At 41.7% G+C, this 121,074-nt stretch overlaps 2 protein-coding genes across 24 annotated transcripts; one reads left to right on the plus strand and one right to left on the minus strand.

Moving 5' to 3' along the window:
• Positions 1-13,893: 13,893 nt before the first annotated feature.
• PEG10 (paternally expressed 10) lies at positions 13,894-26,355 on the minus strand. Of its 4 annotated transcripts, none has more exon segments than NM_001292089.3 (2): positions 13,894-20,083; positions 26,080-26,355. In NM_001292089.3, coding segments are annotated over 1 exon segment (2,271 nt in total). In that variant the 5' UTR covers positions 19,954-20,083; positions 26,080-26,355; the 3' UTR covers positions 13,894-17,683.
• Positions 26,356-26,374: 19 nt separating this feature from the next.
• On the plus strand, positions 26,375-96,758 carry SGCE (sarcoglycan epsilon). 20 transcript variants are annotated; one of them, XM_017344311.3, is made up of 13 exons: positions 26,417-26,638; positions 41,509-41,616; positions 52,087-52,140; positions 55,474-55,631; positions 60,251-60,323; positions 64,753-64,951; positions 79,277-79,439; positions 81,812-82,023; positions 82,949-82,975; positions 83,714-83,902; positions 93,769-93,812; positions 94,664-94,698; positions 96,473-96,758. In XM_017344311.3, the coding sequence occupies exons 1-13, from the start codon at positions 26,530-26,532 to the stop codon at positions 96,521-96,523; spliced, it is 1,422 nt and encodes a 473-aa protein (XP_017199800.3). In that variant the 5' UTR covers positions 26,417-26,529; the 3' UTR covers positions 96,524-96,758. The 20 variants fall into 20 exon arrangements, with proteins under 20 accessions (XP_017199801.3, XP_069915529.1, XP_017199803.3 ...); XM_051852985.2 differs by having other exon boundaries at positions 26,418-26,638; positions 52,087-52,209; XM_017344312.3 differs by lacking the exon at positions 41,509-41,616 and having other exon boundaries at positions 26,375-26,638; positions 52,087-52,209.
• The last annotated feature ends 24,316 nt before the right edge of the window (positions 96,759-121,074 follow it).

A 121,074-nucleotide genomic window follows, 5' to 3' on the forward strand; every position in this document is an offset into this window, starting at 1 on the left:
AGAGGAATGTCAGAGCAGATGTTTGGCAAAGCGGTTAACATGCTGCTTGGGAGGACTGCATCCCTTATCAGAGGCTAGGTTCAAATCTCAGTTACTCTATTCTCTCTCTTTTTTTTTTAAACTTTTATTTAATGAATATAAATTTCCAAAGTATAGCTTATGGATTACAATGGCTTTTTCCCCTCTATAACTTCCCTCCCACCCACAACCGTCCCCTCTCCCGCTCCCTCTCCCCTTCCATTCACATCAAGATTTATTTTCAATTCTCTTTATATACAGAAGATCAGTTTAGCATATATTAAGTAAAGATTTCAACAGTTTGCACCCACACAGAAACACAAAGTGTAAAATACTGTTTGAGTACTAGTTATAGCATTAAATCGCAATGTACAACACACTAAGGACAGAGATCCTACATGAGGAGTAAGTGCACAGTTACTCCTGTTGTTGACTTAACAAATTGACACTCTTGTTTATGGCATCAGTAATCACCCTAGGCTCTTGTCATGAGTTGCCAAGGCTATGGAGGCCTTTTGAGTTTGCTGACTCTCATCTTATTTAGACAAGGTCATAGTCAAAGTGGAAGTTCTCTCCTCCCTTCAGAGAAAGGTACCTCCTTCTTTGAAGACCTGTTCTTACCACTGGGATCTCACTCACAGAGATATTTCATATAGGTGTTTTTTTTGTTTGTTTGTTTGTTTTTTTTTTTGTTTTTTTTTTGTTGTTGTTTTTTTTTTGCCAGAGTGTCTTGGCTTTCCATGCCTAAAATACTCTCATGGGCTCTTCAGCCAGATCCACATGCCTTAAGGGCTGTTTCTGAGGCCAGCCAGTTACTTTATTCTCAATTCCAGCTTCTTGCTAATGTGCACTCTGAAAGGTAGCAGGTGATGGCTCAAGTAAAATTAAAATGTTAATACTTTGAATTCTTTATTTTCATTAGACTTTGAAAATGTCTCCTGATGTCATTTCCACATACAGGGAAATCTGGAATTAAAAGGTAAGTTTATTTGGGTGTAATTTTTGGAATCCATGCATATGAAAAGTCTTCACATATTCATGTAAAATATATATTGTAAAAATACCAGTGCTGGCACTGTGGCATAGCAGGTAAAGCAACCGCCTGCAGTGCTGGCATCCTATATGGGCACTGGTTTGAGACCTGGTTGCTCCACTTCAGATTCAGCTCTGCTATGGCCTGAGAAAGCAGTAGAAGATGGCCCACGTCCTTGAGCCCCTGTGCCCAAGTGGGAGACTAGAAAGAAGCTCCTGGCTCCTGGCTTTGGATAGGCCCAGTTCCAGCTGCTACAGCCATTTGGGGAATAAACCAGTGAATGGAAGATCTCTCTCTTTCTCTCTCTGAAACTCTGCCTTTCAAGTAAACAAATTAAAAAAAAAAAAAAAAAAAAAACCTGTGCATGAATTCAATTTTTTCTCTAAAATAAACTTATCTTCTAATTACATTTTCATCTCATGAAATCCTTTAAGTGTCCTCATAGTCGTTTTTGTGTTTGTTTGTTTTTTATTTTGTTAAAGATTTATTTTTATTTATTTGAAAGAGTTACAGAGAGATAGAGACAGAGAGAGAGGTCTTCCATCTGCTGATTCACTCCCCAAATGGTTGCAATGGCTGGAGCTGAGCCAATCCAAAGTTAGGAGCCAGGAGCTTCTTCTGGGTCTCCCATGTAGGTGCAGAGGCCCAAGGGCTTGGGCCATCTTCTACGGCTTTCCCAGGCTATAGTAGAGAGCTGGATTGGAAGTGGAGCAGCTGGGACTAGAACCAGTGTTTATATGGGATTCTGGCACCACAGGCGGCAGCTTTACCTGCTACACCACAGCGCCAGCCCCAAAGTGCCCTCGTGTTATGAAAAAAAAATCTTCTGTGTATAATTTTTATATAATTTATATGGAAATTTGAGAGGTGGATGCTACAAGCCAGATTGTAATGGAGGTCACAAAGCTCTGTGTTAGGCCCTACATGAATCAGAAGTGACCTCGTCTTGAAATGCTGGTGTGTTAATTCTTTTGCATAATAAATTTTATTTTTAAATGAATAGTTAACACTGATTCTTTCTGTGCACATTCCTAACAAAATTACAGTTCTTTTCAGATGTGCTGACATGACGGATTTCTAATCTCAGTTGTATAACTTTGTTCTGCCTTTATACATTATTGCTACCCAGTACTGAGCAATCTAGGGAGGGAGGAAACTTTTAGCAATAAGATGTTCTATTTTACACTGATTCTCTTGAGTCATTTCAATAATATGTTCATCTGAAGGTCAGAGCTGGCAGGAAAAAGCAGAGCAGAAGTAATGTTTAAAGTTTTACACTTCCATGCTTGTCCATAGTACTCATTAAAAAATCCCTATACAACTAGTCTATGAGAGGCTGATCATGCTTTTAAATGTTCTATGTCTTAAATGTGCTGCTTTACAATGTGATCACTACTCTGTTGCCTTGAGTGTGGCATAACATTTATCTAGATAACTGAAAGAAAACAAAAGCAAATGCATTTATCGTTAAATGCCCTCCTTTTAACTACATACATGTTTATTGTAGCAACTTTAAAAAATATAATCTAAAAACAAAAATATCAACATTACTCAAAATTCTACTTCTATTATCAGTATTTTTTCTTCATGAAATCATATATTTATGTTACTATAGATTTCTATGTCAATTGATATATACATCATTCAGAAAAGAACCTTAAAAATTTTTCAGCAGTACAACGAGGTATATAAACATCATTTATTAATTTACATTTTTAAAGTATCATGGTAAAGATGTCCATCCGCAATAGTCTAGTCACATGAACACAAATTCTGAATACAATGACAAAGCGAAACTTTCAATTACGTCAATGAATCTTTGCTTATTTTATGAAGCCTAAGCTAGGCTGGTGATTCTAAGCTTATCCACTGGTTTATTCACCTATTGTGAAGTGGGAAGAATAGTCACCAACACCACAGTAGCAGTTATTTCTTTTCATCCATAATCTCACCTTGACAAACAGGAATGATACAAGACAAAAGACAATAAAAGCTCTAGACACAAAACAAAGTATATGTGCTATACTGAAAATTCAAGGAATTGCTACAAAGCGTACAATAGATATCAGGGTAAACGCTGGAAACCTTAGAGGAATGCAAAGCATTGAGTCAGCAGGGCTGGTAAAGGGAGTTAGATGGCCGTGGGCCAAAGAGTGAGTCAACCTACCGAAGAACTGTGCACTAGTTGGGCCAGTCCTACTCTGACTGTTCTTTAGAATGCAGACCAAATCACCCAGAAAAACATTAAGTAAAGTGGAAGCTCTGACTCATAGAAAAGGAAGACTCATCATGAACTCCTAGGCTGCAGTAAGTGAGATCCGGCTCTCAGACGTGACAAGAAGGACCCAGCAAGGACACGCGGCTGCGACGCTCCGAGGAGCTGGATCGTAGCCTGAGGAAGGCCACTGCATTTTTGTCTGCTTCTTATCTAAAGGTCCATCAGAAAAATCGCCTTTATCTCCTGGCAAGAAGCTTGCCAATAAACTTTTCAACACCACACTTAACAGAGGCCTAAAGTTAGCTCTGCTTTTTGAGGTGTACTTCTCCCTAGGAATGAAAACTTAAAAAGGACCAAAGACTCCTAGGACACTTCTAACCAGGAACCAAGTCCTTTATTTATAACTATGAATACAAAGAAGAAAGGAGTTCCCAGGCATTTTGAGGAAAACAAATAGCAAGAGAGATACTAAAATAATTTTACAAATATACAGAAAAATGAATATAATTTTTAATGAAGTCAACAACCTCTTTTTTTTAAAGATTTATTTGTTGGTTTGAAAGGCAGAGCTTATAGAGAGAGAGAAGGAGAGACAGAGAGAGATCTTCCATCTGCTGATTCACTCTCCAACTGGCCACAATGGCTGGAGCTGGGCCGGTCTGAAGCCAGAAGACAAACTTTTTCCAGGTTTCCCACATGAGTGGCAGGGCCCAAGAATTTGGGCCATCATCCACTGCTTTCCCAGGCACATTAGTAGGGAGCTGGATCTGAAGGGGTGCAGTGGGAGCTCAGACCAGCATCCAAATCGGATGCCAGCATAGCAAGCTGTGGCTTTACCTACTACACCACAACACCAGTCCCAAATATAACCTTTCAAAAAAGACAATAGGGAAAATATTCAAAACCAAAAGCTGTTTCTAAAAAGAGACTTATATATTTATTTTAAAGGCATAATTACAAAGAGAGAGAGAGAGAGATCTTCCATCCGCTGCATCACTCCCCAAATGGCCACAATCACAGGGCTGGGTTGGGCCAAGGCCAGGATCCAGGAGCTTCTTGCAGATCTCCCATATGAATGCAGGGACCCAAGGGGTTGGGCCATCTTCCACTGTTTTCCTAGACACATTAGCAGGTAGCTGGGCAGGAAGTGAAGCAGCCAGGACTTAAATTGGTGCCTTTATAGGATGCCAGCATTACAGGTAGAGGCTTTACCTCCTATACCACAATGCTGATCCTCAAAAAAGGCTTGCACTTGTGACACAGCTGTTTGTGTCCCAGCTGCTCCACTTCTGATCCAGCTCCCTGATAATGGCCTGGGAAAAGCAGCAGATAAGGTTCCAAGTCTTTGGGCCCCTGCCACCATCGTGGGAGACCCAGAAGAAAATCCTTGATTCTGGCTTTGGCCTGGCCCAGCCCTGGCTCTTGAGGTCACCTGGGGAGTGAACCAACCGATGGAATATTCTCTCTCTCTCTTTCACTCTGTTCTACCTTTCTCTTTGTAACTCTTTCAGATAAATAAATAAATATATTTAGAATAACAAAAATAAAAATAATTAATTTTGATAAATTTGGTTAGCCTTTGATCAGACTAGCCAAAAGGAAAAAGAGAAAAGACATAAATTACCTACATCAGGAATAAAATCAGGGTTCATCACCTGGAACAACATCAGTACTGGGACAATTTCCCAAAGAATACAAACCACAAAAACAGACAGACGAATAGATAATCTGAACAGATCTGTATCTACTAAGGAAATCAGTCAACTATTACCCTTCCAGAAAAGAAATCTTTAGCTCTAAATGAATCTAACTGAACAATTAAGAAAGTTTATACCAATCCTCTACAATCTCTTTCAGAAAACAGAACTGGAAGGAGCATATTCTAATTTAGTCTAAGAGGTCAGCACCACCCCAATACCAAAATCAAATAAAAACTTTATAAGAAAGGGAGACTACAGATTAAAGTCTCTCAGTACATAGGTGTAAAGTCCTCATAAATATATTAGCTAGCTGACAAAAAAAGTATGAAAATAATTATACATACAACATAACCATGGAGGATTTCTTCCAGTATACACATTAACTCAACAAATATTAGTCAATGTAAATCAGCCATTGGCCTGGAGGAAGCTGCATGATTTGCTGGCAGGACCCATAATAAGACAAGAATGTCTTCTCTCAGCAATATTACTCACCATCATACTGTACATTCTAGTTAGTGCAGTAAGACAAAAAGAAAAAAAAAACTTTGAAAAGGAAGTAATAAAACACTTTGCTTGCAGATGACTTTTCTATGCACAGAATCCCAAAGAACCAACACAAAGCACTTGGAACTACTAAGTAAATAGTACCAGGCTGCAGGATACAATTAATCCTGTATGTTTAGTTGCTTCTATCCACACCAGCAGTGAAAAAAGGAAATCTGAAATTTAAATGAAGATACAATTCAAAATATATCACCAAAATGAAATACTTAGGTACTTCAAACCTAACAAAATATGTACAGATCAACATGCAGAAAAATTCTGATGAACAAGCCAAAAGGAGATCTAAATGAATGAAGAAACAGTCCATGCTCAAGAATTGAAGAACTCAGCAGTGATAAGGTATCAGTCTTCCCCAACTTGATATATAGATTAAACACATGCCAGTCTAATCCTAGCGAGCTATTTTGTAGACATTGATAAACTGATCCTAAACATTTTGGGAAAAGGCCATAGACCTTGTATACTGAAGAAAAACAACAAAGTTAGAGGACTGACACCGTATGATTTTCAAGACTCAGTATAAATTTCAGTGATCAAGACAGTGTGATATTGGGGGCCAGTGCCATGGCTCACTAGGCTAATCACACTGTCTTTTTTTTTTTTTTTTTTTTAGCTGAACCTCTTCTTTCTCCCACTGAAGTTAGTCTAATCTTTTTTTTTTTTTTTTTTTTTTTTTTTTGACAGGCAGAGTTAGTGAGAGAGAGAGAGACAGAGAGAAAGGTCTTCCTTCCATTGGTTCACCCTCCAAATGGCTGCTACGGCTGGCGCGTTGTGCTGGTCTGAAGCCAGGAGCCAGGTGCTTCCTCCTGGTCTCCCATGCGGGTGCAGGGCCCAAACACTTGGGCCATCCTCCACTGCCTTCCCAGTTATGGCATCTTAACTGCTAGACCAAATGCCTGCTCCCATGATCATTTTTTTTTAAGATTTATTTTATTTATTTGCAAGTCAGAGTTACAAAGAGAGGGAGAGAGAGAGAGGTCGGTCTTCTATCCATTGGTTCACTCCCTACATGGCCGCACCGGCCGGAACTGCGCCGATCTGAAGCCAGGAGCCAGGAGCTTCTTCTGGGTCTCCCATGTGGGTGCAGGGGCCCAAGGACTTGGGCCATCCTCCAGGCCATAGCAGAGAGCTGGATGGGAAGGGGACCAGCCGGGACCAGAACCGGTGCCCATATGGGATGCCGGTGCCTCAGGCCAGGGCTTTAGCCCACTTTGCCACAGTGCCGGGCCCCCCCATGAACATTTTTATGTCTTATTTAAGAAATTGTTCCCCATTCTGATGTCATAAATATATTTTTCACATTTTCTTGAGACTTCTAAAATTTTACATTAAATTTTAAGATTTCTGTAATTTTTATATTAAAGGCACCTGGAATTGACCTTTGTATAAAATGTGAGGTAGGGATTCAATTTTCATTTTTCTTTTCTCCACCATATGAATGAACATCTATTAACTTGAACACTAAGATTTCTCAGCACCTACCTAATAATTTTAATAAACAATCATCATAAAAATAACTAGTCTAGAACAACAGTATTTATTTATTATTTCTCACGGTTCCTGCTGGTCATAAATTTGGTTAAGAGCTCAATTGGGCACTTGCCACTTGAGGTATCTCACAAGGTTGCAGCCTTAATGTCCTTGGGGCTGTAGTCATCTTAAGGTCTGCCTGATTGAGGGCTAAGGGACCCACTTCCAGGTATCTCATTCTCAGGGTTAGCAAAACAACACCATTAGAGCCTACATTTCTCTTTAAATGAACTTCTCAAAGCAGCTGATTGAATGTCTTCATAATATGGAGGCAGAAAGGAGGCAGAAGATCAATGACCTTTTATGGTCTGGCTTCAGAAGTCATGCTTAGCCACTTTTATTTTTCCTAAAAGTGGAGATAGTTAAAGAAGTCTGCTCAGGTTCAAGGGGAGGGAACAAAGACTCCACCTCTCTGGAGGTATGTCGATGTCACTCTGTAAGAACATATGGGTTGCAATATATATATTTGATGTAGTCATCCTTGTATATAAAATCTGCCATGATATCCTCAAAAAAGTCCATTCTGGTGTGGGCATTTTGGTGTAGCAGTTAAAATGCTGCTGAGGATACCATCCCATATCAGAGTGCCTCGGATTGAGTCCCAGCTCCCCTTCTGATCCAGCTCCCTGCACCCTGGAGAGACACCTATGTAGGGAAGACACTCAAATGTCAAATATTATGCAATATCTTTTGCACCAAATAATAATTAAATGGTACCTGTTCTCAAATGATTTGGGCACCTACAGAGCCTAAGAGCAGTTGGGGTACCATGGCTGCAGAACCCCTGGGTGCCCACTTGTCAGGTACATTTGATGACTGTGCCAAGTTCTGTGTCCAGTCTAGTATCCCTCAAAACATAGCCTACTGCCTTGCACACTGAAAAAAATCAACAGATTATTATTGAGCACATACATTTATTTATCTGTCTACTCATCCATCTAGATTCTACTCTGCATTTACTCAAAGAAACCAGAAAAGGAGGAAAAGATGGGGATTGAATGTTAATTTCGCTCAGGGAAAGTCTCAGGTGCTTTGGGTAATAAGTTTGTGCTGTGGTTTGACTGTGGTTCTCCCCTACTGAAATTCATGTTGATGTTTAACGCCCCAATGTCACAGAATTGAGGTAGTGAGGGAGATAGTGAGAGCATAGGGCAGTACCTATGGGAGGGACTGATGCTGTCTGGAGTGACTTGGTTGAGGTCTCATGGGACTGGGTTAGTCACCATGAAAGCAGATTGATACAAAGGAGGCTACTGTATGTATTTCGGCTCTTTTGCCCGTGCCTGCTTACCCTTTTGCTTCTTTGCTGTGTATGATGCATCCAGGGAGCCCTCACCAGACATCATCACCAAGGCATTTGTACTTTCCTACCAACGAAATTTCGAGTCAAGCACATTTCCTTGAAAAGCATTCAGCCCCAGGTATTGTGTTACAGCAACACCAAACGAGCTAAGGCAATTATTAATAAGATTCTATGGTTATGTACCAAATATGTTCCATTCTGTTGTGCAAGTTCTTTGTGAGTTAAAAATCATTTGTTAGTTTTGATGGTTATTTTGTTTATGCTACCATACCAATACATTCTTCTTCCTTCTCATACTGCTTGGTTTGTCTGAAATTTGTTATTTTTAAATAAAGGTTTTTTTTTAAAGTTTACTTAGTCATTTTTATATATTTGAAAGGCAGAGTGGTGGGGAGAGGGAGAGGAGGAATGAGAGGAAGGGAGACGAGAGAGAGCGAGCGAGAGTGACAGAGAGAGAGAGAGAAATACTTCAATCTGCTGTTCCATTCCAAATTACTGAAATATCCTGGGTGGCCAGGCTGAAATCAGGAATTAGGAACTCAATCCCAGTCTCCCAAGTGATGACAAGGACCCAAGTTCTTTGTTTTTTGTTTGTTTTTAAGATTCATTTTATTTATTTAAGAGGTAGAGTTACAGACAGTGATAGAAGTCTTCCTTCCATTGGTTCACTCCCCAAATGGCCGCAATGGCCAGAGCTATGCTGATCCGAAGCCAGGAGCTTCTTCCCAGTCTCCCACATGGGTGCAGGGGCCCAAGCACTTGGGCCATCTTCTACTACTTTCTCAGGCCACAGCAGAGAGCTGGATTGGAAGAGGAGCAGCCGGGACTAGAACCAGTGCCCATATGGGATGCTGGCGCCGCAGGTGGAGGATTGACCTACTCTACCACGGCGCCGGCCCCAAGGACCCAAGTTCTTGATCCATCATTTGCTGGCTTCCAGGTACATTAGCAGGAAGCTGAATCAGAAGTGAAGGAGGCACTTGATACCAGGCACATTATGAGATACAAGCATCCCAAGCAGCAGCTTAACATGCTGCACCACAATGCCCACCCCACTGTGTATTTTTAAGGTATAGATCAAAAGTGATTCAGCTCGAAAAGGTATTCAATTGCTTTTATATGTTTTTAAAAGCTGTTTATCATGGCTGGTGCTGTAGTGCAGTAAGCTGCCGCTTGCTATGCTAGCATCTGATATGGGTGCCAATTTTGAACCCCCACTGCTCCACTTCTGATCCAGCTCCCTGCTAATGCACCTGGGAAAGTAATGAAAGATGGTCCAAACGCTTGTCCCTGCACCCACACGGGAAACCCAGATCAAGCTCCTGGCTGGCCTGGCTCATCCCTGGATATTGTGGCCCTTTGGGGAGTGAACCAATGGATGGAAAATCTCTCTCTCTCTCTCTCTCTCTCTCTCTCTCTCTCTCTCTCTCGCTGTAATTCTGAATTCCAAATAAAATATTTTTAAAGCTGTTTTAAGTTAACACGATGTGGTTCTCATTTTAAACAAGTGTTTTAATTACCAGCATCTAGGACACTGGACAAAAGGGATTCTTTATGTCACTTGCTATCATCATACCTTTTGCCACTGCTGCATAAAATAAGTTTAATATTCTGGACCAAACCGTGAGAAGTCGGGGCCAGAAGTGAAGGTAGAACAAAGCAGGGATGAATAGGAAATTGTACTTCTCTTTCCAAGTGATCTGGCTAGTCATTTCTATACCATATTGTTTAAATTATATGTAAACTCCTGGCAGGCCTTTATAGCTCAGTGGTTCTTGGCTAGGGGCCCCCATTCCTAAATTCTTCAACTCTACCCACAACTGTGCGCACGATGGTAGTCTGTAAACTAAGGGCTGGATGAACAGTCTGTTCCAGAGAGGAAACAGCTTTCAGTTTTGTGTTTCCACCATCAGCTCCAGATCTTTGCTTGCAGTCACCATCTTCCCAGTGTACCACTGTTATATGACTACCACAGACCCAGAAACTCTTGGAGGCTGACACACTTTGGGATTTTTTCACACACAACCTTTTACTTTATAATTCTGATGAATGTCACTAACCTTCAAAATCTAATTGGATGAGTTCCTCATGGACCCTTGTTGCCACTTTTTCTTTAGATGAACTTCACTGCCACCCTGATATTATTTTAGTGTTAACTGGCATAAAAAATAAATCTATGTTAATGTTACATATCTGCACTCTACTTCACATGTCTTCCTTTAAGTCCTTGCTAATGTTTTATAGTCTTCTATTAGCAAAGCTCAAGTATTTCCAGTAAAATTGACATTACAACATTATATTTCTATTAATTGGTGGTTTTTATGTTAATATTTTGTGGCTGGAATAAGTTTATTTTCTGGAGTATTAAGAGTATATAATTGATCTCAAGCAGTGTGTTCTTTATACCACCATCCCCTACCCAAACTCACCCCTACTCATGCCTTTCCCACCTTCATTCCCATCTCATACCATCTGCAATGCCTTTTGTATACCTTACCCTCCTCCTTCCTATTGGCCACACCATCTGACCATCCTACTCCTAATAAGAAATGTCAAAGGTTCCAAGTAAAATTAGTAAGAAAAATGAAGCACATTATGTCTCTAGTCTCTATCAAACGGTGGCTTTATTTCATGTTAATTTTTGTAGCTGGAACTGTTGACTTCCTGGAGAGTTCTGAGTATACAACTGGTCCTGGGTTATATGATTGATGCACTTCTTATACCAGCCCCATTGCAAACTCAGCCCATTCCACCCTGCCCACCCTCTGAAAATCCCTCTACCCTCCCCACTGCCCCACCCTACCTTTCCTCTCTTCCTATCTCCTCATCTTCCCCCATTTCATTGTAAATAAATTCTAAGTATTCCAAAGAAAATTGATACTAAAAATGAAATTTGCTATTTTTGTCACTGGAATCACTATTAATTGATGACTTCATTTACATATTAATATTTCACTGCTGAAATAAATGAGTTGATCTGCCAGAGAATTCTAAGTGTTCAATTGGTTCTGGGTTGTGTGATTGATGCATTCTTTATACCACCCTCAATCCAAACTCACCCCCACCTACTGTATTCCCCTCCTCCTCCCCCACCACAATCTTACCCTCTCTACCCTTATTATTAAATCTCAAGGATTACAAGTGAAACTGATACGAAAGTTAAAGTTTCTTATGTCCCTCGTCTCTATTAATAAGTGGCTTTATTTCAGTGTTTTGCAACTTGCGTAAAGTAGTTGGTTTCCTGGCATATTCTGGGCACACGATGGATCCTGGACAGTGTGATGAATGTGTTCTTTCAATCTCTACCCATCCCAAACTCAGAGTCACTCTTCCCCTTGCCTGTTCTCTTCCTGTCCCCTCACCTTCCTCACTACCCTGCCTCCCTCACCCCTCTTCTTCTGTCCACTCTTCCAACCTCCCTACCAATTAATAAATATCAGTAACTTAAAGCAAAATTGATATTAAAAATGAAGTGTGTCTTATTGTGTCACTGGAGTTACTATTGGTTGGTGGCTTTATTTTATATGCTAATGTTTTGCAGCTGAGATAAATCAGTTGATTTGCTAGAGTATTCAGATACATAATTGATCTGGGTTGTATTCTATCAACAGCCCCAAGCAAAAGTCACCGCCACTCCCAAACTTCCCATCCTTATTCCCACCTCTCCAGTCTCCCCATAGCCCCACCCTCTCTTCCCATTCCCCCATGACCTCCCACTCCCCTCACTCCCCACAGTCTTTACTCCTACTAATTAATCTCAAGTATTTCAAGAGAAGCTGATACTAAACATGAAGTTGTTTATATTTTGTCACTAGGGTCTCCATTAGTTGGTGGCTTTATTTTAGATATTAATGTTTTGCAGTGGAATAAACAGTTTGCTGGCATATTCTGGACTGTGTGATTGAAATGTTCCTTATACCACCACCCCTTTCCAAACTGACCCCTATTCCCACCCTCCCAATTAGCTCTTCCCCCATGTCTCCCTGCTCCCCGTCTCCATTGTCCCCTTCCTTCTCCCTCACTCCTCACTATACCACTGTCTCTTCCCATCCCCCATCACCACCCTCCCCACTGTCCCCAGTGTCGTATCCTCCCTACTCCTATTAATAAATCTCAATTATTCCAAATAAAATTGTTATTAAAAAGTTTTAACATTATGCCACCAGGTTGACTTTATATGTTCTGCTACTTAATAAATTAGTTAATTTGCTGGAGTATTCCAGGTTTACAGTTGATCCTGGGTGGTATGATTGATGTATTCCTTGTATCACCATCCCCCTTCCCAAACTCAACCCCACTCCCTATTTTTGCTCTTCCCATGCCCCTACTGCCCCACCCTTCCCATTTTCTCATCCCATCCCTATAAAACGCCCCCACTGACCCACCCTCTATACTGTTAATAAATATGAAGGATTACAAATGAAACTATTATGGAGTTCCTTACATGATGTCACTCATTTTTACTATTTTGTGGTTGTATTTTATATTAGTGTTTTACTGCTAAAGTAAACTAGGTTATTTGCTGGAGAATTAGGGTAGACAATTGATCTGGGTTGTGTGATTGATGTGTTCTGTGTATCATCACTTCCAATCACCATTCCCACCCTCACTCCCATCTCTCCACCCTCCCCATGGTCCCACCATCTCCACAATATAAAGTTTCTACCATGACATCACCAGTCTCTACTAATTGGTGGCTGTACTTTATATATTAGTGTTTTGCAGGTGAAATGAATTAGTTGATTTGCTGGAGTATATGGGTACAAAATTGATCTGGGTTGTGTGACTGATGTGTCACCCCCAACCCATTCTGCTACTCCCACCTTCCCAACCTCTTTCCCTTCCCACTAACCTCCCCCATTGCCCCACCTACCCCATCCCCAAACCCCACTGCACTGTCCCACTCTCCCTATCAGTTAATGTCAGGTATTCCAAGTGACAGCAATATTAAAAATGAAGCATGTTTTAGTGTGTCACTGGAGCTGCCATTAGTTGGTAGCTTCATTTTACAAGCTAATGCTTTCCAGCTGAGATGAATTAGTTGATTTCCTGGTGTGCTCTGGGTATATAATTGATCCAAGGTTGTGTGACTGATGTGTTCCTTGTATTACCACTTCCACCCCAACCAATCACCCCCACCCTTCTCACCCTCATTCCCATCCCTCTCCCCTACTGCTCTTCTACCCCACCCCCTCTTCTTATTCCCTAATGTCCCCCACTCGATCCTCCATCAATTAATGTCAAGTATTCCAAGTGAAAATGATATTAAAAACAAAGTGTTTTTATATCACTGGAGTTACCATTAGTTGGTGGCTTTATTTTAGATGTTAATGTTTTGCATCTAAAATAAATTAGTTGATCTGCTGCAGTACTTGGGCACACAACTGATCCTGGGTTGTGTGACTGATGTGTTGTTTATAAACTCTTTTCTTCCTCCCCACCCCTTTCCCATCCTCCCACCCACCCCATTCTGCCAGTCCCCTCCCAAATTACTGGTGGACGCTGAAATGATCAGGACACAGTGTGCACTTAACCACTAAATCTTTATTGAAATTTTTATTATGGCAGAAATACAATGTTAGCAAATAGAAATACAGAGTAAAGAGAATACAGCAATGGTTTGAAGGAAGTGGGATTGGAGGGGGAAGGGGTGCTAATAAGGAGGAGGGCTACTGACAGGGGCAAAAACAAGGGCTTTTTTCATCACTTTCCTGTAATTTCCATGAATCTTGACCATCCACTTATCATTCTGGCAACAATTTCTCAAGGGTATTTGGACATCCTCTAAGTCTCACTGTGTGATCCCTAGAGCTTAACACCTAGGGCCTCTATTGAATTATTAATCAAATCACCATTGAACTTTCATTAGGGTTTTATCCACGTCCAATTCACTTTACATAGGTTGATCGCCCTGTAGTTTCCTCCAAATTTATTGGAAATCTTTAAGGACAGAAAGGGTAAAAGGTTGCAAGTACACATGTCTACTGATTGAGATATCTAATACATGACATAATCCTAAAATCCTAACTTTCTAAGTAAACCCACCCACCTAAGATCAAATCCCTCCCACCGTAACATAATTATGATTATATATCCCCCTACTACTTAAAGCGATTACATAAAGAAATAAAAACAATGCAGTTTTCCACAGACCAATTCAAAAGCATTCTACAATCTGAAACAACAAAGAACTTTCAATCAGGTAGGTGTTCTCCTTGGTTCCTGCTGGACGCCTTCTTTCTGCAGGTGGTCCTTCATTACTGCTTCACTCTGTAGCAGGAGGTCCTCTGTTGCCAGTCTTGGAACTGTATCCGATGTTGGACGTCTGTGGCGATGACAACCAGATCAATTCAGGAGTCCAAGAGGTACCTGCAAACTTCAACAAAATGCCAGACTGCACCATATAGATGTACCCCTCTTATTTTGTGCATCTGTAACTTTGCTGTAGTACCTCACATGATTTAATCAACCTAAGGCAAATACCTCATTACTCAAACTAAATTGACCCTTCATGAATGTATGTAAACTTCCTGTTTCAATATCCTAGCATGATGACCTAAGCTAGTTAGTTCTCTCTAGGCTTGCTTAACAATGGGAGCACTGAGTTCTTCTTTCACCTTGATTTAATTAATGATCAATGTACACGTTAGCCAAAAGTCAACTAATTTCAGTTTTGTTTTCCAAAGACTTGATCACTGGTTTACTTAATAACTCTGATGTTTTGATTTGTACATTGCCTTCATATTTTATTTTGCTCCCTTTCTAACTTCTTTATTTATCCTTTGCTTTTCTCCTTTCTTATGAAAAAAGGCATCTTTGTTGGAAAATGCCCCAAAAATTTAAAGGATCCAATTAATATTAATTTGATCAATAGCAACAAAATAAGTGAATTGACTGAAAGGAAACTTAGTCAAAATGTCAATATCATAGAACAATAAATCTAAGATTACTTATCCTTAATTTCTAATACTTATAGATCACAGCAATAAAGCATTGTACACACTGCCAGAAAGTCCATCACAAGCTTCAGTAAATAGCCAAACATGTGCCAGGGACTGTCTGGGGGCAATTAACCCATACCAGCATGCTCTCCCTGACGGTTGTTGTCGTTGGCCAACTTTTCCAGGTTTCTACTTGTAGTGATGGCAAATGTCTGTGTGCACATGCCAGGGCTGGGGCTGGGTGCTGCAGGCAAAGGCCGGTGTCTGGGCACTCTGCAGCTTGAAGTCAATCAACAACTGTTAAGTCTGACACTGAACAGTGTTGAGTTCAAATGTATGGAGGATGGACTGATTTGAGGTAAACTGAAGTAATGCTTCAAAATAGTCCAGAAGCACAAATGCACCATTTTAAAGGTAATTACTCTAAACACATGAGGACAAGCTTTCTAATTCCATTGAAGAAAAAAGGGAAACTGGTTTTAGATTAAACAAGTAGCCAATTAGGCTTCCTCATTGAACTTGTAGGTCCTTTTTCTGTGATTTTTAAAGGTCAATTGATAAATTGAAATACTTAATATTAAAAGATTAAAGATAAACAATTGTACAAATACTTCAGTTTTGAGGAGCCACACATTCACAGTGTTGTAAGAAATTCACAGTAAATTAACACTTTATGCAAAGCTATACCATCATTTTTACTTAATTTATCAATAAGAATTAGTCCTTTGTAATTCAATGGAAATTTCTGAAAGCACAGTCACCACTTGAAAACACTGCTGAGGGTACACTACTACAGCTCAAAGTATTTAAACATGCAGGAGGAAAGGGGGGCAATACACATGTGAAGGATGTTGATGAAAAAGTAAACTTCACCATCAGACTCCTCTTCATGGCAGCAATTTAAAGGTAAGCGATACTATTTCTACTGCTCAAACTGCTTGTTGGCAATGGGAGGCCTGTGTGTTCAAACACACGCTCCTTGAAGCCTGCCTCTTCTTTTGCCAGGCAGCAAAATGAAGTCTCAGCAACCAAGCAGGAAGATGACACAAATCCTGCATCAGGGTTAATGGCAGTAGTAAAGAATCAAACACAAAGAGGTTAGACAAACACTTCAAGGTAATAGCAAGGGACCAGGCTAAAGAAGTCAGGCAGTCCCAGGTTAGCACAGAGCGTCCAGCTGACACCAGAGGGGTCACTGGATTGGCAACAGCTGTGTGTGAGGCCTTTCACCCAATTTTTGAGAGCTTCATGTTGGCTCCATCACCTGGAGGGATCCTTTCAAAGTGGTTACATCAGGTCACCCTGTTGAATGAAAAAGCTCACCAGGAAGGTCAGTATCCTCAAGACAATTTCTCTTCCTCAAAGACATCCATCCCTCCCTTGTACAGGAGTGTGGGTCTGAGTGCAAAATCATTGCCCCTCTCTCAGCATCCTAAAATGGTACAGTCCAATGAGGGAACTGAGGATGGAATGCCCAGATGCGTATGGAGGCACACACACAGATAGATGTTTCCAAAACTGTAAGCTGCTGCTGTTGCAACCCGTCACCAACACTCGTGAAAACTCCCTCTGAAAGACCACTAAAAGTTGGAAACAAGGAACTCTGAGTCTCTTAAGAGTTGGGTACAGGGTTTAGGAGTCCTATCCACTCGCTGTTCTTCGGCCCACGCGCGTCATTGAGAGGTGGTCATGACACGTCACAGACACGGAACGCTTGGTGGAAGCTGTTCCTGGCGTGGTGATGGTACGATGCTGTGTCGATGCTGTGTCGAGCCAGAGTTCTTGGGTACGTGTGATTTGCACCAGGGTGTGAAGGCACACTCTTAACGCGCCAGAGTCTCTGATAGAGCACTTCCTTTCCAGGCCTGAGGTGTTTCCTGTTGCAGGGGTTTTGCCCGCTCCTGGGAGAACCGGTCGAGTTGCTGCTCCTTGAGAATTAACGGAACCATGAACGTGGAGCTCGAAGAAGGTGAAGTTTCTGAAGGTGCAGCACTAGCATCACGGAAGCCTCTGCCCACTGCACCAGTAAATGCGGCTTCCTTCATAAGGCGCGGGTCCTCCAGGGGTGTAACTCAGAGGACCGAAACTGCGAGAAGTCCTGTCCTCCTCCTCCGCTCCCCCTCCTCGGAGAAGTCAGCATTTCCTGTGTGGGGTCAGCTTCTGGGTTCAGAATTTGGCAGCTAGAAATCCGGGTGGTGACGGAGGCTGGAAGGTGGACTCCCGCGAGATGGCAGTCGGGGCAGAGCGCAGCGGGCAGGCGCTGGCCGATGCCTGACCTGCGGCACCGGCGGCCGCCTTCAGCACACAGTCACTGACGGGGAAGCTGGACAGGAGGAGGCCCGGAGGGCGGGGGTCCCGCGGCCTCGAGCGGGCTCACAGGGAGCTGTAGGACGACGGCGGCGGCGGGGGCGGCGGCGGCGGCGGCGGCGGCTGCGGCGGGGGGTACTGCGGCACGGGGGGCTGGCGGTACCAGTGCGGGTTCCAGGTGATCATGACAGGGATGTAGAGCGCTCTTCCTTGTATGTCTCGGCCCACTGGGTACCAGGCGTAGCCCACAGGGTAGGCTGGGTACGAAGGGTAGGCATGGTACGAATGGCACCTTTGGCACAAATGATAAAAATGGCATGAATGACAAGAATGGCAGCAGTGCACATGATGTACACACTCGGTGTAGGTGGCCAGATGGGCTTGGTCTTCCAGGTTGGGGAGGGACAGACGAGGATACTGGTTCTGGATGGTGAAGTTGTTCGGAGTGCGGCAGTCGTAGGACACCTGCAGCTTCCAGCCCCTCTTGACCTGCAGGACCTGGGCCCCGTTCGGGGCGATGGTGGGGGTGATGAGCCCGTCCTTCACGTTCCTGGCCACGAAGTTTCGCAGCGCCGCCATCTCATGTTCCGACAGGGTATACACGTGCCCGCTGGGGATGCTGTGCGCTCCTGGGATCATCTCTATGCCGGGGTCCACCAGCCGGTGGTCTGGGTAGACATGCTCGTCGACTGGGGTGTAGACATTCTGCACATAGTAGTAGCGCACCGGGTGGTACACGCGGTAGCCGTCCACCGGGTAGTAGAGGTGCGGCTGGGGCGCAGTCGGCAGGTGCGTGTACAGGCGGCAGTGGTAGCGGCAGTAGTCGGAGTCGAAGACGATGGAGCGGGTACTCCAGGTGATGTTGGGGTCATGTGTGCTCAGCCAGCGTACGCCCAGGACCACGGGGAAGAAAGGAGACTGAGTCACGTCGAAGGACAACACCTCTCGGTGGTCTCCCATGTCTACAATCAGGTCGTGAGTTTCGTAGACGACCGGGCCGGACGCGATGGGGCGCCCGTCGATCGCTTCCACGAGGATTGGCCAGTCCTTGATTCTCAGTGGGATTCCATTTTGGGTGACGTATTCGTGGTCGATGAAGTTCCCGGAAGCACCAGAATCGATCATGGCTCGAACAAACAGGGTGTGTCTGCCCGGAAGATGGATCTGGAGCATCACTTGCAGGTGTGGAGATGAGGCATCATCTTGTGGGGACCTTATTATTTCTGGCCCGGTCGCTGAAGGTCCCTCTACAGCGGGGCCGGGGAGTTTCCCGCCGGCGAGGACTTGGAGGCCTTGGCAGGACAGTTGTCGGCGTAGTGGCCACCGGTGCCGCAGTAGAGGCATAGGTTCAGCTTCCTGCGGCGCTCCTTCTCTTCTTGGGTGAGGCGCATGCGGGCGCCCCCCACGGGCTCGGTGGGGTCCACCTGGTGGTTGCCTGACACGTTGGGAAGCACAAGCGCACGCGGCGGGGAGCGGGGCTTGCGCGCCGCAGCCGCCCGGGCCAGCCGTCTCTCGATTTGGATGCACTGGCTGATGAGCGCTGACAGGGACTTGGCCACCTCCAGGTGGGACAGCTCCTCCTGGATGTGGTCGCTCAGGCCCTCGTGGTACTGGTCGATGAGCGCGGGCTCGTTCCAGTCCAGGTCCTGGGCGATCATCTGGAAGGCGTTGGAGTAGTCGACCACCGAGCCCATGCCTTGGCGCAGACGGCGGATCTTGCGCTTGGCGGCCTCCCGGCGCTGGGGGTCTTCGAAGACGTGCTTCATCTCCATCATGAAGGCGGGGTAGTTGTGCATCAGGTAGTGTGAACGTTCCAGCTTGGCTGAGGCCCACCGCGCCGCACGGCCCGTCATCATGCTGGTGACGAAGCAGACACGCACACGGTCCACGGAGAAATCGCGGGTGCTCTTTTCCATGAAGATCTGGCACTGGGATATGAAGGGCGCCAACATGTCCGGGTTGCCATCAAACTTCTCCGGGAGGTCCTCGGGGCACTCCTCCTCCACGGGGGGTGGCGGGGCAGCAGCTGCCGCGGCCCCGCGCAGCTCCAGCTCGTCTTCCTCGGCCTCCTCCTCGGCGGCAGGGGGCTCCACCTGCTCTCGCAGGGTGCTGTTCTCCTCCGTGAGCTTCTGCACCTGGCTCTGCAGCTGGCTGTTCTCCTCCGACTGCCGGATGACCTTCTCGCGCAGGTTGTTGATCTCTTCCGACAGCTCGTCGCGCCGCCGCTCGGTCATGTTGGGCACGCAGGGGCTCTTGTGGCCGCTGGGCTTGGAGTTGTTGTTGTTGTTGTTGTTGGGGGGAGGGGGAGGGGGAGGCGGTGGGCAGTCGGGACCCATGGCGACGGTGGTGGTGGTGGTGGTGGGAGGAGAACTCCCAGCTGCCTCTTCGCTCCTGTGAGGATGGAGGCCCGGATCCTGGCCTCCACGTGCACCCCTTCTCCTTTTTGTTTTCAAAACCCGCTTATTTCTGCAAGTGAAGATAAAGGTACAAAATTCAACATACACATCCAAAGCAGCGCATATGCAAAGATTTAAGTTTGAAACTTCTCCTTAGTCCTGTCAATAATATCAAAGAAAACACACTTCCTGAAGAAAAGAGAAAGAAGGAACCAATCAGGACAAGAGTTTTAAAACAGGCATCCACCCTTGGATGCCAAGTGACCTTTTCCTCTCAAAACCGCATCAACAGCACGCTTTTACACACTACACAAGAACCCTGGCACACCCCACACAAGCACTTGTGTTCGAGGGAACAGACCAAGAAACTTCCAAGGCAAAGACGGACACCTCATACATTATGCAAAATAAAGCCAAAATAACTTTTTGCAACTAGAGAACTTCCGCAAAAACCAGTTAAAATCCCAACTGATAGGGAACCACAAGAAAGAAGGGGGTACTACAATCAGGATTCCTGTATTCATCAGGCCTGCGGTCACGACCCTGGTCCACCTGTATAAAGGTTAAGTGACTGTCAAATCAAACCACCACACTGCCACCAAAACCACAAGACTAATGACTTTTCTGACCACAATTTAACTTGCCCAAGAGAATTCTCTATGGGACAGAAATGACACCCAGTAGAAATATGTATATGCCAGTCTGCCTAGTCATTAAGTAGCCATTCAATAACTATTAATTGATGCCTCATTGGAAGGGCTGGGCTATAAAATGGGACAAAGCCCAATAATAGTATACCTCAAACTTGTAATTATGAGGTTTTAATTAAATAATGCAGGTAAATCACATAGTGAACATCCAATGGTGTTTAGTTGATCTTAATAAAATTACTAATTGGAAAATGGAAAGGCAACTTCCTATATAAAGAGGGAGGGGCTGCTCCCCTAAGGGCTGAGTGGGTGGGTGAGGGTGAGGGGTGGGGGTTTAGGGGCCTGCCTGTGATGACAGTAAGTCACACAGCAACAGATCCTGACACAATGTCTGCCAGTATACTTCCTGAAAAAAGGGTAAAATGTTTTGAGCGATTTAATTATTTTAAAAGTTCAATGATCTCAAATCTCATGTTTGGAAATCTTAAATAATAAACAGCTTAGAAGTTTGAAACCTAACATGTAAAAGTTTTAAAAACTTTAATTAAAAAAGTTTAAGTTTCTGAAAGTTTAAAAAACTTTCTAAAAGTTTAGCCAACTTTTTAGATGTTTGCCATCTTTCTAGAAGTTTAGCCATGAAGTTTCACAAACTTTCTAGAAGTTTCACAAACTTTCTAAAAGTTTAACAAACTTTCTAAAAGTTTAACAAACTTTCTAACTTAATTTTAAAAGTTTAAAATTTCTTTATTTAAAAATGTATAACTTTTAAGCAAAAGTTTAGAAACCTAATACAAGTATATAAATGTTTAATTTGTGTTTTAATTTTAAAAGTCTAAAATTTCTAGCAAAAAGTTTTAAAATATAACTTGCCCCTCTATGACCCATTAAGGCAAAAATGGACACCTTATAAATTACATAAAGCCAAAAAAGACAAACAGTTTTTATTTAGGGAAGTTAGGTGGAATACACTAGTTTTTCCACTAGTTGGGTCAAGAATTAAAGGAGTGGGGTGGTAATTAAACATGATGCCTTTTGCTCATCAGCTCTGTCCCTGGCTGTAGAGAAATGGCCCCTCCTCCCTTTTCCTCCCACCCCTCCTAACCTGTTGGACCCTCCTGGAAGCCACTTTCCCTTGTCTGACACTTTCCCTTGTCTGACACTGTTGGTGAATGGCCTTTCCAGAGAGCAAGGTCCTCAAGGGGCAGGGATTCCCGTGCTATTCTAACAGTGTTACCCTGGCTACTTAATGACTTTAGTTGAATAATTAATATTCAGGATCAAATATTCAAGTTTAGAAAACATTAGAAGGCAAATAAATACATTCAGTCACATATCCAACTACATAAATACAACTGTATTGGTGACACAATGTAAAGTAAAACATAATGCAATTTTTACTTATTAAATTAAAATTTTAATGTCCTATTAAAATCAATTATTAGGCACAGATCATATGACTAAGGTACTAAGGTGTCACTTCTGTCATCTAGACATTCATGTTTTCAAACCAGAAACAAGGCTTCCTAAGGAGCAATCACAGCATAGCCTGATGCAGCTTGATCCAAGTCAGGAAGGTTAACCACCTACATGTCAATCATAGTGGACTTTATTGGAGCCTAGGTACAATGGTTTTAACATCTGCAAAAAACAATGTGGGACAGAAGTGACAATACATTAAGAAATCACTATTCTGTTTAGGGAAACAAAAACAATCAGTGAGAATTAAAAACTCAAATGCCTTTAATGTACAAAAAAGTCATTTAAAAGTGAGAAGAGGCTGGAGTTAATAAGGAGGGACAGCAACTGTGTAACTTGGGGATACATGCCCCCCCCCCCATAGATATTCAGTTTAAAAATGGTTTCAATTAAGTACTGGCCAAACAAATTCAAGTCCTTATAATTTGACCTGCGAGGTCACCAGTTTAAGATCCCTGACCTTCACCAATATGGGGTCTCTGGCATGACCTGACAGTTGGCAACTTTAGGATAGGACTCTTAAATCCTAAAAACAGTTAATTGTCCAAAGCAGAGTGGTTGAACCTTTACAGGTTAATCTAGGATAGTGGGCAGGCAGGTTAATAGTTAAGTAGAAAAAAATATTTAAACAGCAACTGGGCACCAAAAGTTAAAGGTGTGACAAGGAAAAAGAGCATTTTGCCTTTATTTGCATGGTAAAACTATGGCTCCTTAAACTCCCCTTAAGGGGAGGCAGGACTGGAAAAACAAGGTCAAGAGGTCCCATTCCTGAAGAAAGAAAGGACACACTACATCAAGCAAGCTGCCTGGGATAAATGCCATCTTTACATACAATAAAAATTTGTCTTACTTTATTTATTTAGGGATTATACACATTTGATTAATTACTTACTCTTCATAATCAATTTAAAAATTTTCTATTTTCCAAACACACTAAGAAGCAATAGAAGCCCAAAATCACCATTCATAAATATTCCATTAGGAAATGAATTTCATTAACCAATTATTAGTTGTTTTCCATTTTGAAATCTGAATTTTTTGAGTACCATGTATATTATTTGTGTCATGCAAATTCTATGATATGCATATTTTACCATTGTTTTGAACTTCTTTAATATGCAGATAAAGAATCTGCAAAGAGGAAGGAAATTTGAAGCTGCTATTATAAGCACATATGTTTTCTATAGATTGTATGCTTGTTGGAGATGCAGAGGGAGAAAAGTGAGACTTCTGGGAGCCAGTGTGCCCAATTCCCCCTTAACAAAGTCCTGGTTCAAATTTTGTAATCTATAGAACCAGGTTTTCAAGTTTCATTCAGTTAGAAACATAATTTTCACATGGTACATCTTACTGGCAATACATTTGATTTATACAGATGTTTAATTATGCCAGCCAAAATAATCTATATTTTGTAATGTAACCAATTTACATCACACCAATTTTAAATGCCAGTATGTATCATTAATAATCCAGTTGCCCAAAATTTAAATTAGCTTTTTATGAAAAAAGCTAATCACTTGGGACAAAGCTTAATTAGCTTTTTATGAAAAAAGCTAATTATTTGGAATATTTAAATATTTGGAATATTTAAATAATTAGCTTTTTATGAAAAAAGCTAATTATTTGGAAGTTATTATATAATTACCACTTATTAAAATTCAAAAACATCTCTTTTTAAAAAGCACACTGTTAATTGCGAGCGAGATAAGACAAGCAAGGGAACCCAAGAGAGCGAGAATACCTTAGGAACAAGAAACCAGGAAAGACCTTCAGACACCAACGCAACCGACTGACTCTGGTCATTCACATATATTTAATGAATGCCTACCATGTGCAAGGCACCATTTATTAAATGTAGGCAAGTTAGCCAGGGCCAACCCCCTGGCGTTCCAAGGTAAAAACTGCACACAAGACCGCCTCAGAGCCCTCAGAGGCCGGGGCCGCGGCGCCCGCAGACACGCGCAAACGCGTCCTCATTCCACCCATCACGGCATCCGATTCCGCGAGGTCCACTGGTGTCTTAAACATGAACGTCTTTAAAATTCTATTTTTAATTGGTAGTAAAAACATTTGGTTAATGTCCTGTAGAGGCAGCAGCCATGTCAGCGAAGACGCTGCCCCTGAAACTCACCATTAGGAGTTTAAGTTGTGAAATTATATTATTCGATATATGCCAGGCACTTATTAAAAGTGCTCATGGATGCCAAGTATAATTACCACTGTTGTTAATTGTTCTCATTCATTCCGTTTATTAGACACTAGTGGACAAGAGGCAAAACCACAGAGAAACCGCAGGGGGGCAGGGCTGTGCAGCCAGGCTCAGGCAGTGAGGTCGCGCAGGCGCAAAGGGGTTGGCTGGGGGGGGGCAGTGGCTCTCACTGTGCAGGCGCAAGCGAGATCTGAGCGGGGTAGGGGAGGCTGGACTACGGACTACCTCGCAGAGGCAGGTCCAATGAGGACCTAAGCTTTGAAGGGCGGGGAATCTGTGTCACCCCCCCCTCAGAGGAGGGGTTTGGGAGAGAGGTGGGGTCTGGGCCAGCCACTCAGAAGAGAGGCACTGCATAGGCGGGGTTTGGGCCAGCCTCCTCAGAGGAGGGGCACAGGGACAGGCGGGGTTTGGGCCGGCCTCCTCAGGGGCGGGGGACAAGGAGGCGGGGTCTGGGCTGGCCCCCCCCAAGAGGGCGGGCCAGGGCAGCGGGGTCTGGGCCAGCCTCCTCAGGGGAGGGGCACAGGGAGGCGTGGCCGGGGCCAGGGGCGGGGCACGAGGAGGCAGGGTCTGGGCCAGCCCCCCCAGGGGGCGGGCCAGGGCGGCCGGGAAGGCGGGCTCTGAGGACTTGGCGCTGAGGAGGCGGGGCCAGCAAGGCGCGCTCCGGGGAGGCGCGCTCCGGGGAGGCGCGTCCGGGGAGGCGCCGGTGAGGGAGGCGCGAAGCGCGACCTGACTGCTGCAGAGCCTGCACACTCGGATGGGCGGGGCAGCCCGAGCCCGGGCGCCGCGCCCTCCCCAGGAGCCCCCTCCCCAAACCCCTCCCTGCAAGTTCAATTCACGAAGCAAGAGCTGTGGTCACCCCCGATCCCCCACGAGCGACAGTTTCCACAAACTGTTGCTGGCCGCCAATTCGCGCCGCCGCGCCAAGTCCGCCACCACTCACGTTAGACACGCGCAAGCAGGCAGCCCGCTCTGCCTCCCCCAGAGTCCGCGCCCCGCCACTCCACGCGCGGCACGGGCACCCCGCTGCACGCCGACCTCGGGCTGGGGCTCCATTTTGTCTGGAGATCAGTATCGAGGGGAGAACCACCTCGCGGAAAGACACGGCGGGAGCCGCTCCACGAGGGGCAGCGCTGGGCTCTCCGGCCGAGGGGCCGCGGCTCGCGCTGCCCCCGGGGTGGGCACCGCGGCAGCTCCCGCGCCCTTGCGGCAGCGGCCCCTGCAGGGGCGGCCGGCTCGGCGCCAACGTTCCGCAGCTCATGTACCTCTGCGGGCGGGCGGTCGGCGCGCTGCGGCGCTAACAGCATCGCTCCCGCAAGCCTGCGCTCCGCGGGCGCGATGTCCAGGCGCAAAAACCTGTGTGCAGGCTGCACGCAGCCCGCGCAGCGCTGCGGTTCACACCCGCGGCGCGGCCACGCACGCGGCATCAACACCCAGCGCGCGGCTACCACGGAGTTTGCACATAACTCGGTGGTGGCGCCTTCGAGGACCTCGCTCGCGTCCGTCCACGCAGCTCGCGTCCGTCCACGCAGCTCGCGTCCGTCCGTCTGTGGACTCGCGTGCCGACACCGAATGCCGTGAAGGCGGGACACGGAGCGCGGGGAGACGTCCGCGGGGCGCTACTCCGTCTCCCGCAGGCTGCCCTGGAGAGAGACGAGGACGGGGGGCGTCGGAAGGGACGCGGGGTGGGGACGAAGGTGAGCTTAAAAGAAGACGTCCTCACCGCATACTCACCACGCGTGGTCTCCTCAGCGCGGGCTCCACGGGCGCTCAGCAGCCCAAGGGGGCTCGGGCCGCGAGCGCACTCGTCGGAGGGGTCTCGAGGCGCAGGGTCCGGCTCCGCGGTGCTCCTGGGTCGGGGGTCTCGGCAAGGTCTGTTGGACACACACCAACCGAAGTTGAAGCGCGTGTACCCGGAGCGCCGAGTGCGCGCCTTATATTGGCTGAGGCGAGGAGGGGGCGCCCAATCCCGGCGTGCTCCGCGGGCGGGGGGAGGGCGGCGGGCTGCGGGGGCGGTGGGGGGAGGGGCGGGGGCGCCGTCCCGCTTCGGGGGCCCGCCGCTAGGGGGAGTGCGGGATCGAGGAGGGGGGTGCGGGATGCTGATGCTGAACTGGCCACGCTGGGAGGAAAGAAGAAAGGGAGGGGAGGGAGACTCGAGGACGGCCGGCCTCAGCCAGGCCAAGAATGCCATTTCCCCGGTGCTGGGCGCTGGGAGACCCCAGGGCGTGGACGGCGCGGGGTCGCGGGGCGCGCAGGATGAGCCCCACGACCGCTGGCACGTTCTTGCTTACAGGTTAGTGGCCTGCGCGCGGTAGGGAGGTCCCGGGGCCCCGCAGGCCGCCGCCTCCCCCGCCCCCGCCCGGGCTGCGGGTGCTGGGCGCGGCCTGGGAGCGCCAGCCCCCCTCGTGCGGGCCGAGGCGCCCCTCTCGCGGGGGGCCCAGGGCGTCCCCCCCAAAGGCCCGACCCCTGGCCTTCTCGTCCCCGCGCGCCCCTCCCTGGGCCGGCGGGCGCCGGCTCCCTGGCCCGGGCCTGGCGCCCCTCCCCCGCACGCGCTGGGCCTCCCCGACGCCCACAGCCCGGAGCCGGGGGTCGCTGCCCCCCGTTCCTGGGGCGGGGGCCGCTCCCCCGCAGCCGGGGCTTTGCGGGCCGAAGGAAACGGGCGTGGACCTGCATCGGCCTTGCACACGCACATCTTCCCCAACCCCCATCTCCTTTTTTTTTTTTTTTTTTTTTTTAAATCTGACCGACAGAGAGAGAAAGAGCGAGAGCGCCCTAAAATTAGGGACATTACAACCACCGAATTCACCCCTTGGTGCCCAGCGCGGTTCTCGGGCAGGGACGCGGGTCACGCAGCGCCGGCAGCCGCCGAGGGCGCCGAGGTCAGGGCTCAGCCAGGCCGGGGCCAGGGGCGCCGCGCGCACGATTTTTTGAGAAAGCGGAGACGATTCAGCACAGCTGTGGATGCTTGCGGGGCGCTCGGCTGGCCGCGGGGCGCCCGGCCCCGGCCTGTCGGAGGCGCCTGCGAGGCAGCCGCGCTAATCTCGCTCTCCCCGCTACGTCGTCGCCTTTTCGCGAATCGCGTGGGGCGGATGCGTGCGTTTAGGTGCGGGAGCCCCGAAGCCTGGCAGCCCCGAGTGTCTGCGTGCGTGGATGCGCGGAAACGCCTGGGTGTTGCACGTTAGCGAGGAGCAGGAGGGTTCAAGCCTCCGCGCGCGGTCGCATCCACGCACCGCACGGCGCCGCGCGCGGGGAGAACCGCACGGTGACGGTCGTCCCAGGGAAAGGAGTAGGGGTGCGGGGCAACCCGCAGGGTCTGCAGCGGAGCCCGCTTGGCTTCGGAGACGAGGGCCGAGCCGAGCGTGCGGCTCCCCGCGGGCTGCTCCGCGAGGCGGGCCCGGCGCCGCGGACCCCAGCCCCTTGGTGGAGATTCCGCGCGAGGCGCGGCCCGCCGGCGTGGGAGCGAGGGCGCCCACGGCGGAAAACCGTGCTTTTACGAGGTGCCCTCGGATGCAGCCTCCGAGGCACCTGACCTGGTTCTCTAAGCTGGACTCGCTCCAGGATTTCTCAGGTTCCTAAGGCGACTGCTCCGCGCCGCCGCCGCACTGGCAGACTCCTGCCGATTTGTTTGTTAATCCCAAATTACTTCACTTAGGTGTTAGCGGAGTCTCATCCTTTTTTTTTTTTTTTCCCTAAAAAGTGAGATTAAAAACCAGTGTAGATGGAAAATAGGGAAAATTCAAACCTAAGAAATCTATCCCAAGACCTTCAAAGTTTGAACCAGTTTGTGTTACTCATTTCAAAATATTAATTAGGATTTTTTTGTAAAAGAAAAAAAAAGTTTTACTAGTATTTTGTTACCATAATGGTAATCCCTACCTATTTTACTGAATTCCAGGGAAGACACCTAGAAAACGGTAAAAAAGAAAATGAGATCACCTGTAACCTCTTTACCCTGTGGTAATGCCAGTGAAGATCACAGTCTTTCGGACTTCTCTGTGCATCCACAGACAGCTCAATGACACATATTTTCGTAGGGTTTTGTGTGCTTATACTTTCTAGAAATTAAAACTGGGATCCAGGTAACTCAATCATTTGCTTTCCAAATCCCTTTAGATGTCAGGTACCATTAAATGTGCAGTTTTCTTTCAAGGAGAGAGTATCTGTGGACGTTTATAATTAAAATTTCGAATAAATAATCTCAGTACATAAACATTTAAAACCGCAAGACAATAGCATTTCTTCCGATTCCACTATTCTAACAAACAGTTACCATTTTGGTACATTTCCTTGTGTTTTCAATTCCACTACATAAATTCACTTTGTTTAGAATTTTTGCGTGGAATAAATATCATCCGTAGGTAAATAGTTTAGGTAAAACAACTTTGTTTTCTAGATCAATAAAACAATATTAAAAATAAAAACAAAAAGACTAATAGGCAGGTATTTTAGATAAAAAATTTTGTGTTGTCTCAGACAAAAATAGCAACTTTAAAAAATAGCCAAGAATTTTTAACTTTTAAATTTTAATATATGAGTGAATTTTGGATTTTCTAAGATACTTGTTCCTAGTATTCACTGTTTCTTATCCGTTTTGCACATGCAATGCAAAAAGAGGTTAATGTGCATTATTTATTGGATCAAATAATAACTGGGCTTTGTGTTTTGACGTTTTATCCATTTTTATAAGACTTTACTGTGGATGTATGAAGCTGTTGATTTATCGCCTACATTAAACTTCCAGCATGATAGGAAAATGGTGTTTCAAAGAAAAGTGGGATTTTCATTTATCAAATAATAACTAGGCTTTATAGTTGGACATTTTGCCTGTTTTATGACAGTTTTCTATATATCTGTGAAGCTGTTGATCCCCCTCATGTATCTAGCTTAAGTTCTAGAATGGTAGGAAACTTGTATTTCAAAGTGGAAATAGAATTTTCACATGTCAAATGATTGGACTTTGTGGACATTTTATCCATTTTTACTGACAATTTGCTGTGGATTTATGAGCCTGCTGATTTACCTTTTACATTAGACCTAATTTCCAGCATGGTAGGTAAAATTTTTTTCTAGGCTAGGAAGAATTTTAAATTGTCAAATCGTAACTTGACTTTGGATTGATCATTTTATCAATTTTTGAGAGTTTGCCATAAATCTGAAAGCTGTTGGTCTACCTCATGTGTTAAACATAGCTGAGTACGATAGACAAATTTTATTTCTAAGCAGAGTGGAACTTTCATTAATCTCACAAATACGGAAAATAGCAAGGAACTGCAATCAGGAAAGAACTGGTTAGAAACAACCTCAAAGAGAGAGAGATACCATTTATCTAGTTTCTAGCAATAGTTTCCCACTGATGAAAATCATACTTCAATAGGAGTTCTGAGGCAGTTGAGAAATCCTCACTTGTGAAAAAATTCTCAACTATTCAGATGACTTGATATTCTCAGTGCTGTATTTCTGGATTACATTCTTTCCCATAACAGCCAGCCACTAGGTTTCTTTCTCTTTTTTACTTATTGTCCACATTTGCTCTACCTAATCCCTTAAAGTGTACCCTTCCATGTTCTCTATTGTAAACGCCTAAATGGGTGTCCTGTCACCTCATTTCCTACTCTTAGTGTCAACTGTGTGTCTATGTAAATAGGTGAATTAGGTATATATGACTGTTGCAGATTCTTGGGCTGGAGAAAGAAAATCCCTTCACACTTTGCTCTCTTTTAGTCCAGAGCTTCATAGAAATGTCAACATGATGATTTTTTTCTTCCCATCCTCTCCAGCAGAGACGCATGCACACACACACATGCACACACACACATGCACACACCCTCCAGGCTTTTTCTAAGCTTCAGGTTTCAATTCTTGGTTTCCCATCTCCCCAATTTCCAGAAACATTAGGCCTGAAGCAACAATGCAAAATAAAAAAAGGCTGGTGTTTCTAGGGATCAACAAGTCTCTTCAATAGACTGCTTTTCTGTTTAGGGTTTGCAGGTTAGTAGGATCAGATTCAGTCTCAGTGCTCCGAAAGCTTTCTCATGGATTGCTTCCAAGCCAGAGTCTCTCTACATAATTTCCAGTGTCTTGAAGTTTAAAACTTTATTGAAGACAGTCTTGAATAAAAAGAAGCAAACAAAATTCCTAAAACAGTGTCCACTGACTGCTGCTAGAACAAGCATTTTCACAGAGGCTCCGGCCCTTCCACACTTTGTTCCGCATGCATGCACATTTTGAAATTACTGTAATTTTAATCTATGTCAATATTTTACACTTAGTTTTGAAAGATAAGTGAGTCTGACTTTCAGCAAAGCATTTGTGAAGGCTGCAGCTTGCTCTTGGGTGTGAGGTGGTGTGTAGACCAGCAGGATTGCTGCGTGAACCCAAGGCAGGCTGGACGAGCCCCCTGCCAGGTGTGGGGGTCACTGGCTTTGAGTCAAAGAATGATCCCTGTAGGGTCACACAGCTTTGCCCTGGGTCTTCTCTTCCTCACTATTTGTATGAATTACTCAGATGAAGATCTAGAAGCCTGGTCTTAAAATCCATGGATGGCTGGGAAAAGGATAGCTGTTGCAAACAGATTACAGAATTTAGAGCTAGCACTATTCAAATAGGCTGCAATGCTGTGCCAAAAGCAAAGAGACTTTGCAGCAGCAAATGCATCCTTATCCATCGGTGTGGAAGAAAGGAGGTGACTTTGTATGGTGGCAGTTCTTTAGGAAAAAGATGGTTAATATGAACCAGCAGCATGAGATGACTGCAGAAAATAAATAAATTCAGAGTTCGACTCTGGTAATAGTAAAGGATCCATGTCTCAGAAATTAATAGTACCCAGCTCTAATCAGCCACATCTGTAGTCTTGTGTCCATTTCTGGCTGTCAGATTTAAAGAGAGACGTTGACAAATTAGACAACTTCCAGAACAGTCTGTGGGAGTGGGAAAGGGGTCTGGCAGTCCTGTCATGGGGGTATCCTCAAAGGGTCTGGCAGTGTTTAGCTGGAGAAGGAGTTGTAAGCGCTCTTCGTTCGCTCCTGAGAGCTGCGCTGGCCTCAGCCGGTGAAAGGCACATACTTCAGCTTGAGACGTTTCTAACAGGCAGCACAAGGAGTGAACTTTCAAAAGATAATCAGAAATAGTCACATTTCTTGCAATGAATCTTTCATTTGAAGGGCATGGTAGGCAGAGATACCTCTGATGGAAACATTTTATTGTTTCTGAAACACTGTCTAGAAAGAAAGGTCCTATTGTATTGCAGGCTCATCTCTTACAACTTGGAAGTAGCAGCAACAGGGTAATTGAACTTAGTTGCTTCTCTCCCCCCTCTTCCATTTCAAACATGAACATCTGAGAAGAAAACAAGATGTGTATTTTTTTCTGCTCCCTGCGCAGTACTCTGACCTTAACATGCTACTTTCCAGGGGTTTCCTGCTTTCTCCTGCAGTCTTTGCCAGTAGAATCGCGGGTGCTGGGGGTGCCCAAGGCGGAAGGGAAGGCAGGCTGGCTGCTGGCTGGCTGCTGGCTACACGCTGCTGGCTGCTTGCTGCCTGGCCAGAACAGCTCAGTCCTTGGCTACTCCTTCCCACAAGGGGGAAACACGGGCAGTTCTGGCTTTTGCGAACCCCCCCCCCCCTTCTTGCAATACTTCAGAGTTACACTTTTTAGCTTTTTAATAGCAAAATAAAACCTTGCCCTGGAAAGGAACAGTTTCCCCATTGCTCTTCTAACTTCATTCCATTTCAGGCTGGCCTGGTTTCTCACTACCTAGGGGCCACATTTTCAGTGTCTCAAGCATGCCTTGGGGCAGATTTTTCTTTTCTGTTTGTCCATCTGCCCGTTGATTGTTTCTCTTGACTACAGTATCTAACTTTGAAAATGGGGTTGCTCAAAGGGAGTTTGTGGGGTACCCATGGCTTCCATCCTGAACCCCACCTCCAACACCACCGAAGCCATGCTCACCCTGGAGCCTTGCAAACTGTGGGGCTCTGCCACAGGAGGTGTGAAGAGAGACCTTTCTGATCAACTTTTTTCTGCGGCTTTCACTCCTGCCTCACAACCAGAACTTTCTCCCGCACCCTGATTGTTAGATCAGATATTCAATCACTCTTACTCTGACCATGCTAAGTGTATTTTCAATGTTGAACAACGTTCTTCTTTCCTTATTCTCTGTATGGTTTACAAAAGTGCCATGCACTTTTGTGGGGTTGCAAGAGTACACTTGGCTGCTCAGGATGGCTTGCTTCCTGGTGGTGGCAGGTGCTGCAGACGTTCCTGGGCTGAGCTCGTGTTTCTGAGAGAGAGATGTTCAAAAGTGAGGTCTTGGCTTGTCAGCACTCACCTGATCTGCAGGCGGCTACTTGCAGTTCCTTGAATGCAGTGTTCGCTTCGCTCTGGTGTTGGGGAAGAAATAATCCCGTGCTGACATTTTAAAATTTAAAAAAGAGGTTACCTTGGGAAATAAATAAGTAGCACCAAGACATTAGTTGCTGGTGTGATTATTGTTATATTCTCAGGAATATTAGTGTGTTAATAAAAGCTAAAGTACTGTTCTTAAGTCACTCCGGTAGAATGTTTTTTATATCTTCATCTGAGGATATTTATGCTATATTTACTCAATAACCGTTGAAATGTATTTTATTATTTAAAAATCACTCATCTTTAGCACATCTCACTTTCTGTCTAATTGCCTTAGACTAATCAGATTTTTATAATAGAGCTTTGGCATCGTGTGCCACGGGAATCGCCACGGCATCTGCTGTGGCATATAAGGCAGACTCTTTTCTGATAAATGAAGCCGCTTATTTCAAAAATATTTGGCAATTAGTCAGCCTCAGTGTAAATTGTTTCCCGTTCGTTAGCTTTTCCCTCACTCATCTGGTCACCACCTTGATTATCATGGAGATTGGGGGTTTACTGTGAATTTGAAAGAGGGGACCACAGTTAATTTTCCTCTAGCAGCTAAAATGCACTATTGTAGTTCCATGGTTCTTCAGTCAGTAGGCTTAGGCATACAATTGCAATTTTACTTGGAATGCAGAAGAAGAGCAAAAAATTAGCCTGGACATTTTTTTTTAAGTTTTCTCCTTAACAAATTAATGTTTCTCGCCGTTTGGCAAAATGGCATCGAGTTTTCTCTCCTGTGAAATAGTCAATGTACAGCTTTAACATCCTTCATTTTCTATAGTTACAGAGTTTATTCTAATCAAAGACTGGTACTGCGGAAGTAGAAGCCGAGCAGGTTGCTACATGTGTTTTTCTGAATCTGAAATGCAAGATGATTTTGTTCTAGCCGGTTCACTTATAGAAGTTTATCTCACAGATACACTGATGAAAGTGCTCCAAGATACAGAGAAGTTTTACTGCAGTTTTGGTGGTCGCATGACGAATGGTGAAAAAAACTTGGTCATGTGGATGAATTAATTAATAATTCTTTTGTTCATTCATTTTTGGGGGACTGTTGACTAGATTTGAGACCCTGTGTTAGATGTTGGGGAATTCACCATCCCAGCCAGCATAAGCGTTTTACAATAGTAGAACGGACAAAGATTAATTAGGTAATCTTTTTTGAAGATTAATCTTCATAAAGATGAATCAACTGCTACATACAGAACTGTGCGTTTAAAATTACAGTAAATGGGACAGACTCTACTAGAACTTCTGAGTAAGGCTTTGGCCAGTGGGGGTGGCGGGGAGAAGCGCTATGGTATAGGAGTTGCAGGAAAGGATTAAAAGCTTTGCCAAGGAGGGGTAAATGGTGGTGAGGTTAGGAGAGAAGGTGTATTCGGAGTGAAAAGGGAGCACTTACTGGAAGCCCTGGGGCAGGTGGAGAATGGCAAGTAGAAAGTGCTGACAGTTCTGTGCACTGGGTCTGGGGTCCTTGAGCAAATTTTGCAGGACATGGTAGATCACCTCAAAGAGTTTATTCTTTAAGGGAAGACCAAGGGAAATCTTTGGAGGGGTTTAAGCAGGACAAGATCAGATTTGCATTTCAAAAAGAGCCCTTTAGCGGCTTTGTGAATAAAGAGTTGGAGGAGTCCAAATGGATGTGGCTGACCAGTGTGAAGGCTGCATTAGTTATCCGAAATAGAGGCTGTGACCTCCTGGGCGAGGTTGAAGGTGGTGAGAGGAAGACTAGAGGGACGTTTTGAGGGGTGAAAAGCAGCAGGAGTGTGTTTGGATTGAGTCTGGGATGGAGTGTGCCGGGAGGTGACACGAAGGGTGATTTCTAGATTTCTGACATCTGCATTAGGGCTTGTGGGGAAGCTGTTCACAGGATACAGAGTGCTGGAAGAGGGACGGAGTTTAGGGGATAGATCATGCATCCTGGATTGGACAGGCTGAGTTTGAGGAGATGATAATCCGATGGTGATTGAGGCACACAACAGAAACTTGTGCCACCTTCAAATGTGGAATCGGGTAAAGATGTTCAAGATACACTATTCAAAGTGGAAAAGGTGGGGTCATATTATGTAAGAAAAGAGCTGATGTGTTTATGTCTGTGTGTATCTGTACGCACGTGTTTGCATCCACATAGGATGTGAAAAGATGCAAAGACAATATTAAGAACAGATACTATGTGGTAGCATTGGCCAAACGGCAATGGGGATGTGAGAAGGGACCTTTATATTTTATGCCTTGCTGATTCTGCTACCACAGTGCATTATAGTGAGAATGTACAACTTACTTATGAAGGAAAGGGAAGGCAGTGTAAAGCAGGCACTTAATGTGAGAATTTCTTCTTCAGGATTTTCTTCTATGGAAAGATCATGTAAACATTTTTATGTTTTTCATTTAGGATAGAAATTTTCCCTACAGCTTTAGTTCACTAACCCAGTAGTTCATCAGTACACTTTGCCTTTTAATCCCTTTCCACTAGACTGCACTGTTACACTAGATTTCACATAGCCTATATCCTATTTTGTTTTCTGCTTTTTGCTAATTTTATTAATTGCAAAACTGTGCAAAGTTTTTGCAGAGGACATTAAATTATAATGGTGCACATATCTACTGAATGTATTATGGATCCTTTTTGCTAAAGATCACACTGGGATTCCTTTCTCTGTCCAGATAGAGTGGAAACACATATGGACCTTTGCCGGCAATCAGAGCCGGGAACACAGACTGTAGCAGGAAGTCAAAACCAGCATGTCCTGTATTGGACATTTAACTGTCCATCCAGTTCTGATACTGTGTTTATTGCAAAGTTGAATCTTGTGCATGTGGCTTTTTTTTTTTTTTTTTTTTTTTTTTTTTTTTTTTTTGCTTTTGTTAACATTATTTCCTCGAAACACATACCCAAGAGTTAGGAGAGTCAGAAAATAGGAATATCCATATAATTCATTTCTCACTCCCTGTGGCTTCCTTCCAAAGAGTTAAACACCATGCAGTGGCTCATGCTGGGAGTGAGGACTTAGCCAGCTGCCCCTTCACAGCCTGGTCGGAGCCCTGGGCTGAAGCCCCTGCCCACAGGGACCATGCGGCATCGTTTGCTGTGCTCTGCCAGAGATAGCACTTTTCCTGGTGCCACAGTTACAAAGTGAAAAGAGAGCCTTGCTATCTAGTGCCAGTTGTAATGACAACCTTTCCTTTTTCACTTGATGATTTATTCTTGAAATTAAACATAGTTAAAGAAATTCAGAGTTTCCTTCAGGCGAGTTGAAGATGAAATGTGACTGCCCAGGTCTTGAAGACATCATTACGTGCCCTGAACTCGTCTCAGGGTTCGGAGTGTGCCTCCCGCATGCAGGCAGTGTTCTTGTCCTGCAGAGGAGGGGACTGAGGCGCGCAGATATTAGATAACCTGTCCAGTGCACAAGACCTGGGAGTTGAACCCAGACATTGTCCTGAGAGACTCTTACAGGCCACTGAAGACTTTCTGTACTTCAGTTTCCTTTTACTTCAAAGCTTCTTATCTCTTAACTTTCCACCTTGCTTGTACTAAAAAAATTATAAAAATCCAAATCATTTCTAATTGCGTTAAATAATTGCTCCCTCCTGCCCAGCCTGCCGGCATTTCTGTTTAATCAGTTTGGAGGCTGCTGCTTCCGCGTGCTTGGTTTGAAGTCTTCTCTCAGGAGTATCTCACCGTGACTCTGTCCAGAGATTGGGGTGGACAGTTCTCAGCAGACCTTTTTTCCCTCATAGTCTCTGACCCACTTTCAGCTTTCCTCTTTCAGTGAATTGTTCCGAGGGTTGATTTTGTTTTGGTAACACATTGTGTGTGGGATTAATTTCTACTGCATAGCAGTAGTGTTGCTTCATTGCTAGCTCTTTCTCATCCAGGAGTCAGGCGCAACTTATTTCTTCCTAGAAAGAAAAATAAATTCTAAAAGTTGCCTTCTCTCTGCTAGACAAATGACCTGGGCCAACTTAACACTATTCACTAAGACTTTATACTATCATTGTAAAATGAAACTAATACTGCCTACTTCACATAGTTGACATAAGGATGAAGGTAATTAATATGTATTAAAATCTTTAATGTAGTATCTGATAACTTAGCACTCAAAATATATTGGCTAACAATATGAATTAATGGTCAGTAACACTTTTTGGTGAGGAAGGTAGGAAAATAAATTTCTGATATAAAAAAGCAATTTTAAGAGCATTAAGGAGAGTTGCATAAAGGAAGGGAAGAGGAATAAAGTAGAGGGTCAGGGTACAACATAGTGACTGGGGTACAACGAGAAAAAAGGCAATGTGGGAGGTGTGAGCTGTGTATCCAACTTCTGAAAACAGTCTTCAGTGGCCTGTAGTATAGAATATGAAAAGAGACAAATGATGCAGTGGACAAAGACTTGACAGTTTGGATCTAGGGTGAGTGTGTTAATCAGATTAAATTTCATTGGGCATATCTTGCTATTTACTTGGACAGTGATGTCTGAGTAAGTTACTATTTATTATTTCTATCCCTTGACATTCTGATTAGCTCATCAGCAATCAGTCACTATTCATAGCTCTTCAATTGCTTTTATTTAATAGCGAGCCCCTTGCTCCCCCACTCTGCAAATTATTCAGGTTGGAAAAGAGTAATATGTCTTTCAATAGAGCGTTCCCCAGGCCAAATGAAATGTGGTCATGCTGCTACAAGACTCAAAGTGAGTCACAGAATCAGAGGACAAACTTTGAAAATTGTATGGTTTCTAGGGAAGTTGGGGGCATGCCAGCCACCTCTGGATGAGGAATCAGTTATGTTGTGCTCAGTGATAGCTTGGCGCATTGTGTGAACACTGTCTTAGTTTGGCTGTGTAAACACAGGAGGCATATTATTCATTGCTTTTGTGCTTATGAACCAGAGCAAAACTTACAGGCAGGTGCAATTGCAGCATAGATGATCATGAAGCTGGTGAGCACTGGGGTGCTCTTCCTTTTAGATTGTTGAGAATAGTCCATATCTTTGGAGGAAATCCAAGAACCAGTCTGTATGGGTTGACACACTAGATTTCATCTTGAAAAGTTGTGAATAAGATAAATATTTTACATATTGAGTCATATTTGCACATTCTAAGGAAGTTTATTCTCAGAAAAAGAAAAAAAAAGGGCCTTGGGCTTTTTCTGATGAAAACCTCCAAAATGGTAGCTTTTTCCAGTGAGTAATTTGCACTTGCCAATATATACATCACAATAATTTTCCATACCAGAAGTTAATCAAGTACTATGATTTTAGACACACAATTAAAAACAAATAGTTATTTCCATATTATTGAGATTTCTCCCTCAAGGTGTGGGACTTGAATATTTAAGTAGCAACAATGTCTGTGGCATTGTATCTTGCATATAGTGACATTGTCCAGTGAGTTGAACCTAAAAAGCTATTCTTCTGTTGAGTTTCATTAAACTTCAGTCCTCTGTGGTCCAAGTGAAACTTTGTATGGATCAATTTGAACTTTTAAAAAATGAATGTGCTCAAGGCAACACTGACCTTAAAAATAGAGTGCCAACTATAGGACATATCTAAACCATTTTACCCTGCCTCTATTTTTGAACAATTGAGGCACCAATCAAATATATTTTTGAATCCTATAATAGCCAACTAGACTGCCCTTCTATAGGACTTAGGAAGAACAAGCAATGATATTGGTTCATCAGCCAAGGACATGCAATGGTGTTAAAGCTGATGCTCCATTAATCAGATTCTCAAATCACAAATCTAAGACAAAAATTCCATAGACTTGAACTTATTCTAGTAAAGCCTTTAAATCATTTAAAATACATATGGGTGGTATTGTCTGTATAACTGAACAGTCTGCTTGCTTTTCTTAATGCACAATGTAGTGTAAGAACCCCTGCACTAGAATAAATGAAGCAGCAACACAGGAGCTGTCAGGGCACTCAGCCCCTTCTTCATGGTCACTACACAGTCTGTGCAGAAGTGAAGATTTCTAGAGAGAGCTTGCTTACCTGCAGAACTTACCCCACTCTGCTTCCAGATTAAACCTCCATAGTCTTTTAACATGCTAACATTCATTTGGTTTGGTAGGGATAGAATTCGACAATACATGTGAAGTACCTTGCTTGGGATCTGGTGATATGAAGCAGTTAAATCTACATGGTGCTTGTCACATCCACATACTCTTGGAAAGTTGTAGAGAAGAATTTGTCCACCTGCTTCCTGCCTGACTAGGTCAGAATTTTCCACTATGCAACAGTGACTTGTAGGTTCTTGCAAACTGGCTATATCTGTACACCAGTTGGAGGTAGGAATGGGTAGGGTTCTTGGTTCTGAGGTCAGCCCTGCATTCGTACATATCATGAGACTCAGATGAATGTCCTGTGATTCTTTGGGTTCTACAGGTGTCCTCTCTCAGTCTTTTTGGGTTCACAACCGTGTGTGAAAATCACCTGATGAAACTGTGGAACCCAGCTACCTACAGTTTCCATGCTGGAGTCACGAACATAGGTTTTAAATACTTTGTTATGTGGTTTTGGGTGTGTGTGAATATGTATTCCTGGGGAGCTGCCCAGGGGATGCTCATGTGACCAGCATGTTGCTTTTGGAGCCTAGCAATCAGGAGGACCCCTGAGGAAGGGGGCTATTGACATTTCTGATCGTGTTAGCTAGATTTGAAAGTACATAACTTCAGTTTTTAAATGAACCAACCATTTATTAGGCAAACCATTCATAAAATTGATCATTTTGTTGACAAAACTAGTGTACTTGGGTAAAAAAATTGAGTACCAATTGAGTAGCTTATTTGGTGCTAGAGCCTTTGATTTCCACTGATATGTATCACTCAAATGATCAGCTAAGGTTCTGTTTACTTGTTTTTCATAACATGAGTTTTGAAATATATTCTTCTTGTTTTTAATTTTAGAAGCGAGCTTGGTATTTCTAATAATTTAGTTTAAATTCAGTGTTTTACTGAAGATTCAACTTGAAAATATACACATTTCACCTCTAATTTATTAAAGAGGGAAGTTCTTTTCACATTGTTTGCTGTACCCTCCTCAGTGTACTCTGTCCTCAACTGTCCTTACTCATGAAGTATTTTCTTTTCTTGTATGTAAAGTAAACCCATGGTCCTACCCATTCTCCTTGTTTCTTGGACTGTGTTTCTCAGTTATGCTCCTTTTGTTTGTCCTTATTATCTATTTCTCCCCTTAAGTTTTCCCTCAATTTGTGTATGAGTCTAAGTTTCCCCATAGTAAAATAACCAGCCCTGCTCTCCGCCTTGCTATGCCTCAGTTCGTTGCGTGACCTCTTTGCTTCCCTACTCTGGACAGCATTCCTGAAAGATTGACTGTGTTTGCCGCGTCCACATCTTGACCTTTTGCAGTTTGGCCTCTACTCCACTTTCAAGGAGTCACCAGTAACTTCTCAGTTTTCAAATCCAGCGGTCTTTTCTAGGCCGTTACCCTCTTTGACCTTTCCACAGTAAGTGATGTTGATCACTCTTATTGACATCTTTCTTCCATATCTGTGACACTTTGGACTCAGTTTTCAACCTCTCTGATGGCTCTTTCCCTGTTGAATCATCCTCTACTGTTGATACATAAATGTGTTTAATAAAATACTCTTGTCTTTGTTGTCCCTCCAATTTTTTGTACATTCTTTGATACTCCATTTCAGGGCCAGGAGTTAGGACACATTTATGGGGTAGACTGTGTGGGATTCTTGGCTGAGCTGAACCAAGGGGAAGTTACCTGCGATGGCCAGTAGAAGGAAGAAAAGGATGGAGAGCCAATGTCATAGTCAGAAAAATGGTTCCCAAGTGTATGAAGTCAGAAAGGCAGTGATGAAAAATTTGAGAGTCAACACTGAGATTGGTGGTTTGGGTGATAAGAAACAGGATAGAAGAATGAATCAAGAACGCGGTGTGTGTGTTCCCCCAGCTGCTTTCTCAGCGGAGACCTAATAGGTGTCTCCTGAGTGCATGGTATTTTAAGGCAAAGTTCTGGGGCTGTGGTTTCCACAATGATTTCTCTGGAGAAGGTCTTCAAACCTGTGTCTGAAGCCCCATTACAGTCTTAAAAGGAAGAGCTGTATGTCCATCTTCTAAGGTGGGTTCACCTGGATGTCTGCCTGGTACCCTAAATGTAACATGTCACCAATTAAATGTATCATCTTTCTCACGAACCTTCTATTTATCACTGTTCTCCATCACCCGATGCTTCTTTCAGCCCTGCTTCTCTGGGTGGGAAGAGTGTTGTCAGTAATGTCTCCGTGGATCCTTGCGACTGGCACCATCATCTCTTTCCTGTTGCTTTCAACCTGACGGCTATCTGCACTCCTGTGACAGCCCCTGTTTAGGTTCCTTTAGCCCCAGTCCTATTCATCACTGCCAGTATCATGTTTCCAAAACTCCACTGTGAATTTAAAACATATTTAAACTTAGCGCAACATCCTTAGAGAAAATTGCTTGCCCCTAAGCAATCTCATAGCATTTGTGCTTTCTACCATTATGTGTATAGTTGTTCATGTATATGCGTATTTCTGTATGTAACTGATCAGTCACCATAGATTGTAAGCTCCTTAAGGAGCAAGAACTGTGTCTTATTTACCTTCTATCCTTATGTATTTCTAGTATTGACTGTCAACAAATATTTGCTGCCTGAAATTAAACAGCTAATTGGGCTGGAAAGAATCTGACCCCAGTTTAATAGTAGGTGATCTGTGATAGTGATTTTAATTTGACATTAATTTCATTTTTTGTGTATTTGTTTTATTCTGAAAAGCATTTTTATTAAGCTATGCTGATGGCATAAATGGAACAGTTAACTGGAAGACCAAACAGGCCAGCAATTTTACTATCAGCAGAAAAATGGCTGATGGCAAGAAAGATGGTGAGTTTAGGTTATAAATCTAAATCCCTTTTGGGAAGTCAACTAAATGTCTGCTTCCAATATTTCTTTTGCTTTTTTCAATCATGTGCAGTTCTTCTTCTTCTTCTTTTTTTTTTTTGATAAATGAGTCTAGAAAAAGTAATGTTTTTTTAATCTTCTAAAACTTCTGATCCTCTTTGTTCTTAATTGTTTTTTTTTTTTTAGTTTTTTTTCCTTTGTAGCTTTGCCCTTTTTTCAAACTAAAAATTATCCCTGCATTTTTAACCCATGTTGCCCCTTATCCAGTCAGTAGCTTGTCACTTATAAAAAAATGTCCCAGTGTGGTTATTCTAACAATTTATTGATAACACTGAAAAACATCAAGAAGTACATTTAAAATCTGTCATTTTATTTTTAAAAATTTTTTGCTTATTTCAGAGGCAGAGACAACCAGACATACAGAGCTCCCATTCACTAGTTTACTGCCCGAACACTGTAAATCCTGCAGACAGGAACATAATGCAGGTTTCCCTCAAGGGTGGCAGGGAACCACCTACTTGAACAATCATTGCTATCTCTCAGGGTCTGCATTAGCAGAAAACTAGAATCAGTAGCAGAGGCAGGACTTGAATCCAGGCACTCTGATATGGGCTATAGGTATCCCAAGGCCCACCCCATAACACGTCATTTTAAAACAGCATTTATGAACCTTAGAAAAATTGTCATAAGATTTCTGGCTAATTTTGAAGTACTTTTATTGCAAAAACAAATTACATTTTGTTATTAAATATTTACTGGAAAGAAGACTTGACTCTTCAGGGATTGATCCTTTAGAATTTTTCTTCCCTGTTTCTGAGCGTGTCCATTAGTAATACTCTAGGACCTTTGGAATGATGTATTTAATTAAAGAAAAAAATCTTACCTACCAATTAAAATACTGGTTATTTTTAAGATTAACATTACAAATTTTCACTTGGTATTCCTTGAGTGTTTAGTTTAATGATCCTTCTTCCTTTTCCATATACAAAGTATCTGGTCATGAACATTAGCAAAATATTAGCCTGGTTTCTGTAACTTTGAGGCAACTGAAGTGTCTATAAAAATAGTGTTATTAAGATATTCTGGGGGCCGGCACCGTGGCTCACTTGGTTAATCCTCTTCCTTGGGTGCCAGCATCCCATATGGGTGCTGGGTTCTAATCCTGGTTGCTCCTCTTCCATTCCAGCTCTCTGCTGTGGCCCGGGAGGGCAATGGAGGATAGCCCTGGTGCTTGGGCCCCTACACCTGCATGGGAGAACAGGAAGAAGCATCTGGCTCCTGGCTTCAGATCGGCGCAGTGCGCTGGCCGTAGCAGCCATTTGGGGGGGTGAACCAATGGAAGGAAGACCTTACTCTCTCTCTCTCTCACTAACTGTGCCTGTCAAAATAAAAAAATTAAAAATTAAAAAATAAAATAAATAAAAGATATTCTGAAAAGGACAGTAATTTTATGTGACAAAATGGCCGTAATGCTAGATAAAATCTTATGGATGCTTGTAGCAGGTGGAATTCCTGGATTATCTCATGTTCTTTATGCAGTTGTGAGGTGGTAATTACTAACCTTTTTATAGATAGCATCAAATTATTCAGCTAGAATCCTTTATCTTCAGAACCATTTCACAATGGGGCAAAGCTTCCCACCGTTATTTCTTCTCTGTTGTCTTTGAAGTAAACCCACAAATGGCATTTTTAAGAAATTTTCATAGCTGATCTCTATAAGAGAACAGAATTTTGTAATAGTTTCCCTTAGATCTCAGAAATTTGCTTGAAAAGCACTAGAGGCAGTTATCCCAGGGTCTGAGCCCATGGTTTCATAGTCCTTTTCCCCATAGCCTCTGGAGATATCTCCAGCAGATTCTTAGCTCCTTTCGTGGTGTCACCCCTGAGAACCATTATCCAGAGGTTCCCTTAATCACAGTGAAGGCCTTCAGCTTCCTTGGCGTATCCACTCTTTCTATTTTTAATCTCTCACTTGTTTTCAACCCCAAGTGTCCCTCACTGTTGTAAGCTAGGCTGTGTTTCTGTTCTGTCATCTCCAAAGAACTAAGGACCTGCCCAGGCTCCTGCCTCCCCGCCTGGGATCTCCATGAACTCTTCCTCTGGATTCGAGTCCATCTTTCACTCAGCTGCATTCATCTGTCCCCTCTTCTTCAGTTTCTTCTCCTTAGTTTTGGTTTCTGTTACTTCTGGATTCTCTTGGCATGTTCCTTCTGTTCCTGTTTGACTTGCCTAAAGAGTCCACCTGGGTCATCCATTCTGGAGCTGTTCTTAGTGAAATGCATTCCAGGATCTTCACATAGCAGCCTGTAGAACCTCCAAGAGATTCTGGTATCTTCCTGTCTCGGACTTCATACTCCCGTTGGACCTCAAACTGATTTTCTGGGGACGTGAAAGATGACTGTGGTTCTCAAAATGGAAGTGGTCAGTCCATAGAGAACCTCCTGACATAACCACATCAGGTTATCATGTTCTCCTATTTCCTCACTTTCTCTTCGTCTCACTGTTAGAGTCACCTTGCTTCCTGGTCTCATCCTGTTTAAGCCCTGTCATTACAGTTTTATGTTATTAACATGCATTTTACAGAGAACAGTTAGTTTTATCAACTGTATGAAAGGAATTGTTTCACCACTTTCAAAGTTAAAGTAACAAATAGGATTAGCGTGTTGATCAAGGCCATTTTCAATGCTCTTGAATATCAAATGTTCTTGAGATATTCTTGACCATGAGTCCCCATCATCTCTTTTTAACAATTTCAAAAGAGCAAAAAAGAGTAGTGAAATAAATTTAGCAACTGTATTTTGTGTAACTTTCTTTTAAAATAGCATTCCAAGTCTTAACTAAAGCAGTGAGATAGATCTCTCTGTGGCAGAGTCCAAGAAACTTCAGACCAACACATTTGACATCGTTCTACATGGACACAGACTAAGTGGTTGCCAGAATCAGAAAGAACACTCCAGATATGATTCCTTTTCCTTTTTCTAGGGATAAGGGTAAACATTCTAAAGTTACCCCTGGAGTAATCTAAATAAAAGGAAGTAAGGTTTCATGTTCATATCGTCCACTTAGGAACACATCTTCACTTCACCTTTCTCACTTTAAGATAGTTCACATTTTAAAATTGGGTAGAATTTGGAACACCTTAGCTTGAATGGTGGCCTTCATTGTGCTCTTCCTATGAAACTAAAGCAAAGTCAAAATACGTGTCCTGAATTCCTAAGTATTTTCAAGCTAAAGATTAAATTTTAACTGAATATGTGTTGGCATGAAGTAATATTATACTCTGGATAGCATGATAGCATTTTCTTCTACCGTCTTACAAGAAGCTCCTCCTTGGCTTACTGACAGTCATGGGATGGTATGACTTGCCCATGGAAGCAGCTCTCTAGATGACTGCTTTCCCCTGTGACTGGAGAGGAGCAGGAAGTGCCCCCTGCTGAAAACATGTGTTCTTTACCTGTGGAGAGTGGTGAAGTAAAGAACAGAATCACAAAGTCCAGGACTTTTAAGCACCATCTACAAGAAATACAGGGTTCTCCTTCTGAGCTTGCACTGTGAGGGCTGAAATGTCTCCTTTTCTAATCTTCAGGTATTTTTTTTTCTTTAAACATGAGTGTTGAAAAATCTGATTGCATTTCTTTCCTGTTGTGCAGTGTAAATAAGGAAACCTGTGAAATAACAGAGTAAACCTGGATTATTTGATCAAATTCAGATTTCTTATAAAATAGTGAAAAATATTTAAGAAAAGGAAGGTGTTACAAAACATGATAAGCTTACTGTAATGGTAGAATATACAACCACCAAACGCATTATGTTTTCACATTGGTGAAATACATGACTATTCTAGTTCAAGTCCTTCCTGGCTCTTCCTCTTATTTGTCCTATAGGCTTGACCAGTTGTTTATTCCTGATGGCTTCAGTTTTGTCATTTATGCGACAAAATGAAAGATTGAACCCTCTAGGGGAACAAATGCATGCCAAATCTGGCTGGTAATAACTGTCAGGAATCCTGGGTTGGGCAGGACCCTGAGGCTGTATCCAGGTGGGATATAATGTTGTGATCTATCTGTTAATAGAGAAAGCTATCTGACATGTCCAGACAGGATGACATCTAAAGCCCTTTTCAACTGTACAGTTGTGTGAGACTAGGCTTATCGATCACCAATTAACAGGCTTGCAACCTCTTTCCAATTGACATTTAAGGAAAAAAAGAAAAAAACATGTGATCATATAATGATCAAGATATTTAATTCCAGTTTAGGAAAACTAAAGTGGCTTTGGAAGGAAATCTCTGGAAGGAAACCCTGCTAATTTTTTTTTATAGAAAAAGATCCAAGTAGTGGTTTCTCTTCCATCTCAAAGAAAAGCGGCCATATCTCTTAGAGAAATGAAGTTTTCGAAGACTATCTAATGCTGTCCTTGTGATGAATTCCACAGCCTAGACATGGACTATCTGTGACTGAAACAACAACAATGGCTGCCCACCACCAAGTGAGTGGCCTGCAGTACTTTGATGTTGAGTAAGCCCAAAGGTGAAGGGCAGTCAGCTGAGAAAAGCTTTTGATTCAGAGCCAAGGTTTATAAAGTTGGATTGAGAAAGCACAAGGTAAATCTTTCTTGTGAAGAAAGAAAACACCTGGCTAGATAGGGATATCGCTTAAGATATTTTTCTGCAGCAATTAGCTGGTTTAATAATTAAATTTCAATTTGACTACAGTAATAACATGTTAGAAAATAAATTAGCAAGGAATCCATAAATATATCAGACTCTGAAAACCCTGAAGTGAGACTTTTTGATGCAGAGATAGCAAATAAGATTCATTTCTTGTAAATCAATTAGAGTGAATTGGTAGCCACTTCTTGCAATGCTGTATATAGAGGGGCAAGTCTATAATGAGCCTTTTAGCTGTTAAACCCATAAAGTGTAAGTTAAGTAGTCTTATTTTTTCTGCCAATCCTTAAAACTTTTAATTATCAGGCATGATTCATACCTAATTGCTTAGGCAAAATTTTATTTTATTTTAAATAAGTATCAGTGTTCAGTACTCTGTGTCCAAAACGTATTTAAAAGTCTTTGACATCATTCTTATTCAAAGTTTTTCTGGAGAATACTTACTATGAAGGTGATACTGTGAACCGTGGGTAAAGATGCAATATCTTATTTCAGGAATGTGGACTCAGTTAAAGCACCTTTGTGACATTCCTTAATGCACAGCTTTCATCTTGAAACTGAACGTGAGAGGGAAATTAACAAAATGTAAATGCTTTCAAAAACAGACTTTAATCCCTTATTAATAAGTTACTTATTAGTTATAGTACCTTATGGCATTTTTAGTCTGATTTAAATATTGCTTAGGGTAATGTATCATTTAATCCATAGATTTCTTTGTTTCAATTATGCAGTTTATTTCCCACATACCAGATATGTAAGAAATTATTTTAAACAGGACATTAAATCCATTTTGATTTGACAGTTCATGTTTGTCTAATATATGAGTTGCACACTTATTTATTTCTGAACGTATTTCATACACTGAGCTTATGCTGCTATCACCGAGAAATGGCTCAATCTCAGTTGTAGTAAGAGCATCTATGCAGAAATGTGCTGTGTCGATGAGGAACTATGCCACAAAGGGTCCTAAGACAGCCAGGATAGATGCCGCAAATGCAGGCTTCTGCTTCTTATATCTAGCAGATCTCCATGTGCACAGAAACAGCACGTATTTACTCTGACTTGGAGGCGCGATCCACCTCATTTGGAAGCCTCGTTTCTAAACCTGCATCGGATTAATAACAGCAAATTGGAAGGGATAGAGAAGCTGCTATAGGAAGCATACTGACAGCAGTGAGAAATGACAGCTGACAGCTTGTCGACAAAGGAGAAAACAGAAAATCTATAAAACACACAACCTTAAAAAGCATTAGCAGAGTGAGGCCCGCCGGTGTGATTGGTAAATGACAAGGCAACCAAACAGCCCATAAGGGCATCACTGTATAATAGAGCAGAGTGCAATAATTGATGTGCAAAGTGAGGATCTCACGCCATCATGAGAAGGAGTTGACCAGTGAGAAATCAGTGCCTTAAAATGATTCGTTCCATGGGGTTCCCGGAACACTCAAATTTTACTATATCCTTATAAACCTAAAAAAATTAGAAAATAATAAAATTTACGGACACTTTAAGGTGATTTATTTGTCGCTGCAGTCATAAGGTAGATAAACACATAATGGGTACCTAATAAAAGTCACCTAGATGTGAATGTTGACCATACTTTATGACGTTCTTCTCAAAGATTTCCAAGACGGATGGCTTTAAGATTTAAATCAAGCTGGAACTTGCGGCGTCTCACACCCAGGGGCTATTTTATCTTTTTAGCCACATAATTGATCTTGGTGATGCAAAAAAAAGGGATAAGTGTTCTGTGGACTCTTGTAGTGAAAGGACCCAGTACAGGTGCCTGTGCAGCTTAGAATAGGCAGTGTGGCAGTTGTGACATCATGAAACATGGATTCCTTAGCGATGGGCTACCACAGTGCCTTCAGAATTTACCGTTTACTGAATGCATCCAAACTTACTTTTGTTTTGAGCTAATTGCAAGTAAGTGTACAAATGCACGCCCTTGTATCTTTGTCATGAAGGCAGAAAACGTCCAGTGGACTCTTAGTAAAGGAAGACAGGACACTATTTAGCTGGCATGAGGTCCCACATTATTGCTGCTGCAATCCCAGGCTGTTATTTGATTCTTGGCTCTGTGCTGTCACATAATACACAGCAGTTAAAATGCGCTGTACGTTCTATATCCTATGACTAAAAGGTACAGAGAACCGTTTTGTGAACAGATTTTGGTAGCACGGTGATGAGGGACAGTGGAGCTGCGTTTAGCAGGGTGAAATAATGATCGCAGCTCCTTGCTGACGTACCCTTTTGGTGTTTCTCTACTCATATACGTGTTTTTCCAATAAAAAATGTTGTGTTATGATTACTTATCTTTAGAATTTTTTTAATAAATCTTTGCACATCTAGTTATCCTTGCTGCTTGAAAATGCTATTGTTGATTCCCTGTGGGTGAACTTTTGGTTTAATTGTTTTGTCCATTGATGGTGATAGATTTGCACAGACTTAGTCACACATTGGCTTCCAGTGTCATTTGTATCCAGTGGCATGTGTTTGCAGAGGGAATGGATTTGCAGCCCTAGAGGATTGCACAAGCAGCGATAACACAGAGAGGCCAGGCCCTGCGACCTAGGCTCTATTAGCATGGCACCGCACGTATGTAGATTTCAGAGATTATTAGATCTGCCTGTGGTGGATTCTTAGAGTGCTTTGATTTAATTTTCAAGATTTACTCTGAAGGAAAACAATGTGTTTCCAGCTCATGGTCTGTGAGTGCCAGCTAGGCGTGTGTGAGTGCAACATGTGTTAGCTGTTAGTAGCTGCATCTGTGGGTGTTGGTGCAGACCCTCTCCGCATTACTGATGTAGTTTATGTTTAGAACAAGAGCCTAGAGCTGCAAATTCTCCATGTCATTTGCTGTTTTTGAAAGGAAGCATCGGTGTAAATACTGCCCAAATAGCCCCTGTTGAAGAGCTATTTGTTTTGCAAGTAACACATGGGAAAGGGAAAGGAAAGGGTACTTATCTGAAATGGTGTGTGGGTACCCATAATTTAAACTGATGCTACAGAAAGGAAGTATTATTTTCACAAACAAAACATAGTGGCTTAGTCATTTTCCATTTCTAGATGATGAATGTGTCATACATCTGTATCATGTTTTTCTCCAAAATGAATGGCATACTATACTTAACGTGAGGCAGCCTTTACTGTGGAGTTGCCTAGGTAACTGACCAGCAAGTATGCAGTTCAGCAGATTGAAGGAAGGCAATTGAGTCCACATGAATAAAGAAATGTGCATGTCATCTTAAAACCCAGGAGGGCCGGGGTAGATTGCGACTTTGCTCTGTAGATGGCAAAAGTGTTTTTTATGAAAGCAGAAACAGGTCTTCTGTACTGGTCTTTGTAGTGAGATGATGTGGAGTGGCAGGTTCTCTTTAGTGGTTCTACTTTCTACCCTGGGAAAAGTTGGCTGTCAAGAAAGTAGATTCATTTCAATATGATTTGATACGAACAACCTTTCTGGTTCGCTTTATAAGCTAGCCTTCCACACCTCAGAGCAGCCTAAAGCTAGGTGAGACTGTTAAGTTTATAATGTAAATGGAAGAGGGTAATCTATAAAGTGCTTACACTTTGAGAAATATATATATATAATATAATATATATTATATATTACATAATATATATCATAATATATAGTGCTTTATATTAGAATGGGCTCATCCACTCCATAGGCAAAATTATTCAAAGATGTCAGACAGAATTATTCAAAGATGTCAGACATTCTTCTAGGTGCTGAGGAATGAATGGGATAAATAAATCTCAGTGTTCGACTCCAAGATGTTTTTAATCTCTGGAAAGAATAAATTAGGTGAGCCCCAGGGAGATTCATTTAGATAATTTGAAATACTTTTATCCTTCGGGTGTAAGTTTGTATCTAGAATTTAAGCACCTTTGTGTATAGAGTGAAATAACATCTCAGCATGAGTTCAAAAGTTCATAATTTTACTGTTCTTTTCAGTTTTGCCTCCTTCTGCCTTAAGCATGCCCCAGAACCTTCCATCACTAGTTGAATTCTCTTCCTTGAAAGGGCTCCACAGTTTCCTACTATTGGAATTACCCGCCTCTGAGTTTCAACCCTGATAGTGCTTTGAGAGCCATATTGAATTCCACTTCTTCCATAAATCTTTCCCAGATCTTTCCAGGCTCAATTTGTCCTCCCATCCTTCCAGGTGTTGACAGAGCAGATTATATATCTGGAATAATACCGAGTTAGGTGGAGGTTGGTCTGCCAAACTGGATGGTAAACTCACAGAAAAGCAGGGACAGGATCTCTTTTGTCTTCACATTCCTCACAGGACCTGGCATTCAGGGCTCATGGTGGTATTGATCTGGTTTAAAACAAAAGAAGAAAAAAATGTCAAATTCTCATCCTTAATATTTTTCCGTGATTCATTTATTCTTGTTATTTGGAATGGTATCCCTCCTCCATGTGAGTCCATCTGTCTTGGGTATAAATTGGGTACTGTAAATGTGTTTTAAGAAGACCAGTTAGGGATACCAGTACAGAGTAATCCAGAATCGAGAGTCTCCCTGTATTCCTCGTTTAACTTAGCTCGCAGCTTCCTTCCCTCTGTTACATAGCCTTTGATGTGTTTTTAGTAGTGAAGTTAAGGATGTGTGGATCTACAAGCCAGATATTTTATTTCAGTTCCCCTTTTCTTGGCAGCCATGCATGGAACTACAGGGACACGTTTTCACAGATAAAGAAACATTTTGTGGGAGTTTCTGTTTATATGCTGAAAAATTTACTGTCAGTGATCTTGCTATCCAGGCCTTTAGTAAGTTGTGAGATTAGTGTGAGCAGCCTTGGGGTTCCTGAGGTTAAGGACAACATTTATAAATCCATCTGTGACTATGAGAAATGACTGGCCTGATAGGGTTTATCTGTATAAAAATTAGAGCCACTACCCAATTAGGAAGATAGTAACCCAAAAGAAATTGTAGATGTGACAAGAGTAATGGCAGTGATGTGTTGGTGGAGATGACAATACGAGAGGAGAAAGAATCAGTGGAAACTAATCAAACAACCTGACCATTTTAACATACTCACCTCCTATGTGTGTCTTATGCCGCAGCCAGTCGTGACATCTACCCCATTTCGCTTAAGAAATCAAATGCACTGAATTTTATTATGTAATCGTTACTGCTTTTTTTGGGGACATAGCATACTATTATACATTATATTATTTGGATTATTAAATGTCAAGATCAGGGAAAATGGAATAATCATTTCTAAGAGATGAGGAATGAATATTCATAAAAAGTATCCAATGCACTTTGTAAGTATGTATAGAAGATGCCTCATTATGTATTATTGGTATTAAGTTGTTTAGTATCTTTGGTCTAGAAAATAAGTGATACAGTGTGGATTCTTATGATTCAAAAATCACTCTATGCACTTTTCTTTAAAACAAGAGAGAGAAAAAGAAGTGTACCAATTATGTGGTGTAGTTTGTCAGTTTCCATGACATACATGTTTTCTTGGTAAAAATTTAAAGTAAAAAGTACTAAGATGATAGCATGGATGCATTTATTATTTAATAACAATTGAAAATATTAAATGTACCCAGTTTTTATATAGTGTTTGAAAAAGGCTGTGAACACTCTTCGAATGAGTTTTCTATGGTTAGTCCAAAAATCACTTCCCTTAAAATAGTTCCTAACAGTTTTCATGTCTGTTGCTTCAGTTTTCCCAGCGGTTCCTACATGGGGAGGCCTTCTTTCCAGCGTGAGGGAATATCTCATTTGTCTCTGTTTCATGTCTTCCCCTTTGTTTTCAGTGTATACTATTTTCTCGAAGGTGCACTCGGATCGCAACGTGTACCCATCCGCAGGTGTGCTCTTTGTTCATGTTTTGGAAAGAGAGTATTTTAAGGGGGAATTTCCACCTTACCCAAAACCTGGTATGTTCTTTATGGGGAAAAAATGGTTAATGTTCTGAATTTTTTGGTTTCCTTGGTGTGCTTCATTTATTCAGCCTATGATCAAATATTTCAAGCATTATTTGAAATGGTCCGGATCTGTGCTAAATCAGTTGTTGTAGGATGTTTCTCATTATAAGATTTTAAGTTTAATTACAGGGGGGAAATAATTCACTTTTGAATTTTTTTTAAGATTTATTAATTTATTTGAAAGGCAGAGTCACAGAGAGAAAGAGGAACGTTTTTCCATCCGTTGGTTCACTTCCCAAATGACTGCGGTATCCAGGGCCGAGCCAGGCTGAAGCCAGGAGCCAGGAGCTTCATCCAGGTCTCTGACATGAGTGGCAGAGGTCCAAGCACTTGGGCTATCTTCCACTGCCTTCCCAGGCACATTAGGGAGCTGAATGCCAATATCGCAGGCAGTGGCTTAACCTGCTACACCACAACACCAGCCCCATTTACTTTTGAATTTTAAGGAAAGCATATTTCTGGATTTCAGACCTGACTTTCATGCCTCTGACAAATGACCTGCCTATATTTACATAGAATTCATTATTGCTATACAATTATGTCTTTCCATAGTAAGACTTAGATTTTGGAAAACTACACATTATGGAAGAAAATGAAATATGGCACTAAGTAAAAGTTCTTCAAAAAGTTTTTACAATACAGGATGATTTTATGTAACTTCCTAACAATATAATAGAGATTAATTTTTCCTTCAAAGCATTACCAATAATGGAGTCTTATTTAGTTCACTATTGGTTCTTTTTTAAAGATTTATTTTATTAATTTGAAAGACAGAGTTACAGAGAGAGGTAGAGACACAGAGAGGTCTTCCATCTGCTGGTTCACTCCCCAGATGGCCACAATGGCCAGAGCTGCGCCGATCCGAAGCCAGGAGCCATGAGTCTCAAGCCTCCTCCAGGTCTCCCACATGGGTGCAGGGGTGCAAGGACTTGGGCCATCTTCTGCTGCTTTCCCAGGCCATAGCAGAGAGCTGGATTGGAAGAGGAGCAGCCGGGACCAGAACCGGCACCCATATGGGATGCCAGCGCTTCTGGCCAGGTCTTTAACCCACTGCTCCACAGCGCCAGCCCCCACTATTGGTTTTAATATGTTATTTTGAATTATCACAGTGTCAGCTAATTAATGAAGATGTAGAAAGAATATAAGAGAAAATATATTAAGTGGCAACTCTTGAATCACAAAATGAATTTTCTGAAAATTGTTTTGTAAGAACACATTTTAAGTGTTGGAATTCATAGAAATATTCTTTTTGTGGATTGTGTGATGAATAGCACACCTGACAACATTCATAAAACATAGTTAGACATGTTCTTAATAATATTCAAGACAAAAAGGTAGTCTTTTTGGGTTTTGTTTTTTGTTGTTTTGACAGGCAGAGTGGACAGTGAGAGAGAGAGACAGAGAGAAAGGTCTTCCTTTTGCCGTTGGTTCACCCTCCAATGGCCGCCACGGCTGGCACGCTGTGGCCGGCGCACCACGCTGATCCGAAGGCAGGAGCCAGGTGCTTCTCCTGGTCTCCCATTGGGTGCAGGGTCCAAGCACTTGGGCCATCCTCCACTGCCTTCCCGGGCCACAGCAGAGAGCTGGCCTGGAAGAGGGGCAACCGGGACAGAATCCAGCACCCTGACCGGGACTAGAACCCGGTGTGCCGGCGCCGCAAGGCGGAGGATTAGCCTAGTGAGCCGCAGCACTGGCCCAAAAAGGTAGTCTTTTAATCAGTGTTTTCTTAGGGAGGCACTCCACATTTGCAAAACTAGCTTGCTAAGCCTTCAAATTCTGTTTTTCACTGTTTAATGTGAACATAGAGAAGTTACTTAAAATGGAATTTTACATATCCCATCAATAAAATTAGGGCTGATGGAAGTACTATTTTCATGAGTACATTTGGAAATCAGATAAAACTACTGATTGTAAAGCACTTAACACATGGGTAGGCACATGTTCATAAACGATACCATCATTATTGTTTCTTACTTGCAGTCATTATGAGTTATTTCATTTGTTTGGGATTTGTGGCATCTTTCTCATCCTGTCCACCTATGTTTTAAATTGCACTGTGTTATTTTATAATACTTTTATAATTTGGGGATATCCCTTAATATTAGTTCAATAATGTTCAGAGTTTTGTGAAAGCATTGCTTCTCAAAAGAATGAATTTAGGGGGCCAATGCTGTGGCATAGCGGGTAAAACTGCTGCCTGCAGTGCCGGCATCCTGTATGGGCGACAGTTTGAGTCCCAGCTGCTCCACTTCTGATCCAGCTCTCTACTATGGCCTGGGAAAGCAGTAGAAGATGGCCCAAGCCCTTGGGCCCCTGCACCCACATGGGAGATCTGCAGAAGCTCTTGGCTCTGGCTTCAGACTGGCCCAGCTCCGGCCGTTGGAGCCATCTGGGGAGTGAACCAGCAGATAGAAGCCCTTTCCCTCTCTGTCTCTGCCTCTGCTTCTCTGTAACTCTGCCTTTCAAATAATTAAATAAATCTTTAAATAAATAAATAAATGTCAACCCATGAATTAAAAAAAAAAAGAATCAATTTATCAGTATGATTAATGGAAAATAGGCGGTTTTTCTGAAAGATTATTTTACTAGTGGAACTTTTCACTTTTTTAAAAAAATGATTTATTTATTTTATTTGAAAGAGTTACAGAGAGGCAGAGGCAGAGGGAGAGAGAGAGAGAGAAAGAAAGAGAGAGAGGTTTTCCATCCGCTGGTTCATTCTCCAAATGAATGAACCACAATGGCTAGAGCTGAGTGGATTTGGAGTCAGGAGCTTCTTCCAGGTCTCCAGCACTTGGGCCATCTTCTACTGCTTTCCCAGGCCATATGAGAGAGCTGGATTGGAAGTAGAGCACCTGAGACTCGAACCAACGCCCATATTGGATGCTGGCCCTGCAGGCGGTGGTTTTACCTGCAAGGCCACAGCGCCAGCTCCAAACTTTTTACTCTTAAGTGAACAAACAAAAATTTCTAAGAAAATTATGTGAATCTGCTTTTGTTGTTGAATCAGATTTCTGGACAAATTAAGCAACCAAAATATTTTCTTTTTCTTTATATGGGGCCCTAATCTAAATTCCCAGATGGATTCGTGCATGTGTGTTTAGTTTGCTACAAATGTAGGAGAAAAATTTTTTGCACAAAATGTTTTGATTGAAAATGCCAAAGCAACATGTGCGAAAAATAACTGTCTTACGTCTTAATTCTGTGTTCCTTATCTAGGCGAGATTAGTAATGATCCTATAACATTTAACACAAATTTAATGGGTTACCCAGACCGACCTGGATGGCTCCGCTATATCCAAAGGACACCATATAGTGATGGAGTCCTGTATGGGTCTCCAACAGCTGAAAATGTGGGGAAACCAACCATCATTGAGGTAATTTACTTAGAACAAATTTTATTTATTTATTTGGAATTTGAGTTTAAAGTGTTCAGATTAAAAAATGGCAGTGGCTTTTATTATTTTGTGGCTGGAAACACTCTAGTTTAAACATTTGGAAATACACCATTCCTTTCTGTTCATCTGCCAGGTTTTTGCATTTCAACTTTTATATTTAAAAATCGCAGTTTTTGGTGGAAAAAAACTAAAAGGCATTTAAAAGAAATAATTTACCATAATACTAATTGTATTTAAGGAAATCAATGCAAACATCAGAACCCATATTTGCTCTGTTTTTTGAATTCAGATTTCATGTTTAAAGAAACATAACCGCTCAGCAGGTATCTTGTGTGTCTCTATGTGTCATGCATTGTGATAAGTACTTAGAGGTAGAATGATGAGTAACAGGTGAGCCTTGCTTACCACATGGTCCAGTTCAGGGCCTGAGATCCTGGAACAGAAACGCATACTTAGGCAGTGCTGTCACAGCTACTCTGATAAGAAGGTACTGTTTGTGAAGAGGTGTAAGTGGATTTTTCTGCATTTAAAACTGAATTTTGTTTCAATTTGATGTTTCATAATTTCTGTCTATAAGTCTGCTTCCTTAAGCCAAGACAGATATATGAAAGTTATTAAGTTATTGTGGAATTTTTTTTTAAGTATTAAGTGAAATTTATAAAATAAACATGTGAACATAATTCATGTTACCAGATTAAAGGTGAAAAGCAACACACTTGTCTTGATAGTTGTGGGTAAGTTCTTTTTAATAAAGCTCACTATATATTCTAAATAAGAAAAAATATCTCCTAGCAAACTAGGAATAATAGTAAACTTCCTTAACCTAGTAGCTTTTTACCAAAAATGATAGCAAACCTCATTATTAATGGGAAATGAGAAATTCCACTTAAATTCAGCAACAAAAAATGAATGACTGCCTAACCTCTCTACTACATCTATTATAGAATGTATTGGAAGTACTAGCCAGTGCAGTAAAGAAAGAAAAAGACATTGAATCTACAAAAATTGGGAAGGAATTAATTGAGCAGTCAATGACATGGTTTATACAATATTAAAAAATCTTAAAAGCTAGCATTGAGCTACAGGGTCCATACAAAAATTGTTACATTTCTGCACATGAATAACAAGTAATAACAAGAAAATATACTTTTAATGAAGATGCCATTTTTATTTTATTTAAAATATTCATTTATTTGAAAGGTAGAGACAAAGAGAGCTTTTCCATCTTCTGGTTCACTCCCCAAATGCCTATAGTTGCCAAGCTTGGGCCAAGCTGAAGCCAGGATCCATGAGCTCAAGCCAGGTATCCCACGTGGGTGGCAGGGACCCCACTACTCGAGATATCACGTGTGCCTCCCAGAGTGCACGTCAGCAGGAAGCTGGAATCAGAAGTGGAGCTGGGGCTCAAACCCAGGCACTCTGATGTGAACGTGGGTACCCCACATATCAACTGCTGCCCCAATACCATTCTTAATAGTAACAAAAATTAAAAGTACTAGGAGCATCTCTAACAGGAGGTATGCTCTATCTGTATGAGGAAAATTCTAAATGTTTATTGAGATGAAAGAATACTTGCATAAATGAAAGGTACTGCATTCAGGGATGGAAAGACTCAGCGTCATGAAGACATCACTTTCCCTCAATCTACAGATGCAGCACAATCCCCATAAATACTGCAAATACAGTTTTTTTCATGGAATTTGGCTTGCTGGTTCTAAAATGTATAGGAAAAATAGACCAGGAATAACCTGACGAAAACAAAGAGGGGAAGGGCTCTATGACCTTCTGAAAAATCAAGACTTATTTTTTTTTTGTTTTAATCTATAAATGATTGTAGTAAGGTTTCGTTGATACAAGGATAGGCAAATTAACTGAAGAACGGAACAGAGAGCTCAGAAACACTTGCATCTGCACCAACATGCATCTGCAGGGGTTGGTGCCCCAGGTCGTTTGGAAAGAGAATGTCTACTTATTGAATGGTGCTCAACTGGTGAACCATTTGGGAAAACATAAACTTAGATGTTTACCTAACATCCAGACACAAAACTCAAGTCCAGAAGGATTAAGGATTCAATTGAAAACCAAAATTATGTGCTCGCTTCGGCAGCACGTATACTAAAATTGAAAACCAAAATTATAAACTATTATATTGAAATATGGAAGAATCACTTCCTAACCTTAGAATTCCTTTTAAAAAAGATTTATTTATTGGGGCTTGCATTGTGGCAGAGCAGGTACAGCTGCTGCCTGTGATGCTGGCATCCCATATGGTTCCCTTTCTGGTCCAGCTCCCTGCTGATGTGCCTGGGAAAGCAGTGAAATATGGCCCAAGTTCTTGGGCCCCTGCACCCTTGTAAGAGACAGGGAAGAAGCTCCTAGCTCCTGGCTTTGGCTGGCCCCAGTCATTGTGGCCATTTGGGGCATGAACCAGCAGATAGAAGATCTCTCTCTCTCTCTCTCTCTCACTGTAATTCTGCATTTCAAATTAAAAAAAAAGATTTATTTATTTGATAGAGTGTTAGAGACAGAGGGAGAGACAAAAGTATTCCATACTTTGGTTTACTCCCCAAATGGCCACAAGATACAGGTCTGGGTCAGGCTGAAGCCAGGATCCAAGAAATCCATCCTGTTTTCTCACGTGGTGACAGGGGCCCAAACACTTGGGCCATCTTCCACTGCCTTCCCAGGTGCATCAGCAGAAAGCTAGGTCAGAAGAAGAGCAGCTGGGACTCAGACTCACACTCGGATAGGAATGCTGGTGTCTCAGGTGGAGGCTTAACTGCTGCGCCACAGCACTGGCCCCTTAAGCTTGGAACTCTAAAGTGTGACCTAAATATTATTTAGGAGAAAGATTGCTAAATTTATGTTGAATTATGAACTTACGTTCATAAAAAGAAACCATTAAAAAAAAAAAGATAAGCCACAAACTGGAAGAAGGTATTTTTAATGTATGTGGCTGGCTTGACTTAGGATGACTATCTAGAATATAAAAAGGAATCCTACAATTTAATAAGAAAAAGACATTTCCCTGAAGAGGAGACACAAAAATCAATAAACTTAGGAAGTTTATTCTTGGAGCTTCAGAATATGTGGGGAGGGGTCTCCAAAAAGATCACAAAAAATGTGTATTACGGAAGAATGAGGCATGGATTTCAACATGTTTTTACACCAAAATACACTTTACTTTTTATTTCTATTTTCTACAAACTTAAAAAAGTTGTTTTTTTTCCTGATTTATTTGAGAGCAGAGTGAGATAGAAGGAAATTCCATTTGCTGGTTCACTCTTCAGATTCCTGCAATAGCCAGGACTGGCCCAAGTTGGAAGTCAGCGCCCCAGAACTCCATCTGGGTCTCCCATGTGGGTGGCAAAGACCAAGTTCTTGAGCTATCACCTGCTATCCCCCAGGGTGTGCATTAGCAGGAAGCTGGATGGGAAGCAGAGCCGGGACCCAGCCTCACCGACTCCATCATGAGTTGCAGGTGTCCCAGGCAGCATCCCAGCCTCTGTGCCAGTCGCTTGCCCCTCCACAGACCTTGTGAAGTACCATGGATATCTGCTAAATAGTGTCAAAATTTGGAATGATTTCTTCCAAAAATCTCATTCTCTCACATATTTCCACAGATTGCAGTATGCATGTTTTGAAACTCATCAGTTACGAATAAAAATCTCGGATATTTATTTTTAAATATCTAAGATTATAAAATTCTAGTTTGAGTAAGTTTTACCCTACTCTTTTGTATGTGTCTCAGGGCCTGCCACAGCCATGATCACTGCCAGGAGGCCAGTGCTGCGAGTCTAAGACTTTGGCCCAATCATTTGGGTTTTGTTTTTTTTTTTTTAGAGGTACTGTAGATGTGTCTGAGTGATTTAATATGTTATGAGCTTAATTATTCCTTGATATTTGAAAGCCTGTTGTTGGTCTTTGCGTTACTTGCTGTTTGCAGTGGTTGTTTCTTAGTTGACCTTGATGTAAATTCATTGATTCTGCAAATGTTTACTAACATCTGACTCCATGAAGGGATCGAGTTGTATTTGGAGCATGTGCTGCAAGCTGTGTAGACTCTGATCTTTACTGCTTTATTCTGTTCATGAGGGAGGGATGATTTGCCGAAGGGTCATTTAAGATTTTTTTGACTCACTGGTGTGCAGTTTAGTACTAAATGCAACCAATACAAGGATGTTCTTGTTTTAAAGTGCACCTGCTGTTATAATTCTTAAACTCCATTTAAAAGTACAAAACTGTATTGTTTAGGTTTTTTTCGAAATCTTATAACAGCACTGGTAAGTAATTCATAGCAGTGAGCCCGTTTACTAATGATGCATCTGCCTTGCCGCCAGCACTTAATGACCTTGTACAGAAGGGTCTTTCTGTGTTTAACTTTTAGTGCTAGTACATTAGTAGCCCTAATTATTTACTTTCTTATAATATTGCTAAAAGTTCTGAGATTTTATTGCCTGTAGAAGAAGAATTTTGTGAATATACCAATAAATAATGAAAAAGGAAAGAACGAAAATTTATTTTCAGTTTTGTCCTTAATGAATTTGGTCTTACAAATAACGTTTTCTTTCTTTTGTGTGGTTTTGCTTTTCTAATAGATAACAGCCTACAACAGGCGTACCTTTGAGACTGCAAGGCATAATTTGATAATTAATATAATGTCAGCAGAAGGTAGGTATGGAAAAAAATACATGGTTTCCTTGTTTACAAGAAGTACTTCATTGTGTTTTGTAACTATATAAAATATAGTTAAGAATCTTAAACATCACGTACCTGATGTAACCAATGAAATATTAAAATGCATAAACTAACCCTAAGCAATATCTATTTTGTTGTAAAATATCATACAGTATATTATAGTGATGAAACACTCAGGGGAAGGAGCTGAACAGAGCACCCATTCATTTCTCTGAGCTTTGCTTTCTGTCATCTGTAAAATGGGACTAAGAATAAAATTTCTTTCAAAAGTCTGGGGTAAGGATTCCAAGAGTTAAGGCTTGAAATGGACATAAGACAGAGTGATCATAGAGTACACCAATAGTTGTTTCAGACAGTTTTGTTATTTCACTTAAAAGTTTATCCTGGCTTGTAGTCCTGTTGTATGTGAAGACAGAGTTATTCAAAGGCAGAAATAAGCTGTAATTTGGGACACAGTTTCCTTCCCAAATAGCTAATCATGCATCAGTAATTGCTAGAGTCCACAAGACTTTCAAGTTGTGTGTACTCAAACTGTAAGTAATTTCCTGAAGCATTCCAAAGTTAGAGACAAAAGATATTCCAGGAATTACCCTCACAAGTATTTTCACCCTAATTTGGCAGTTGACTGGGAAAAAAAAAAAAAAAAACACACCACTTAAAACCTTGTAGTTAAAATTTGTAAGTCATGGGATAATGCTGCCTATTCTAAACACCATTTTCGAAGGTGACAAGAAAGAAACTAATACAGAATGTTTTTCCTTCTGAATACAATGAAACAATTGTATGGTTTGATAGGAAAAGTCTTGCTACTATTTACTTTGATAGGAAAAGTCTTGTTAAAAAACAAGCAAGTAAAACATGTTATCAGAATCTATTAATTTTGAATTCCTGATAATTCAGTCAAGGCTGAGTTAAAAATTATCTCTACATGAAATAAAGCAGTTTCTGTAATCTTGATACTATGTACATGGTGAGACTCTTGGAAGACTTGAATCCCCCTAACTGAATGTTTTCATGGGTATTTTAGCAGTATCAACTGCAGACCACAAATAATGTAAGTTTAAAATTCTAAAGGATCTTCATATATGAAAAAGTGAGTTATGTGAGATGCCTGTTATGTGGACCTAGACAGAAGACCGCTCTCCCACTCCCCTCTTCGTAGATATTCATGTTCGGATCAGGGATACTTTTGTTTTTGGCTGCGATTTTGATTGAATGCATGTATCCAGTCTGAGGTGCCATAGTAGAATTGGAACACCCTTGATGAGCAGAGTATGTGTTTCCTTCCTCCACGAGAGCTTCTCATTGTAGTTTTATATTACAGTGAGCTTGGACCGTGTACCTTCACCACTGAGCTCTCATAGGGGACCGGAAACTCTGGGTCAGAAGTGGGCATCCCTACCAACTGAAATACAGCCTAGTCTTCAGCTTGAACATCTGCCTTCTCAAGTCTAGTCCTAGTGCTGGAGACATAGAGTACACAAGGCATCTTAATAGGAGTTGTTGTCTGGGGATCTGTGGTCCATTACATATGATGGAAGCCTGCGGGGCAGCTGTCAGATTGAAATCTGCCATGAGGCTCTGTTTATCTAAGTCAGGGGTTTTGAAGGTGTGCCGATGAGGAAATAGGAGTGGATGAGTTTGGGGAGACTCCACTTTGACTTCAGGCAGAGCTGCTCCATTGCCTTTTATGTGGAGTTCAGTGGCTCCAAACTCCTGGAAAAGCACTGAACTTGAAGGTCATGCGTTGTCCTTGCTGGCCCAGACAGAATGAATATGTGCACCGGAATGTGCATCTTTGAGCCTGGCCTACACTCACACTGTTTGTCTCAGATAAGGTCGAAGGAAACAAACAGTAAGAATTGTGTACCAGGGTAATCACGCTGTGTCCAACTCCCTGCCCAGCTGCTCTGGTTTGGAGCGACCTAATGGGAAATTAGTCGTGTAGACTCACATGGCGTGGAGTTCCAGGAGAGTACATAAAGTGATTCTCTAAATTGGGTTTAGCGCCTTCGAGGCCTGCCACCAATCTGTTGGCCTACTGTTCTCTTGGCCTCTGTGACTTACAAATATAGCAGACCTGGGATTTCCCCAGAGTTAGAAAGCTGCTGTGAGTCATCTCTGGGATGCCTGGCAACAGCTCTTGGCGGGACAGACAGCAGGCAGCCGCACAGCCCAGAGCCGCCAAGGGGCGTGGTGGTAGCAACAGGCCTCGCAGCGGGTCTAGGAAAGGGAGCCAAGCAGCAGGGCCGCATGGATCAAGAAAAGCCAAATAACATTTCTCACAAAAAAAGTAGCAGTGATTTTAAGAACAAAGTTATGCCTGTTTCCTTAGAAAGCCAGATGTAGAGACATGGAATGAAATGAATAGGTTATAGACTTCCAGCATATTCAAAAACTATGTTTGGTATTCTTTATAAATATGGTGTTATTTATTGCCAAGAAACTCTTCATCATCACACATTTCTGCATGATTATTTCCAGGTATGGAGGAAAATGTAACATGATTAAACTACTGTTTTTTTCTGTATAAGAGAGGGAATGTATTTGTAACAAGACAGTTATCTGCATAAAAGAGAACAAATATATTGAATATTAGAAGATCGCAGATGGGCCATCCACTAAACAGACCTAGTAAGATGATAGCCCAAGAATTGTCCACATAGGAGACAAAGAAAGGACCCTCTGTGATTAGGGTCTTTCAGAAGAACTGACCACATCCTGTTGAAAACTTTGAAGCCACAGTTTCTTTCCTGGCTTCATCTCTGGCATCCTGTGATTTTGATATGAAAGAGGTTTCATAAGAAATGAGGTCATCAAATGTTCAGGTACTCATTCTGTAATTTTTATTTTTTATTTTTTAAATAGGAATAGAAGACTTCACAAATACCTTGACTTTATTGAAATAAATGAGAAGATACAGAGTGTGAGCCCTGTTGAGTACTTTACATCTGCGTAGTCAGAAACGTTTTCTTTTAGTAAGATTTCAGATAATCAGCCTTTTCTACTTTAAGAGCTAAAATTTCATATTTTTACTTATATAAATGGAACAAATTTCAGGTATCTCTTACATACAGTTTTAAGTACATAATAACACTTCCCACCACATCCTCCCTCCCTCCCTCACTCCCACCCTTCTTCCTGCTTCCTTTCTTATTTTTCTTTTAATTGTTACATAAAGTTTCATATTTTGTGCTCTTATCATGTGTTAGGGACTCTGCAGAGCACTTTTATACATGATGTCCTTTAGCTTAGATAAAAGTCCAAGGAGGGAAGTTGAAATTACAGTGTGTTCCTGGAGCCTGCCGAAGATAAACCTCCTCCATCTGATGGGATAGAGAAAGCGCAAACACCTCTTCGCCTCTTGTGGACACTAAATGTTATATCCACCTAACTCCCTTAGCTTTGCTTGCCTCCTAGTCAACAGTTTTTTAAAAATTAACCTGTATTACAGAAATGTTATTAAATAAAATCCATTCTTTATCTAAATAAAACATAGTATGGGAAATGGTGTTGATAATTCAAGAGTAATACTGGAAAAGCTGAAATATTTTTATGTCCACTTAGTCTTTCTTATCCTGAGGACTTGAATTTGATATTGGGTTGGATCACAATATTATGAAATGTTAAAGAAAAATTTTGGGGAAAACAGCTAATTAATGTCTTACCAATGTGAGAAAAAGAATTGTATGAAATCTTTATCATTTTTATGAAATTTTTAATTATGGAGTGATCAAAATAGAATTATTCTGATTTTTAGAATTTTTAATGAACATATAATCAGTACTTTCTGTAGGAAGAGGATTCATATGCTCTTAAAAATAGCAATACTATAAATTAAAAATTCAGATTAAATCTTTCTTCCACTTATGGCTGAATCTTACACTTGCCCTGCTGAACTTCAGAGTTCATCATATCGTAGATAGGTTCTGTTCCTACTGGATGTCTTGTTTGTAGATACACTCTTTGCTATGCAGAAAGCCTTTGACGGCATCTCAGTGCCTGTAAGGGTTTGGTTCCAGGACCCACCTCAGATATTGAGTTCTGCAGATGCTCAAGTTCCCTATGTAAAAGATGAGCCCCCACCATACTTTAAATCATCTCTAGATTAACTCTAATACCTACTACAATGTAAACCAGTATTATATCGTTTAGGGAAGAGTAACAAAAAATGAAGTCTGTACGTGTTCAGGACAGACTTTTTTCCCTCACATATTGTCAGTCTGCTGCTGGGTCAGTCCAGGGCTGCAGAAGCCACGTGTCCAGACAGCTGCCTAGTACCACAGCCACTCTCTACTGCCAAGATCGTGACAGAACTGAACCAAACTCAAATTGTTCTTTTGTTTCTCTTTTAAAATACTACTTCATTAAAAATATGCATACCCTTTTTCACCAAAATTAGACTTCCCATTGCCATATCAGGCAGAATTCTTCATTAAAAATATGAACGTGGAAGAAATGTTGGCCAGTGAGGTTCTCGGAGACTTTCTGGGGGCGGTGAAAAATGTGTGGCAGCCGGAGCGCCTGAATGCCATCAACATCACGTCGGCCCTAGACAGGGGTGGCCGGGTGCCGCTTCCCATTAATGACATGAAGGAGGGGTAAGCAGACCTTTATCTCGTTGCCTTAAATATGGATTTTAAATATGGTGATTTTATCAGACTTACAGATGGACGATGGCCTGTTGCATTTTTCGTTTTAATAAGAAACAGATATTATAAAGATATGCACATACTAGCAATTTTCTGTATTGACAAAGCGCTTGTGTTAATGGTTCTTCATATCTCAGGTTCCAGGACCTGTGAATGTAATTGTAGATCAGGATCAGCATCATAAATTATAGCACTAAGTCTTTTGTGTCTTCCATAGAGAAAGCTGATTATTTAAGGCCATGAATTTCAAAGGAAATTGATGGCCCAGTTATCAGCTGCAGAAGGATGCGCGACGGCTGTAACTTTATTCTAGGAAACTGTTTCTTCGCCTTTAACATTCTTTCCACCATGTGTTGGTGACTGATGGCTGGATTGGATTTGAAAACCGCTCCTGTGACACGAGAGCCTAAAGCCTGGCCTTGTCACTCACAGACTGGGTGACAATAGGCAAATGCTAAGCTCCTCTGTGCCCTGATTTGCTCATCTGGTCCAGTGGGCAGCATATTCCCCCAAAGTTGTTATAATGACGACAACACATTCGGAAGGGATTTGTCAATATTCATGCAATGCTAAGACCAAAGTACGACCTGTATCCCTATAGAGATCAAGAAACACAGCCTGTGTAAATTGAAAGTATCAACATCAATATCTTGGAGATTTGCTTTTCCCGCTCCCACTCCCAATCCTAAAAAAATACAGGAGGTTTTGCACAAATAACCCAACTTTCTGACTCCATCTTCACCCATAATCCCAACACACTTTTTTTTTTTTTTTTTTTTTTTGACAGGCAGAGTGAACAGTGAGAGAGAGACAGAGAGAAAGGTCTTCCTTTTGCTGTTGGTTCACCCTCCAATGGCCGCCACGGCTGGTGGGCTGCAGCCGGCACACCGCGCTGATCCGAAGCCAGGAGCCAGGTGCTTCTCCTGGTCTCCCATGGGGTGCAGGGCCCAAGCACTTGGGCCATCCTCCACTGCACTCCCTGGCCACAGCAGAGAGCTGGCCTGGAAGGGGGCAACCGGGACAGAATCCAGCGCCCCGACTGGGACTAGAACCCGGTGTGCCGGCGCCGCTAGGTGGAGGATTAGCCTATTGAGCCGTGGCGCCGGCCCCCAACACACTTTTAAACAGGTGGTAATTTGGAATGAACTAGGACACTTGGGTCATTAAGAATTAAATTTAAGGGTAGCTTAAAGGGGAAGGTCACAAACACAGAAGTCTGAGGGAGCAGGCAAGCGCAGGTGGGGAAAATCAGTGAACTTCTTGTTTTTAAGTTCAGTTGAAACATTTTAGAATTAAATTTTGTCTTCTGTTACAGCAGTGGCTTTTGAAGTCAGTCAAGCACATATCGAAGTGCTTTGAGGGAAATAGTTGGTCTTTTCCATTTTGGAGCTTACATTTCACTTCAGAGGTGTGGTATGGTCCTGTTTCCCACCGAGAAGGCGAAGCAGGGCTGTGGAAGAGGAATCTCTCCTGAAAGCATGCTCCAAATAGGGACCTTTCTCAACCATTTTTGTGAACTGATGCGTTCCACAATGACTGTTAAAACAAGTAAAAGGTGTTGGAGGAAGCAGGCACAAAAGCCAGGCATTGGTGGAGCTTTCTATAGGTGCCATTCTTTGGGGCTCACCCCTTCTCCTTTCAGTCGTGGTAAGCAACCCTCTAAACTAGACTCGGGGGGCTGGTGCTGTGGCACAGCAGGCAAAGCTGCCTGCAGTACCAGCATCCTACATGGATACCAGTTCAAGTCCCAGCTGTTTCACTTTCAACCCAGCTCCCTGCTAAGGGCCTGGGAAAAATAGCAGAAGATGGCCCAAGTGCTTGGCCCCTGTTACCCTCATGGAGACCTAGGAGACGCTCCTGGCTCCTGGGTCAGCCTGGCCTGGCTCTGGCTGTTGCAGCCATTTGGGGAATGAACCAGCAGATAGAAGATCTCTCTCTTTCTCCCTCTCTCTTTCTCTTTCTGTAACTCTGACTTTTGAATAAATAAATATATGTATCTTTAAGAAAACAAAGTACACTGACCTAAAACAGTGCTTCTCAACCATATCTAGCCTGAGGACTGCCAGGGGAGCATTATTAAAAATACAGATATGTTCCTGCCCTTCTACTTCTTTGAGCCCAGGGCTGGGCCTGAGCATGTGACTCTAAATTAAGAACAGAATTTTTGTCCTACAAGTACTTGTTGGAGAATTCAGTCATTAGCTGACTGACCCCCAGCACCTGCTAGAGGGCGGCACATGCTGTGAGATATTTGAGAGAGTCAGTCCTGCGGCATTTATTTAGACTCTTGTCTCAGATCCCTTCCCAACTTGAAATGCTTTCCATGAGTTTTAATTTAATGTTAAGCCTTAACCTTTACAAAGTATTCATATGAGGAGTCTTTTAAAATAGCATTTCTATAAATTGTGCCCAGTGCCACCTCTGTTACTCCAGTGCCCTATACAAGCACCAGTAAAATAAGATCCTACTTGAATAGTAATTCAGAAGAAATGTTTGTTCTTGGGGATGATTATGCACAGTTTCTTTAGTTGTCATATAATGTCATAGTAACAAAGACAGATTTTTGCTTTGAATTTAGAAATGAGTCTATGCTTAATTCATCTCTGGTGACTTCCTATTGAATGGAGGAATATTGTCTTTAATTAATACACTTTTTGCTTCAGTTTTCTGTTATCAAGAGGTAGGAACAGAGATAGCAAAGGAATCACATCCCTTGATTTTCTAAAATTCTTACTTAAATATATACATTTTCTATGTGTCAGATGTTTTTTATTAATCACCTAATAAATGTTCTGCTTAATGCATAGCTTAAGTAGTGGTCCTGGATTTATAAAAATTTTTAAAAACTCTATGAAATGTTTTCCTATTACCATGACAGTGACAATCTACTAATGGCAGATTGTTTTCCATACTTGATCTATGTAGTCAAATAAACAGCAGATGACGGAGTAGCTCTCAGTGTAGACCCTTGGAGGAAACCTAAAGTGCTAGTAAGCACCAGTCTTCAAGAACCCACTCTGCAGCATCCCTGCTCCTCCTCTTTCCTGATGAGCGTTGTTTCATTTCTGCAGAACTCACTGACAGCCTTCAGACTGCTCCTAAAGCAAACAGAAAACAATTATAAAGATTTACTTCAAAGTGAGTAAGCTTCTGCAAAGGAGGGTTGAGCCCTCTGAAAAAATTCATTTTCACTTGCCATAACCCCCAAGCAACTGTGCTGTCTCTGGGGCTGGTCTCAGTGCTGCTTTTGCTCTTGACGCTGAGCCAGGGGCTAAGGATTCGTGGATGTATTTAGCCTGGGATAAAGCTGGTGGAAAGAGGAGCAGGTTCATGTTTCATTCTAGGCATGTCATAACTGCCAACCGCAGTTGAATGACGTGGTGTAAATGGTGGCTATGAAGGGAATGATGGGGTGTGAGGATTAAAGAATATACTCACTTTTCATAAGAGATTGTCAAACCTACCACTATTTCCTCTGGTTACCAAATCATGCAGATTTAGCCTCAGTCAGCAGCAGAGTCGTAATTTATTCTCTAGACCATCTCAGAAACTTCTCCCTCAAATTAATTGTCTGATTTTTGTCTGTGTCAGAGTCCTCAGTAAGAAGTTGTACTTGAGGAAGATAATGCAACTCAGTGACTGGCAAGTGTCAGGCTGATGGGAAGTCAGGTTCTGAACTTGTCTCCATCTTTGGTGACTTAGTTGCCCTTTGTGTCCCTTCTATATGTTCCATGCAGATATCATTTCCTTCGTGAAATGGTGCTGATCTGAGACAGGAATTCTTGATAATGTCTTTAATAAAATAAAAACTGGAAACCCGTATCAGTCCATTTTTATTACAGAACTAATCAACAAAATCAGTTCAGCTGCATGTTCAGTAGTCTGTTCTAAATTATGCAATTTTTTTCTTTCATAGTTTACATTTATAACATGTATTAGTAGTTTTTAATGGGAGAACACTGCTGATGTCTTTGGCACAATGTTTTAAAAAATACAATTTATGTGACAGTCTTCTAGAAACTGGATAGAAGATCAGATCGTTCAAATCAATGTCGTGCGTAACTCAGTTGAGGTGTTCACAGAGAGAACTCCTGCACGTCACCTGTGCTTGGGGAGGATGCAGAGAGCAGGTGAAACCTGAACTGAGTTGAAAAGAAGAGTGCGTGTGCACCTGCTGGGATGTGAGGAAGAACTCTAGGAAGAGGGGATGCCTTCAGCGGAAGCCTGCATGGAGTCCATGCTCCTGGCCACCACCTAGCCCAGCTCGGACTGTTGCAGGCATTTGGGGAGTGAACCAGCAGACAGTAAGATCTTTCTTGCTTGCTGTATCGTTCAAATTAAAACAAGCGTGATGGGGAGAGGGGATTTGGTAATCTAAGCGTGGAAATAGATGAGAAGAGTCCAGAACTGATTGTTACCAGGGCAGCAGAGACCAGGTCGTGTTGGGCTTTGCATACCAGGAAAAGTTGTTCTCATCCTGAAGTAGTCAGTTCCTTTGCAGGAAATGGATGATCGTTTAAGTTTTCATCGTGGAGAGATCACACTTAGAGAAATCAGGGAAAGACTGAATGCAGGAAGTACGGCATAGAGATTTTGATTTGGGGGACCCAGTGGCATCCGTGAGGCCTGTCAGATGAGCATGAATGAGAGGAACATGAACACAAGGAAGAATTCTTCTCAAATTCAGTGCTGACAAAACCTTCAGGTCTCCAAGGAATTGCCACACTTCTCCCTTTCCAAGGAATTGCCACACTTCTCCCGTTCCAGTAATGCGAATTGCAGCACTTACTGTTTTTCCTAGTTTGAATGGAGTATGAGGAAGTTGGGTGAAACAAACCCCTGCTTTGGATTACAACAGAATTACTAATCCTGTCAATTTTTCAGTTTTCCCCCAGTTTTTGTTTACTTTTTCATTTTTGTTTTATGTTTTGTTATAATCAAATTAAGCCTTTGTTCTTTTTTTTCATCGTATTTTTGCATTTTTTAAAAGATTTTATTTATTTATTTATTGAGAAAAGACGGAGAGAAAGGTCTTCCTTCCCCTGGTTCACTCCCCAAATGGCCACTATGGCTGGAGCTGCGCTGTTCCAAAGCCAGGAGCCAGATGCTTCCTCCTGGTCTCCCATGCAGGGGCCCAAGCACTTGGGCCATCCTCCACTCCCTCCCGGGCCAGAGCAGAGAGCTGGATTGGAGGAGGAGCAGCCGGGACTAGAACTGGCACCCACATGGCATGCTGGCACCGCAGGCGGATTAACCTACTGCACCACGGTGCCGGCCCCTTATTTTTGTATTGTGTTACTGCAGATATGTACAGAAAAAAGAAGTGGGGTAGAGGAAAGACACGAAGCCTAGTCCTGCTGCTTTTGAGAGCTCAAGGATCCCAGGCAACATGTAATCCACATGAACACATTCTTCTCTGAACTGGTTTCTGTTTCCTATATGCAACCAAAGAATAAAATACATCAATTAGTGAAACCTCGGGAAAACATACAATCATTGGACCTATTTAGCTATTGCTGAAAAGAGTTTTGATTTAAATTATTTACCCATTGCTTGTCTCTTCACATTATGTGCTTTTTTAAACGATTTATTTTATTTGTTTGAAAGGCAGAATTACAGAGAGGGAGGCCCCAAATGGCCACAAAGGCTAGGGCTGGGCCAGGACAATGCTATGAGCCTACAAATCCATCCTGGTCTCCCATGTGGGTGGCAGTACTTGGCCATCCTCCACTGCTTTCCCAGGTACGTTAGCAGGGAGCTGGATTAAAAGTGGAGCAACCAGTACTTGAACTGGCACTTGTATGGGATGCCGGTGTTACAGGTGGCAGCTTACCCACTGTGCCACAGCACTGGCCCTTCACGTTGTGTGCTTAAAGACCTCAATGTAAGTACTGTACTTCATAGAACAGAGATTGAATTTCTCCAACTGGAAGAAACAATTATCCATAAGAAACAATTTATGTAATGTACTCCAATTTTTAATAATTTGAGGCATTCTATTTTGTTACCATTCATTGAGAACATTGTACTTGAAAATACACTCCCATCTCATTGATTTACATATTTGAAGTTTGAAAACATCAGCTGAGGTCAGAGAGGTAAAGATCATCCTCATTTTACCTCATGAAAGTTTTAGATTTCTGTATCTCAAAAAGCTATCTAAAAGGAAAAAATCAAATTATGAAAAACAATTTTATTTGTATACTGTGCAATTGGTGTTACATATGGCTTCATGCTAAATTATTAAGATAGACAGCATGTTCAAACTTATTGATTCTATGAAAGAAGCAATACTTTTTTTTAACCTATAAGACAAATCCAGTATCTGCTGCTCCTTAGGGTGACATTTGTGCTGTGCTTGTGTTTTTAGACTGGTGTGATGCCATTCATTCATTCATTCATTCAGCCCACAGCCTCCTGGGGAATAGCAGGAAAGGCTGGGTGCAGGGGGAACCACTAAGGGACTGTTGGTTCGTTCCCTGTGGAAAATGACGGCGATGGAACTAAGCGTTGCACCAGGGGATGGGACAGTGGATGTGTGCATGCAGAGTTATTTCAGGGCCGTGTCAGAGAGTGATGATGGATTGAATATGTGGAGACGGGGGAAGGAGTCAAAGATGATGGTGCTTGAGCTCATGACTTGAGCATCTGGGGATGCCAGTCACTGAGAGAAGAAGATAGAAGGGGGGACAGGCAGAGGTGGGGTGGGGTGACGATGAGCTCAGCTGGGAACATACTAAGTTTGTGAAGTTTATGATCGTCCAAGTGGAGAGGAAAGTCATTTGGCAGTGAGTGTCAACTGTCATAAAAGTGTTTCCACTTCTAGGCATCTCTCTTAAGATAGTAACATTAAGGAATATGCACAGAGATTGTCTTCACAATATTATTTATAACATCAAAAATTGGAAGCAACTGCATGTCCAACTCTGCAGTAATTGCTGAATAAATCATGTGCACTTTAAAAATTATATTGCCATAAAACTATAATTACAAAGACTACAATATGGAAAATGCTTATGATGTATTAAGTGAAAAAGCAGGATGCAAAATTATATTTTAGAGACGATTGCAATTAGGTTAAAATATATGCATTTGAAAAATATTCTGCAAGGTACATTGGAAAATGAAAATAGTTTTCCTGGTAATGTAAATGTGTTCCGCTTTTATAACCTAAGTTTTCTGTAATGTCTTTATATTGTTTTTATAATTTATGAAAAAAATTTTAAAGCACCCAAAATTTTTATGCCCATTTATATTATCTGGAAGTGAATTAGTTTAAAATCTCGCTAATTACAAATGCAAATCACTGTCATGTTTAAACAAGAAGGCCATTAGCAGTTGTAAGAAATATTCATTTTGTCTCCGTATTTACAAATATATTTCAGTTATCAAGACAAAATATGGTGTTGGCGAGGCAGTTAATAAGGGGATAGAAATTGGCTTTATGTGAAGCTTGAAAGTAATAATTTGTTTTAAAAAGAATATGTTGGGGCCGGCAGGGTGGCATAGTGGGTAAAAGCCGCCATCTGCATTACAGGCATCCCATGTGGGTGCTGGTTCGAGTCCTGGCTGCTCTGCTTCCCATCCAGCTCTCTGCTATGGCCTGGGAGAGCAGTGGAAGATGACCCAAGTCCTTGGGCCCCTGAGAGCAGTGGAAGATGACTCAAGTCCTTGGGCCCCTGCACCTGAGTGGGAGGCCAGAAAGAAGCTCCTGGCTCTGGCCGATGCAGCCATCTGGGAAGTGAACCAGCAGATGAAAGACCTCTCTCTCTCTCTCTCTCTCTCTCTCTCTCTCTCTCTTTGAATGCCTCTGCCTCTCTGTAATGCTGCCTTTCAAATAAATAAGTAAATCTTCTAAAAAAAAAAAGAATATGTTTATAGTCCTGATCACTTAACTGCTTTACCAGTGGTGTCTCCTGTCTACTTCTGAGTTTTTGATTCAGTTTTTAATCTTTAGTTTCAGTTCATTGTTTAATCATTGTTTCCTTGAGGTACCATAGTTTTCCTTCTTTTTTTTTTAAGCACTTTCAGATCAATACTAAATCCTGATTGACATGTGATGTAAAATACAAGTGTGTCTATGTGACTGTGCCCCATTGCGCAGGTGCCTTCACAGCTTTGGTCTCAACTTAATGCTTACATTGGCTTAACTTTGCATTTTGATGATTGATGAATCTACACTGACACGTCATTATTTCCCAGAGTCCTTAGTTCACATTAGGTTCCACTTTTGTGCTGTCCATTGTCTGGGTCTGTACATACGTGTGATGACAGTTGTATCATTACATTGCATTAGCATTCAGAGTAGTTTCCCTACTCTGAAAGTCGCCTGTGGTCTGTGTGTCCAATCCTCCTTTCCCCGAGCCCCTGAGAACTGGTGGTCTTTTTGCTGACTGTGTAGTTTGCTCTTTGCGTAGCATCATTTAGTTGGAGTCATGCAGTATAGAGCCTTTCAGCTTGGCTTCCTTCACTTAATATGCAGATAAGTTTCTCCCAGGTCTTCACGTCTTTTTGTGGCATGAGAGCCAATTTATTTTTGGTACTGAATAGTACTGCATCTTCCAGGGTGTGCCCCATTGATTAATCACGCATGTATTGAAGGACGTATTCATTGTCCCCAAGTTCTAACAATTATGAAGGAAGCTGATATAGACATTCACTGCTATGAATGTCTTTCTAGATACTACTTCTGCTGCACCCCACAAATTTTGATAAGTTATCATTTCATTTTCATTTAGTTCAAAAATATGTTAAAACTTCTCTCAAGACTTTTTTGACACTTGTGTTACTCAGAAATGTGTTGTGTAATTGCCTTAGCATTTTGGGACTTTCTAGTTTTCTTTTGATACTGATTTATAGTTTTAATTCCATTGTAGTCTGAGAGCAAACATTGCACATAGTCTGTTCTTTTTAAATTGGTTGTGTTTCATGGCTTAAATGTTGGTGAATGTTCTTCTCGAGAAGAATGTGTATTCTGATATTCTTGGATGAAATAGATTACAGGTGTCTATTAAGACGCTGAAGATGTTGTTCAGTTGAACTGTGTCTTGGCCAGTTTTCTGCCTGCTGAATGTTATCTGTTCTGGTAGGAAGGATATGGGAATTTCCACTAGGACAGTGGATTCATCCTTTCTCATCAGTTGTTGTGTCCTGGTTTTCATGCTCCATTACTTGGTGCATGCACATGAGGGTTGGTTTTGTATTCTTGGGGAATTGATCCTTTATTGTTATGTTATAACTTCCTTTGTGCCTCGTAAGTTTCCTTGCTGTGCGATCTGTCCTGTGAAATTACTATAGCTACTCGAGTTCTCTTTTGATTAGTGTTAGCATATCTTTCTTCATCAGCTTGCTTTTTCCTATCTGTTTTGATATTTAAAGTAGATTTCTTCTATATAGTATATAATTGGATTTTGTGTTTTATTTCACTATGACAATCTCTTTTAGTTGCATTTATATCATTGATGGTTAAAGTGATTAATGATATAGTTGAATTACTAACATATTTGTTACTGCATTTTTTAGTTGCCTTTGTTTTTTATCCCTATTTTTGTTTTTTTACACCTTCCCACTTTTTATTTTTACAAATTTAGTTATTTGAAAGGCAGAGTTACAGAGAGATGGCTAGGAGGGGGAAAGAAAGATCTTCCGTCCGCTGGTTCACTCTCCAAATGGCTGCAACAGCTGGGGCTGGGCCAGGCCGAAGCCAGGAGCCAGGAGTTTCTTCTAGGTCTCCCATGTGGATGCAGGCACTCAAGCACTTGGGCCGTTTTTGGCTACTTTCTCAGGCTCATCAGCAGGGAGCTGGATCGGAAGTGAAAGAATAGGGAGTCCAACTGGCACTCATATGGGATGCTGACACCCCAGGCAGAGGTTTAATCTGCTTTGCCACATCACTGCCCCCACTCTTTTAAAAAAGATTGATTTATTTCCCACTTTTTAAAAAAGATTTATTTATTTAGTTAGTTAGTTATTGGAAAGGCAAATTTACAGAGGGTTGAGGGTATGGGGGGAGAGATCTTATATCTGCTGGTTCATTCCCCAAATGGCCACTATGGCCGGGACTGGGTCAGGCCCATCCACGTCTTCCACGTGGGTGGCAGGGGCCAAAGCACTATGTGCTGTCATCTGCTACTTTCCCTGTAGCATCAGCAGGGAGCTGGACCAAAAGTGGAGCAGCCGGCATTCATGTGTGTGGCTGGCCTGAGAGGTGGCAGCTTAAGCCACTTGCCACGATGCCAGCCCCCACTTTTCCACTTTGTGTATGTGTGTGTGTGTGTGTGTGTTTTGACAGATAGAGTTAGACAGTGAGAGAGAGAGACAGAGACAAAGATCTTCCTTCCGTTGGTTCACCCCCCAAATGGCTGCTACGGCTGGCGCTGCGCCGATCTGAAACCAGGAGCCAGGTGCTTCTTCCTGGTTTCTCATGCAGGTGCAGGGGTTCAAGCACTTGGGCCATCCTCCACTGCCCTCCTGGGCCACAGCAGAGAGCTGGACTGGAAGAGGAACAACCGGGACTAGAACCTGGCGCCCATATGGGATGCCGGCGCCGCAGGCAGAGGATTAACCAAGTGAGCCACGGCGCCAGCCCCATGTTTGTATTTTTTTTTAATTGAGCACTGCTTATTACTTAATTTCCTTTTGTCGCTAAGCTTGTACTTTCGTTTGTTTTTGGACAGGCAGAGTGGACAGTGAGAGAGAGAGACAGAGAGAAAGGTCTTCCTTTTGCCGTTGGTTTACCCTCCAATGGCCGCCGAGGCCGGCGCACCACGCTGATCAGATGGCAGGAGCCAGGTGCTTCTCCTGGTCTCCCATGGGGTGCAGGGCCCAAGCACTTGGGCCATCCTCCACTGCACTCCCTGGCCACAGCAGAGAGCTGGCCTGGAAGAGGGGCAACCGGGACAGAATCCGGCGTCCCGACCGGGACTAGAACCTGGTGTGCCGGTGCCGCAAGGCGGAGGATTAGCCTAGTGAGCCGCGCCGCCAGCCACTAAGCTTGTACTTCTTTTTTCATTTTTTAGTGCCTGGGAGTTTGCAATATGTGTATACCAAGTACTCTTTCAAATACCACAGTACCACTTCATGGGTCATAAGAACACCTTATAATAACAAAATGATCCCTCTTCCACCATGGTGTATCTTTTACTATCGTCTTTCACTTTGCTTATATGTAAGCATAGATAGGCATACACAAATGAATGTCTTGTTGCTGTTGTTACTTTAAACAGCTGTTGTTACTTTAAACAGCTGTTGTGTATTAAATCAATTAAGAATAAGATGGGGCTGTCACTGTGGCATAGTTGGTAAAGCTGCCACCTGCAGTGCTGCCATCCCATATGGGCACTGGTTCGACTCCCAGCTGCTCCACTTCTGAACCAGCTCTCTGCTATGGCCTGGGAAAGCAATGGAAGATGGCCCAAGTTCTTGGGCCCCTGCACCTGCGTGGGAGACCCAGAAGCAGCTCCTGGCTCCTGGCTTTGGGTCGGCCCAGCTCTGGCCTTTGCGGGAGTGAACCAGTGGATGGAAGACTCTCTCTCTCTCTCTCTCTCTCTCTCCCCCTCCCTCCCTCTCTGTAACTCTGCCTTTCAAATAAATCTTTACAAAAATAAGAGAAATAAAAGTTTGTATTGGACCTCTACTTACTCTTTCGCCAATGTTCTACTTTTCTTATGTAAATCCGAGTTTCTGAGTCTTACTGTGTCCCCTCCACCCCCCCACCCCCCGCCCTGTGTTTTAACTCTCAGAACTTCTTTTAACATTTCTTGGGAAACAGCTCTATTTAATAGAGTCCTCTGCATATTAGTCTTAGTTTTTGAAAAATTTCTGGTCTGATAATTCCAACATCCCTGTAATAGTGAGCCTGATTCTGATGCTTATCCAGCCTTTTCAAACTGTGTTTCTTGCCTTTCAGTGTGTTTTGTAGGTTTTTTTTTTCTTGATAGCCAGACTGATTTACTGTGCAAAAAAATGGTCTAAAGGGCCATCAGTAATGCAGTGGTGAGTGTGGAGGCAGGGGAAGCAGTCTGAAATCCTGTGACTGGTTCTCAGTCTTGTCCTGAGCCGTACCTGGTTACGGGCAACTTTACATGTGCTTCTCATCCTGTCCTTTTAGGTGGGATGGGATGGCTAACGTGGCCCGGAGTTGGCCATTTTCCTTCCTCCACATGGAAGGATAGAGACAGCTGTGGTTGGTTGGGTATTTCCTTTCCCTTAGGACAGTAGGGCTCTGATAATGGCCCCTGCTCACTGGGTTCTCGTTAAGTAAGTTTTTCCTGAGGACAGACTTTGCTAAGAGGAACAGAATGTGCCACTGTATTTCCATATGGTTCCATTTTCCCTCTCTCTGCTGGAAGCAGGAGGGAATTCTTCTCTGATACTCATTGTAACAACCTGGTAGAGCCCCCAGATAAAACTCAATGCCCCTCTAGAGCTGCTAAATCTCAGAATTTTCCATGCTGCTCACGATTAATCAGTTATAGTTTTCTACCTCGGCACTGGTTCCCTCGGCTGTTTCAGTCTTTGAGTTTCTTCTCCAGTGAGTTGTGGTGCTCTGAGTGTGGCCCTGCAGTCCTGGGGACAGTGGTTTGCCTGTGGTCTCACTTCTCTTGTGGACCTAAACATAATTGTTTATGTTTTCAGTTTGTTCAGCTTTTTACTTGTTGTCATGATGGCTTATGTGCTAGATCAGAAACTGGAAATCGTCCTCCTTGGTTTATTTTGGGCAAGTTTTGTGTATGGTGTGAGGCAAGGAGTCCATCTTTGTGGGAGGCAGGGCCTGTCTCCCACAACATGGCGTCGAGAGGAAGTACAAGAATGCGGAATTGAACGTTACAGAACATGGCTGCTAGAAGTTGCAGGAGCTGATCCAACCTCTGATTGGAAGAGAACGGCACGCTTAGCGCGTGGACAGAGACCTGATTGGTGTGATGACTGCAGGAACGCCAGCAGGGCACGGATTGGTGGGAGAGGACTATAAAGGGGGAATAGAGCCGGCACAGTTCGTTCGTTCGCTCCTTTTTTCTTCTCTTTACTTGCTCTTGCTTTACTGTAATAAAAACCCTACTGAAGGGGGATCAACAGCGTCCGGTGTCGTTCATCCGCGGGCGGAGGAGCCACACATCTTCATTGCTTTTCATGTGGATATCCAATCGTCCCAGCACTGTCAGTTCTAGGAACTGTTCTGTTCTCCTTTGTGTTGTCCTGGTGCCTGTGAAAATAATCAATTTCTGAATTTGAGACTTTATTTGTCTATTGTCTGTTCTATTCCACTGATCAGTGTGTCCATCCCTACGCCAGAACTGCAACATCTTAGAGATTTGAGTAGTTTTCAAATTGGGAATTGTTTTTCAGTTTTGTTTTTCTTAGTCAAGATTTTTTTGGTTTGTTGGTTGGTTTGTTAGCTCTTCTCAGTCTCTTGAATTTTATTATGAATTTTAGGGTCAGTTTGTTTTTACAAGGAAGAGGCTAGAATTTTATTGAACTTACTTCCTTTTGTAAGTAGTAATAGCATTCTAAATATTTACTTGGAGTAATTTTTGATTTTGTATTCTTTTTGAAAAGCCAGCAAGATTCCTTTCTCTTCAGGGTGCGCCAAGATAATTTAAAGATACTGTCACTATCTTCAGTTTTAACTATTAGATAGTTTTTTCCCCCACAAATGCTAAGGAGCACACCAAGATCATTTTGTTTTTCCTGTTTGTGTTTACCAAGCAGTAGTTTTTCTTTTCTATGTTGTAAAAGACTGAGATGCTCCCTAATGAGAGACCAGGTATGTAGAGGTTTATACTAGAAAAACTGGCAACAGTTTGAGTAAAACAGCAGAGTCTGCCTAGAACTCCCGTACTTCCAAGGATGTAATTTCACAGTGCTGTAATGCGCTCAAGTAAAAATCTACTACTTACTTACTATGTTGGTGACAGAGCTGTTTTCTAGAAAATTTGCCTTAAGAATAATTTCTAAAATATTAATGGTCTAGTAATCAGAATGTTAAACATGACTAGTTTGAGTGAAATGGAATGTACTGAAATTTCTGAAATTAATGTAGGATGAAGGAAGTATCCTGTTCACTAACGAGCTCAGTAAATATTGGTTGACTAAAGGAATGAATGAAAAGAAGCCCCTACATGAATCACTGCTTTTAAAGCCTAGGCCCCTACCTTAAGGATGATTCTAGTTAATCCCTCAATTCTAAAGGATAAATCTGGCATTCAGGGTGGATTGTTTTTCAGTGTTTTCAATTTTCTTAAAGGATAACTGGAGAGTCTCACATTTTTACAGTGTTTATGTCATGGTTGGTGCCGATGTCCCATTTTCTTCTTGTTTACGAGAAGTTGAAAATCCACAGAATCAATTGAGATGCAGTCAAGAAATGGAGCCTGTTATAACATGTGATAAAAAATTTCGTACTCAATTTTACATTGACTGGTGCAAAATTTCATTGGTGAGTTTTTGTTTTATTTTGCTTTTGTAAATGTAATTAGGATTGATGTGGCTGAAGATAATATTCGACTAAAACCTGAATTGCTTTTAGGAACAAATCCTGGGTTTACTTTGTTAACTGCAATTGACTTCCTTTGCGTTTAAGGATTTGCTAAATTCGTTGACAGTGCATCCATTTAGGAAAGAGTATCTCCACTTTTGTACTTTCTCTACCCTTGATTAGTTGCTGGGACTGGATTAGCTTGGCAGGTGGTCCAAATGAGCCCCTTGGACACCCAGGTGGCTGTTAAATCAGCACGGATAATAGAGTCCATGTGATAGCGCAGAACGTCTCTTCTTACCTAGGCTACAGCTACCGTACTTGGGAAGGAGAGAATGGAGAGCAATAATAAATCTGAAAGCAAGGCAGCATCATGCTGTGGTCCCGTGTCCTGGAAACTCAAACTGTAGGGAAGGTTAAAGGGATAAGAAACGATTCCAAGTGAGGAAAGTTAAAGTCTTACCCACAGCCTTAAGAATAAATTCATAAACATTAAATATTTCTTTCTAAATCACTTTTTAATTTGCATGCTAAAAATGTAAGATTTCCTACAAATTATATGTTAAAAGTTTATGTGTAGACTTATTTTATATTAAATGTCTAAATACAATATTTTGATTCTGCTATCTGAAAGGAAAGTTGTTTTAATTGTTTAAATGATCTTCAGCTTTAACTTCTGTCGACTAGGATTGGTGTTCAGTGAATTAGATCCTAGTTTAAAGTTGACATTTGAACAAAGTTATTGACTCAGAGACAAAACTGTCACCATCTTTGTCTTGGAGCAGCCACTTGCAGATGGCTTTCCGGGATCCAGTAGTGAGGAACTTAAGTACTCACGGTGCAACACTCGGCACCCCTTGTGGCCTTTTGCCCTGGACTCTTCACATCCATAGCATCTGAGAAGAATAATGCTCTTTTTTTGCCTTCTTAAATCAAGTAAAATCATTAACTTGTTGTGGTTTATGTACCTTGTAGGTAATTGTCGAATTTCAAAGCTCACTGTTTCAGTCATGGTAGTGATGGTACAAGGGGGCAGAAGACCACGCAACTGCAGTCATAACTCAGTCACAGCTGCAGTCCTCTCTCCACCGTCAGCAGGTGGCAGACCCTGACACTCCCGCTTACTTAGGGTTGTCCCTTAAAATGAGTGTATGTTTAGTAGCATGATCTAACCTCTGAAAGATTAAAAATGACTTATCTTTGAAGGCTGTGGTTTATATGGTAAGGCCTTATAAATGGAAAGGTTGAGGGTCTTCAGTTTTCATTTTACATGTATGTGTTTATATGCCACCTCTTACCACAAGATTTGAGGGGGCTTAAATAAAAGAGTTGCACAATAAACATAAATAAAATATGAAAGAAGTGGAAAATGAGGACTTAAACTTCATAGAACTAATCATAATAAGCATAAGGTCATGATTGACAATATACCTCTTAATGTTTAGGATTAAAAAGGAAATTCACCAGATGTTTAGTTCTCGCCCTTAAAAGAGTCAGAGTATCACTTCTTTGGCAGAAAATAAAATTCTTACTGGCTTGTATCATTAACAGAATTATTCAAGTGGTGTCTTTGGAAGAAGATATTCAGTAATGTCATAAAGGTTTCTCCCAAGTATTATTTTTAATAGCAAATAGAGTAACCAATAACAAATTTTGCATGACTACTTTTTTAGTGTCCTTTGAAAAAACCTTAGCATAATTTCATGTAGCTCAGTGAAAGCATACTAATATGGAAGCAAATTAATATAGAGTATGTGCTGTGTGTGTTCTTTGATGCAAGGATAGAATTTAGAAAAAACTATGGCATTGAATGGGTTCTATATTCCTTACACTGTTTTTCCTAAAAATTACTTCTGTTAGCTGGATGCCAGAAGTATCAAGGACAATGCATTTGGAAATTGTCCCTCATGTTTTACTTTTTCTCTTTCCCTGATCCTAAAATCCCTGCCTCCTTACCTGGCTACCAGCCAGTCCAAGATTTGTTTAATTTCTGCACCAGCGGTCTGTCGCTGGAGAACGGAATGTGTATACAGAAGTGTGAAGGAATCCGCTTTGGAGGAAGGAAACTGGAAGGAGCAGCTACACACACATGTGCACACGCACGGTGTGGATGTGGTGTTGGAAGGACTTAGAAGTAGGTGAAGAGAGAGCCTTTCCAACTTTCGTTCCTCTTCTAACTCTAGAAAATCATTGCAAATTTAGGGGGATGAAGTCCTTGGAGAGGATGACTTTTTTAAAGCGTTTGTCAAGGAATAGTTTGCTGTGTCTAGATACTAAATTCTCAATGTTTACAAATGGCTAATTTGATGTGTAACTGTCTTCCTTTGTATCAGGTTGATAAAACTAAGCAAGTGTCCACCTATCAGGAAGTGATTCGTGGAGAGGGGATTTTACCTGATGGTGGAGAATACAAACCCCCTTCTGACTCTTTGAAAAGCAGAGACTATTACACGGATTTCCTCATTACCCTGGCTGTGCCCTCGGCAGTAGCACTGGTCCTTTTCCTAATACTTGCTTATATCATGTGCTGCCGACGGGAAGGAGTGTGAGTACTTTAAACCACTAATAAGAAATTAGAGGGCCTGCTAAGATAACAACGTAGAGGATTTCATTAAAAGCAAAGTTTCATTTAGTTCATAAAGCACTTTATAAATGAATTGAAATTGTGTTCAAGTCAAACTGCAGTGTTTTATTTCTGTAAAGTGAATTAAAATAGTTTTGAGTCTAGTAAATCAAATTAGGGTATATAATTACTTTATTCAAAAATTATTAAGACTAGATACAACTTCATGCTGGCAAGACAGTCCCAAGAATAATTGGCACTAGATATTTTGGTCAGCCAAGCCATCTTCTGTGAGCAGAAACTGGAATCTACTGACATAGTAATTGCATTTTAAATAAATAAATAGTCTTAGTTTGAGCAGAAGCGATGGTCAGAATTCTTCTTGAAATTGTTCTGCTGTCAAACAGGGTAGCACAACATAAGTGTTTAAAATATATTAAAAATAACATAGGAGTAAATTAATGAAAAGATGGTATAATTTGAGAAATGAGACTTCCCAGACAGTACTTTCAGGACATCTGTGTCCATTAAGGTACTCTCCTGAGATTATCTGAAGTCAGAGTAACAAAGCAAAGGATAAAAAATAATAATAAAGCAGCAAGTAACAAACTCTTCCATTTTTATATGTAGCTTGATTTTGTTTGGCCATGGAATTTATTGCAGCCAAGAGCCTGATTCTCAGTCTCCATCTTTTTTTCATTTTTCTGTGTGTGTCTCATCAGTATTTCATCGCTGTTTGTATACTCATCCAAGCAATGTCATCACCCTGGTGGCAAATGCTGCCTGGTTGCATCTAATAGTAACAATGTCAGCATTTCCACATCATGCAAGATCCCATGAGCATAGAGTCTTAATGTTCCAAATATCAATGCTATTATTTAATTCATAAATTTTGTTTTGTTTCTAGGGAAAAGAGAAACATGCAAACACCAGAGTAAGTGTCTTCTTTCCTGTTATTTTCTTTGTCATTTTTTTTCGCTTCTCAGTTGCCCATCATGCTATGTACATGTGTGTGTCCTGCTTTTCTTCCATTCGTCATCTTTCATAGTTTATTTTATAGACGTGAAAGCTGCTTCTAAATAGAGATGTTGAGGAGGGAAGGAACCAGAACTAAAAAGGGCTTTAAAACAAAGACTACTTAGGTTAAAAAATTCAGCCTAAAATATTTTAGATTCAGAACATTAACTTGCCATTTATATTATGTGATTTCCCAATCTTCATTTCTGTAAACCAGAGAACAGATGAAAAGATCTTTCACACACGTTTTCCTGAATCTACAATAATAACCTATCATAAAATGAAAATTCTGTGAGTATTGGTAAATGCCCCCACCAGAAGCAATAATAAAAAAGCCATGGATAGTTTTATCCTAACCACAGAAAATAAATAGAAAACTAGTTACTTAGGGCCATCATAGTGAAACAGTGTTCACGGCTCAGTTTAATGTGAGACTTGTGTATTTTAAAAATCAGTTTATAATTTTGATTTGGTAGGTTAAAAGAATGTAAGATTTCTGTCTTTCTGAGATCATTTGTAGTAGAATGCCCATAGTACCAAAGTGTCTTGTTATTTTAAAAGAAAAAAAATTGCATGACTTTTTCTAATTGATGACCTTTATAAAGGGCTAATATGTGATTTTGAATGTATGTTGTTTTATTTGTTTTTGACCTAGCATTCAACTGGTCCATCACAGTGCTATTCAGAAATCTACCAAGGAGCTCCGGGATATGTCCAAGAATAGAGAAATAGCATGGCCCCTGTCAACGCTTCCTGTGTTCCACCCCGTAACTGGGGAAGTCATACCTCCTCTGCACACAGACAACTATGACAGCACGAACATGCCGTTGATGCAGACGCAGCAGTGAGTATCCTGTGGAGCCATCAGCGTTAATATTCACGCACGCGCATCTTTCCTGACGTCTGTAAAGACCACAGCTCTTGGTGGTTGTTGCTTTTGTTTGTTTGTTTAAAACTGGGACAGAAAATACCAAAAGGATGTTGATAGTGTAGATTTCCAACTCTACTTTCTTGGCGTTGGTAATAAGCTATGTTTGCTCCCAGATGAGTGAGGAGAAGAGTAGCAGATCCTAAAGCATGACAGATTGATTAATTTTTGTAACTTTTTAGTTACACAGATCTGTATAATCTGAATCTTTTGCCTCTGGATAAAGGACTTTTAGGGTGTGAATGTGTGTGTGTGAGGAATTTGCATGTATGCCAGAACAGATACTTCCCATTTGTATTTTATCAGTGCACATCTTCAGTGCTAGCGGGGCTGGGGTCAGAGAGCCAGGAGGGCACTCCATCACCAGTGCCCGAGGGAAGGGTGTGGAGGAAACTTTCAGTCTTTCTTGAAGCGCACTGTAGGGGCCTCAACGTTGGGTCTTGACCTTCAGGAATGGTGGGTAAAACTTTATTCTTAAGTGTGTGGCTCCTTTTTTTTTCTTAACTGTGTGTTAAAATGAATTGAATTCAGTTACCCCCAAGTCCTAGAATTCACAAGTTTGCTTTGGAGGTTCTCTACTTTCACTTCAATTTTGTGGGTGGAGTGGATATGCCAAAGAAAGAAAGAAAACAAAACAAAAAATCTTTCTCTCTCCCTTCTTTTCTTTCTCGCACACCCTTTAAGATATGATTTAAAAAGTAAACATGTATTGATTAAAAGTTTATCTGGGAACCATTCTGGGTACTTACTCCTCTTGAGAATGTTTGTTTTGTAACCAAGTAAAATGCATGTGGCCATTTGAAGATTAAAAAGTAATGAATGTGTAACAGTAACACTAGATAAATTTGTCCAGAATACTTTGGCAGTATAGAGGTATTATGAATATTTTCCTAAAGTTCTCTAATACCAGTTATGTAGAAATGTATAGGCTAAGGTATGTTTTGTCTGTGTACCTGTACATATATGTGCGTGTTTAAGTAATTATTTGAGGTTCTTCTAAGAGTAGCAAGGATTGCCTGTATTTTAATTGTTTGAAGTGGTCCCTTGGCCTAGTGGTTAAGCTGCTAGTTGGGATACTTGTATCTTAGATCAGAATGCCTGAGTCTAGTTCCCAGCTCTGGCCACTTTCTGACTGTGGCTTCCCACCAGTGTGGACTATGGGAGACAGTGTAATTGGGTTCCTGCCACCCATGTGGGAAACTTAGAGTTCCCAGCCCTGGCTTCAACCTGGTCTAGCCCTGGCCATTGTGGGCATTTAGGGAATGAACCAGTGGCTGAGAGTCCTCTCTGTCTTGCCCTCTCTCTCTTTCTGTGTCTCTCACTGCCTTTCAAATAAATGAATAAAAGCCTACCAGTTTTTTTTTTTTTGAGTTTTAGAAATACTAATGTAACTGAGATATATTGAAGTTTCACAAAATTTATTTTTCCTGAAGGAAAAGAGTGGGTTTCTGTGCTTTTGTAGGTCGGTAGCTTATCCAATATGGGTCATCATAAAACCCGGGTCCTTAGAGGGCTACACTGATGAGAAGAAGTGGTACATGTTAGCAAATACTGTAATAATTCACAGTTTCTTAATCTCTCCTGCCTTTGCTAGATGAAAATTATGAATAGACTTATAATTCATTTTTAAAATGAAAAGCTTTTATACCTATTAAGATGAATATTTCTTATATATCCTAAAATGTCAGTAAAATATTGAAAAATTGCTTCAAAATAAAATGGCCAAGTACACTTGGAAAACAGGTTTTGTTTGCTTTTCAAACCAGGAGAGTTCTCAGACAGTTTAGTGTATTGATGTACTTGGGGAATTTGAGAAAAGAGCAGAGTAATCTTCAAAGAACAGAGTTTGGGAAATTCTTCCAGTGACAAAATACAATGTTACAAAAGTTTAGCACACAAAACTAGCATGATGAGTAGGAGAACTTGAATATGTTTTTAAATCAGTTTATCACTGGTAAAATTTAAGGGAGAAACTTTTTCTAACTATATATTGAGAATAACTGCTTAAAATTATTCTGATTCCCTGCAGTTAGAATTTTGCAACATTGCTACATAAATGCAAGCAAAATAAAATTTCCTGTTTAGTCTACATCCAAGTATATCTTCCTGGTCCTTCTGTGAGCCCATCACGACTGTCATTATGTTGATCAGATCTCTCTATTTGCAAATGTAATAGCTTATTACATCGAGCTTGCAACAATTTCAACATATATGTATTTTTAAGTCCAGAAAACCTTCATGTGATTCAGATTTCTACTAATGGGAAAGCTCCATTAACGGGCACTTCTATATAAATAGGGACAGAGATAATTGATGATGTTCCGTGATTATTAGGAGCCTCTGTGGGATCATCAAGTACGTCTGACTCATCAGAGGAAAATTAAATTACATTCGGTGTAGTTTCAGCGTTGAGTGTATATTATCTTTCTTTTATTCTTGGAAATGGATAATATGCGCATGGTCTCTATGGTAACTCCCTATAAGCCAGAATATGTCATTAACCTCATTTTCCAACCATGCCAGATAATAGGGAATTTATTGTGTCAGGTTCATCACAGCTGTCCTTATGCAAATTCAACTTTTACTCTTTACCTGAAAAATGGCCATGTTTTTAAAGTTTCATTTCAGCACCAACAAGACACACATAAATATTTTGGTCATTTGAATGCAATTGAATTCTCAAGATTAAAATGAGATATATTTGATGAGGCATTATTGTACTTGATAACCAGGTATAAGCTTGGATAATGCTGCCTTGTACTTATTAATTAACCTTTTTCTAGAAAGGCATACTTTTCATCTTTACATATGTGTACCAAGTATACTAATCTTATCATCATAAACAGTTGGGCTAACTACTAGATGTCATGTTTATTCTTCAGACTTGACACCAGAAATCCAAGAATTAGTGTGGCTAAAGATTTATGTTGTCTTACGCAAGCAAGACTCATGGACACAGGAAGCTTTCTTTCAAAGCTGGATAGAAACTACTTTGGTCTTTGAAACTTCAGAGCAGTTGTGTAAGGAGGGGCTGCCAGTTACGCATTCCACAGTGATAATTTCTTCTTTGCTGGAATGCTTCACAGGGCTCCGGATTGGCACCACAAATTATCTAGTTAAAAAATGTTTTGAAGATAATACATATGAGATATTGATAAGAAACAAAGCTAAATTAGGTCAGAAGTGAGATGAGATGATTCGCCTGTCCTGATTTGCAGTCAGGGGGAAATAGCTTGCCCACTCACCCCAGGGACCCTGATCCTGGTTACCAGCAGTGGGAAGTTGGAGACAACAGAATGGACAGCTGGGGTCAAACTTGGGGTCTTCCCATGGTCCCAGAAAAGAGGGGACTCATCTTGTACAGTGCTCCTTTTGCTTTTCAAATTCAGACACTGCACAAACAGCTGATTAAAATTATCCTCCCAGTGTAGAATGTAAGGTCAGTTCAGTTTGATCTTTGCTTATCTATTTATTCTTTAATAATTTTTTTTTTTTTTTGACAGGCAGAGTGGAAAGTGAGAGAGAGAGACAGAGAGAAAGGTCTTCCTTTGCCGTTGGTTCACCCTCCAATGGCCGCTGCAGCCGGCGCGCTGTGGCCAGCGCACCGCGCTGATCCGAAGGCAGGAGCCAGGTGCTCATCCTGGTCTCCCATGGGGTGCAGGGCCCAAGCACCTGGGCCATCCTCCACTGCACTCCCGGGCCACAGCAGAGAGCTGGCCTGGAAGAGGGGCAACCGGGACAGAATCCGGCACCCCAACTGGGACTAGAACCCGGTGTGCTGGCGCCACAGGCAGAGGATTAGCCTATTGAGCCGCGGTGCCGGCCTTATTCTTTAATAAACTTTCTGTTTTGGAACACTTTTCGAGGCAGGAGAGTTACATAGATAATACAGGGAATCAGACACCGCTCCACGACTTCTCATGAACATCTTGCATGGTCCTTTTGCCACAAGGAAGGCCCCAGTGTGGGTTCTATACTGTTTGCTCCACTTCAGCCTTTCTTAGATTTCACTCTTTTTCCAACTAACGCTCCTTTTCTGCTCCAGAATTCTGTCTAGGACACGGCAAGCATCAGGTTTCCTGGGTCCCCCCGGTGCACGTCCCTCCCGTGAGCTGGGCAGCCCTAGCCAGGTGTCCTGCTGGCAGTGCCCACTCCCTTTGGCCAGTCGGCTTTCTGTTTGCTGCACCTTCCTCATCTGTGTTGCCAGGGAGTAGGTGCTGCCATTAATAGTTGGAAAGATTTTCTCCTCACTAGGCAGTCCCTTTACTTATTGCAGTCCACTTCTGGAAATCACAGTATAAACTAATCCTTAAACTGGCTTTCCCCAAAGAATAGTCATTGGGACTGGGGCTTATGGCGGTGAACAAAGTCTTCTCAGGAATTAACATCAGAAATCTGTTACAGATTTGAGTAACATCCTTCAAAGATAAACCTTTGAAATAACCTAAAGCGGGAAAAATAAATTCCAGGTCGTTTAGATCCTCAGAGGAGCACTGTGGGAGAATGTAGCCTAAATGGTCACAAGCACATTGCCCGTGGGAGTCCCCCTGCGGCTGGCACAGCCCAGACCTGCTGGAGTCCTGGGTTTGAAGCACCTGATCATGGCAGAGCAAGAAGAAGTTTGGCAATTGCTGATTTTGTTCCTGATTTGAGGATTAAAGGGAGATCCAGAGCCTCTGGTATTTCTGGGGGCAGTGGGGATGGGTTGTTTTTCCCACTTCTGCCCGAGTCGCCCGGGGGTCTGTGTGAACGTGGGAAGCAGCAGCAGTCTCTGCACATCAGACGTTTGGGCCGTTGGTGGGTCTGTGCTTCTCAGCCACGGGACTTTGTTCCTTGTTTTTTTCTTTTGCACTTCCTTAAACTCCCTGGGCGAAATGGTGTGGAGAAGTGAGAGCTTAGAGCTGTGATTAGAGAACAGTGCCTGAAAGGGGCAGAAAAACACCCACACTGGAAAAGCTGACAGCAAGCGAGAATTGGTAGTCACTTTGCCATTTGATGCTTTGGGAAAGGGGCATTGACCGGAGGCTCCCAAACATTCCATTCTCTAGAAATAATTTATTAAATTCGTAATGAACTGCAGTGCTTTGAGGGAGATAATCTGCCTGTTTTATTCTTTTCTTACAACAACTTCAGTACCAGTTGATCTTTCCCGAGTAGGAGGCATCTTCAGGAAGGACCCTTGTGTTATGCATAACAAGGAGAAGCGCCCCACACATTTTCCAGGAAGATTTTAATTGGCTATAAAAATTTTCCTTATTCATTATACTAAACATAATACCTAATCCAGGATAATTGGGTGTTCTTCAAAAAACAGGAGGTACGTTGTACTTAATCTGTTGCAAATGAACAAATATAAAAGTAGAATTAAGACTTCTAATTAAAGACAGTAACTAGTTATTTTTGCTTTTATTGACGTATTTTTGTGTTTGCCCTCCCTTTGGGAATACATGAGAACCGACTTTCTAGTCAAGCTCCATAAATAAACAATTAAGTTTGAATAGAAACTACTATCAGTTGAAGGGAATGTGTCAGCGGACCTGGATAATGATTTCTTGTTGACAAGAATTTCCAAGCAGTCAGGGATTTTTCAGAGCCATTGACTTAAAACAAAAATAAAAAACAAACAAACAATTAACCTTTAATGTAGTGAGTAGACACTGCAAATGATAGGTGCAGTATTACTTGATATGTTTTGGTTCTATAGGTTCATATTCTGTTTAAAGCTGTGAGAAGCTTGCTTTTGGCTTACACAAGCAGGGGAAAAAGTTATAAGCAATGGAATTCTCTTTTCTCCTTTTGATTTCCTGTAGAATACCACATTGCTTTTATTTAAAATTACAGTTTAGAAATTGTAAATGAGGGTGATGTTTCCAATTTCTTTGGGAACTTCTGTCTCCATCCTTGTTCCAAATTATGGCCTGATCCCTTAGTAAAAATAATTGGAGGTCCAACTCAGCATTTTACAGAAAAAAAAAAGAAAAAAAGGTGTGGAGCATTCAAGGTTTGAGAAATATAAATTTTGCTGAAATAATTGGGAAATTGCAAAACATATTATTATTTCTTATTGTTAAATGACTGCATACTAATTTAAAAAAGAAACGTTTTATATTCCACGTAACTAAAGTCTTTTTTTTTTTCAAGTCTGGCACAGATTGTGTAGCTTTTCTGCAAACCACTTTGCTATTGAGTCTTTCAGTAGCAAAATAATCAGATGATAATCATCAACCTTACTCCTAGAATTACTCTACAGGGTATCTAAGAATGGCAAATTACCTTGATATGGTCATACAAATAGCAAGTAATTGTATACTCCCCCCAAATCACTTATTTATTACTTTGCAGGTTATTACCTTTGCTTTCTTAAAGAAAGAAGTTTGTACAGTGACTAATTTACACAGTTTCCTATTTAAGTGCCTGTAATTAATGGTAATAAAATTAGAAAATAATTAATGCTAATAATTCAGAGAATTATAGTTTTCTTAAATTTCTAAATAATGCGGTTTACACATAATAACCTTTCAGTTGGTCCATTAATAACGTAATTATCCTGAGTAGTGTATGACCATAAAGGCCCTTTCTCTGAAGGATTACGGGGCCTTTTTTGAAGTCGACCCCCACTCTCCCGCATAATTGCCTGTAGCAGCCTGCTTTTACAGGGTGATGGAAATACTCCCACTTTCTCCTGCATTTCTGAGTCTTGACTGTAGTGCAGTTAGTTGTAGGCATTTTTCCAGTTTGCCTGAAGCAGAGCTCTTACGAAGGTGCCTCCCTTCAACTCTTGAATGGAATACACAACTCCAGATATGCCCATCATAGATACTCTAGAATGCTAACACTCAAAAGCAGAGCTGTGTATGCACACCTTGGAGACTGAAGGGGGCGTTCAATCTCAACATATTTTTGGTTGGGCACGTTTTTGTACACTTAAGCACTTTTGACATAACTCTTCTAAAGTTTCCATTGGAATTGCAGGAAGTGTATGTGCATTGTTCAAACTTACCCATCTGGGACAAGCACTACGGATACTTTTGAATTCCCAAGGCAATACAAGGCACACAGTCTCATTCCGGTGCAACTTCCCCACATTTGTTGCTAGTTTGTGTGTGGTGCTTTCTCAGCCAACCATTGTTCTTCACCTCGACAAGGCCACATGATTGAGAAAGTTTAGCAGTGTAGCAGGAAAGGAAGCTGGAGCCTAGAGGGCTTGGCTTGACCTTGGTCAGAGGTTTTCAAGCTGTATCTCTTAGAGGGTAAATTGGGAGGACAAGTAGAGGTCCCCATTGCCTCATCCAAAGGGGTTTCTTGATCTAAGAGAGATTTTCAAAAAATCTGTGCCTTTGTTTACCAGCCCCTGCCCATGTCTGAACTCTTGACAGTTCTGTGTTTTCCTTGTTCTCTTGGCTGTTTGTGGTTTGTCAAAGCATGTTAATTCCACCTGCTAATACACTAGATAGAGATAGAGATGACAGGGAAAGGGGTGCTGCTTGTGTGTGCTGTGTGCATGTCTACAGAGTAGGCGCCGGGTCAGTGTATGTACACTAGACCCAAATCAGTTGCACCTCAGTAGTTCAAATAAAACACATCCTTTCACCATATCTGAAATGTCCATGTAATTGCATTTCCACTTTGGTAATAAAAATGTTTCCTTTTCCATATTTCCTTTAAATCTAGAACTTATTTCATCTTTTTGGTTTATAAATTCATCTGTTTGCATAAACAAAACCAATATGAATAAGTACATTGTGTGAAATAGTAAAACAAGAAGCAAACCAAAATAAATACTCCCTTAGACTACAAAAGGAATAAATAAGACTAATCATTAATAGTGAAAAAGAGTGTAGTCTTTGGGATAAATTATTATATAACTGTCTCAAATTGAATTAGGATTGATTTTGACATTTCCTTAGTAGTATCTTTAAAATGGACCTGAAAAAAATTTTAAAATCGCTCAAAGATATTAGCTATAGATTGAGTTTAAACAGTGTTTAACTAGCACTCAGTGTTTCCTGCTGCAGATTGTTGAATTTGAAACATAATATTTTCCTGTCTGAAATGATTCAAATCAGTGGTTTTCAGTTTCTGTTTCTTGGGGATTTCTTAGAAATGTCTAGCAGCCAGCATATGGGGCAGAGGAAGTTAAGCTGGCAGGATTCCTAGCTTCCTTGTGTCGATCCAGGCAACCTCCGGTTTGTCTCTTGTGCATCAGAATTCTGCTTAGGATTGCGATTAAGAGGAATTTCAGTGCTGAAGAGAAACAAAAAAACTTTGAAAATCCCTGGCTTGTATCAAATCTTACTGACAGCTGCAGGCTGACTCCTAGAGTTTCTTCTGCAAAAAAAAACCTGAAATGTGTATTTCCATAAACTAATTTTAATATCAAAATTTGAAACTGAGTTTATCTCCTTGTTAATGAAGACCTATGTACTATGTGAGTCTTTAAGGATCTTCACTATTGCATGTATTCATTTAAGAACATTGCATGCTTACCATTGGAGCTACTACACAAAATGGGATGAGTCTCCCTCCTAAGGCATTTTAGAGCAATTAAATATGATGTATAGAGAAGTGCAGTGACAGCATGTGAATGAGAGCGCGTGCTAAATGTTAACCCAATTGGGACACGCTTTGAGAGTGAGGCAGCGTAGAAGGTGGGGTTCTTGAGCTGTATTGCTTTTTAAGTTGAAAATAATGTTAAAAGTTTAAATAACATTCCTTGTGAGAATGTTTATAAGAGTAACATATATCCACTGTAGCAAGTTTTGAGTTGAGTTTGCAAAGCCAGATGGAAGCTGGTTGGGTGAAGGACAGGGCAGCAGCTGTGGTGGTCGGTGGTAGTGTTTCGTGCAAACAAGGCCACTCCGTGTAGGGACCAGATACATAAAAGAATTTTTAGACCCCACTAAGAAACCTGAAATTTAACTTGTGGATAGGTATAAGGAAACACTGAAACTAGTGTTATCTGGCTGATGTAATCAGACTTGTGTCCTGAAGATAATTCTGCAAAAATGTGCAGATCAGAATGTAAGGGAGCAAGAATGTGAATGAGGAAATAAATTAGACCAGTTGCAGGGAACCAAGTGAGAAACCAAGTTAGTAATGGAAACTTCAACCAAGTTAGCAATGGAAAAGGGGAAGAAGGGGACAGATTGAAATGTAGTTGAGGAGAAATGTTGAAAGTTCCTGAGTGATGGACTGTGGGGATTCAGGGAGAGGGAATGTTGAAGATGCTAACTACGTTTTGACTTAGAGTAAGCTTGAGTAGGTGGCCAGTGCCATTCCCTGGCAGGAGGTTAAAAGAGCCAAGGTGTGGGATAGTGAATGACCTGAATCCAAAGGATTTCAAGGTGTGGACACAAGCTCTGGCTGGGATCCTTGTATTCATTCTTTATCCACCTACCCCCAGCTACATGACCGTAGACCTCCAGGCCTCTATCCTGTAATTCCTGCCTGTTAGGGTTGTTAGAGGTAGTTTAAGGGGTATAGCATGTAGAGGGCATATAGTTTAAATGTGAGGATGTGAGGTACTTTAAAACAGAGCATGTGGTAAGAATTCCATGAATGTCATAGAATGTTATGCATCATATTATATTATATGCTGTTATTCTATATCCTACATTATAAGCTCAGTTTCCTCCTCTGAAAACTCATGATGGGAGGAGGGCGCTGGATTATGTGATCGGGGTCCATCTCCTGGTACAGTTTTTCGTTCTGATATGTCTGTTTTTGTGTTCACATTTGTGTACGCAAACATAGTTTTACTCAAAAATGTCCATCATTTCTAGGAACTTGCCACATCAGACTCAGATTCCCCAACAGCAGACTACAGGTGAGTATGAAAAATAACCAGTTGCTGTTTATACATAAAGTTAATAGATTAGAAGGTGATTAAGACACTATATAATTTATTAAGCTATAGCTTCACCAAGTAAGACAAAACAATTGTGTCATCCCTTTGTCAGACTTGGAATCTCATCATAATAGATTATTGCATAGGTTAGCATCAGAGTGATGAACACAGGGTGCATAATCGTGGAGCAAAGCATCCGTGCAGGTTGTGTGTAATTAAGGGGGCTGAATGCAGTTCCCTTCCCTCACTGCTCCTTACTCTTCCCTTGGTCTGCAAGATTCTTGGCTTGGATGCACCCAGCAATTGTCTCAGTCAGTGGGCGCCTTGAGGCTGGCTCTGACAAAAGGAAACCATTGTGACTGATCACTCAGTCTTCAGGGCAATAAATGAGAAGTGGTTGGCCTGGTAAAAAGCTGTTATCACCTGACCTGTGGGACAACAAGATGGCGGCCAGTTCTCCCAGCACTACTGTTTCCCCAAGACTTGCTTTCTTCAAGTTTATTTCTTTCAAGTGTCCCTAAACATTTTCCACAGCCAATTATTTCATTCATCTCAGTGCTGAGTAGATAACTTATTCATGATTGTCTTCTAATTAGTGGTTGATTCCTACTTCTAATTGCCAGGCAACCAGTAATGCTTTTGTAACTCTTTTGGATAAGCAAGAGAAGTCTTAAAAATGTAAGTTGGGAGTGGAATTCGAAGTCTGAATAGTGGCATTGTGGCAGGGAAGCCATTAAGTAAGTCTCTGAAAAACCTCAGGCACAGGTAGAAATGTATTGGATGTTTTCATTGAAAATGATCTTCTCTATTACTGCTTTCGGGAATTTAAGGAGATTTTCGTTTGACAACTTTTCAAAGATTTGAGGCAAGTATACAGCGTTTTCCATCACATCTTAATTATAAGACAGCGTTTGTCAGAGATTTTCTTTCCCCACAGTTTTGGTTACTTGTTGGCATTAAACGATAACGTGTTTCAGCAAGACTATTCAGCATATCGTTGTGGTAGTGGTACTTTGTAAGCATTCAGAAGATTAAGGAAGGAACAGATTTTCTTATAAATATTTGTCACCCAAAAAGAAAAAAAGTAAATGAATCCTTACTACCACTGATTTCATGGCTACTTTTCTAAAAGGGGAAAGAATTTAAAAGAATATTTCTATAATGGAAAGGTAGAATGTCTTCCTCATCACCCTCGTCCACCTCCATCTCTTCTGTGATTTCTGTCTTTGGATTCTTCATTGTTTCAGGCACAGAATGAATAAAAGGGAGGTAATTTGTAGAAAAATAGTAAATATTTATTTTGTGTATTAAAAAAAATCGGGATTTCACTTATTTACCCATTAGGGGAGATAGGAAACTTTAGTAGATATTAGTAGGGATGATATTATTTACTTGTTCAATCTAATTTCCCGAACTATCTTTTTCTAAAACAGGTTTTGGGGAGCAAGTATTTTACTTAGTCTAGAAAGCTTTGAGCTTTTTTAGTTAACATGATAGCCTGTTACCTCTTGTTTTCTCTGTTTTTCTGCAATTTGGATCATACTGTTGACTACAGTGCACTATCTCCCCTTGGTTGTTTCATCATTGTATTATCAGTGAGTCTCCAGGTATCTAAGTGCTGAACGCAAAGAGCCCTCCAGCTTTTTTTTGTTTTTTTGGTAATTTTGAACCCTGCTCCTGCCTCTGACCCATTTAACACTGAGTAGGTCTCACCCCCTGCAGAGAGGAGCTAAGTGGGCAGTTACATTCTTTATGCCCATTCCCATGCCACATATCCAAATGAAAAAAAACGTTTGTTTCTCAATTTTTAAATTACTCTGTTCTGTCTGCAAATGTGTGGATTTGGTGCTGTGTATGTATCTTCTTGGGTACAACAGCTCTTGTGTTCTTCCAGTCCTGCCAAGAGGCAGCCACATTTGTGCACGATTAGCATGAAAGAACAACGGCGTTTCCCGAGTCCTCAAAGCGCTGTGCTGGTGTCACCGCTTTATGAAGATAGCTGAGGCACAGAGCGGGCCTCTTACATGGCAGATGATTTTATTTGTAACTACCTGTATGGAATTCAGCAGAGGAGAGTGCTTTTTTGAAGTTTGCTTTATTAAGTTGGTTGTTTTCTTTTTAAATTCTCAACAGAAGTTTAAAAATGAGCCAGCTGCTAGTGTTGTATGCCCAGACTTGAGCACTAGCCAGGATAATAGAGCCGTTAAAAGCTGACAATAGCCCTACCTTTTGGACGAGGCCCAAGCCATTAGATTTGATGCCCCTTCAGGTTTTCACATTTTCTCTACCCTTCCAGCCCACATGATATTTTTTAAAAGCCACGATTAAAATGTACAGTCAAATATCCCGCAGTCAAGCTCTTTCTTTTTGTTTATTGTAGGAGGAACTTGCAGACCGTACCTTTTGAGAAATACAAAACATTATAGCTTAGTCCAAGAAGGAGAGGACTCATTTAGAACTTTCCCTTTGTTTCTTTTGTCCTTTTAAAAACTAAATGCAGAGCAACAAGGCATTGTAACTATTATAAATTACGTTTAGGAAGGTAGAAAGTTTCTCCTTGCAATAATTTGTTTGCTCAAAATCTAACCGCATTCATGCCCTAACTAACTCATGCCTGTATTTGTTCTTACACATTGCAGGTAAATGGTATTCCTGAAGAGAGAAAACTGACTGAAGCAATGAATTTATAATCAGACAAAACAGCAGTTATATCTTACCTCTTTTCTCTTCCAATAATGCATGAGCTTTCCTGGCATATGGTGTGCATGTTGACAGTATTAAATGTGTACCAAATAATACAACATGGCTTTCATTTTACTAATATTATTTTTTTGTACTTAAAGCATTTTTGACAATTTGTAAAACATTGATGACTTTATATTTGTTACAATAAAAGTGATCTTTAAAATAAATATTATTAATGAACCCTAATGTCTGGTGACAGTTACTTCAGGAAAGTATTTGATTGCCTCCTGTTTGTGGAAATCTTTCAGTCGCTAGGAAGAAGTTCTTGCATTCATCCTTATTCAGCAAGATTTTTTTAAGTGCTGCCTTTTAATGTTCTGAATGTCTACACATCTGTGTTCCAAGGGTACAACCCATTTAAATAATACTTTAACTCTTGAGGCCTGAGAAGCCATTGGTTTTATATAGCACTTCTTGGAGTGGATTGTAGGGTGGACCTCATTTTATGGATGTAAAACTGAAGACACCCAGTTCATGCTGGGCAGCCCAGGTTCCAAACCCACTTGACTTTACATGTTTGGTCTTAGCAAGCCAAAAGCTGCTACACAAGTGACTTGAATTAGCTCCAGAACCTGTGTCCTCTCCGATAACTCCTGTGTTCAAGACTTAGCAGAGTTCCTCATAGAGAGAAATTCCAACAGGTCTGCTCCATGGATTCTGTTGGATCAATGTAACCATCTGGTCATCTGGCAGGGCAGCTTCCTTAACAGGACAAGCTGAAGACTTTGCCTTACTCTGCTCGAGGCAGATCTCTGTTAGTTGTTAGTTGGTCAGAGGTTAAACGAATGCTATCTAAGTCTGCTACTGTGTGTGCAGCAGTTTGTCTCCCACTGACTGTCATGTCATCAACATTGGTATCCTTTACTTATTATTTTTTTTAAGATTTATTCATTTGAAAGGCAGACTTACAGAGAGAGGAGAGATGGAGATATTCCATCTGCTGATTTACTCCCCAAATGGCCACAACAGCCACATTTGGGCCAGACCAAAACCAGGAGTCAGGAGCTTCTTCCAGGTCTCCCACTTGCGTGCAGGGTCCCAGGGACTTGGGTCATCTTCCATTGCTGTCCCAGGTGCATTAGCAGGGACTCATATGAGATGCCAGCACTAAAGGCCATGACTTAACCTACTGCACCACAGCACTAGCCCTTACTTTTCCTGGGACTTAAGAGAGGATGTAGATACATTCTTTTTATTTGAAAAGCAGAGACAAAGAGAGATCTTCCATCTGCTGGTTCACTCCAGAAACAACAGCCAAGGCTAGACCAGGCCGAAACCAAGAGCCCAGAACTCCATCCGGGCCTTCCAGGGGAGTGACAGGGATGCAGGTACCCTGCCGCCTCCCAGCGTGCATGTCAACAAGAAGCTGAAAAGGAAGCAGAACTTCAACCCAGCAACTCCAGGATGGGATACTGGTTTCCCAAGCTGGGCCAGACTTCCTCCACTCTTGTTTCATAAAGATGTATCTTTTCACCAGGCATTGTGGCAGAACAGGTAAAGCTGCTGCCTGCAATGCTGGCATCCATAGGGGTACGGTTCATGTTCCAGCTGTCCCACTCCTGATCCAGATCCCTGCTAATGGCCTGGGAAAGCAGCAGAAGATGACATAAGTGCTTGGGCCCCTGCATTCATAAAGGAGATCAGGGAGAAGCTCCTGGCTCCTGGCTTCCGCTTGGCCCAGCACTAGCCATTGTGGCTATAAGGGAAGTGAACCAGTGGGTGAAAGATAGTCTCTCCCCCCACCCCCATCCCAATCCCACCTCCCCACAACTCTGACTTTCAAAATAAATATCTTTTAATCATTTCCAAAACAGATGGGGTATAGCCATATGCTGTGCTCCTGGAGTGATCCGTTGAGGTTGTAAATGTGTTTTGTCTGGATCCCACATCCCAGAAGGAAGGAAGAGTCATCAGGACTCCAGAGGACCAGACTGTGGCTCAGAGCCAGAGAGGAAACAAACTGTTAGACCTGTCAGGTGAAGTCGAATTGTTCCTGGAGTTCAAATGAGCAGCAAGAAAATAACAGAAAATGAACAAACCAGAGTCAGAGACTTTATCAGTCGCTTCTAGAAAAGAGGCTGTTGTGATAGGAAAATGCAATTAAGAGTTTTCATCTATTTTTGCACTGACCATATTGAAGAATTGGTAGGAATAGAAAACATTGGCTAGCATCTCTCACCAATCTTTGAGTCACTGCAGTCCCCCCTTGACAAAGTAATCTTGCCTCCAATTTACTATTTTGGGTGGTGAGTAAGAGTATAAATAATTGCCTGTTGGTTGCTGTGACCCTAATAACACTTACTGCTGAGTAAAAAAAAAAAGTGGAGACTGCTACATGCTGAGTATTTCTATCCTGACCCTACACCTTCATAGTGGGCAAATGAAATGTGATGAGTTTGGGGTCCCAGTGGTGAACTTCTATTTTAAGATTTATTTTTTACTTATTTGAAATGCTGAGTTACAGAAAGAGGAAAGATGTAGATCTTCCATCTACTTGTTTATTCCTCAAGTGGCTGCAAAAGCCAGAGCTGTACCAAGATGAAGCCAGGAGCCCAGAGCCAATACTTGGGCCATCTTCCACTGCTTTCCCATGCACATTAGCAGGACGCTGGAATGGAAGTGGAGCAGCTGGGTCTCAAACTTGTGCCTGTATGGGATGCCATACCAGTGATGCAGTAGAGGCTTAACCTACTGCACCACAATGCCACCCTCCCCCCAGCTCCATAGTGAACTTAAAACACCTTCTTAATTGGCCTTAGTATGTCCTTGCCTCCCCAAAACTGACTTTATTTTAAAGAGTTCAAGTAAACTCAGATTCCAGATGTCCCTAAACATTTGTGACTTTTCCATCTTCGAAGGTATAGTCACTCCTATGACTGATGACCTCTCTCTGGCGAAGATCTAAGTTCAGTTATGTGATATATGCCTGAGGTTGCAAGATTTCCCATCGTCCTATAGCTTCCTGTAAACATCCTCCTTGAATTAACTAAGAGACCATGATTTTTGAAAACAATGGCCTTTGCCCACCAAAATTGTGTGCTTTATTTCCATCCCCCATCAGCTTTTATTTGCACCTTGGGCAGTATTCAACAAAAAATTGTTGATCTGTAGACAGAATGACCAACTGCATTAATGCAAATTAAGCCTCATAAACATTTATAGGTAAATTATAAACATTATAGATCAGAATATACATTAGAGATTTTATGTCTGCATGTCTCCCTTAATGATCTTAAAAAAAAAAACCTGTTAAGGCTAAATTTGAGGCTAAGAGAATACTTATAAAACGTGTAAACAGAAAATAACATCAATGCAGATATAGCAAGTGGGTTAGCTGCATGACCCATGGGATCAGTGGTCCAAGGTTTGAGCTCTCTCTTGTAGCCTCATGTCTTCAGGACACTCAAGGAGTGGAAGGATAAAAACCTTTAAGAAAACCATCCTGTGATGAAGCAGCTTTACAGACTTGCATTTGAACTTTCCCATGTAATGCCCCTACCATTTGCTTATTTATTCAGTAATTAATAAGTTAATACGAGGCAGGCAGTTTTCTAACGATACAGTAGTAAGCCAAATTATCACTTTACTTTCATGAAGCTTACATTCTAGTGGCAAATACAGTTTATAAAACTTAGTTTTATACCTCTGTCAAACCAATGGTTAAGAATATTGTACTACTGTAGTTTTAAGATCTTTGATTACTGTAAAATTTACTGTATATTGGTAAAATATACAGTATATTGGTGAAACAGTGACTCTGTTTTTCCATTAAATTTTTGATTATAGCCATTGCCTATTACCACTAAAGTTTTGCTTGTAAAACTTATTTGGTGAAGTATTAACCGTTTTACTGTAACATAAATTTTAAAAAGTCTCAAAAATTGAAAGCAGGAAAGATGGTGGGAGGGAGAGAGGGGGAGAAGGGAAGGGAGGAAAGAGATATTATTATATTCTTAGAATTGCATCTGCAAATACATTAAACCTGTTAAAAACTGAGGAAAAATCAAAATTCAGTTGCAAAAAAAGATATTAATAGGCAGGCATACAAATAAATGTTGAACTGCAATTGTGATAAATGCTGTGAGGGAAAGTAGTTGGCACAATAAAAGCTTATTACAGGGAGACTTGACCTAGTTAGCAAGGTCAGAGAACCTCCCTTAAGGAAATCTGTGCTGATATAAAAGAGATGAGTAGAAACTCATAAAGAAAGGAAGAACAAATAGCTGAGGCAGGTAGATCATATTTAAGTCCTTTCAACAGAAGAGCTGTTGGGGCTGGCGCCATGGCTCACTTGGTTAATCTTCTGCCTGCGGCACTGGCATCCCATATGGGCGCAGGGTTCTAGTCTTGGTTGCTCCTCTTTCAGTCCAGCTCTCTGCTGTGGCCCTGGAGGGCAGTAGAGGATGGCCCAGGTTCTTGGGTGCCTGCACCCGCATGGGAGACCAGGAGGAAGCACCTGGCTCCTGGCTTTGGATCGTCTTGGCTCCGGCCTAGAGGCCATTTTGGGGGTGAACCAACGGAAGGAAGACCTTTATGTCTCTCTCTCTCTCTCACTGTCTAACTCTGTCAAAAAAGAAGAGACGTTAGTGGGTATAGAGTTTTATCAGAAAGTGCAATGTGGCCAGGGTATCAAGAATAGGAGAGGATTTTGGTGAAGTGTGGGGGAAGGTGAGATGGAAAAGGTGGGAAGGACCACACCATGCATGAACTTGAACAATAATAAAGTCTGAAGGACTCTAAGAAAGATGGTAATGTGGCCATAATTTGTATTTTATACAAACAATTCAACAATAATATAGAGAACAGAAAGAGCAGGTAGGCAGAGGGGATGTGGATAGATGAGGTACAATTTGAGAAATGGTAGCTTTGACTAGGCTAGGGATGGGAGATTCAGGAGCTATTTAGGAGGTAAAGAAGATAATAGTTGTTAAGACATTGGTACTTTGGAAATGGTGTTAAATAACAGAAAGGGACCGATTTTCACATATGGGTTTTTCTTAGCAAAAGGTGATACTATCCATTGTGACATACAGTACTAGATGAGAAGCTCAATCAGGGAAAACTGTAAGTTCAATTCTATGCAAGGTGAACTTGAAGCCCCTTTGAGAAAACCGTGACGAGTAAGCCAATGGATATATGAATTTGAAGCTCAGAGTAGAAATCTGGGCTGGTGCTATGTTTAATTAATCATCTTGGTGTAGTCACTGAAACTCTGGGAGTTGATGAGAAAACTGATAGAATATAACCTGAACATTAATGGGGCAGCCAAAGTGTATCAGTTCCTACAATAGTTAGCAAAAAGGATAATATGTGTGAAGTTAGATATTTTCCAGGATCTGGTGATTATACAAAGGATGATATTTTGTTGACATTTTATAAAATTATAATAGTATTTAATTTTGTGAAAATCTTATTACTTGATTAATGAATTTTACATTTTTAAATATTGTCCACATGCTATAAAGATTTCTGTGGTCAGATCTTCTTACATCCAATGTATGGGGCACAGTTCATCTTAGTTTATCATGTAGGGCTTTTTTTGTTCAATTTTTAAAGTTTTTAATTTCTTTATTATTCTTTGAAAGGTGAAGAGACAGAAATGTTCTATTCAATTTGATCACTCTCCAGATACCTATACCAGCAGGGGTTGGGCTAGGAAAAGCCGGGAACCAGGAACTGTATGCACATCTCCCATGTAAGTAGTAGGGACTCAAGTGCAGAGCCTGTGAGCTGTAATTCAATTTTTATGGGCCTGCTGAGATAGAGGTGAATGGGCTCTCTGCTGATATACTTGAATCTGGAGTGAAAATAAGACTAACAGGAAAGAGAGGGCCAACAGAGTGGTCAGCAGCCAGTACTCCACATGTTATGTAGAAACAGCTGGGTTGGGTGATGCTTTAACCTCATCCAACCAATACTTCTGTGATGACCATTGAGGATGAGCTTTGTCTTTCCTGTGGCATTCTAGCCATCTTTGTGTAAGTTGAGTTCTGTGTATGTATATATGTATATATGTACATTTTAAAGTCTGTAGGTTGGTAGTTTGGGAATACAGACGTATTCACATTGTACAGCAGCTCTCTAGGACTTTACCATCTTGGAAAAATGAAACTCTAGAGCCATTAAACTTCAAGTGTTTCCCCTCCCCTGACCAGCCCCTGATAACTACTTTTCTACTCTCTGTTTCTATGATTTCAATACTTTAGATACTTTCTATGCTTGTAATCATACAGCTATTTATCCTTTTGTGATCAGCTTATTTCACTCAGCAAAACATCTTTGAGGTTGATCCATATTGTAGCATGTGACAGGATTTCTTTTTAAAGACTACAATAATAGTCAAATGTTGGCATTTGCCACATTTTCGTCTATTCATTTGTTGGTGAATATTTATTGACATCTCTTAACTATTGTAGTTAATGCTGCAATGAACACAAACATGCAAATATCTGTTTGAGACCTTGCTTTGACCAATATATCTTGTAGGGGGCACAGTTCAACCCACAGCAGCTGCAAAGAGGAAAAGAAGTTTCCTGAGATGAAACCTTGAGAACGCTGTTCTACCCAGTGATGAAGGTTAACATGACCAGTTATGGGACAGATTGACACGTGCACCTAATGAATGCAACACTGTTTCAGTGATAGTCCTAACAAAAAGGCATATCCTGAGTCTAAAGAAGAAAGCTGACAATATCAAGTTGGAAAATATGGTATGAAACAACCAGTCTCACTCTGTAGAACTGTTAATCCATGTTAATATCATGGAGACTGAAGAAATCCAGAGACAAGGAACCAAACAGACAGTATAGCCAAATGCAGTGTGTAATCTTAGACCAAATTCTGGATCACAAAAGCTACCTTACAAAACAGTTGGTAAAATTTGAATGAAGTGTACAGGTTAGATAATACAATGACATCAATGTTAAATTCCTCATAGAAGATAGCGCTGTAACCAGAATATGAAGAATCAATGAAAGAGCAAGAAAGGTAATGTACATAGGACAACTGTTCAAGGACAGCATGGGGAAGAAGAAATGAGCAGAAGCATTTGTATTTTAAAAGTATTTTATATGTAGAATTGATAGAATTTGCTGATGGACTGGAGAAAGGAATTGGGAAAGCAGGGATCAAGATGACTTCCAGAATTGTGGCTTTAATTCCTAAGTTTATTTTTTATTCATTTACTAAATGTGTGGAAACTGTGGAAAGAATAGATATCAGGGATGAGATCAAGAGTTGAATTTTGAGCATTGTTTTTCTAGCCACAAAGGCTAGTGCTTCCAAGGCAAACAACGAGGTGGATGTGGCGTCTCTGGGGTTTCATGCCATCTGGCAAATTTTCAGTATGTGATTCTTTGAAATAACTCTATGCGATATGACAGATAATAAAAAGTTAGCCAGTCGTACACACTAAGACTCAGTGATGTCTGTATCAGTGTGAAGTGTCCAAGTGATCTGTCATGGAAGAAGATAATGAAGTGCAGGGATCTTGTTGCTGGGGAATGTGTAACATGGGGTTGTTTTAGATGAGCCTGAAAAGGAGCAAGCACATTCTAAAATCAGTAGAGTTAGGAGGTAATTTATTTCTGAGTCTGTCTCATCTCTGAAACATATTAGAAGACTGAAACGAGTAGGTAAAATTACTTCCTTTTTGTGTTCACAAATTTGCACTCATCCAAACCATGAGTTCCCATACCAAGCCAGAGTTATTGAAGTGGAAGACTTCCTCATTGACTGTGCATGCAATTCCTAGTGAAACCTAACAGTGAACATTGGCGTCACGTATTGGTAGATGACGACCTTGGATTAGACACTCGAACTCTTTCCTAAGAGAAATCAAATCTGTCATTTGCACAAGCTGCATTAGAATTACTCACTGGCCTGGAAGGTGTATCTTCTGAGAAATTCTAACTAGCTAAAAATTCTTGGCCGGCGCCGCGGCTCACTAGGCTAATCCTCCGCCTGCAGTGCCAGCACACCGGGTTCTAGTCCCGGTTGGGGCACCAGATTCTGTCCCGGTTGCTCCTCTTCCAGTCCAGCTCTCTGCTGTGGCCCGGGAGTGCAGTGGAGAATGGCCCAAGTACTTGGGCCCTGCACCCCATGGGAGACTAGGAGAAGCACCTGGCTGCTGGCTTCGGATCAGCCTGGTGCGCTGGCCACAGCCCACCGGCCACAGCGCGCCGGCCGCAGTGTGCCGGCTGCAGCAGCCATGGAGGGTGAACCAACGGAAAAGGAAGACCTTTCTTTCTGTCTCTCTCTCTCTCACTGTCCACTCTGCCTGTCAAAAATAAATAAATAAAAATAAAAATTCTTATATGAGTAGAAACTTCAACATAGCACTGCATATAACAGAAGATACTTGTGTAAATGTGAAGATGGAGCATATCTTAGAAATAAATAACTAAAGGATACCATTTATCCTAAATTTATAAAGTTAATGTGATTCATATAGATGTATACTTGCACAAATATGCATTTTTTTGGAAATATGGAAGCTAGTTTTGATTTTGATTTAAAAAATAAAAATAGTGGAAAACCTCTGATTTTATAAAAAAGCACAAGAGTAGTCTGCTTCCACCAGAAATGAAAACCTTATTTTATAGTATATTATGACCTCTTATACCATAAACCTATATAATTCAACCTGTATAATTAAAGCTTGTATAATTCAAACTGTAGGGCACTTACATGAATTGTTTCTGTTATAGAGTATTAAGTACACCAGTTTTCCCATACACATATATGAACCTAGTGTGTTTTAGGAAATAATTCATGTAAATTAAGGGAAAGATGGATTATTTACTAAGCAGTTCTGGAGAATAGATGGCCATTTGAAACAAAATTAAGTTGGATCCCTACCACATATCATAAAGATACAGAAAAAAAATACAAGTGATTTCCTTTATTACCTTGGAATAGAGAAACCCTCCTTATTCAAAATCTACAAGTCATAAATACAAGATTGACAAAATCTGCTGTATTAAAAAAAAAGCTTTGTAAAGCAAAACCAAGAGAAACAAACAATAAACAGAAAAAATATGTATGATGTACCTTAAACAAAGACCTTATCGTCCAAAAAGAATTCTTTGGAATTGATAAGAAAATGATCAACAATAGGTGAATGGACACTATGTCCTGAATGTTTGTATCTCCCAAAATCCATGCTGAAACAGAATTCCCAAGGTGACAGTCACAGGAGGTGGAGCCTTTGGGAGGTGACCTAGTCATAAGGGTAGAGCCCTTATGAATGGGATTAGTGCCTTATAAAAGAGTCCCAGAAAACTGCCTTGCGCCTTCCACACCTGAGGACACAGCAGGAAAACAGCTGTCCAGGAATCAGGAAATGGGCCCTCACCATCACCGACTTATGCTTGGACTTCCCAGTCACCCAGAAATACAAAACAAACTTCTGTGGTTTGCAAGCCGCTCAGTCTACAGTCTTGTTGAATCAGCCCAGATAGATTAAGACAGAAGGCAAGCAGTTGAATCAAACTATTCAGAGAAAGAGGAATACAAACATTAGTGGTTGTAAAGTGTATGGCAAGTTGCAAATTGATAACACTGTGGAGGAGAAGTGTTGTTGGGGAGACAGCGTTGATGCACTGCTGTTGGGAATGCAAACTCCTAGCACCCCCGAGGACAGAGGTCTAGTTGTATATGTTAAAATAAAAAATGCATCCACCCTATGAGCCAGGAATTCTATGTGTGGTAATTTACATGCATACTCATGTTGATAGCCAATGATTACAGCTATTCATTGCAGTATTACTTGTGACAGTAATTGGTTGGAACTAAGCACCATTAATAAGAGAATGGCAGATTGATGTAGTGCCCATATGATATACCAAACAGGATTGTATTTCTTGTTTCCTTGTAGGAATAAATAAACAGCAAGTAAGAATGGCTACCTGCAGTTGAGGAGTAATGGCCATGAGAACTGGGTATGCAAGGAATTGTGGAGGAAAAATAAAATCTTCCATGTCCACCTTTAATATTTTTGGTTTTATGAACCATCTCTATATTTCCTATTTAAAAAGAAATATGTGAGAAAGAAAGAATGAATGGGCTTGCCCTTGAAAGAAGCAGCTGGGCCGGCGCTGCGGCTCACTGGGCTAATCCTCCGCCTGCAGCGCCGGCACCCCGGGTTCTAGTCCTGGTTGGGGCGCCGGATTCTGTCCCGGTTGCCCCTCTTCCAGGCCAGCTGTCTGCTGTGGTCAGGGAGTGCAGTGGAGGATGGCTCAAGTGCTTGGGCCCTGCACCCGCATGGGAGACCAGGAGAAGCACCTGGCTCCTGGCTTCAGATTAGCGCAGTGCCCTGGCAGCAGCGGCCATTGGAGGATGAACCAACGGTAAAGGAAGACCTTTCTCTCTCTCTCTCTCTCTCTCTCTCTCTCTCACTGTCCACTCTGCCTGTCAAAAAAAAAAAAAAGAGAGAGAGAGAGAGAGAGAGAGAAGCAGCTGGAGGGCAGGGGCTGGTGCCAGTACAACTCCCATCTCTGTTACCTCCGCATGGCTGCCTTGGTATTTTAGAGATGGCCAGAATGCTGCATGAGAGAGGCTTTCCAATCTGCTGGTGTCTTCTTTCTGATCTCCCCTATAACTCCAGCTCCTGGCCAACAGGAGCATTCAAATGCCTCATTCGGGAACGGAAGGGCTTGTTGCAGATTGAAGTTTTGTTCTTGTAATCTGCCTATTCCTTGCATGTGGCTCTGCTCAGATAGTATTAGAGCTCTGAGGAAAGAATTAAAGATAACCACTGGTGCTAGGAGCAGGGTTTGGAAGGCTCATGTCAATAGGAAAGAAAGAAAAGCTAGACCATGACAATATGTTAGGAAAGGGAAAAGTAAATCACGATAAAGAGTAATAAAAATATATAAAATAGACAGAAGTAGGGAGGTGGAAAATTAGCAGAATAGTGTCTAGGTGTGAAGCCTACCTGACAAGTGTGGGGCAGGTCTTCTGTTTGGTTGGCTGAGCGTACAAATGCAGGCATTAACTGCTGTAGGCCCTACGTTAGCACAGATCCTCTTTGCATAGTGACTGACAAGCCTCACCAGAAGTACCACAGTCACACCGTGATGAGCTGAAGGGGCAGGTAAACCCTGGTGGAGATTCTCAGGAAAAAACTTTGAGCTTGCTTTTAATCACAGACGTGGCAGTGAGGGCCTACATTTCTACTCCATATAGCCCACTCAATAATTTCATTTGATAAAATGTTTAAGGAGAAACCAGAAGCCCACTGTGACACATTAAAAAAAAAAAGAAGGAAAGAAAAATATTCAATAAGGCTTCCATAGAATGAGCAGCTTTGAGCCGTGCTACTTCCTGAAGTACCCTCCAAGTTCAACTATTTATGTAATGGAGACCAAAGAAATGGGGTGAAGTGATGAACTATATGGACTCAAGCTATGAAACAGCCAGAGTTGGAGAAAAACATGTTTTTCCTTAAAATAATAAATTTGTAGGAGTCCTTTTTTAAGAGAAAAATTGATTTATTTATTTGAAAGGCAGAGTTACAGAGAGGAAGAGGCAGAGAGAGAGAAAGTCTTCCGTCCGCAGGTCCATTCCCCACATGGCCACATTGGCAGGAGCTGAGCTGATCCAAAGCCAGGAGGAGCCAGGAGCTTCTTCTGAGTCTCCCATGCTGCTTCCCCAGGCCATAGCAGTGAGCTGGATCAGAAGTGGAGCAGCCCAGAGGTGCCTATATGGTTTCACCTGCTACACCACAGTGCTAACCCCTTGGTGTTCTTTAGGTAAGGACATTAAAAGTAGGACTATTACTTTTTGAAATGTTTTTCAATTTCCCTCAATTTTGTTTATTATATTTCTTTCAACTAAGAGAAATATATATATTTTTGTAAGTAGTATAAATGTATGAATTTTGCTACCTATTGTTTATATGCTTAAGCTATTCCTTTGATATCAGAAATTAGATAAAAATTAAATTACATTTTATATCCTTATTAAAAATTCTATGTTCACTGTGGTATGAATTTTCATATATATAAGAACTCTATTCCCAGTTTTCATACTAGTTCTTTGATGGGCACATACTTTAATTGTAAATTTTTGGGTTATTATTATTAACTATAAATATTCCTCTCATTATTCTCTGTGGTTGCCTAAGGAAAATCATGGCTCAGATCTCTTCCAGATTTCACTGTGGAGCAGGTAGTAGGTAGACAATCTCCAGCTACTGAACACCAGATTCTGTCTTGAGTTTCACATGGAGTGCTCCTTGTGCCTAGACTGCTGATCCCTAGAAATGACTGGGCACAGCAGGGGTCACTGGAGACAGACAGCCCTTCCTGCTCAGTGCTAGACGTCTCCAGTGGGTAATCTTAGTTCCAGGGTTCCTTATTATCCTAGCAAAGCTTTCTTGAAGTTGCTCTACATGCCCAACCACTAAAATACTATTTTCCATTCAAGTATTCCTTAGCTGTGTTTGAGTTTCCCATAGCTGAAATATTATCTCCACAGTGAGGCCGTTTCTGACCTTTGAAGGGAAGTGGCCTCTTTAATACCTCCTCCCTTTGGGTTATTTGGGAAAGAGGGTGAGGAAGGAGATGGAATACTCTTTAAAACCAATACTCAACACCTCCTCCAAGTCCCATGCTCCTTGCAACTCTCTGCCATTGGTCACTGCCTACTTTAGGATGGATCATGACTGGACATTCATGGATTACAGCCTCTCAAAGGCGACACTGATGTTTCTCCAAAGTCTCTGTGTGTAGGGTTGGGGTTCAACATGGGGAAGACCTTATTCACTGAGGACCTCATTCATATTAGATCATTACAATGTATCATCCATATTAAAGGGCCAAAAAAAAAACTCAACCACAACACACAGAAATTTTCCTGAATCCCCTAGCATCTTCTGGCATACAGGGAAAAAGGCAGCAGCTGACACGAAGTGCGTCTGACTCATGGTCCAGCATGGCGCCTCCTCCCCCCGCAGTCGCATGAGGACGTAGCCATAAAGGCAAGCACACTCACTGAAGACCTCGCTGCAGTGGCCTGCGGGCAAGTGTGAACCCACAACTTGGGGCTGCAGCCTGGCCTCCGGTGCCCAGGGCAGCACCCTCGAAAGGGAAAGGAGAACAGGCAGTTAGAAAAGGAATGGGCACGGATCCTGCTAGAATTTTTGGTAATATTAAAAAACAGGGGTGTGGAGAGCAAACAGTAGTGGCTGAAAAGAACACATTAAGTGAATAGGATAAGGAGAACCCTCACCCTTATTTTTGTGAGGAGTATTTCAGAGAAATGTAGATATTTGTACAGGAACATCTATGAACCATTCAGGAACCCTAGTGAAAACAATACCATCTGTGTACTGGGACTCTCTTATTCATGTGCACCAGCACAAACTGAAGAACCACTCATGGCCACTTGACTCATTTCCAAAAAGATATAAGACGGTAGGAGGGCCAGGCAAAAATATAACCAGGTGACGTCAATGGAAGTCGATGAAAAAGGGGCCAAGGATGAGGCAAACCCAAGTACAGACCCCCAGAGTGCCACGTTCCCCGGAGGGAACACATATGCAGTTCCAGGTTGTCATCAGCAAATTTGAGAAACCAACTCACAGTGTCCATAAGAGAGTCTCAGCAAATGCACTGTTCTGAAGGAGCACAGATATTTCTGTAAGGCCAGGATGAAATAGCTTCCAAGAGTCCTCAAAAAGAGCCATTGTGTAATGTACTCAACAACAGTCTCACGGCGACACGTGTGTCCTGCAAGCTGAGCGATGGCTTCAAACTCAAAAGGCATTCTAGGGGAATATTAGGGAGTGATTGTCCAGGTGACCCCTGCTAGGTCACGAGTACATTTTAAAGACCCTAGGAAGCGGCTGGCACCATGGCTCACTAGGCTAATCCTCTGCCTACGGCGCCGGCACACCGGGTTCTAGTCCCGGTTGGGGCGCCGGATTCTGTCCGATTCTGTCCCGATTGCCCCTCTTCCAGGCCAGCTCTCTGCTGTGGCCAGGGAGTGCAGTGGAGGATGGCCCAGGTGCTTGGGCCCTGCACCCCACGGGAGACCAGGAGAAGCACCTGGCTCCTGGCTTTGGATCAGCGCAATGCACTGGCCATAGCACGCCCATTGGAGGGTGAACCAACAGCAAAGGAAGACCTTTCTCTCTGTCTCTCTCTCTCACTGTCCACTCTGCCTGTCAAAAAAAAAAAAAAAAAAAAAAAAAAAAAAAAAAAAAAAAAAAGACCCTAGGAAGCGATAGAAATCACATTCTTCAGAGTCCTTTCTAAACACTGTTTGCCACAGATGATGGCCAGTGGTGAGCTGAGATTCGATACTGGATTTCCTATCCTGAAGTTCAGCTGTACAAAGGTTCTGGGGAAAAACGGTTGCAGTGGGGCACTGAGTGGTGCAGGAGTGACTTCTTGGGGGAACCGTAGCCTCTGAGGATTTACTCTAGAGTTTGGCCAAGATTCTCGTGAAGAAAATAATTGAAAAGAGACTGCGCTCTCACACAGACATACGAACCCTTTAGATTCCAAACTTCTGCACAGTGTAACCGAGTCTTAATTAATTTCTGTCTGGAAAATGTTTAAGGAAGGCATAACTAAACATAGGGCTGTAAGAAAAAAAAAAGCTGCCCCTCCCTCCAATTCCCAAAAAGGGTCCATGGAAAGTCTGGCTTGGAGTCCCGTGGTTTCCTAAAGTTCTTCCAAGTTAAATCATTTGTGTAATGTACATTAGGGACCTTCTGTATGGGATTAAGGAGCAACCCAGAGTTGGAAAACACCTGAGTATATCTCACTATAAGAGCTCTCTATGTCCGCAGGATATTACATTTCTGTCAAATGGTCATGTTCTAAAATTACTCAGCTTGTATTTGCTGTGTCTTTTGGCATGCTTAAATTTTACATTTTCATGGAATGATTGTAAGAATTTGGGTCTTACCTTTTGATTTACCCTTAGTGGGTCATTTCTCATCCAGAGATATTCACTTCCATTTGCTACTTAGTTCACAAGTCTTCAAACCCATTATTCCTTGTTCATGACGTTGGGTGTATAGACGAAGGGGAGTTTACTCATCCCACCTCATAATTAAGCAATTGTCATGGGGCTAAAAAATATTTCTACTGTTTTTATTCTAAATTTTTCTTAATAAAATCTGTTTCTATGCTTCCTGCTGTATCCATTGCACTGTGTATTCTTGTGTTCATCCTCCATTGATGTAACTGTAACTTAATAATGTGTCTCAATTCCACTTAGCACAAGTCCTGCCCTGTCCCTTACTCTATTGAAAACTTTTCCTGGATGTCATTGCCCAAGTATTACTGTTTTCTCAAAAAACAACTATTGTTCAGCCATACAGATGGGTGAAGTACTGTTACATGCTATATGGATGACTTTTTTTCTTTTAAATATATATTCTAAATGTTTATTTTATATTTATTTTCTTTTTATTTGAAAAGCAGAGAGAGAGAGAGAGAATCTTCCACCACTGGTTTGCTCCCCAAGCATCACACCAGGAGCCAGGAATTGAACCCAGGGCCTCCATGTGAGTGCCAGGGTCCCATATACTTAAGTCCTCATCTTCTGCCTCTTAGGGTGCACGCTGGCAGGAAGCTGATGGTAGGAAGACAGAGGTAGGACTCTGACGATGAACTCCATCTGGGATGTGGATGTCCCAAACAGCATTTTAATTTCTGCACCAAACACCAGCCCCTGTGTTACTTCTTCATAATTCCCATTGAAAAGTTCCTCGTCTCTGAGACAGGATTCCAGCTCTGTGACCTCTGCATCTGTGCATGCTTTGTAAATGCTGGGCCCCTAGACTTCCGCTGTATGTTTTTCCATCACCTTCTCTCTCCAAATGATCGTGTCCTTGGGTGTAAGATGGAAGGCAGCCAGGAAAGAAATGCTGTATTCTTAGTTCTAGTTTGCTCTTAAATCAAAAATGTCAGTACTTTCTTCTGAATTACCTAAGAAAAATGTACCTTGCTATTCTAAATATTTTTTTATTATTATTTGACAGGTAGAGTTATAGACAGTGAGAGAGAGGGAAGGAGAGAAAGGTCTTCCTTCCATTGGTTCACCCCCAAAATGGCCGCTATGGCCGGAGCCATGCAGATCCAAAGCCAGGAGCCAGGTGCTTCTTCCTGGTCTCCCATGCAGGTGCAGGGGCCCAAGCACTTGGGCCATCCTCCACTGCCTTCCTGGGCCACAGCAGAGAGCTGGACTGAAAGAGGAGCAACTGGGACTAGAACCCAGCGCCCATATGGGATGCTGGCACCGCAGGCGGAGGATTAACCTAGTGAGCCATGGCGCCGGCCCCACTCTAAATATTTTTTTAAATGAACTTATCTTTAATTCCATTTTCCCATGAAATTTTTTAAAGATTTATTTCTTGAAGGACAGAGTTAGAGACAGAGAATGAGATCTTCCATCCACTGGTTCACTCCCCAAATGGCCACAACGGAGGGAGCTGGGCCGATCCAAAGCCAAGAGCCAGGAGCTTCTTCTGGGTCTCCCTAGCTGGTGCAGGGGTCCAAGTCCTTGGGCCATCCTGTGTTGCTTTCCCAGGCCATTATCAGGGAGCGGGATCATAAAAGGAGCAGCTAGGACTTGAATCAATGCTGGCGCCTCAGGCGGCGGCTTTACCTTCTATACCAAGGCGCCGGCCCTACTCTAATTATTATCTTTTAAAACCCAGATAGGGGCCGGCGCCGCTAATCCTCCGCCTGTTGCCGGCACACCAGGTTCTAGTCCTGGTCAGGGCGCCGGATTCTGTCCCGGTTGCCCTCTTCCAGGCCAGCTCTCTGCTGTAGCCAGGGAGTGCAGTGGAGGATGGCCCAAGTGCTTGGGCCCTGCACCCATTGGGAGACCAGGAGAAGCACCTGGCTCCTAGCTTCGGATCAGTGCGGTGCGCCGGCCACAGTGGCCATTGGAGGGTGAACCAACGGCAAAAGGAAGACCTTTCTCTCTGTCTCTCTCTCTCACTGTCCACTCTGCCTGTCAAAAAACAAAACAAAACAGGTTTGCGCTGCTGCTCTTTGGGTCCAGCTCTCTGCTATGGCCTGGAAAACAGTGGAAGATGGCCCAAGTCCTTGGGCCCCTGCACCTGCGTGGGAGACTGGGAAGAAGCTCCTGGCTCCTGGTTGTGGATCAGCTCAGCTCTGGCCTTTACAGCCAAATGGGGAGTGAACCAGCACATGGAAGACCTTTCTGTCTCTTCCTCTCTCTCTCTCTCTCTCTAACTCTGCCTCTCAAATAAATAAATAAAACCTTAAAAAAAAAAACCCAGATGGTCTAGTCTCATGGAGAAGGGTATACTCTTTTGACCTGTGACTTATCAAACAAACAAAAAACTAATTTTATCATTTAAAAATGAGCCGGAATACACCTTGCCAAATAAGTTTCCCCAAATCACAACTACCCTAAGAATGAGCAATTAAGTCACATCTCTGTGCAACAATTTTTTGTATTTTGCAGAGAAGTATTCAAAGTAGAAAGATGGGCTGAATTGCTAATCAAAATTGGTGCTCTTCAGTCTTTGCAATTAAGCTAAAGGGTACATCTTTTCTAGAATGATGTGAAGAAATCAATCTCTTCCAACAGTTTCCCAAATCTGAGTATGATGCTACCCAACCACCTGTCACACAGCGGACTCCCATGTGGTGCATCCAGTTCATCAAGCACTGCACTGTCTGCAATGCAAGCCAGGAGACATGTCCACTCTATGATATAAATGACTACACGAGGTTCTTAAAGTTTTAAAGTGATTCTTATGTAATAGAACAAAAAATGGACTTTAGTTCCTTGTTCTTCCAAAAACATTAATTGCTGGGGCCGGCGCTGTGGTGTAGTGGATCAAGTGCCTCCTGCAGTGCTGTCCATCCCATATGGGCACTGGTTCAAATCTACTTGCAATCCAGCTCTCTGCTATGGCCTGGGAAAGCAGTAGAGGATGGCCCAAGTCTTTGGGCCCCCCACCCATATGGGAGACAGAGAAGAAGCGCCTGGCTCCTGGCTTCGGATTGGCACAGCTCGGCCGTTGTAGCCAATTGGGGAGTGAACCAGTGGATGGAAGACATTCTCTCTCTCTCTCTTTCTTTCTCTCTCTCTCTCTCTTTGTGTCTCTGTAACTCTGCCTTTCAAATAAATAAAAATCTTTAAAAAACATTATTAATTGCAATTTCCCTCTACAAGTCATATGTCATCACAATACCACTTTCAGCTCTCAGATTCACTAATTATTAAATTTGTTAATATTTGTCAATGTAAAATTTCAAGATATTCTCAATCCTCTCAGTAAACCATCTCCTTATGATGATCCTGACATAGGGATGTTTCGGGGTCTCCTGGTTACCAGAATTCTCACTGAAAACACAAATATAATTTTTCTAGGTTGGTTTGTTGATATCTAGGCTCTCATCAGTTGCAACAGAAAATGTCACATCGAGGGCCATTCCATCCTGAACGCACCCGATCTCGTCTGATCTCAGAAGCTAAGCAGGGTTGGGCCTGGTTAGTACTTTGGACAAAACGTCACAGATTGCATTTCTTACAAACTGTGTCAGTTTTTCAAGTTCTCAACTGCATCTTGATGTGCTGAGGGTGACGGCCATGTTCCCAGGGAGCTCTACATGCATCTTACTGTTTTGCAGGTGATTTCTGCTGTCGTCACAAATGCGCTTCTAAAATCCAATATGTATACATTACATGTTTTGATGTAATTTTTCATTTTATATTTTAATTTCACAGCATTATTGTATAATGTTTAAAATTTTTTTTTGAAATGTAGCCTTAGAGGCCAGTGTTGTAGCATAGTGGGTAAAGCTGCTGCCTGCAGTGCTGGCATCCCATATGGACCTTGGTTTGAGACTCGGATGCTCCACTTGTGATCCAGCTCTCTGCTATGACCTGGGAAAGCAGTAGAAGATGGCCCAAGTCCTTGGGCCCCTGCACCCACGTGGGAGACCGGGAAGAAGTTCCTGGCTCCTGGCTTTGGATCAGTGCAGCTCCAGTTGTTAAAGCCATTTTGAGAGTGGACCAGCGGATGGAAGACCTCTCTCTCTCTCTCTGCCTCTCCTTCTCTTTCTGTGTAACTCTGACTTTCAAATAAAGAAATAAATTTTTAAAAAATTAAGTCTTACTGAAATTTTAGGTGTTTATGCAATTTATTAATCTGTTTTTACATATAGTGGCATTTAGATACATATTTCTGTGTATTGGCACTAATTTTTAGAATAATTTGTTAGTTTGTTTTTGGTATTTCTTTGACAGTCATGTTATGCCTGTTGAATACAGAGGAATATTTTCAAATCTCACAAAAAACTAAAACATCTTTTTCTTAAAAAATACAGTTTTCTTGACTTACCTTTTTCAGTTTCCTACTTTTTATAGATACTTGATTCCAAAGAACAAATTCTCTATTATAAGCAAAATAATGAAAATAGTGTAAGTGCAATGACAAGTGGCCATCAACCTTCGTTCCAGTACAGAGTGAGAATGTAGTGGATGGTGGGGGACCACAGCGAGCAAGACTGCTAGGCTCTGACTGGCAGCTAGTGCTCAGCTCTGGAAGGTACTTGCCATTCAGAATTGCAAGACTCTCAGCCTGCTGCAGACACACTGCTTATGTGGCTGTGTTTGTGGGTACCCTATTTTTTATGACACTATGCAAATCAACATGGTAAAAGCCAATTAGAATATATGAATCCCTAAGGAAAAAGAAAAGTATTTCCTCAACTGCCTCTTCATTTGCAGGGCTGCCCACATGCCTCAAAAATATGGTTAGTACTTGACATGGTTTTGTAGCATGCGCTGATTCATGAATTCAGCACTATTTTTGCAGCTGGAGACAGAAAGATGCATTCTAATGGGAGATGATGGAAAATGAAAGATAGTGAGGGGCCGGCGCCGCAGCTCACTTGGCTAATCCTCCACCTGCGGCACCAGCACCCGGGGTTCTAGTCCCGGTTGCTCCTCTTCTAGGCCAGCTCTCTGCTGTGGCCCGGGAAGGCAGTGGAGGATGGCCCAGGTCCTTGGGTCCCTGCACCCGCATGGGAGACCAGGAGGAAGCACCTGGCTCCTGGCTTCGGATCAGCGCAGTGCACCAGCTGCAGCACGCCGGCCGTGGCGGCCATTTGGGGCGTGAACCAACAGAAAAAGGAAGACCTTTCTCTCTCTCTCTCCCTCTCTGTCTAACTCTGCCTGTCAAAAAAAAAAAAAAAAAAAAAGTGATAGGAATACATATATCAGATAATAGAAAATAATCCAGGAGAATTGATTGTGATTTGCTCCTGCTTCCCTGCCTGTCCCCCGGCAAAGGTTTAACAGGACCTGTCCTGTACACATGGCTCTCTCGATCTCTCTCCCTCTCTCTTTTCCTTCTTAGCCCTTCCCCTCCATTCTGATGGGTTTCCCCACCAATAAACCCTTTCCCTTAAAAAAAAAAAAAAAAAAAAAGAATGGCTGAGGAAGGTAGGAAGAAAACAGGAGATGGGATGGCCTGGAAGCTTGGTGAAGACAGTTGAAAAGGGAGGCACTAAATCATCCACAGTGGATATTGCTCATAGGTTAAGTAGTGATGACGAAGAAATGATGGTGACTTTAGCAATATGGAGGTTCTTGTTGATCTTGACGAGCAGTTTGGGGATGCAAGAGAAAATAAATGAGGAAGCACAGGGGCAAAGAGGAATTTTGTTTTTAAGATGGGAGAAACTGGGGCCAGCGCTGTAGTGCAGTGGGCTAAGCCTCTGCCTGCACGCCAGCATCCCATACAGGTTCTCCTCTTCTGACCCAGCTCTCTGCTATGGCCTGGGAAAGCAGTAGAAGATGGCCCAAGTCCTTGCACCCCTGCACCCACACAAGAGACCTGGAAGAAGCTCCTGGCTCCTGGCTTCAGATCACCCAAGCTCTGGCCGTTGGGGCCATTTGGAGAGTGAACCAGCAGATGGAAGACCTCTCTCTCTGTCTCCATCTGTAACTCTACCTCTCAAATAAATAAATACTTAAAAGAAGAAAAAGGAAAAATAACATCAGAACTTCTTGGCTGATAGCCAAGGTGTTCTATATCTACTTTCTGCCTAGCACCTTGCTTTATCCTTAAGAGATACCATCTTTCATAAAGTGGTGATCTTACAAAAGGAATGGATGCTATGACAACATAATGGGAACAGGTATTTGGTTTCGCAGAGAAGGTAAAGTTAAAATTCTGCCTTTTTAAAGAAGTTAAGTTTAGGCAGATGAAAAGACTGGGAAATAAGGAACAAGAGGAAAGAACAGTATACAATTGGGAGGTGGGATTCATGTGAAAAAGAAGTGGGTGAAAATGTTTGAATCTCGGCCGGCGCCGGGGCTCACTTGGTTAATCCTCTGCCTGTGGTGCCAGTATCCCATATGGGCGCCAGGTTCTGGTCCCAGTTGCTCCTCTTCCAGTCCAGCTCTCTGCTGTAGCCCGGGAGGGCAGTGGAGGATGGCCCAAGTGCTTGGGCCCCTGCACCTGTATGGGAGACCAGGAGGAAACACCTGGCTCCTGGCTTCGGATTGGCGCAGTGTGCCGGCCATAGCGGCCATCTGGGGAGTGAACCAACGGAAGGAAGACCTTTCTCTCTGTCTCTCTCTAACTCTGCCTGTCAAATAAAAATGTTTGAATCTCAGTAAGAAAATCTGGCTTTAATATTTAGTCACTGGAGAGTAAAATAGTCAAATAATCTGTGATATCCCCTGGATCAAAAAAATCTTATTAGTATTTTTAAGAGAGCTAATTTCTTCTTCATAATTTTCATTATTAGAAAACTCTCTCAAATGTGTTCTAAATAAGGATCATGAGAGACCAGTGAGATAAAAGCTAATTCAACTAGGTGAACTTTTAAAAACTGTAATTATTTTTAAGCATGAAGATTTCATCCCACACATGACAGACACAATATAGGTAAGCACAATTTTCCTTTTAAAATGTTATCTACCCCATTTTTAATGCTCTAGAATAGTATTCCAAAATGTGTTATGAATTTAAAAGAATTGTCATAATTTCTTATTTATCTGTTAAGCATTTTATAGCTCATAATATTCTTAACTATCTTGGAAAATTGTCTCGTTTATACTCTTTTTGGATTTAACTTTTGTTTCATTGCAGCATGTTTTAACAGCAAGGAGCTTTGAAAAAATCTAAATGTCTATGAATGAAATTTCACAATGCTTCTAATTCCTGTCATGCAAGAAGAGATTTTGTTAAAAAGCAAACACAAAGGTGCTTTTCAAACATGTGTCTTAAGTTTTCATCAATCTTCAAACCACCCTAGTTATAACCCAGCTTAATATTTAGAATTTTTGGAAGTGCTGTTAAATCCAGTTCCTTAGATATCTATCCAAATTACATTTGCTTTTCAGATGGGAAGCTTTTGTAGATCAAAAATATAGCATATTAGCAATTTAATACCTTGGACATAAAAAGCCTAACTTGGTTCTTTGAAGATTCCCTAGATTGGTGAAAGTCCAAATTTAAAGAGGGAGGGGCACTTTCATAAAAACTGCACATCTCTGCTACACGGCCTTTCATCTAGTAGTGTCTGTTCCATGAAGCCCTCGCCCTATCCTGCGGGTTTTTATTTATTTACTTATCAGTATGGTTTGCAATCTCCTAAATGTATTTATATGTATATATATACATATGTATGTATACAACACACACACACACACATATAAAGATATGCCTGTTGGGGCCAACGTTGTGGTATAGCAGGTAAAGCCGCTGCCTGCAACACTGGCATCTCATACGGGCAATGGTTCATGTCCTGGCTGCTCCATTTCTGATCCAGCTCCCTACTAATGGTCTGGGAAGGCAGCGGAGGATGGCCCAAGTGTTTGGGCCCCTAAACCCACATGGGAGACCTGGAAGAAGCTCCTGAATCCTGGTTCCAGCCTAGTCCAGCCCTGGACCATTGCGGCCATATGGTGAACCAGTGGATGGAAGCTCTCTCTCTCCCTCTTTCAAATAAACAACTAAATCTTATATATATATATATATACATATATATACATATATATATATGCTTGTTATCACAAAAGTTAACTTTATCAAGTTTAAAAGACTTCAACATCAGAAATAAAGCAGCATTTGTGGGGAAAAAATTCACCCATCTTCAAAATTTTAACACTTAAACTGGAATAGTGAGGTGACTCTTACTTTAGTACCAGCACAGAAAGTGAGCAATATGTACTAATTCTGAGGTACAATAAATGGTTTTAGGTGTAGGCTGAGTTTTTAATGTTTCTGTTGGCTATCCACAAAAATGAGAAAGTTTAAAGAAAACAAGGGATGAGTGTAGAATTGAGTCAGATAAGTTCCTTTTGGAGCCAGATGGCAGATTTCTGAATGTGATTTCTATTACAGAAAAATCTAACTCCAATGAGTTTATCTCAATTTTAGCATATCCAAATATTCTGAAGAATGGCATGACTGACTAATTCCACTGGTCAGTATATGAGACAAAGCAGGAAAAAATACTAAGATATTTACCAAACATAATTCCTATCATTGTGGCAATTTCACAATAACCTCTTATCCATAAAAATCCAATAAGAAAATAAAAAATGCATTTTTAATTAAAATATAGTATTTTAATATTACTTTAATTATTATACAATTATGTTAAAAATAATGCTGAATATAGAATAGGAACATACAATAAAGAAACAAGGATTACCAGGTAAATTTTAGGCTTCAGTCCAAATAGGAGAGAAAAACCTATATATTCAGCTGGGTGTCATTACTGGAAGACATGTAAGTGTTTCCAAAAAACCAGAAAGATATTGGTCATCTTTCTTTTTCAATTGTTTGAACAGGAAGAATCTTTTTTAGATGATGAAACTTATAAGCTAAATTAAAATACACTTTACTCATTGGCAAGTTACATGAGCAAGAATAATGTGAGCACAGGACTTGGAAGGTTTGATTTATAACTATACTACTCTCTACTTACAAAGCTGCTGTCGAGGAGGCAGAGCAATGAATCATTACAATTGTCTACCTGGGAAATGTCAAAAGATTAAGTCAGGGCAGAGGAGAGAGAAAATGAAAGAATACACAGTTCTGTCCAAGAAATGCCCCTCAATGAATGGAAATATAGTTAGCACAAAAAGCCAGTATTACAGAATTAATGATTACATTTTGAAAATCTTCATATAAAATTACTAATAAACCACAATGCTTTAAACTTCCTGAGTGGAAGGCAGATTATCCTTAGAAGTCCTGCTAACTGAATTATTCCTTATTCAACTATCACCTAGTGATCTACCTCTCTATACTAAGAGTTTGAAAAACAAATTTAAGTCAAAATATAATAGAAATTTGATAGAATTTTTAAGATTTATTTTATTTATTTATTTGAAAGGGAGTGCCAGAGAGAGAGAGAGGAAAAGATAGATTTTTTTTTTTTGGAAGACTTATTTGTTTATTTGAAAGGCAGAGTTACAGAGAGGCAGAGGCAGGGGTGGGTGGGGGGAGGGAGAGGAGAGAGAGAGA

The sequence above is a fragment of the Oryctolagus cuniculus genome, chromosome 16 (genome assembly GCF_964237555.1).
Source record: "Oryctolagus cuniculus chromosome 16, mOryCun1.1, whole genome shotgun sequence".
Lineage (NCBI taxonomy): Eukaryota > Metazoa > Chordata > Mammalia > Lagomorpha > Leporidae > Oryctolagus > Oryctolagus cuniculus.

Bases quoted from the DNA above. Each gene is read 5' to 3' on its own strand.
- SGCE (XM_051852985.2), top strand. From the start codon at position 26,530: ATGCCATTTCCCCGGTGCTGGGCGCTGGGAGACCCCAGGGCGTGGACG. The intron at 26,639-41,508 runs GTTAGTGGCCTG...TATTCTGAAAAG, and splicing joins TGGCACGTTCTTGCTTACAG to CATTTTTATTAAGCTATGCT. The intron at 83,903-93,768 runs GTGAGTATCCTG...CATCATTTCTAG, and splicing joins CCGTTGATGCAGACGCAGCA to GAACTTGCCACATCAGACTC.